Raw genomic sequence first — 117,429 nt, forward strand, 5'->3', positions numbered from 1 at the left:
AAGCTGCATGCATTAAGACGTTATGCTCCGCTTGTGCATGAGTGTGTGCATGGCAGTCAAAAAGACAGCCAAGTGACTCACCTCCTGCCAGAAAATGAAAGCATACAATTAACATCGCATCCCATCATCCTCAGCTGAGCGGGCAGCCCTGTAATTGGCTGGCTGACCAGCCTGCGTGGCTTCGGGTGGCAATTTATTCTGGGAGCCATGCAGTTTACCCTGGGCGGCTAACGGCCCCTGTGCCGTAACCTGGCTGAGGCAGCGGGGACATCATTAACACTTCACTGGGCCTGCAGGACACACACCCATCATCCACTATACACCACCCACAGTCACCAGCACGCGGGGCAAATTGGAGTAACAGGGAAGAAATAATAATCACAATGTCAACGGAGCCACTTGCGGTGAATGTGCTCACTGATCAGCTGCCAAATTAGGATATTTTGGGAATTTTTTAGTGAAAGAAAAGAAAAGAAGTTTCAGAAAAGCACAGCAATATTACAAGATTACCTTTAATTAGCGATTTTCAATGAAACAGCCTTTCCTTGGGTAGATCTGATTTGGCAATCCAGTACCATGTTTGTGTGGGTGTGATGGCATGCAGTTGTCTAACCCCAAAACAATGTGTGAGTGAGAGGGTGCTCTCTAAGTGGAGTAATGACCTTGCCATGTCACAAGGAAGACATGTGTTACACTCCCCCATATTGGTCCAAGGGCAGCACTGTTACAGAGTCAGTCTGGACTCTCGTTTATGTGTCCATTTAAAGGTCTGCATCTGCTGTCTGGCCCTCCACTTCTTCACCAACCGGCTGTCTTTAGGTGTGAGAGGAAAAGCTCCATCTCGGGGAGCACTTTAAGGACCTGAGGGCCAGATGAACTGTCCAGGATAAATCGAAATTCTCTTCAGTCTTAGCTAATGTAGACAAGAGAGTGAATATTTATTTTTATATCCCAATTATCTGGTGTGTTTTCAGACTGAGTTGGTGCAAGGAACCCACTGATCTCCAGCTATGTCTCCTCTCAGCCCGTTTCCTTGCATCTCCTTCTTGGCTGTGATATTCCCAATTCACTCATTTCCTATCTCAGGACTGTGTCTCGCTCTCTGATTACACACACACACACACCCACACACCCAAATGCACGCACACAGGCTCACAGCCAAATGGCTGTTCATTAAAGACAGGGACCTGAGGGGAAGCAATCGTCTGAGAGACGGAAATTGCGTGTCACATTAGATTAGCGGTGTAAAGCCTCTGGATTGGCTCCGGGGAATAAGGAATTATTTCAATTACATTATTTCAAAAAGTCTTTAAGCAATACCAATACCGATAAAAACAAATTAAGAGTGATTTGGGCTGATTTGTGGTGCTCTGAGCTGTGCTTTCTGACAATGTGCTGGAAATCAGATATGAATAATGCAGATATTACACTGTGTGTAATGTGTTGGACTTGAAAGCAGATTATCTGTGACAAATAATGCCATTGGTTTGCATTGTGTCTCATCAAAAGGGAATATTCCCAAGTGTCAGTCACACAGGATGGGGACAGTACAGGCTCACTGAGCCACAGAGGAGGAGATAACTCATTCACCTGATGTTCAAAGCAGTGACACCAACACACACTCACAGAAAGTGGTAACCTGAATGGGTGAATTGGTGCATAATGCACTGAATTCCAGCATTTTTATGGGAGAAAGTTTAATTTTAGAGTATGTGTGTCTTTTATAAGCTCATTGTGTGTGGTCCATGCAACTATTCAAGTTTGAAAGTGTTGGTATTTTGATTATTTTGGTTAAAGGGAATCATAAAATAGTACTGATCATAAAAAGTTGGGTTACTTTTCATTAAAAACAAAAAAACAAAACGATGTTTGATTCTATATTCCCACATACAACTGGACACTTTTAAACCACAAAGTTTTCTTCTCTCCGCTTCCCTTTAGAAAAAAAAAATAAAAATGCATTTTTCTTTTGACTCAGTTTCAGTGTCACTCACCTTAGCGAGGGCAAGAAATTGAATGTGTCCATCGCAGGCAGCGCGTCTCTGGGGGCGTGGGGGGTGCAAGGGAGAAGGGGAGAAGGGGGAAGAGGCTACAGAGAAAGAGGGCAGGGTAAGAGGGAAAGAGGGGGGATTGTCACACAGAGACCAACAGAAACAGCCCGACCCGCAGCCAGTCCACTCAGTGGCACCTTGATCCTACCCAGAAGCGCAGCGACGGTGCATCCCCAAACTACGCGCATCCCAGCCTCAACTCATCTCGTAAACACATCTGGAGGAGGACCGAAAAGCCGCCCGCAGCTGCGCGTTTTTTTTCTTCCCTTTTCTCTCTTTCCTGCGCGACCAGGAGAAAGTGCCGCGTCCTTGAAATTAACTATAAGTTGAAGGAGAGACGGAGTGAGAGAGTTGGCGGCGAAATAAATCTCGCTTTGAGTACTTCATCACGGTAAGTACCGGCTGATGCTTCCCGATAACACAAGTGATTAGAGCTTCATTTAGTTTAATTGGTTTAATTGGTTATTTGATTGCCATGTGTTCTGTCGGGTGTGAGGCTTTGTAGTTTTTTTTTTTTTTGTTTATGAACAGACGGAACTTGGTGCGCTCTCGCTGCTTCTGCAAAAACAGAACAGTTTTGCAACGTTTTGTAAAGACTTTGAATATTAGAGTAATCATTTGGACACAGGGTCAGGTTTTGACCCCGTTTGCGCTCTGAGGCGTGGATAAAAAGTAACGGCATTGTGACTTTGACAATTTTGAATATTTTTGTTGACTCAAATATATATTTATATATTTTCAACTGAGTCTCTTAATTTCAAACTTTCATTTTTTATTATTTTTTTTTTTTTCCTGGTAAATTTTAAGAGCACACATTTTTATTTTTATTTTTTTGTAAGTTGTTCGCAAAAGACGGGTGTTGCAAAATCAGTGAGCCCAAACTTTTATTTCCTATTTAGGCCTTACTCCGGAGTAGCCTTCAAATAGTTTTAGTCCTTAAATAAAAACACAAAAAGAAGCAGAGAAAAGACCAGTTAGATGAAGCAGCGCGACTCAAAATCCAATCTTATTCATACTAGCATATTAATTATCCTGTGTGTTTTCTTTGCAGAGTGATGTTTCACATTTTAGATAAAAAATGTTGCGAAACTTATATTTACTAATTCTTTCTGTGCCACCGGCTTTACTAGACACTAATCAGCATCATTTACACTGTATGGCTTCACTCAGACAATCGATTGATTAAAGCAAAAAAGAAAAGAGGAATCGTCCCTTTTCCCGGAACGCTTAAGGTTTCTATGATTTCCCCTAATCTAATCGTTTAGACCTCACTATTAAATTTCTCTTCTCAGGCTCCGGCTACGTGTGTGTTTTATTGGCAATTTATTCCGTCGTAATTATTTACAGGCACAGCAGGCCTCCTCCAACCCTTTTTTGCTGAAATTACTCCAAAACTGTAATTGTAAAAATGCCTCCAGAATTGCAACTTGGTGTTTTTCACAAAATGAAGAGATGAAGATTTTAGGGTTTGGGGTCATGAAACAATTTCCTTTAAAATAATTCCCTTTATCAGCTTAAGTCAAATGTGTTATTTTTCATAATGCACCTCAGATTAATTCTAACTTGCAGTAATGTCATATTTGTAACTTTTTGATAGAAAGAACTTCTGTTACGATTAGTATTATCTTTTCATCCTGTAGATCACGTTTAATGCTCTACCTGAACACTCTCCTCTCTCTCTGCCTGTCCCCTGCCTCTCTTCAGAACCAGCAGACAAGGAGGTGAATGGACCTCCACCGCCCCTTCAAGATGGACAGCCCCTCCTACCTGCCGGCTCCACTGGCCTCCCCCGCCCTGATGGTACTAGCCTCCACCGCCGAGGCCGGACGAGACGCCTCTGTCCCCTGCCAGGCGCCCAGGCCCTTTGGTGTCCCGGCCTCGGTGGAGAAAGACCTTCACCTCCCCTTCCCTTCAGCCTCCTACACCTTCACCTCCATGTATCAGCGCCAGGGCCCCATGTCAGGCACCTTCCCGTCCCGAGACTTCCCAGCCTCCCTGCTCCACCTGCACCCTCAGTTCACCCCGCCGAACCTGGACTGCTCCACCTTGAGCATGCTCAACCACAGCGGCGTGGGCGCCTTCCGACCCTTCTCATCTCCACAGGAGGAGAGGGAGTCAGGGGGCTACCAGTCGGCTTTCACCCCTGCCAAAAGGCTGAAAAGCTGCTTTCCGGAGGTGGAGGGGAAGGAGTTTGACTTTGGCTCCCTCGCAGGCGCCCTCAAAGCCGGGGAGGACTCAGGGAGGAAGCTGTTCTCCATGTCCGGCCTGCTGTCTGATGGAGAGGCATCATCGAGCCCGGAGGAGCGCAAAGAGCACAGTGAGTACACACTCGACTTTCAGACCCACTCTGTAAGTCTAACGCATGATGTGATGCTCATCTTGTATGTAAACATGCACAGCGCTCCCTGCTCACATCTGACGCTCACACTCAGTCATTCATCTCACATCTTTAAAGTATGCAGTGAATTGTGTTGAGTTTAACTGGCACATCGAATCACTTGCTCACCCTGATGGCCAATGACATTAATATATTGTCTACAGCTGCATCGGCTAAAGGTGACAAATTGAAAGGAGCTTTTGTGAGTAAAGACATCTGAAAAGATTTTCCCTTTTGCACTCTACTCTTTATCGTCTAGTTAGGCAAAGTGTTTACAGCGGCTGGCTGTGACTGACTTTGACACAAATAAATTGAATAGTGTCACTTATTCAGCTTAGTGATCATTAGCTGCATATGACCATTAGGCCTTTTGGAAGTCAGACTTTTCTTGGTGGCTGAGGAACACAAATACATCGCGCGTATGGAGGGCTGACATAGGAGGAGTGAGAGTTGGAACGAATGACACCCTGTCAGAGATAACGAGGTGGCAGAGATAGAGAGGAAAGGATGGAGGAGGATACAGAAAAAGAGAGAGATAGAGGGAGAGGGAGAGAGAGAGAGAGACGCGGCGATGCGCCTCAGCCTGAGCTTCCCAACGACAACCCTCAGCTCAATATGGCCGCCCACACCAGCCGTCTGATTTGTTGACAAATGAGTGGGAGAGGTGTCAGTCAGCGCGCTGCGAAGGGAGAGACGCTCCTCATTACTCCCGGGGATAATTGCCCAACGTCGCGGGGGCACAACACTCGCCTCAGAGGGAGAGAGGAGGGAGTGAGGGGACCGGAGTCAGGGAGGCAATGCTAGGCATGATGGGAAATCAAACCCCCTCAGTGGCGGTCGCCAAGGGGAGCGCCTGACAGATGAAAGGGACCAGGGAAAGACAGAGAGAGGAGAGAGAGCACCCAAAGGCTCAGCAGATCAGAGGGGGACACCATCGAAAATAATGACAATGAGAAGGGGGGGCGAGATAGAGAGAGGGGCGAAGGCAGGAAGGGGAGATGCTCATACACGCTCTCATACATATCACCTAAAGGAAACTTTCATCCCACACATAAAGGGCGGGAGCAGGACGAGTTGTCTTAAGAAAAGTTTGGATTGTGCGCCGTGTGTGTCTCTATGCATATGTGTGCGTCTTTGTTGAAAGTTGCTGATTTTGTCGCCTGTTGGTGGCTGAGTGACAAGGCCGGGGAGGCGGAGTGGCAGGAAGGAATCTCAATATGGAATTTTAATAAGGACAGGAAAAGAAGAGATGCCAGCCAGCATGCTGGTGTGAGAGGTGTGTCTGTCTGACAATGTTTGCTCTGTGCACTCGTGCATGCGTGCTCACCTCCCGATTTTGGGAATCTCATTTGGGGAATGTTGACAAGGACAAAAGACGAGGTGGAAGAGAACACGGGGAGCAACTCCTCCCCAAAAAATTGGAAAATGGATTCATGCACATTGGAAGCTGCTTTTCCAGCTTTATCCAATTAGATTGGAGCTCAGGCAAACTAAGAGCTTTAATGCAATTGAGCTCCCAGCACTTTTCTCTAAGTCTGACATACACTTGTTCCTCTTGACTGGGTAACAGACAGTCACTTCAGGACCAAAAGTCTTAAGTGTTAAGCTTGAAATCTTCTTTTGGTGTGAGAGCGTCTACTGCTCGCATACGGCTGCTACAATGGCAATGCAAATTTATACTGAACTTCCAGCTAGACCATAAAATCCTACTTTTAGTCTTTTAAACTTTTCTTTAATAGTGACATTACTGTCTGTGGCAGTTTGCATTTTTGCCGTTCCTGCGTGAGACAGCTAAGACATCCAGTTAGGAATTTTTCTGACATTGCTCTTAAGCAAGACAAAAGTCGCTCCTTGCGGACACTGCGGCTGCATGATGCTCCTGAATATTTAGATAGGAGCTGGATCAAATGCAGGGTTATTAAAGTTTAATTAAACTTTGTGTTGAATTAATAAAAACATTTTGTCTGACTGGCTTTTCCATTCAGGAGATCACACTCTGTTTCTTGTGTTGGCAATCTGTCGAAGGATCTGTAGGAATTTTTGGCACAGTCTCCAGTGTGGTGACCAAGCCTGCTTGTCAGTACACAACAAGCAGGAACATGGCACCTTTTCCCATCTGCCTTGTGTGTCGTTGTCTGCCAGTGGCCGTCTCCTTCTGTCCATTTAGTGACTTTCTTCTGTCGATTTTCCCTCCCAGACTCGCCTCTGTTTTATCAGGGAAGGTCTGAGACGCACGGTGTGCTCTGACAGCTGTTCAAACAGCCACGCTCGCTTTCAAAGGGCAGATGTCTTCACTGGAGCGAGTCATGCTTATTTTCCTCAGGGAGATGCTTTCCGCCACAGGCCCGCGCTGGAACTAAAATGCTCTTTTACCAGAAACATGAGGTGGGAAACCGGAGCAGCAGAGTGGCAAAACACACCACGGCCAGATGCTGAGATTGTGCGTGTGTGTGTGTGTGCATCTGCATATCACAGTGGTGGCAAAGCTAAGTGAGAGTTGTGATAACTGGACCCAGATGTTTGAGAGCCCCTGTGTTGTGATGCAGCACTTAAAATGTTCAACTCGGGGATGTGGTGGACAGAAAACTGAAAATCTGACACAGCCGTGCAGGAAAACAAAAAACACGACATCCGACAATTCTGTAACCAACATATAAGAAGACAATAAATACACAGTAACATCCATACATTACATTTAAGTGAATTCTGTTTGCTTTTCAGTCTTTTTTTGTTTTTTTTACATTGTAAATTCAGCCTTTTAACCCATCATGGCTATGCTGCGAGTGGTCTGTGAAAGAAAATAATGTGGTCAAAGCAAAGTGTTTGAACAGAACCTGTGTGCATATCTGTGTATCACCTGTCTGTCTGAGCCTGTGTGTCACCATTTAATGTGAAACATGATCTCCTCCACAAGTAGTGAACCGTGCTATTAAGACAGACGAAACTCCTCATCACAACAAAATCTTCGCGTCAGGCCTTTGAATCAGGCAGAGACCGCCAAGGACTTCTCCTCCTGTGATGAGAGGGCTCTAAGAGACTCACCAAATTTTCACCTGTGCGAAACGAAATCCCACAGGATGTTAATAGAGGGGAAACATTTAAGCATAACACACACTGAGGAGTCTCCACCAGATGCGCTCAGTGTGCAAGTGTCCTCCACGGTGGGTTATTCATGGGTTGTTAGCGCACTAGTGCAGCTCGAACGGAATCGATGTTACATAGATTCATCTTAGATTTGGCACATGGATTATCGCTGCGGTGCTCATTCCAGACACAGCTTACAAGGGTTTGTTATCCGTGTGTGTGTGAGTGGTTGTGAGACAGTATGTATCTTTTAGAGGTAAGTTAACTCGCGAAAGTTTTCAACAGTTTAAAGATCATTCTTTAATTATAAAGCTGCAGAATTAGCTTACAGAGGAGTTAGGGATGTGGAATGTTTTCACCCACATACAATGCGTGTTTGTACATATTTTCCATACATTTATTTCTGTGTATGTTCTATATTGATGTATCTCTCTTTCATACACACACACACACACACACACACACACACACCCACCCACACACACACACACACACACACGTCTGTGTACTCTAGCTGTGTGCGCTGATTTGATAACAGGGATGGTCCGTGCGCTGTGTTTTGTGTGCGGCTGTCGGTGACGGCTGCTCGTATTGAGTGAAGCTTCCTGTTGAAAGACACAGTGTTTACATCCCCCTAGCAGACCACAGGAGATCAATAGCGACCACTCGATGCTCATGCATACACATATAGTATCTGCTGCCTACTATTATTCCCAGTGTGTATAGTCCTCATCAGGAAGACTTGTATGCGCACTCCATGCATCAGCAGTCACACTCGCCCTCTGCTTGTACCTAGTTTTTTATTATGTTCCTTTAGCTGTGATTTTGTATTCGTGTGACAGGTCACGCACAAAGTTTATTGAGAAAACGGCAGTAATGTAGCAATAAGTCGATGCAAACACGGCCAATACAACTGGGGAATGTTGCCACGTAGGGGAAAAGAAGGTTGAAATTGTCTGAAGAGAATAAAATAACAGTCATTTTAACACAGACGTAAAGAGAGAAAAAATGTTATCAAATTTGGGACCAACCATCCTAAATTAAGAGTAATAAAGAAATAAATGTAAAAGTCAAAATACAAGATTAGAATTTCCACCTGACAGCACCACATACTGCTTTTAAAAGCTGCACCCTCCCAAATAAGGTGCCATCTGCAGTCATCTCTTGTTCTGACCACACTGGTAGTCTTCTTCTTGATTTTAACCACTCGGGGAGGAAGCATTACAATATTAATGGTGGCTGTGTTTGATGTGAGAGCCTGCCGTGGTTGACTGTTCCCCCTCCTGTTGTGATGGTAGTTTGTTCTCCTAATGTTCTCCCAAGTAAAAGAGGCTTTCATCCTGGCGGGAGGGGAATGTCTTCTCAGCTTTTTACCTCCTTCCCTCCATGTGTTTAGGGCTGGAAAGCGGGAATGTTGAAGTTTTTCCTTGTGTATTTACACCTACATTTTGACTGTGTGGTCTCAGTGTGTATTTGCAGATGCATCAGGAGTTTGTGTCTGTGTTCATTTCTCTTTTCTCTCTGCAGGCCGATGTATCTTCAAAAGTTGTAGAGTGTCAGGCTGTGGACCACACTGCTTGTCAGAGACAGACAGATTTTCTATAAGTCTGGCAGTAGGCTTTTAAAGTAGCAAGGGAGAAATGTGTGTAGGGGTCTTTTTGTGGTGACCATCAGCACCTGTTAGACGGTCAACAGAATGTTCTGCTGAAGCATGAGTCATAGCACATCTTGCAGTCGCTACATCTGCCTCCGTTCACTACTGTGATCGGCCAACAGGAATAGCGATGCTTCTGTGTGTAGAGAGTGGGTAAGAGTATAGTTAGAGAAACAGGCAGATAGAGAAAGAAAAAGAGAGAGAGTTATAATGACTGCAGGGCCCAGGGGTTGTTAAAACAACAGGCTTTTTTTTTTTTTAACATTGGCCATCCTTCCTACTTCCGCTCTCCCTGCTTTCCTCTCTTTCTACTTTTCTCTCCGTGCACCTGATCGACCTGCATCTTAGCTGCCTCTGATCTCACATCAAAGACCTGGTTCGTATGTGTGTGTGCACTGGAAAGGCTTGGGGTAAAGGCGGTATTTCTGCAGATTAAATCCCATGTTTGCAAGTTGCGCACACACACACACACACGCATACCATCCGTCCTGTCCCCGGAGCCCAACAAATCAGTCAGGCAGATAGAGAGGGTAGGAAGGCCAAATTCTGAGGTTAAACACATGCCGCTGAGGAGAAGCGCAGACAGGCGGCTCGACCACACCAATTCCATATGCTTGGATGCTAGCCAGTAACATACAGTGTGTATATATTTTTTAGTTTTTTAAACCATTTGTGTGTGTGTTCCATATGCGTGTCTTCTCAGTGACACGCACAGACCTCATTACAGCATGTCAATTGTGCTAGTTGCAAGTCTCCCGGCTGTGGAGAAGCTTGACAAAAGCCAAGATGTCAAAGGCATGCCAAGCGTGATAGTTTTACCTCCCAAATACAGGAATTTCTGACATCATTCTTTTTTATTTTTTTATTTTTTTATGTAGTTTTGTAATTTGAATAAAAGGAAGACATCTATAGGGATCTACAAAGTGTCAGGTTGCCCACAAAACAGACACTCAAAAGTTGTTCTATAATGAGCAGCAAATTAAACTTTTTGCTTGCTTGGGCAATTGACAGATGCCGAATAGGATGGTAAATTTTCTCTATAACATCTATAAAATGCAACGCTGAGCATTGCTGGCTTGTTAGCAGAAAATAGTGTAGATGCCACTGACACTTGTCTTTTCCTTCCATTGTGGGAGCTTTTGACGGCTCTGTATAGTGCATGACTTTCACACTCAGGGACAGGGACCCTCAAATAAATCAGCAAACAGAGAGTGACTCTATGTGCAGACTAGTTAGGGGCTGTACAACCGGGTGCATGTAACACACACATTAAACACATTAAAGCACAGGAAACAGAAAAGATTACTTACACATGCATCCTAAATACCCTCTGATCGACTAACTGTTTGGCAAACTCCCATCCCTGCCTGTGCACCTCTGCCTCAGAGGTCAAAGTTTGCCAGGATTGACCCCTCACCCCGCTGTGTAGGGGTGTAAACACACCCTCAATTCTCCTCAGAGAATAGCGTTGGGTCTGAGCCATAAATCACAGGCCTGATAATTGGTAGGAAAACAGCAGTCCAGCAGTATATAACCTTTTACGTGTCGTCTCAACTCTTTATTATGGTGCTAATGAGTGGCCTTGGATCAGGGTTAGAGCTGTGAGCAAAGGGAGTGGAGGGGGGTTCACCTCAGTAAAATACAGGCTACTGGTTACTTACACACACAAGGCAGACACGTATAAATACATAAGCACAGGAATCCATTGTGCACTTAATACGCATACACCAGAGGGCAGGCAGACGCTCAGCGACACACAGGAAGGCACTCACAGTGGAGGATATGCGAGTATGCAAACATTCCCTCACACACACATGCATATGCAAACACACACAGTGGCTGGCAGGCTCAGCAGTGTCCATTACAGGCTGCCATTAGTATGGAGATTGTGCTAATTGTCCCCATAGACCACACAGGCAGTGCTCGGTAGGCCCGCTGTGAGTCTGTGAGGCTGAGTGAGAGCAGGGACTCTTTACACATCCTATTGTCTCGGTCGTGACCCTATTAGTGCAATTACAAATCAATCACTGAATGATCATGGGATACATGCTGTGGATTGTTTCAATGCAAATGATGCCATTATAGCACATTGAGTGGTTATTCTACTGTAGGTGACGTTCACATAAGGATAGTCATACACCAGCTGTATTGTTTATAACACTGTCAAATACCCACTATTATAATCAAGTTCAGAACAAGCTGCAAATATCCCACGAGAGCAGTTTTAACTGAATGTCAAGAATCAGGTGTAATTCCATATTAACTAGAAGAAAATGGCTCAGTATTAAAAATTGCTTCCTATTGTCAAAGATCAAATCGTTACACGGTACAGGTTTGGTTCTGTCTGTCAAAACTAAGGCTTGACATACTCTATTTTTTAAATAATATACAACGCAATCACACACACTTTTTAATCTGAACTGATTCCAATGATCAATCTAAGAGTTAGAGCAAAATCTAAATGTGCATGTAGAAATATGCATGGATGGGTTTTATTGTAATGTTTTAACCAAAATCTGGCTTTTAAGAACAAGTTCCATATACCCTATACAGGCTTAAATATAGATAAATATAAATTTTAAAAGCTGCAGCTTTGCACTTTCCTCTGTACTGCAGATTGCTGTTCTCTTCTCTCTTTCTTCTGTCTGTACCCGGCTGGCCTTAGGCAGATGGGTCCCTCCATATGAGCTGGATTCTGCTCGAGGTTTCTTCCTGTTAAAAGGGAGTTTTTCCTTGCCACCGTCGCCTTCAGGCTTGCTCTGGGGGTTTCAGGCCGGGTTTTTGTAAAGCGTCTTGAGACGATTTGTATTGTTATTGACGCAATATAAATAAAATTGAATTGAATTAAATTAAATATACTTTAGTCAAATTCATAGGTCGAAGACAGGAAGTTTTAGTGTCATATCCATATCACACACTGACTTAGTGACTGAGTACCTTCGTCCAAATTATTATTCCTTTTAATTAGTTTTAACTTGAGTGGTCTCGTGGACTGTGCTCTGGGTGGGCTGGTTCAGAGTCCTGTGCACTGGAAAGGGTCCAGTCTCATTAGCAGTAGCTCAAAGCTCCTGATCAGTCAAGTAGAGGAGATTGAACTTTGAGCGGCGCCTGTGCGACCCCGCTGAGCGAGAACGCAGGGGAGAAGATCTATACCCACTGGCGTGGCCACCGGCCTCTTTGTTCTCCTGTGTTTGCTGACAGGGGGGATCGGAGCAGCGTATCGACGGGGGCTCACACTGCGCTGCGCTCACCACGGCTACACAGCGGTGTGTGTAAATGATCTACACAAGCACACACACACTCTCAGAAGTGTGTTTCTCGTCAGATTTCTACATCACACGCACACATTACATTGTGCATTATTCACACTTACAGTTTCACTTCACATTTGCGCACATATTTGCAATTCCACCTAATCACATACACCCACACACGCACACCACTGACACACTACACACAGGAATTTTGAGTCTGTCGTCGAGGGCTGTCCGTCTCGCGTTGTATTAAAGCCTTGTATATCTTTTTCTCTACAAGGGCTGTCTGGTGCTGGGATACCACACACCACACACAAAGATCTGGTGTCCTTTAGCCTCAAAAGAAAACTGTAAGAGCATTATTTACTGCTCACTTTTATTTGTAGTTTGTCTAAATCACGCAATGAATTCCAACGCTAAAGTAACATAACATGGACGTATATGCAGTCAAATCAAGATCAACAGCAATGAAACTAAACCATGTCAATGTCCTACGTTCTGTATTTTATATACAATGAATTCAGTATCGTCCAAGATCAGTGGTTAAAATCCTTCCCTTTGTGTCTGAAGATAAGCTGCTCAATCATCTGTATCTCTCTACCATTTGAAGATAAAACCATCGTCATCTGCTGTAATTGTTTGCTCATCCAGGCAGACACAATAACTACCTTTAGGAAGTGTGACTAACCCAAACACAGGTGTATCACACAGCTCCAGGTGCTTGTGGTCCTCTCATACCAGCAGCTGTCAACACAGTGTTTCTGACAGTATCTGATATTATCTGGAACAGAGGTGTGAGGGACATATCTTTTAGTGCTTATCTCTAATAATGCCCATGGATGAGACCAAGAGGAGGGATGTCATGGGGCAGTGTCAACATGTTCTTACCGGAGGCCTGCTCACAGTGCGATCAAGGCCTGATGCGGGGCCTTTTTGGGTCACAAACCCAACATATTGTTTGGGACAACACATCAATTCAGATTTTGTTTGAAGTGTACTGCTCCCTAATGGCTAAGGTTTCCGTTGCTCACCTGCGCTGCATAAAGTGCATGTGGGACAGGTGTATGAGGGGAAAGCAGAAGGGCATGATGTTTTTGGTAAAGTAGGATACTGTATGCACTTGAATGTGTGTGTGTGTCGAGCATTGTCAGTGTGGTGTTGTGTTTCACTATCCTGTAGATTTCTGTTTCCAGTTTGTTGTCTGTTGCTTGTTTTGTCGGCTTCTGAAACTGCATAGCTTACTCGGATGCATGAGATTTGACAGTATTGTCTGTAAACTTTGGACAAAATATACAATGTTGAGAGCAAACCTAAAGGAGGCCCAACCACTAGTCAGCTACAGTCATAATAACAGGACTTAATGACAGTTTAGCAACGTGCCTTTTCTTATACATGCTGTAAATGTTCAAATAACTGTACCATAACCTGTAACCACCATCTACAAACCTCATCAGTATTTTCAGAGCATACCTCATGCAGCAGTGATTGCAGCAGTTAGAAGGTAATCTGCTTCTTTTCCTTGCTGCAAGCAAAAATAAGTACTACTTCTGTGGCATCATGTTTCTTGAGGGGATTTTGGAGGAAAAGACACAGCTATAGTATTTGTGATTGTTTTTGTTTAGACCCCTGGCAAATCAAATTAGTTTCTCAAATCAAATCATATCAATCTGATCAAGATTTGTACATCCAGATATCACCAACCTATTCTACTGAGTTACTGTGACAGTGATATAGATCTCACTAGCTACGTAGCTACGTTGGTGACACATTTTTCCCTGTAGGTTTCTCCTTGCTTTGTACAGAGGAATTTGCATAATGTATCAGTTAGCAACAAGTATAAGTTAACAACTACTGGGAAATCTGAGAATCCGGATTAATCTTGACAAAACCAATTTTTATCCACCTCCAAGTGTGGTTTAAACAGTGCATTGCATGTGACTTTTTTGTGTCTATCTAAAATCAATTGGGACACATTTTTAATTTGTCAAAAAAGTGTTTTTGTCTGACAGTCTGAACAAGGCCTTAGACAGTGACTGTGTCAGTGTTATCCCTCACTTACTGGATTCTACAAGATGAGTTCTCTGAGGGTTTGATTTCAGAGGCATTTGGGGGAATTAAAATAAAAAGTAGAGGTAATCGTAAAAGCAGTGCATGATGCTGTAATAAAAAGGCTGCAGACTTAAAACAGCTGCGTCTCAAGTCACGTTTGTACTTACATCTATCATTTTGAGTGCGTCTAAACTGACAGATATTGCAACATAAAGAGTATTATGATTACTCGGATGATGTGTGAAACGATGGTCCCTTCGTTGTATTATTCAGTTGTTAAACAGAAACCATCGGTGTGTTTATTGGGTTAACATTTTATAATGATTCTGTACCACAGCTATTATCACCACTGTAGACCAACCAGTCAGCTGTTGCTATTGTTATTTCCTGTGAATGCACAACTTACATCGTTTCATTTGAACAACGCTCTGTTTAAATTCATGCTCGCATACTTTGTGCACACAATGTACTTCATAGACGTGTACTGACAGAAGCAGGCGATTAAAGCTAATGCGTTGTAAGAACTTAGGCAGGCTATATTGCTGTTGTTTAGTACCACTGGTGCTTCCTTGTATAATCAAACTCATCATTGAGTTCCAGTGTTTGTCCAGGACTGTTTGGAAAAGAAAAAGAATACTTGCGAGCAACAGAGCGGTCCCCTCATTTTCTCCTTATTAAGCACTAATTGAGAGAAAGAGCGAGAGGGGAAATGAAAATGAGAGAGATGTGACGACGAGACAATGGAATAATAAGAGAGAGAGAGAGAGAGAGAGAGAGGGAGAGGCAGACAGAGACAGAGAGAGAGTATTAATGTGTATTAATCAGTGGTCCGGGTAATAGTTATCTGTTTTTTTGTTTTTTATGAGCCAATCTAATATCCCTCTAATGAGGGATTGTGATCTGTCTATTAGCTACTTAATGTCTCTCTGTCACTCTCCCTCTTTCTCACACACACAAACGACCAAAATAATGTAGAAAACAGAAGCCTCACACATTTCCTTCACCTCAAATACACATGGTAATAAGGGGGAAGGTATTGCAGTAATGATTCAGCTGCATTAAATATTACAGGATTTTCGGAGATACTCGCTGTCAAAGAAATCAAACTAACGGGCAGGTTTTGTGTCAGTTTTCTCCTAAAACAAGCCGGGTGTCACTGCTGTCGCTGACTAAAACATACTCGCTTTTTAGGAGCTAACAGAAGCTCCTTTGTTCTTTTTAGCCCAATCACTTCTTTATACTATAAAGTTTATAAGACAGATGTGGTTGGTTGTCCAAGTTGGACTTTTTGAACCTATGCATGAGTGTATATGTAAAAACTTCCAAAATAACAGTCATAAAATTCTCACATCCTTTTCTCCCTCCTGACAAAAATAGCTTAAGGTATAGTAAACCATAGATGGAAATGTATTGCCTGAAGTGTATTATGAGAGGTTCAAGTCCTGACAGTGGGAAATAGAGTGACAGAGTTGGATATCTGTATATTTCCGTCTGTCTTGTGAGTGCAGGTTGATGGCATCAAAATGAGTGACGGGCCACCGGTGAACAGCTCTATCGCTGTCCGCTGTCAGTAGCATCTTGATCCAATGCGACTGCACTTACTTTGACAGACAGCAGCTAGCAAACGGATGTCAAAGTCTAGATTTGGCATTTTGTTGCCCGGAGTATGAGCTCAATTACTTTTTTTGTAAGTTGCGGATTTGAGGATCATAAACGCTGACATGCATTGCTGTACATCTGCTCATTATTTCAAGAGTCAGGTGACCTTTAGGGATTCCAAATTTTGGAACACATCCAAACTCACAAACAATCTGAAAGGACCACAGAAAGGCAAGACAAGATGTGGTTGTTCCAGCATCCCTAGATTTGCACAGTTTGAGTGATTTTTGTTCCTAAACACAACAGAACCTTGCCTATAGCATTTGATAAATTGATCGACTTATTTACTTGTCTATACTGGGGTCAAGAGTTGGATTTGGAACTCTCAGACACATGGAGACCTCTAGTTTTCAGAAAAGTTGCAAAAAGAAAAAAATTAATATTACCTGAATAACATCTTCCTCCTCCAGAAAATATCAGGCTACCAAATTCAGAAAACAACTCTGAAATATAATTCAAATACATTTGCAGACTTCTTTCTGTGAGGTGGCTTCTAAGTAGCCTCATTTTACTGCAAATACCCAAGGAGATTTGGTAACTCTTCCCCTGACTTCCACTCCCTCTCTCCAATCTTGAAGTCACTATCAAAGATCATTGAGCCATGCATCTCAATGAGGGCCAGATTGATTGGCTGCAACGGAGTGGAGGCAGGGTTCGATCCTTGCCCTCAGGTCCTGAGAAGGGAAATGTGGTCACAGGGACACAGTTGTGCAGCTACCCAGTCCACTCTCCATCATCAAGGTGATTGGACACATACATGCCGAGCCACGCCCGCACCTGATGGAACAATTGTGGTGACTAATGGAGAAGATGAGAGAGAGACCAAACGAAAGGGAGAGGGAGCGAAATTTGGAGTTTGTGTGCTGATTGACCTGTGGTCAGAGAGGCTATGTCCATTGATCTGTGGGGCTGAAGAAAAGGGCTTTGGCCTGAGGTGCTTCAGAATGAGTCTATTTGGGGTTTAGGATTCCTGTCCATTCCCACCAGGAGCTTTTTCATCATCTGACTCCCCAGGAATTACAGCTTCTTTCTCCCGTTGTCCACATAATGCACAGAGCACTACAAAGGCCAAAGGCCAATCAATGTTCTACAAGAGGTTGATACAGATCTTATTAGTCAATGAATGATCATTAGTGGTCTAACGAGGCATTGATTTGTGCAGGGGCCAAAGGTTGCGGTGGTTGTGGTGAGTGTCTTTAATACATTAAACACAATTGATTGCAGAGAAGGAGGGATATTTTGAAGGATGCTAGTATTAGATTGGACAGTGAGAGATTTGAGGTCAGGCCAGGAGAGTGTACGTCTATCGTCCGCTGAATGAAGTTAGGATTGACTAAGCATGAGCATGGAGTCTAGCTACACATTTGTCTTTTATGTATTACTGGTGTAGCAATTGCAATTAATAAAAAGCAGATATGTAGAAGTACTAAGTCAAAGGCAACTGGACTTGCTGTTTCAAAGCAGCAGCAGCCTTTGAAAGCTGAGGAAATGACTCTGCTCATAGCAGATGTGTTACTACAGGGCCTATTATGTTGCTCATTAAATACCCAACCTCTCAATAGGCCATTATTTCCCCAATAAAAAACAAACGGCGGCCTGCATACTTTCCCTTCTCCCCCCTCTGCTTCAGAGGTTAGCTCTACCTCACAGACGGCGAAAAATCCTGACTAATATCCTGCATGTGATGCTTTTAAATAGGAAGCAGGCTGCGGTATAGGGTGGGGTACAGGTGTGGCAGGAGCCAATGGCTTTTATAGCCCTCCATCTCCTCTGAAAGTGTGCCAAGGACCTGCCTACACAATCCACCACTGCAGTGTTAGCCGCCAAGCGTTAACTTTACTCCCCCACCAATCTCTACATGCGTACTGGTTATATAGAGTCTATGCTTGTTATAGCTTTATAGAGGGATTTCTGATGTGCTTAGAGAATTGTTTGATGATTGGGATAATGATGCCATTTGGAGTGAGTTGTCTCAGCACTTTATCGCCAACGAACACAGAAAAAACAGAGCAAGCCCACGCAAAAAAAAAAAAGTAAACTCCACATCCTCCCCTGGATGTTTGCATCCCCTGCCATTCAAAGCCGTCCAATCCTGCTCACGTCAATCAGCATTACACCACATCTACAGGTTTGTCACCGGGGGGACGTTCGTCATCACGTCTCCCCTGCAGAACAGCCTTTTCATGCCCCAGCATAATGTCAGTGGGTGACATCCAGGCCTGATGTGATGTGGCATTCACTAAAGGTCACGTTAGGCATCTCTGCTTCGTCCACATCAGCAGAACTGGCAGCCGTCATATGGGCGCTGGCATCGGCCATTACCCAGACCCTCAGGGGGACTTGATGCTTTGAGGATTTGTCAGCAGGATTCTGATCTCTCTGTTTCAGTGGCGAGTCTGGAGCCCGTGACAGTCACTGTTCACAATGACACAGAACAACAGCAACTGGTTTTCACTATAAATCATAGTTCAAGTGGAGAAGCAAGATGACAATATGTTTTTTGTTTCAAAAGCGGAACTTTGCCATCTCTTGATGCTGCTGATAACAGTGATGGGGTGGAGACATATCACAGTGTGTGAATGGGTTATTTGCCCAAGGGGTGAATTCTCTTCAAACTCAGGGGAAGATAAGTTAGAGATTGTATTTATTCATACTGGTGTGTGCTCATCCGTGTAATTCCCTCCTGACAACAAAAACTATAAGTAAAATGTATTTATTTCCTACATCATAGATTTTACTTTTGGGTATACGAAAACATGGCAAAAAATGTAAGTGTGGTCATTACAATCAATATCATTGGTCTCACATGAAAGACAAGGATGTGTCCTCCCATGTGGGCTCTGTGTGTAAAGGGAGAAAAGCAGCTGGACAAAGGCTAGACAGTCAGGAAAGTAGGTCCTGAACTGGCGAGACACAAAGACAGAAAAGGGAAACAATCAGAGACAGTGAATCCACGAGGAGACGGGCCAGTCACAGTCAGCACAGCCCAGTGAGAGAGGGCCAATCCATCCGAGCCAGTTGCCGTAGTGAGGGAACATTTAACAAGCCCCACAGGCAGGTTTTACAGCCCCTGTTGTGTCTTAGACCCCCCAGGCTGAAGAGGGGCTGAGGCTGACTGATACTGACAGGGTTTATGTGGGCAGGGAGTAGGAGGGGGATGGAGATGTGTAAAAAAGGTGCTCATGAGCCAACAACTGTCACTTACGAGAGCGCAGCACAAGCATCTAGCAACAAAAGTGTGTACACACACACACACTCATCTATACATCCAAACGTGCCCGCTCCCACACCATTAAATCTGATGTCTGTGTGGAACAGAGGTGAAGAGTGGGGAAGCGGCTGTAGTCGGAGGAGGGGGGCTTATCCAAAAAGTGGACCAATAAAACACCTGAAAATCAAATCCCATTGCTCTTATCGCGGCACCATTCAGAGACGTTATCTGTGCAGGTAATGTGGTTATAAATTCAATTTCAGCCCACAGATTTCATTGTTTACTGATGCCTGCATGTTCCGGGCGGCAGAGCGCAGAAAGCTCGGGAACGCTCAATGCGTGTCGGGAAAAGTCATTTAGGCTTCCGCGAGGGGATGCAAAAAAGGCGAGAGGGTTTGGGTAGGGTGGGGGTAAAACCAGGAGAGCTGTCACTCTCCCAAGGACACCTGACTCCGCTTTCTATTTTCCACCCCATGTTTTATTTAGAGGCCATTTTGTCCTATTTGGTTCCTCATTATGGGGGCTCATAGCTCAACTGATGTCAGGGGACGGCCCTTGCAGTTAGACAAGCCTGTCATGCGGCTGGTCATTTGGAGCAAAGCGCTGGTACAGTGTTTGGATATTAGTGTCCTAAAAGAGGTTCAGTCCACTATATTCCACATTGTGTGGTGGGAAAGTGACAAACTTACTAACTTGTTTGTAATGTTCTATATTAAAAGGTTAATTCATGCTTGCTAGAATTGTTTCCTTTGACTGTGCAAAGATAGGAAATTAGGTGCCTCTTGCCTACTAGCTCCCTGCATATGATCGATGGCTTTCAGGAGTAAATCACCTCATCTACTAGGTAAAATCTTGATATAGTGGAGCTCCTCAGGCTCCCATCTGGCTGCTTATGGCAGTAATCCATCAGTGGGGCCCAATGGGCCGAGTGGCCCTCCTGGGTAATGTTCCTATTGACAGCCTATGATGTCAACACACTGACAGCGGGGGGCCATAGCAGTGTGTTTGTGTGTATGTGTAACCTTACTACTGCTGTCTGTCCATCGTACTGATATGTCTACTGAACACACACACACACACACACACATGCAGAGCTACATAACTGCTGTGTTAATTAATAACAGAGATAGAAAATAACTATGTAGCTTAAATATAAGTTAAATGTGCTCAGTTTTTACTTCATGGAAGCTTATACATTAGAACAATAATAATAATGAATTCTTTCACTATGGATATTTTTGGTATATTTTTCCATAAATATTTTTCTACTTATTCAAGAAAGAGTGAGAATGTATTACTTTTACTTGTATTTTTAGCATTTTGAGTTTTTGTTCAAGTATTGACCAAAAGTTGTAGAATTTAAAGAATTTATGAAAATTTCTAGACATGTACTGTATAATGTCTTTGTATTTAGACATATTACTTGTGACAAATTGGTATTGATTCGTATTTTAAAACACAAAGAATCAATGATATATTTCTATTTAGTCCTCTACAATAAAGAAATACTGTCGTGGAAGAAGTAGTCGGACCATTTACTTTTACTCCTTTGACAGTAGCAATAGCACAAATTAAAAATACTTGGTTCTTCATTTCAAACCTATCTTAATTACAGTATGAAAGAATTACCAGTCAAATGGATTAAGTTATAAAAATAAAAGTATTCATTACACACATAAATCTTATCTTATATACTGTTTTTCCAGGCAAGTTGAAGGGTCTCTATGATGCTCAGGCTCCGGTGTGTCCGGTCTGTCAGGCCATTCTACGACCTGGAGAGCTGCAGGAGCACATGCAGCAGGAGTTATCCAAACTCACCCAGCTACAGATCAGGTATCACTGCATTCACTACACAGTTTCATGATTTTTTTTCCCCACAGATTTCCTAAAGGCGTCCTCTAACCATCCTCAGAAAGCTTCCACTTCCTCTGTTTCTCCATTTTTTTTATTTTCTTTCTCATCCTTCTGTACTGTTCAGCTTTCAGCTAATAATTAATGTTGGCAGATTTAGTATCTGGAGGGACCCCCACTCCCCCCCCCCCTCCCGAGTTTCCTCAGGTGGTATCTCCCATCTTCTCTGTCACCTGTGTGCTGTTTACAAGCTGCCTCATTGTTCTCTACATATTTCATATACAGCCTCCGGCCTCAAGGCGACAACTCATACAGCGGGCGGATAATGTCCTGCTAATGGCTGCTTTGAGCCCTATACACACACACAAACACACACATGTTGTAAAGCATACACAAGGATCAGGAGTATACACACACTCTCACACACACACATTACCTGCTGCTTAGGCCAGAAGAATGATTCCTCCAATAAAGACATTACACTCCAAATCTGCTTAACGACCGCTCCGTGGACAGTAATGGTTTCAAATTGAACTTGGCCCACGGGGACACCGCGTATGTGTGGGTGTGTGTGTGTGAGTGTACAGTATGTGTGTGACAGACATAAAGTGAGAAGGAGTAAAATGTGGTTATACACAGATTCAGATCCAAATTCAGACAAGATAAAAGCAGAGGTTATTTCCAGGATGATATATAAAAAGAAAGGGACATCGTGTAGATGATTGATGTGTGCAGCGTGGCTTTCTATATCCAAGCTGGTTTAACAAATGAGTTTCCACATTATTTTCCCTGTAGTGCCACTGCAGTGCATCATGACCACCTCATAAGGACACCGAAGGTAAACTGAGCTGTGATTTCTTCACAACACTTACCAACAAAGTCACCATCATCCTGCCCTTAAATTCTCTTTTGTTGCTCCCCTTTTTTCCTCGTCTAGTCCCTCTCCCTGTCTCTGCATATCAAGCGTGAAGGAGGTTCTCCTACCTCGCCCCCAAGACCGGCTGAGGAAGCCCACTCTGACAGATACCAGGTACAGCAAAGGAAAGTAACAGAACCAGTGTCATATTATGAGGATCTCTAGGTTAATGTGTGCCTTTTCATTGGGCTGAGATTTCTCCAAGGTATGTACACTAAAGAAACTTAAAAATCCACGAATGTATATAAATACTGTAGATATAATTTGTCTGATTCATACTAAAGATAAAATCCAGATCAACTCATTGACATTCACAGATAGCGGAACTTCATTAACGTTATTTCCAGAGCAGTCTCTACCGTATGTGAGCGCTTGTTCTGTTGAGCTGGACAATTAGTTTTTCCCTATTTTTCCCTGGTGTGGTGCCGCTGACTCACCAGTGTTGTGGCCTGAGGTTGATGAAACACTCAGCACCTCACAGGTTCATTGGTAGTCGAGTCAGTGTCATTCGTATAGTTAAAAACCCAAATTAGAGTCACACACCTTTACAAACTGTGAAATAGAATTTCTCCTCAGACACTTTCATTTTTAAGCAGCTGAATGGTTAGACATTTAAAAGATGTCGTATAGTGTGAGTTAATGCAGAGAAACAGAATGACAATGTAAAGAAAATAAGGTGCCGTAGTAAGTGTGAAGAGGAAAAGCAAAAAGAGGATTATTCTGTGTCAGTTGAGTTGTAACTTAATCTCAAGACATTTCCAAACATAAAAATATTTTTTAAGCTTGTTTTCATACCAAAAGCTTCTAGGCTTCTGCTAAATGTCTTTAGTAGAAATGGAAGCTACTGACTTTAAAGTGTATATGATTCTGTTTCTTACAGACGTTCCTCCGTGTGCGGGCCAACAGACACACGAGACTAAACGGTACGTTGATGCATGCAGAGTGGATAGACGCTGTTTCACTGAGCCGCTTTGTCGTCAAGACAGAGTTCAGCACTTTTAACTAGTTGCCTTTGTCCACACTCATCAGTCCAGTGATGTGTTTCGTCCAAGCCCCTCCCTCACCACCACTCATTCAGATATCACCCCCTTTTTTTCCCACACCATCTCCACCCGGCCTAGCGCCCACACGAGCAGAGGAGCTATTAACCTCTCAACTCTGACCTCTTGATATGTTAACAGTCGATGACCTCTGCTGGTGCAGGTGCTACGTCAAATCTGCCCCATTACGCCCCCACAGCGCAGGAGCCCACCTAGACTGCACACAAGCTGGTAAGAAACACTGAGAAGCACTTTTTTTTTTTATCTCTCCCCCTCGCTCATGTTTAGCTGCCAAGTGCTGGATTTGAACGGATGCAGACTTTAACACGGATTTAATTAAAAAAGAAAACTGTTAATAAATATTTTTAATAATTTAATCTCTGGTGCCACTCTTCTCTCCATTCTACCTCGTCCTTCCAGTAAAAGGGACCACTCTCTAGGCACATGTGTTTTTTGTTTTTTTATCAACTATTATTTGTAATTAGGTATTTATTAATGTCAATCTTACATAAAAACACAATCTTAGAATCTCGTTTAAAAGCCACTTTGGACTGCTCGAATGTTCAACATCCTGTTAGATGACATTTAACGTCCCCTGACATGATGCTGCTTTTACAAATTTGTAGCTGTAAGCATCACTAGGACGATAATGGCGGCATGCATAAGGATGGCGGCGTGCATAGTGGCAGCAGCCTGGAGCTCCGCAACAATTAGCATCAAAATTACATGCTGTTAGAGTTGGAGTTTGAAATGATGCCGCAAATGAAGTTCCATTGTGTTTTTATATTCAGCGAAAATAAAGCATCTATTCATCTATGATCTAAGATCCGTCTAATGCTGATCTAAACATGAATCAGTAAACTATTAATGAGCCATCAATAAGTAATCTGAGCCACTCATACACATGGAGACCTGCAGAGCATCCCGACTCTGGCTGACACTACATACTTCCTGCTACTGTCATTATTTCCACTGAGAGTCTCCGGCTCCAAGCTGGCTCTTCAGACTGCCACTGCTGTCGAGGTCTGTTAGCCTTTATTGGGCCTTATAACAGGACAGCATAATGAGCTTCTAAATACACGACAGGGAGGAAAAAAGAAGCGAGCAGGGAGGAAGAGGAGGAGGAGGGGTGCTCCTCTGTTGATTAATCAACCTCTCTCTCTCTTTTTCCCTCTGCTCTGTTTGATGAGCTCTTCCTCATCTTTGACCGTCTCTTTAACCCTCATTACGTTCGCTGGGATGGCGGCACTCGGGTCACGGCCGCCAGCTCTCTCTCTCTGCCTGTGTCCCACCTCAGGGGTCGCTGTCATCCGACGGGAATTAGAGGGCCCTAAAACTTAATGTCCCCTTTTGCATTCGGCAGTCAGTCAGGTCACAGTAGGAGAGGAGGTGCAGTTGGTGTTCTGCCATGTTAACTTTTATATTTTCAGAGAGGAAAGTGGAGGGGAGCGGTGACATGACAGGATGGGGATGGGAACAGCATTTTGAAATTGTTACTGAGAAACCCTGCAGTGTAGATAAAGCCAACATCTGTCATTCCTTGATCTAAGGTTCAGTGTGTAAATGTATTCAGCTTGTACAGTATATTTTATTATTATATTATTATTTTTATATATTTTTCCACCATCTTCCAAATACATTCACTCAAATTTTTAACTGGATGTTTTTTAAACACATATGGATAAAGGCATCTTTCAGAGGTGGAAAACAAATAATGTATTTTTTTCAAATATAGATACATTTTAAAATATAAAACAATACCAATAGTAACGAAATAAAGTTAATTAACCCACAAAATTATATTTTTCCCAAGGAAAAAAATCACTTCATTTTGATTAATCTATGCTAATACTTCTGTACTGGTACATATTCTACCCGTTTTTTTTTTGTTTTTTTTTTGTTTTTTTTTCATTTCATTTTTCATTTTTGTTTTTCAAGGCACTGAGATCCCAAAATTGTTGTGGTTTAGGATTGTCCTTTTTCAGAAGATTTATTTCACTTGCCACTGGAACTCTTACAATAGCCGGAGTGCTAAAAGCTGGAAGTTTCAGCCATTCAGTTATTACTTTTATTTATACATTTAAATGTGTAATTCACATGTATTTTTAAAATCCAAAATACCAAAAGTAAAGAAATTAACTGAAACTCTTCAAGAAAATATGATTACACTCCAGTATAAATAAAAAAGTAAAAGAAAAAAGTGATTAAAAAAAGTATTAGTACATATGTGATGCTTCAGTAAATCTCCACTTAACTTCATCCTGGATGTTACTGGAAATTTCCACACTGAAAATATTCAGGCTTTTTGTTGTCTCAACAGTAAAGGCCCCATTATTAAGACCTTTCTCTTACTTCACTGTACTGTGGCTTTCTGGAAGGATTATACAAAGATTGTTACAGTTGGTGGATTACCTTTTACTTCAATTAAAGAGCAAGGCCCACTCCATATTACTATTTTCTCTCACCTTCATGCAAAATGATCGAATTGACAATATCAGTGTTAAATATAGTATGCTTTATAACTTGTTTAATTGGAGTCCAATTGTAGGCCTTTTTGACTTGAGGAAGTCATGCAACCTGCCCAGGCAGTGTGGAAGAAGAAGAAATTCATCTTTGAGAGTTCATAATACAATGATAAAAATAAAATAAACAATAAACATCTTTTAAAACTCTTTCTAAAGTCATCGTGTCCTCCTTTAAAGTAACATCTTTTAGCATCTTTTCATCTGTCTGTCTTCTCTCTGTTTCCAGTCAGGATTGGGAAGATGAAGAGGAGGAAACCAGAGGAAGGACAGGTACACAGCCTGTTTTTTTTTTTTTTTCTGTTGTATAACAAACAGACGAAGGTATTTGTTCCCGTGACATTTTAAAGGTAATCGGAGATGATTATATCTAACATACAGCGGTGCTGACCTCAGGTTGAGAGAATGTCTGTGGTTCAGACCCGGAGATTGACTGGCTTTTGTTCATGTAGCATCAGGATCACTGTCAGCCTGCTGTGTATCCATGTGAAAACACTACCGGCGTTGGTTCACAGCTGTGAAAACACGGCAGCAGATATGTAGCTTGAGGCTATGGGAGGCATATGGCCATATTCTTCCAGACAGTCAAGATGTGTACTTTATGTTTGTGTGTGTGTGTTTCAGGAGGGTTCAGCGGACTTGGCACCACTGGAGGACGAGTGGAATGAGAGGAGGAGGATACAGATGGCATCTATAGGTTTTAAAGGTGAGCTTAAATGTGTGTGTGTGTGTCTGTGCCATCAAAGTACCCATGTGTGTGATCTTGTTCAGTGGAGGGTGTATAATGTGACTGAGTGGCAGTTGAAAAACCACTGAACTTTTCAGTCCAGATTACAGCAGAGTGGGATGCCTTGAAGGTTAGCTTAAAAGTGACGGTTTCCTTTACCCGAGAAGGAAGCTCTGACCTGCAAACTTGTTACACACTGACTGACAGATTCAAGCAGAGGGGTAGAAAGATGGACGACCTAACATTTTCAGAATCCAAACTTTCCTGTTTTTGTGACCTTAAATCTCCTCTCTGCCTTGTCGTAGCATCCAGTCGCTCTTAAAAAAATAATTTTTTACATCTGTCTCCTCAGGGGCAATGTTGGTGAGCACGACTTCTAAGGAGTGTCGAGACAGCGATGCAGACCTGGACGTGGATGGAGATGATACTCTGGAGTACGGCAGAGCGCAGTATCCTTTAACTTGGACACAGCACTTTACTCAGATTTCTATAAATTCCAAGGAATCAGATACGGTCAAATATTATCTTAATCCAAAAATGGATTTACTTCAAGAGTTTGACTAATGAATAAATTGCTTCATTTAAATTAAAATTTTGGGTATTCGACAAGGGTGCAATATTTCTCAGCTTTATTTGTTGTTGGCTTTGTTTTTCCTGACTTCAGTTCACAGATACACAGAGACTGATGTGATTCCCTGCTCGGCAGAAAGCTCCAAGGAGACGACAGTGAAGTATGTATCCCAGCCAGTGTCGTCCAGATAAATCCCTTTCCTTTCAGGACGTGAACATTTTTTCCTTACAGTTGTATTCGGCTTTTCACTGTGGGTTTTGTTTGTCAGCAGCAGCAACAGCAGCAGCAGCCTTGACTTTTCCAAATGGCCAAATGACGGTAAGTAAAAATTAAAGGAACTGCTTTTAGGAATCACAAAAATACACATTTTAGAGTGTATGAGGTGTCTTATGTAACTGTTTATCTATTCTCTTCTTTGTTGACTCAGGGAGTCCATCTACGAGTAGCGGAGAGAAACAGGACGGCAGCATAGCCGGTCTCCCCAAAACCTGCAAAAACACTGAACTAGAGACGTAAGTTTGCTGTAATGTGTTCTACTTCTTGTTAGTATGTTGCAAGTTTAAGCACAATTCAGATCAGTTCATCAATGGTATGAAGATTGGGAGGGTGTTGGGTGTTAAATTAAAACAAATGAAAGCATTTTCCTGGTGAAATAAAGAAATAATTATTTTCTTCCCTAGCGTTAAGCTACAAGCTCTCTGAGCATGTAATTGTCTGTTTTGCACACATTGTCTCACACTGTAAAAGTAAAACCACCTTTATTTGCATGTCTTTTAATGCGTGACTGTTAATTAAAACTTAACTAAAATAAAACAAATGTGTTAATAATAACTTTTTTAATCGGTTTATGCCTTTTCAAAATAATTGCGGAGAGATGATAGGAAACAACACATCAAAACTTTTTTTCTCAAGATTTACTATTTGGGAGCAGGGTGATGGAGGTAGTATGAGGCAGGATGTGTATCCCAGCATGCACCGGGTGACAGGACAGGGAGACACTGTGAATCAACCAATCAGAGCTGAGGAACTGTAAGAATCCTCTCTCTGTAAAGTGTATTTTGGCGGACCGGCTGCCTCCTGGTTCAGACCTCCTGTCTGTGCTCCCACCAGCATGATATACAGTACTATATCAACATGATGATATCATCAATCAAGGTCACAGCAGGCGACGCAAGCATGTACACACGTTTCATCACACCGAATGCATTGTATCCCGTCTGCCTCGCTGTGCAGTAGGTTTTACAGGACATGTAGCCTGTCCTGTAATTGTGCATGTGTCTGCTTGTATGTCTATTTCTGTGAGGACCCTGACACCTCACCCCCCCTGCCTATGATAAATGAGACAGCGAATGCAGGCAATGTGATTGCTGCTAAATTTCATGCTCAGTGTCCATGTTGGCCAGCGAATAATTTAATCTGTCTTCGATTTATAAATGACTCTCCAGTGTCTGCCTAACTCACGCGCCCTCCCTTTCCCCCTCCTGTTACCGCGTGTGTGTGTGTTCAGGCTCTCAGAGGATTCCATGCTGACGACACTGGATGCACTTAAAACTCGGATACGAGATTTGGAGAAACAGCTGTCTAAAGGAGACAGATTTAAATGTCTCATCTGCATGGTGAGTATAAAGACACATTAAATTAATGAAGCAGAGATACGCAATTTTTTATTTTTAAAAAAATGCAGTAATGCAGAAATGGCAATTGCTATTGCTGTAGTGTTTTGAGCAATAAATCAATCTTATTGGTGTTCAAATGGAATATACTGTAAATGAACATGATATTCACACGAGATTGGTGTGTTCTGCTTTTAAAGAAATTAAACTATTATACAAAATGCAATATATTTCCTGCAGACTCTTAGTGTGAGTAGTTGAGATAAAACTGTAATATCTTAATTTTGCTTAAAGTTATTTTGGATTGGTATTAAAAACAAATCTAGCTCTGACACTCACCACTGAACTGATTTTAAAAAGCAATTTCATTAAAACAGAAACACACAAACAACCTTATAATAATAGATCATTTTATAGTTTTCTGAATAGAAATGCCACACATTTCTCCACATTAACTGATCATAATATAAAAACATAAAATATTCACTGCCTTTGAGAACTTTACTTTTTTATATATAGTAAATAACTTACTGATTAACAGAAACATTTCTTAATCTAGTCATTAGTTGAAGTGCTGTTTGATACACCATTTTATCAGCTGTCACAAAGATCTTTACATTTGGACTGCAGCTAAAAGTGTTTTAAAGGACATTTGTGCTCACTTTGTCTTGACTTTGCATAGGAAATTTCCCAAACAATTGTTAGTTCAAACTAAAACTAGTGTCTAGTGTAATAAATCACTAGATGAACCAGTTGGACTTCCACATATTTTTAAGCTGCGTCCATTTACATCCAGCTGTCATACACCTGTCATAGTTTCACATGGACCTCTAGTGGCAGCTTTCTGTACTGCAGGTAAGAACTCACCTGTACCGTGTGTCTCTCGCTCTCTCTGTCTGCAGGATACATACACAACTCCGCTCACCTCCATCCAGTGCTGGCACGTTCACTGTGAGGAGTGTTGGCTTCGAACACTGGTAAAAAGTCTGATTTGTGCTGAACATGAACATAAAAGTCAACTAAAATGTTCAGAACATACCTGGTAAAATTCTAATTTTTTATTTATTTTTCCAGGGAGCGAAGAAGCTGTGTCCTCAGTGTAACACCATCACCTCACCTGGGGACCTGAGGCGGGTTTACCCGTGACTCCACACACACTGAAAGTGAAGAGATGACTTCTGTTGCAGCCAGTCAGGGGAGGACCTGTGTGCAGCTGGCCTGTCATACGCTTCCTCACCCTCCTCCTCCTTTTTCTCCTCCTCACACCTACCTGTGTTATCGGTCTGCTCCTAACATCCACTAACCCCTGACAATTGGAACAGCAAGTGCGACCTCTGACCTGTACAATATCCAAGTTCCTGCTGCGACATCAGACAGATTAGAAGGAACAACTAAAATCTAACCAAGAGCTCAGGCACTGAAAAACAAGCAGAACAACAACAAAAACAATTGTTTGGGACAATATCTATCGATTTTGTAATCCTTTTTTTGTCTGTTTAAAAAATAGTTCAATTAAACTGAAATGCAAAGCACATGTACATAGTTTTGTGTATGTTTGGAGTGGTGTGTGTATATGATGTTGACTAGCTCTATTTACTGTACAGAGTTTGTCTTTGCTTAGATCATCTATTATTTGTTTAGCTCCTGTAGGCTGGGAACTTTTACAGTAATCTCATTACATTCAGGCCCATTTTGTCTTTGTCATTGATGTATTTCTTTGTATAGGGTTATTAAATCTAATTTTATCGTTTAACTACAATAAAATGTGTGTCTAAAGGTGCTTGTTTCACAGAGTCTTTTAACCTATCCTGGATTGTGGGCCTGAAGAGACAGCCAGCAAACCCTCCTCTCTTGGTCAGTCCCGGTGACAGCCTTGTTATGATAACACTATACGGTGTATTCGCCCTTTAAGAAGTGGGTCGGTGCAGGATTAGCCAGGCAGAGCCCATCACAGCTCATCTGGAGTTGAAGGGCTGTAAATCCTGCTATTCTAAGTCTTTCCTGAGAGGCAACACAGGCCCTGGTGAGAATAAGAAAACAGCAAAAACAGATGAATATTACAGTTAAAATCAGAATATTGTGAGTCAGCAGCGAGTTTGGTGCTTTTGACTGGCCATGCTCATTATATAGATAGGGCTGTGCAGCTTCCTGTTGCAGTGAAACGTCCCAGGATACATGAAGTCTATAAGTTTGCATATTGACTTTTCACAACCAACAAAGACATTGGTACCATTTGCTCTCAAACCAAATATCCAAGAGACAATCTGGAGCTTCAACAGCCAGCCTTTGGAGTCTAAAGAGAAGCAAATACACAGAGAAGTCTGCACAAAATTCCCCGTACTAGATTTAACTGATGACAAGATCATTTGTTTATGAAAATGTCCTGCTCAACCTGCAAACGCCGGTTTAGAAAAAAAAGGAAACAAGCCACCATGCATCCATGTGAGTGGTCAGTGATCTGAAGGGAGGTGGTGCTAATTCAGACTGACAGTCAGCTGATTCAGTGTCACACGCACACACACACACACACACACACACACATACACACATTGTATACAGTCCATTAAGAAGCCTGGCAGAGGGTTCATCTGTTACTGCACGTCTCTGCAACACATACAGGATACAGGCGCTGTGAGTAAAGGTAAGACGCAGTTGTTTTCTTTACTCAACTATCTCAACAAACTAAAAATAGAAGAAAACATTAGTGATGCACCACACTCTGATAATGAAGCTGCACATACATCAGGAAGCAACTTTTATTGTACAATATCTGTTTGCTCTTCAATTACTTTAATGGCGTTCACCAGAAAAGACAGAAAGAACAGATTTCTATGATTACTTGTGTGAAAAAGTTTGGCAATCTTAAGACAAGAGGCCAGTAACTTAAATGGGATCTAAGTGGTAGCTAGTAAAAGATAAAGTAAAGCTAAAGTGGAGCTAATATATCATTTGCATCAAATCAAAGTATCAAAAGTAAAAGTATTAGCTGTCTTAAATGGACTCATACATTACGTGAGCGAATTATTATTATTATTATTATTATTATTAATACATTTGCTGTTGATCAATGGGAACAATATATACTGTATTTTCACATACTGAACTATCTCGTAACTCCAGCCAACAAATACATCTAGTGGAGTATATCAGAAATCAGAGGTGGAGAAGCAGAGTAATGGTAACTAGACCCCTAAATTATTTGTGTTTATGATCCTAAACAAATCGATTCATCAGTGTTCCTGTAACATTAACCTCTGTTTGGCGCAGCGGGTAAATGGGTCACCTGTCCTGCATCCTGTATGCTGCCTGGTCCAGATCCAATTAATCCTTCTGACTGACCCGTCATGACTTCATTAACAGGCATTCTTAACGTTAACCTCAGGGCCTCTGGCTGTCTAACGAGTCAACAATTAGGACGGGAACGTATTTTAATAGCTTAATTAAGCAATGAGGACCTAGAGAATTCTTGCTGTTAATGAATTATTAGCGGAGATTAAAAGTGTAATAAAACAAGGGCAGGGGCCTGCTTTTAACCCTCTCTGTGTGCTGGGATGTTTCCCTCCTTCTGAGTAGTGGTTGAAAGAAGCTTGGATCAAAGGCTTAGCATTACTGCACCTGCACAAGCTAATTGGATAGTTGGTGAGCTTCATCAGCACTGCTGTGGCAAATCAAAGGAACAAAGAGAAATGTAAGATATGCAATAGAAACCACCGTGTCTTATTCAACAAGTGTCTGGCACACCTCTAAACCCGGATTTCCTCTGACACAAACCATCTAATCGGTTTCTGGCAGCATCCTGAGTTCTCTCTGTCCCTGTCTTCTCCGGTCTGTGTCCGTGCGTCTGCCTCAGAACAATGTCAGGACCGAGGCCTGTGGTGCTGAGCGGTCCCTCCGGAGCGGGGAAGAGCACTCTGATGAAGAGGCTGATGAAGGAACACGAGGGCATCTTTGGATTCAGCGTGTCACGTACGTTTGTGTGCCGACTGATGATCAGCTTCCCCTACAGTATCCCGTCTGGGAAGGATGTAGGACACAGTGTCTAATTCTGAGAGCTGAGGCTCCTGCAGGATCTTAGCATTCATTTCTTTATTCCTGTCCGGTTTTTAATGATGAATTCTTTTCCTCACAGACACAACGAGAAACCCTCGACCAGGAGAGGAAGATGGCAAAGGTACAGTGGTTGTGGCAAAATACTGACACTGTTGGCACACTTTTTAGCTTCTACTCCAGTGGGCGGTCGGTGTTAGGTTGATGACAGCACCTCCACATTGTACTACAACTACCGTGCTCTGTGATTCATGGAGCAGCTCTGGATTTGGATTTGAACCTGCAGAACTGTGCTAAAAGTGCATTTTATAAAATAAGACATTTGACAAAGTACAACTTTCCCAGCCTCCGCTTCGTGCCCCGTCCACAACACTTCTTACTCCCAAGTGAACTGCACAAATGGTTTTTGTCACCCTGTATAGCTCCCTTTATACAACAAGGGATAAACATCTTTCTGTGCCTTTTTGTTTTCTCCATAGGGCTGAACAAGCTCCCCATGCTTCTGGGGGCTACTTTACTGCCCGTAGCAGACGTCTTATCCTCTGAAGACTTAGAATGTTGTCCAAATGAATCAGAGACCACACATAAAGGTGATCTCACTGTGATGTTTGATCACAGATTTTACGGTAGAGGGATGGGGGTTACTTTCATCATCCTGGCACGCTGTCACTGGATTCATAAAAAGGAGTCATGTGACAAACAAAAAAGAAAAAAAAAAAAATAGAAGAAAAAAATAACTAGCTCAGAGATTGGGATCAGACAGTCGACACTTTGGAGTAAAAAGCTTTTGAAAATAGCCCCCTGTGATGCCTGGGTTGTGATTCCTGTTGTGATTCCATCCAAAGACAAAGAAACAATCCTCTCATTTCCCATTGTGGCTAATAGACCATTGACGATTTGCATTCGACCATTAGCAACACAGAGTGACTCAACAAGTGCACATCCTTTGTATTTACAGGATTCATGTGACCTTTTCAAACAAACTTGTTTAACTTAATTCTTTAGTTGAGACCTATATGTTTTTTTACTGCCAATACTGGATGCTGAATATATTTTCATTCAATCAAAACACCTTTTTTTTAACAAAATAAATATGCTCACTATGTGGCATAATGATGATCTGAGTCTGCATAGAAACATTTCATCCACTGCAGGTGTGCTGAGTGCTGTTTAAAGTCTATCCTGCCCTTGTTTCAGGCTCATTATCTGTGTGTGTACAGTACGGTCACTTTCTCTCCAGTGTTTCCAACTCCTTCATGTTGTCGGGCTAATGATTGTATGCTGTCACAGTGGCCATTAGTGGTAGTGGTAGTAACGTGTGTGCTTCTGAAACTCTGTTGGTGTTTTAGATCCCCAGAGGTTTTGATGTTTGGAAGATTTAGGCCTATGGATCTGGTATGGACAGCATAATGTGTTCTGCAACTGCTGTACTAATGGCTTCTATTAAAAAGAATAACATGTCACACAGAAAACCATTTCTAATCTGCGCATGCGCTTTCCATACTGAATGTGTTCTTGCCTGTTCAATTCATAATTCAAACACATGCTTCTATGAAAAAATGAGTTGTGCACATCAGAGCTTTTGTGCATGGGCTTTCATTAACTTGGCTGTGATCACTGTGATGTTCAGTGTTTACTACTTTAAAGTTGGGGTCATCTTTCACTAAACTGTAGTGTCCTGTGCATTACCTCATTACCTTTTCAGTTTTTTTACAGTGCACAAACTTTCCTGGCAGCACGAGATTCATTATAAATGTTGCATTTTACAGACTACCACTTCACGACAAGAGAGGCCATGCAGGAGGGCATTGACAATGGAGAGTTCATTGAGAATGCTGAGTTTTCTGGCAACATGTATGGAACAAGGTAAACATAAATCATTTTCTTCAATCTTTCTTAAATCTATTTATTGGTCTACATAGTCACTCTGAGTCTGGTTCTGTTGGAGGTTTCTTCCTACTAAAAGGGCATTTTTCTTACTTGTGCTTGCTCAAGGGGGAACTGATGCATTTCTCTATATATTACTGTAAAATATTAAGATTGTGATATAACAAATTACCACAGTACCCTGAGTATGCAACTGGCAATACCATAAAAAGATTGATTTCAAAGAGCTAAACACTATTTCAGAGAATGAAAATACAATAAATCATTAAATGTCAGTAAACTTCATTCAATAGAGAGTAAGACAGGTGTCTTATATAAAACGTCTTTGGGCTTAGTAACAAGGATCAAGAGGATATGTAATAGTCTGGTGACAGATGGAGCTTTAACTCCCATTAGGTCAAAGAGAGCAACGCTCCGGCTCAGTACCTCGCGTGTCACCTTTAATCTCTTCCTCTTATTCTGAAGATAACACTCACTCGTCGAGCCCGAGCAGCTTGGATCAATGCAGAGATCCTCTTATTTTTTCTCACTACAAGCAAGAAGCAGAATAATACATGATTACACCGTCAATCATCTATGTTAATATGTATGCCCTTATTTTTTTTTTTTTTAGTAAGGCTGCCATAGAAGATGTGCAAGCCAAGAACCTTATCTGCATCCTTGATGTGGACATCCAGGGTGTGAGAAGGATTAAAGAGACTGATCTGAACCCCATCTACATCTCCATCCAGCCTCCATCCATGGAGATCCTGGTAAATGTTCAACTTACTGTATTCCATTAGAGTAACGCACTGCACTGTTTCTGTTTCTGTATTTTTCAGATTCATTCTTAATAATAAACTCTGTCCTTGTGGAGATTAGCCACTTTGAGAGTGATAAATATGTAAATATATGATAATATTTATTATTTCTTATGACTTTTGTTTGATCTATCATTTGACTGCTGTATTAAATAGCAGGAGGCCCAATTTGTATTTGTAACAGCTAAAAAATTTTTTGGAGCCGCCGCCAATGTCTTGTTTTGTTGGCGTTCTCAGGAGAAACGTCTGAGGGACAGGCAGACTGAATCAGAGGAAAGTTTACAGAAGCGTCTGGAGGCAGCACGCATTGATATGGAGCTCAGTAAGTTCCTCAGTAATGCTGCTGGAATGTGATGCTGAAGTAAAGTCAATCACTGCAGCTAATTCAGTTATGATTTCCAGGTAAAGAGCCCGGAGTGTTCGATATGGTTATCATCAACGATGACTTAGAGAAGGCCTATCAGGAGCTGAAAGATATCCTCAATGAAGTAAGTACAAATATAAACAGGTCTTGACTCTTATTTGTTTTACAGACAAACACTTTGGACTGTTTTGTATCTCATCTTTCTGTCTCAACAGGAAATTCAGAAAGTTCAGGAGGCCAAATCATAATTTCTGCTGCTGGATGGAAGACACTTGTGACCTGAATAACTCCAACTTCACTGATGAAGAACATCTCTCCTCTCGTCTTATTATAGTCAGAGGTTTGATGCACAGATGGACAGGATGTTGTTCTTGATTAATTAGGGTTGTTGTGTTAGATTTAGCTAAATCAGTGACTAATTTGTAAATGTTATGATTGTGAACCATAGATTTCTGTTGGTTGACTCAGCGAGCATGGAACAAGTAAACAACAGACCAACAACTGCCAAATTCAGTGATCATTTTGGTCTTAATGCATCCAGGTTTGGTACAGACCTGACTTGACATCCAGTGTGGAGTACACATTAGTACCACCAGCCAGTACCTGGTACACACAGCACAAAGTATATTCAACAGTCCCACTGTTCTTCGACTGTTTTGTTGGATTGATGAAGTAGAAATGAATTCACTCACAGTTTTGTGTATTATAAAACAAAAACTAATCTGACTTACATTCAGGACACTGCATATGATTCACATCAAATAAAAGTGCACAAAATGTTCGACTCTAAAACATTTGTGTGTTATATGTCATATGTATTTGTGTTTGTGCACAAATAACACCGAATAAAAGATGACAATGACTCAACACTTTGTGTCATTTAATAAATATTTAATTCACTAACTCATTCAGGTGGTGGAGTATTACCAAGAATATAATTAAACTAATATATTTTAATTTAGGCATCCAATAAAGCTTCATCTGTTTCCTATGTATATATTACGCAGTCTTGATGCAGTTTATGTAAATAAAATCTGCTTTCTGTAGGGGCAGAGAAAAAAACATGTTTAATGTAAAGCCAAGCATGCATTTGTCTGACATGAGCAGATGAGATGAACAGTTCAATCAAAACTTTACAAGTCATGCACCAGTGTGCACTTGTAGATGTATCCCTGATATGTTTCCAAATAAACTAAAGCCCAAAAATAGAGCACACATACATACAAATGATGATATATTATTACACTTTCACACTCATTAAGACGCATCCCAACAATTTTGTCAGAAAAGAGTCAAATAGAAACACACAAAATGAAATGTAAGGCTGCATGTTTTTTTGTTTGTTTTTTTTTGGTAAAAAGATCGTATTTCTGTTATTACTGCCTTACTGGAAGAAGGGAAACTGGAGCTTGGTGCGCACCTGATCTCGTTTCTCCTCTTTCTGCGTGAGATAAACTTTAAGTTTGTCAGTAGAGAAACACACTTTGGAGTGTCTGGCCTTGTGTGGGGTGCGATGGGCTCGCAGCCACGGGTTCTGGAGACACTCAGCTGCACTGGGTCTCCCCCTGCAGAGTTTGAATCCCATTAGAGTAATATTTAATAAGCATTTATTCTCCTATTTTACTAGATACACTTCTCACAGAAAGAATCATTGCACAAGAGGCTTGAAATATGGATGTTTGACATGTTTAGTTACACTTTTGGAAAAGACTCTCACCAGGATTTGTTATTCAGGCAGCTCTTCATGAAGTTTAAGGCTCCCTCTGATAGACCAGGGTAACACTGTCCAAACTGGATTTTCCCTTTCTTGATGTTTCTGTCTTGTTCCCAGCTAAGCTCTGCATGAAACGGGCTGTCGGCACTCAGCCTAGTAATGGAAGGAAGAAAAAAATGCTAAAGAAAAATCCAAATAGCGTGTAATAACTCACATAATTATGTAAATGTAAATGTAAATATTGTCTATGGTAAACTGTAAATGATCTTGTATTTTGCTCAAGCAATGACAGCAAACATGTAATACTAAAATAGTGGATTGATGCTTACATGATGAAAGACAAAACTCCAATAGCCCAAATGTCAGTCTCAGGTCCAACACCCTGCCCCTCCAGGATTTCCGGAGCTTTAGGAAGGACAATATAAACTGACAAAACAGACAGACACAGGACAATTTTTGTAAGGAGTTCCTACAAGCACTGTTATTTTCACTCACATGCTTAATTTTCTATATTAGAAAAATGTCTCAGATCCGAAATGGATGGGAAAAAATGATAAGAAAATGGACTTGGGTATGTTAGGCTATGGTAGCTAGGTTCAGCTGAGGTGGGTGAAGTTAGGCTGAGTTATTTCCATCCATCAGTCCGTCCTCTCTTTTAAGGATGTGTACCTTTACTGCGGCAGTCTGTTGGAAGGCCACGACAGTGAAAGGTTTAGTACATTAAACTAATCTACAAGGTGCGCACACATCAGAATCCTGCGTACTCCAGTTTTTTCTTCTGAAATGAAATAAGAAACGCACATTACCTTTGCTGTCTGAGAGGCCCTGGATGTGCTCGATGTTGAGAGGCTGTCCAGGTGTGAAAGACTGAGCCGAGCCAAAGTCAACGATCTTCAAGTGGTTACAATCGTCCACCAGCATGTTGTCAGACTTCAGGTCCAGGTGGATGATGCGGCGGCTGTGCAGATGGTCGACTGCACTCAGAATCTGTACTAGCAGCTCTGCAACATGACTCTCGGCATACAGATCTCTGAGGAGATACAAACACAGACATATTTGTAAAACTTAACAGCATATATATATATATATACATTTTTATATGCCATTCAACATGACATACAGTAGATAATGTGCCAGATGATTATGTCTTGATGAATTAGATTAATATTAGTTGAATATACATCTGCTCTTAGGCAACACCAGCAAAGCAAAACAAGATTTTCTCACTACACTAAAGGACTTGGGCTCACCAAAATTATTACAATTTACGCTCCTAATTTCATAATTGTCCATTTACCTCGCAGCTAGACTGTAGAGCAGCTCCTTGCCAGGACAGAGCTCTTCCACTAACACCAGGTAGCAGGGGGTGATGAAAGCGGCATGCAGCTGAACCAGGTGGGGGTGATGTAGCCTCTTCAGCAGCTGATACTCCCGCAGCACCAGCTGTCTCTGCTCTGCCTGGTAAGGGGTGATCTTGGCAGTAAACACTTGGCTGGTCTCAACATCCCTACACAAGTTTACTACGCTGAAACGACCCCTGAGAGACATGAACACAGAGAATGAGAGAAAGGTGGAGCCTGAGTGGGGCAGGAAAAACACAAGACGTGATACTGGATGATACTGGGCCTGGTCCTTGTTCCGTAAGACCCTGAATTAACAGGTGAAGAAATGGATGGATGACTGGCTACGTGCAAATGAGGTGGTTTTGAGCAGTCAGGAAACACGTAAATTGTTTTACCTAAAGGGAGTAGATGAAAATATTTATAAAGAACACAAAACATTGAGTTTAATTCAGAAACATGAGTATGTGTTCATCTAAAAATAACTGAATCCCAAAGGAATAAAAATATGTTATGCTCTTGTTTTGTAAAGAATCAACGAACTGCAGCTTGTCATAAAAATCCCACCTGTTGATCTCAGAAAGGAAACTGAAGCTCTTGTTCACTGTTTGTTGTTCTGATCCAGTGATCTTTGACCCCAGTGACTGAGTCTGAATGAGAGGGATGTGAATCTCTGCAAAACAAAATGAATGCAGGTGGAATTGTTGATACTTTGCATGTAGTAGCTGCTTGTATAATGATTCAGTTAAAAGGCTGATCTGGAATAAAAGCTGCAGTGTTGCAGTGTGAAGAAATAAATAAAGACATGGTCACACATGTGCAACTGCAAACATGCAGCCACGCTTTTCTTGCCTTCAGGATGAGTGGCCATAACAACAGGAGCTGAAGCTTCACTGAAAGGTCCTGCTCCGGTCTTTGTGATGCAGCCCACCCTGAACACGTAGGACGCTCCTCGGGGTAAGTCCTTCACTACATAGCAGCTCTCCGTCACCTCCTCTGACAGCACTGTCCACTCCCCACCTGTAAAGACACATGAGATACACTTCATGTATATTTTAATGCTCTTACAGAACAGCCAAACAATACTGATGTTATACTATAGAAAATAAAATTACTGATGTTTCTATATATTTGTTTGTAAATGCCAGATACAAGATATTTCAGTGTATGTCCTTGCCCTTCTCCCTCATTGTCATTCTTCATATCTTAATAACCGGTCTCCTACTGCTTCCTCAGCCATTGTTGGTTCATAAGTACAGCGTTCCTCTGTTCATAAACTATCATTCATTTGGACAGTATACAACACCAGTACCACAAACTAATGAAAATATGTGAGCTATTGCTTGGTGCGAGTTAATTTTTAAATCAAGTTAACCATACTAACTTCAAAAAATCGAATGAAAAAGTCTGTGCTGTCATGTCGTTTCCGTGAACCCACCCTCTGTGCAGTACTGCACACAGTAAGTGACAGCATCACTGGACTGAAGCGGCTTCCACACAAGCAGGACTCCACCTCCATCCAGCTGTAGAACCTCAGGCTTGCTGGGACGGACTGGCAGATCTGGATAGTGAGAATTCACAGAGGCACTATTGTAGCATAAACGCCATAAGAAACTATACATATTCTGCAAAAGCAATCAAAAGAAAGCAGCATTTTGTCCACCTTTCCTCTTCTTGAAAGCAGGGATTTTGAAAGATGGCAAGAGTTTTGAGGTTCTTTTTTTGGGACTTTCAAGGCCACTGCTAAGCTGCCTTTCAGGTGGGATTGGGGCTGATCCTTTCACTATTGGCCCTGTTATAAAGAAAAAGGAACACCAAATGCAACAAATCTGAGAATGAAAAACACGACAATTATAATATTCATTTATAATAACTCAATGCAGAGCATATACTGATTACTGCACAGTACTTAATATTAAAATATGAGACTGGTGAGGTATGAGGAAACTAAAAAAATAATGTTTTGATCCAACTACATATTTTATCATTTTATCACTATGGATTCTTAACATAGTTCCCTTAACTATTGTCCTTAAGACAAGGTTAAAAATGAATTGGAATAACTCACCTCCTTTACTCACATCCTCCTTACTGGAAGACCTGGAAAACAGTTTGGTCAGACTGGAGGCCGAAGCTCTCATTTTCTTCCTCAGTGACATGGTAGGTGTATCCGGCTTCATGATCTCTCCTAGTGTGGGTCCTAACTCTGTGTTCTCCAGCTGGGAGTAGGAATGGCCAGTCCACGACTGTCTGCGGAAAATATTCAGCAGTCCCAGCTTGGGCGACCTTCCTGTAGGTAGCCGGGCTTCGAGAGCTGGAGCGGATGCATGCCTCTGGAGGCCACAACCCTCTTTCTTGTCTCTGGCTCTAGGAGGCCTCTCTGGAGCCTGTAGAGAAGAGACACTGGGACTGGGGCTCGGCATTAATGGAGTCCCTAGCTGACCCCTGCTGTTTGTAGATAAGTTGGGATTTGAACGTGTGCGATTACGTGGGGGGGGCTGGGGAAATGAGCTTCTGGGTTGTACGTCTTGGAATTGACAAGGAGAAGTTGAAATCAGAGGCTCACCCTGATCATCATATCCTTCACCCTCTCTTGGTCTGTATCTTCCTGTGAGGTGACCACGACTCAGTTCCTCACAGGAACCAAGTCTGCTTGAAGATTCAGAGCTGCCATGCTCTAAAATTAATGACTCAGCCAGAGACCCTTGGGAACCGGTAAAGGCATCTCCTTCTCTCAGTCTGGAGCTCATTCTGTCTCCAGCAAGGAGTGTGGAGGGAACAGATGATCCACTAAATGTGTGAGCCCCTGGTACAGGAGCGACAGAGCCTCTTCTTCGTGTGGTTTGCTGAGAGCTCGGCATGGCCAGTATGTTTCTCTCTGCCACTTCATCATCTGTGAAATCTTCCTTCAGACTCTGAGAGCCTTCTTCTTCACCTGGCTTAGCTCGGGTGGGTGAGGTGGGAGAGCGACGTGAATATGTATCAAGAGACCTACTCCTTCTGTGAGGAGGTGCGTTGACGTGGGCAAGGCCCACTCCACTGTCAAACGAGCAGGACTTCTGCATGATGGGTTGGACGGATCCCCGTCGCTGCATACGGTTGCTCTCTGGTTCATCCTCCACGTATTCAATAAGAGGCTCATTGAGCCGTCCTGAGAAGCTCCTCCTGAGTGGCTTGCGGCCTCTCTCCTGTTTTTTGGCCTGGAATTTGTCTCGTAATGTCATGTGTCTGGCAGACAATGGTGACAGCTGATGAGAGGTGCTATAGAAAGTGCTTCGGATGAGGCTCCCCCGAGGGATTCGACCTCCATCACTCCCTGAACCCTCATCCCCATCAGAAAGGTAGAGGGATGGACTGCTGTCCTTGCTGATGCGACGTTCCCTCAGAGGTGTTTGTTGACACGACACTTCTGATGAAGTTACTGACTGCCTGCTCATACTCCGCTCTAATACACTCCTCCTTCCTACAATCTCTCCATCCTCTTCCTCCCCTAATGTCACTTCCTCTTCCTCCTCGCCAACTAGGTGGAGTTTGGCAAAAGGATCTGGTATCTGTGCTCTCTCCATTAAAGGATCATAGTCTTCCTCTGTTTCCTCCTCCTCCTCGGTCTGGCTGCAGTGTTGGAAGAAATCCCACGAGTCGGCCTCATCATACTCAGACGAGGAGCCACTGCTCACAGAGGTGCTGCTGTGTTCCTGGGGCTCACGAGGCACTGTCACTGCAGTCTCTCTGAGAGGAGCATCCAGCAGCTCAGGAATGGGCCTTAAGGTGAGCACTGAACCTATGCTTGTCAGAGAACGCTGAAGAGATTGATGGGGAAACATTTCAACATTACAAAAAAACTTACTTTCATTTGGGGAATGGGTAACGAATACAGCACAAAAGATAACTCACCTGCCACTTTCTTTTTGAGATGAAGACTTTCAAACTCTTGGTGTTGATTTCTTCAGTATCTTCCCCGGCATGTTCATCCTGACCACAGTCATAAGGATTTTAGTTTCAAGTCAACTTGTCTTCCACTGTTGTTTAAAACAACAATATTTGAATGAAAAAAAAATGATTGTCCTTTATTTCATCTTACCTGGAACCATTCATGGCTCAAGCACTCAAAGGCAGAGGGTCGCTTCCTAGGAATAGGACAATTTAAATTAAAAACAAAGTTACTTGGAGTGGTTTATCTGAAATCAGGTGAGTACTTGTACATCGGTTACAATAATAGATCACTGGAGGTCAACAGAAAAGTTTTGTTATTCTGTAAGAACTTTTAAGGGTGTGCTAGTGCAACCTAGAGAATATAGCTTTATGGCAGCTTTCAGACTTTGTACTTCATTGATTGTTATGACTGAGTGAATTAAAGATTTAAACATTAAGAGTCAGTTACTATGTAAGCCAGAATAAAACTGATTTCATACTCTGGATCTGGCTGGAGAACCATGTGGAGAAAGTTCTTGGCTTCATGACTTCTGTGCATAACATCAGGGGCATCCCAGTTCAGGGTCCCCTCCCCGACTCTCAATAAGGTTGCACGGTCAGTCTCACCCACAAAAGGGCATCGGCACATCAGACTGTCAAGTTTAAGGTAAAGCATAAAGAAAAACAAACAGGCAATTGAAACGTGTGTATAGATTTTTGATATATTGAAATTATTGTCAAAGGGCAGTGATACATACCACAGATAGGCTATAACACCCACAGCCCTGACAGACAGAATAAGAGATATGGATTAAATGTTATCTCTGTACTTTCCAACTGCACATGGAATTTTTTGCTTTTATTGGAAACTGGCAAAAATAGACTTAAGGCATTTGCACGTATTATCAGACACAAGTTTCATTTAGCCAGGTTAGCAGATTAACTCACCAAATATCAGTGGCCACAGTGACTGGTTCTTGGTGAACAATTTCTGGTGCAACAAACTCAGGAGTGCCAAACATGCTGTACTGGTGTCTGGAAGTGTCTATTTCCTGGCAGAAGCCAAAGTCGCAGATCTTGATCTCATCTCTTGGCGGATAGACCATTAGGATATTATCAGGCTAAAGAGAGTACAGAAGCAGTAATGCAGTTTAAAATCACATGAAAATTGATGCTCAAGTCAAAAATACAATATTGACAGGACTGGAAATCTCACTTTGATGTCCAGATGCAATATGTTCATGCTGTGAATATGACCAACTCCTTGAAGAATTTGTTGGATATAAGCCTGAACCTGAAATAAAGAACAGCACATTTGTTGAGAATCCTACATAATTTTTGCAAGACTACTAATTAAATAGATACAAATGTGAGCTACCTCTTTTTCTGAGACCAGTCCTCTGAGTAATAAATGATCCATCAGTCCATGAGAACAGCAGCTAGAAACAGTGTTAAAGACTCCACAGGTAAGTGTGTGTGTATGTGATCAAACAAACAGTGAGGATAAACTGGTCATTCTCCTGTAACGTATCAAAGACAGGATACATTTCTGTGATTAGCACCAGTGTGCGTCTGGTGCAAAAGAAGTCCAGCAGACAGGCCACTCTGGGGTGAGCCAGACGGGATAGCAAGTCCCTCTCCTGGAAGGCCCTGGTCCGAGTGCTGTTCCGCAGAGGCAGAAACTTAGCAGCAAATACTTCACCAGTCCGTCTGTGGAGTACACGCTTCACTACCCCAAATGTTCCTCTGAAACACAGAGAGATGATTTCAGTCATATGAAATTTCAGCAGAGGTGATGGGACTACATCCATATGAAGTGTAGTTTCACCTTCCAATTTCCTCATGAACATCATAGACAGAGAATAACTTCCTTCTCTTCCCCAGTTCCACCTCTCTCTCCTGAGACTCCAGTGGACCTGAAGACAAACCAGAGCTTGTAACTAAGGCAAGTACAGGAAACCACACGTACATCAATCACAATATAGTGATATGTATTAGATTCCTTACAAGAATGGAATTTTGAGACATACCTAATACTCAATATGGCTTTATACCTAAACCATATTGAGCTCTAGCCTTGATGCAGAGCAGCATTGCTGTTGGCTCACCTTCCTCCACTGTAAGCTGAGCCTGGCATGAAGCATGACCAGAGTCATTGTGAGCCAAGCAGGTGTATATACCGCTGTCCTCACCCTCGGGGCACACAATGGTCACTGAGCAGCGGGCTCCATGTTGCCCTATCTTCACGTTCTCACTGGCTCCAAGCTCCTCTCCGTCCTCCAATCACAGAGGTACACAGATGTTTTTACAAGGACAGCTGCCAGAGCCTTAAATATGTATACTTATGTCCAACAGTTTTCTTATAACCTCTTAAATTATGTGATGAAACTATTTCAATCACTTGTGAAACTGACTATGAAGAGTGGAAATATACTGAAAGATCCAATTTCAGATTAATTTATGAATTATCAAAGGAGACAGGAAGACCGAGAACTACTAGTTCTAACTTACTAATTTTCTAGAAAAGAGGGTAAAGAAATCAATAATAAATAATAAGGGTACCTTAAACCACTGTATCTTGGGAGTTGGTCTTCCTGTGATGATGGCGGTAAATGTAGATGGTTGACCAGGCTCTACACACAGGTCCTCAGTGGGTACCTGGATGGAGGGTGGAGCTATACCGGACATTAAGACGCTAAACTTCAAACTTAATTGTAACATGTTAATCATATTCTTATGTTTATGTTCAGTAGGTAAGAATACCATCTGTAATTTCCTGCATTGGCTCTGAGATGTAGATCTCTTCTTCTTCCTCTAGGTAATACATAGGCTGCTGCACTGCCGGAGCCGTTGACATGGATGCATGAACATCTACTTCAGTACTAGACTCAGCACTGGAGTCAAGGACGAGATGAAAGAAACATTGCTATATCACAGTACATACGATCCAGGGAAACAAAACTAAGAATCTAATACATGGATGCTAAGACTGATGCTTTCACTCTTTGATTATGCAGATTTAATTGCACAATTAATCCATTAAAAAGAGACCACACTAATTCTAACCACTTTCATAATTTACCAGATGCTGATTTATTTCAAATGAAGTATAAGTTATACAGACGAGGTACAACTTACTTTTCAGGATGTCCCGGAGGGAAAAGCATGTTGGCAATAGAAGTGGGGCTGAAATCAGTCTGTAACCATTTTTTCACAAATGCAGTGGACCAGCCATCTGAGTCAGCATCTATGAAAACCAAAAGACTAATCAGCCAAAATCGCAGGGTATGAGATTCAAAATAAGTTTGTATTTTAAAATATATTTAAGAAAAATGAAATGTTTCGGAAGTACATTACCTTACAGTCAGGCAGCAGTAATAGTATACTGTATTTCTTACCTTCCAGCTTCAGGGTTCTACCCCACTAACCCATCATATCAACAGGACATGGGCACAAACCCACTCCTACATGGACGTAAAAGGGGACACTTGCCCAGCACATGACCATCTTGTGTGCACAGGAGTGAAGAGTTAGCTGGGCATGCATTGGCAAGAGAAGAAAGGGGAATGTTGAGTGGTTATTTGTTATCATGACAATGATGACTTACATGGAACGATCCATGTGAGGATCCTCCGGCTTTAGGACGAGTAGAAGAAGATGGAAAACATGTAGACTATGAACAATGGACGGGCAAACATGGTGACAAATATCCAGAAACCATGACTGAGACAACTTATTAAGTAAAGCTTCCAGCTTAAACTTACATTTCATCAGCAACATCTAATAATTTCTAATTTTCACGTTACTCTCTCTCATATGTTTCTTTGCTGATCCTCTGTGATGGCACTAGCAGAGCTGGAAAACCATTACATAATATAGAACAGTAACAGGACTTTTTTTTATCGATATGTTTAATTATATATTCTTCTTGTTATATATTACTACTGTCAGTTTATGTTACCTCCATGGTTGTAGTGGTGTTTGCATTATAACAAATGGCCTAGTCTGTTACAATCCATGCTGTCTGTGAAAAGACGTGAAACAATGATGAAAAACACAAAAACATTCTATACAACAATTGTATCAATGTCTTCGTGGGAGAAGATGCTGGGAAGTATAGTATGGTGTCTATGTTGAATGGGAGACGCTAGATTCCACTCATTATGGCAATTCAGAAGTAGTCATAGTAATTGTTATGGTTACGTGTGAGGTTTTGTCACATGGCTGATATGTGACCGTAACAGCTTTTAATTACATGCAGAGTTTAAACTACTAAAGATCTACTGCTAGTTATTAGAACAGATTATGTGAGTGGTAAGTCAGCGCTGGTTAAGTGCTTTATCAGTAAGTTTGGATTGGTTGTGGATTAGATTTTTGTAGCATTTAGGAAAATGGTCATCTACTGAGGCTTGCATTCAGCAGAGATACAGTGTGTACTTAGACGGTACAAATCTGGGATCACAAGCTGACGTTAAGATGAGGCAATCAAGAATATTTAACTCAAAAGACTATATTAGAAATGATATGATGAGAAAATGTGCAGGAGTAATAAGTTAACCTCATGCATGCTACCATAACCATAAATTAACCACAGTTAATTGTTAGGAGACAGCATTTCTCTCTCAGTTTTTCTCTTCTTTTGTGCCATTCAGCTGCAGGCTGCAGTCCATGCCATAACTGCTGGGAATCTAGCAACAACTGGTATGGTAGGTGGAACTACTTATGATGTGAGCGTGTGTGAAATGGAGAAAAAGAGAATGGAAGTAAAATTTACAAGTGGTGCAAACTCGGTAGAATGAATGAATGGTAGTGAAGGGAGAACTGATCCAAATGTATGCACTCCATTATAACGTAAAGAGATGCCACATGATGTGATGCAAAAAGGGTGAAGGGTCTGAAGTGAAACTGGACAATGGCATGTGCTTTATCCCTTCACAAACAGAGCTGTAGTAGTGAAAGTGTGGACCATCCACATGAAAACCCCATCATGGGTTTCCCATCCTGTGTGGTGGATATTTACCTCAGCAGCTCTGACTGTCCTACCTTTAGGAGGTAAGTCCTGGGGTTGGTCTGTCTCGATGTCAGTGGGTGGTACATATGCTGGACATAGACCCGCCTTGCACTTGACACAGCCAAGTTCATTCCACAGCTGAAAACATATATATTTAACAATCAGTATCTAAAAGGAAAATCTCGGATATCAATGCCATTTTGTAGGCGGTAGGAGGAGTACGAGTAGGAGGAGACTTTATAAATATGGGTTTTATACCTCACACTCATACTGCCCAATATCTGCCTCTGTTGCCCCGATGACAGTCAGAGACAAGATTCCACTCCGAGCGTCATTCACTATGGTGTATTTCTGCTGGTCAGTCAGCTCTTTGCCATCTTTCAACCACCTGTCAAACCCAAAAATTCATGGCCTTAGCACACACAATGATCAAAAAAAAATCACATGGCAACTGCTGTGTTTATGTAAGCTTTGTGCTTCCATACCTGATTCGTGGTAAAGGGGTAGTGAGTGTCGTGCAAGAAAACTGGATATCTTCTCCTTCTATCAGACAAGCACTCTCCAGGCGACCCACGAACCTAGGTGGAGCTGGAGAGAAGAAGAAATGAAAAAGTTAGATTAGACACAGATCAATAGTGGCAGTTAAAGTAATACAAATGTGTAGTTTAGTGATAGTAATAGTGCCAGTAGTCATGGTGATAATAAAGAGGAAGTAGCAATATTGGCATGTAATTTAGTACTAGTCGCAATAGTAAATTTAATGGCAACTGAAACAGTTAGCAGTTGTAATGGCTTTGTTATTACGCTGTTTTGAGCTACACCCCAAACTCACCCTGCACCACCACCTTAGCCAGAGTGGCAGCACTGCCCAACGAGCTGGTAGCATAGCACACATACTGTCCAGAGTCCTCTGCAGTGAGACTGTCCAGGATGAGACTACAAGTGCCAGACCGGTCTGCTGTGATGATGTGACGTGGGTCATCCTCCAAAGGAAGACCATCTAAGAGGCAGACATCTGATTGTTTTAACACCAAACCACACAATCCATGCTTGCAAATGTATGTCGAAAGACACATGACGTGGTTGTGGAAAACAGGGTCAACTCATTGGTATGCATCAAGCAGAGAAAAGAGATTGCAGAAACAACAAAAATTGGGTTAAGAACTCTCCAACGCATTACTGAAAACTGGAAGGATAGTGGGGAACCATCGTCTTTGAGGAAGAAATGTGGTCGGAAAAAAATCCTGATTGATCATGATTGACGATTACTTAAACGTTTGGTGAAATCAAATCGATAAAAACAACAGTAGAACTCAGGGCTATGTTTTATAGTGAAAGTAACAATGTGAAGGGAACTCAAGGGATTGGGACTGAACAGCTGTGTAGCCTTAAGAAAACCACTAATCAGTGAGGCTAACCAGACAAAAAGGCTTCAGTTTGCTAGGGAGCATAAAGATTGGACTCTGGAGCAATGGAAGAAGTTCATGTGGTCTGATGAGTCTAGATTTGCCCATCATGCCTAGTGCCTACTGTGGGGGCAGTGCTATGATCTGGGGTTACTGCAGTTGCTCAGGTCTAGGTTCAGCAACATTATGTGCCCAAAGAATGAGGTCAGCTGACTACCTGAATATACTGAATGACCAGGTTATTCCATCAATGGATGTTTTCTTCCCTGATGACATGGGCATATTCCAAGATGACAATACCAGGATTCATGGGGCTCAAATTGTGAAAGAGTGGTTCAGGGAGCATTAGACATATTTTCACACATGGATTGGCCACCACAGAGGCCAGACCTTAAGAAGGCTTTGCACAGTGGTCAGACTCTCCCATCATCAATACAAGATCTTGGTGAAAAATGAATGCAACACTGGATGGAAATAAATCTTGTGACATTTTTGAAACAATGCCACAGCAAATGGATGCTGTAAACAAAGCTAAAGGCGGTCCAATAAAATATTGTACAACATTTTGATTCTGCTGCATATTTTAAGAGGCTATTACAAACCTTTGAGCCAGCTGATAACTGGCTTTGGACATCCCAAGACCTTACAGGTCAGTTTGATTGTCTGTCCTATCTTTGTTGTGCAGTCAGACAACACCGTCTTGATCACTGGAGGGCCTGTTGAGAGAGACAAACACAAATACAGAAATCAAATAGTGAAAATATTCAGAATGTCTATTCAGTGCAACTGTATTGACTCACAATAACGAAAGACATGAAATACGTTATTTTAATCCACATGAAAAAAAGTGAGTACAGAATTCATACTCATACTAAGATTTATCTTTAATACTACGCAGGGATTGTTTCTCTTTCTACCAATGTGGCAAAACTGGAATTGAGATGAAGTGAGACTTACTGTTAGTGAGGTCGCTGGAACGTTGCTGTAGCTCCTTTAGGTCTTTGAGCCATGAGAGTTTAACCAGAGTGGAGTGACCTTGCAGTGTGTACCTCCGCATGGAGCCCCTGTGTTCATGCCACAAACCCCAGGACCTTTCCTCTCCACCCACAGTCTCTTTGATTTCCACATCATTCAGCTGGATGGATTGGAAAAATTTAGAATGAAGAGAAGGACGAGATCCAGAATCGGAAAAAAGAAAACCAGTACAGACAGTAGCTTACCTTCATTTTGTTCTTGAAGGTGTAGGTGTCTTGGTTCATGGTGGTGTCTTTCTTCAGCTTACACAGTACGATACATTCCTTGAAGAGAAAGATTTGTCTCTGATGCCCTCTAGAGGTCGTTTTTATTTCTGGTGTTTCCTCCCACACTGTGAAAGTTCCCTTAAAAGAAAAAAGATATGGATCATACATACTGCATGCCATGTCTTACACAAAAATCTGTAACAACTCCACATGCTAGTTGTCTCTGCTTACCTGTCGCACAGGCTCACCCAGGGCAGTAAGAGGAGCTGGGTAGTTCTCAATGAGGGACACCTGGTGCAGGTTGTCGGACCTCCATGGTAGGCAGGACACCATAGAGAAGGCATCTTCCAACAGATAGCAACTCTGACCACTCTTAGCTTTGTTCTTGATTAACTCCTGCCAAAGAAAGAAATTATTTATATCCCAGACATTCAGGTGACACAGTTTCCATAAGAAACTACAATGTGTGTAAAACAGCATCAGCATCTTACTTGAAATTATTCTACAACAAATTGAGAAACACAACATAAAGAAACAAGTTTAAATGTTGCATTAAATACAAAAGATATATTTCAGGCGTTACCACAAATTTGAAAAAAAAAAAATAAATAATGAAGTTATTAAAGTTTTTGCTCACCTTTAGTAAAGCCTGGTAGGTTTGAATCCTCTCTACTGGTTGCTGGAGGAAAGTGAGGACATCCATCACAGGAGCATCAGATGAACCAGATTCTGCTAACTCCTGAAATGTCATGAGCAATAGAGGAAATAAAGACCAGTAGATCAGTGTAATAATGTTCCTATTCAACACCTTTCTTTTTGTGAATACCTTGAAGAATTGTTGGACAGCCTTGTCAGTGATGCAGGCCTCTGCTTGTACTTGTCCCACCATGTAGTGAAGATACTTCTCAAACTCTTCGGTGTGCTTGATTATACACATTGCCACATCATCATCTGTGGCACACTCTCTCAGACCAGGAAGGAAAGACCTGAAAAAACATAAAGAGATGTTCTCTTAAAAATGGTTTGACAATTATGTTTTCATTATCTGCATGCATACAACAAAGTTCACGTATAGTATATTTCTTGTGTTTGTGTGTATTACCATTCATGAAACAAGACAATGTCCTTGATGTTCCTGAAAATGATCTCTTTCTGGTTGAGGACGTTAATGGGCACATGGTGGCTAGAGTCCAGATAATTTAGCTGGTGGGAGATGAACATCTTCATCTCTTTTACAAACTCCTCTTCTCCATCAATCAGGCCTTGGATCAGCTGACTAAAGACACCAAGTAGACTGGGTGTGATGCAGCACATTTTAACTGTTTGTCATTTGAATATAAATTCTCCTTTCATCACAAAAGCCAAGTTATCAAGAAAGATTTTGAAAGGAATAAGTAAAAACAACCCAACCAAACAATCAAATAGTACAAATAACACCAAACTGTATTCATAATAACTTAACATCTAAACACAGGAATCCAATAACAGTAAATAGAAATTCAAATAATAGTAATGGTTCTTTAAATATAGTATTGCTGCCGCTTATTCAACCAATCGGTCGATAACTGCAGAAAGACAAACCTCAGAGCTCTCCTGTACTCTTCTCCTGTCGACCCAATTCCATCAAGATCTTCTTGAGGTGCTCTCAGTTGTGGAAAGGTCTCCTGTTGAAAATGACAGCCACATCATTTTATTAAAAAAACAACAACATTATTTCATCCTTGATATCTCAATTGACAGCATAACAGGGTAGCATAATCACTAAATGTTTCAGTATATAATCTGTTTACTCAGTATGGGAGTTACCATACATCATACCTTTCTCTTCTTCTCCAAATAGGCTGGACACAACCATCCCTGCCGAGCAGGATTTGTTTTGGTGGGTTTGGTCCTCACCAGCCATCTGTCTGGATGAACGGAGTCCAGGACCTCTACAAACTGGCCCTCCTTCAGAACAATACTGTCTTTATTTCCACTGCTTGGACTGCAGTCTGCACGAGCCACGTACATTTCAAATGTCTGTGAAAGGAAAAGTGTAATTATCACATTATATCATGCATCATATTATGATTTAATCAGACTAATCAAATCACATTTCTTTCCTTGATGTTTACAGAGCACATGGAAACACAGTATATAAGATAGAGCATGTAAGTAAAAAAATACCTCTCGTCTATCCTCTTCCCCTTCTGACTCGGATCCAGATACAGTACTTGCCAAAGGTGTATGGGCACGATGATGCTTTGGAGATGCTGTTCTCATTTTACCATCATGAGCACCTATAAACATAAATAAAAGATAGGCTTGGTACACTTGGAAACTTGAGGATCCCAAATAAAAATTTCCCGCAACACTGCCGACCTTTAACTGTCAATAGTTTCTTCGGAGGTTTCAGAGCAGCTGTCCCTTGTTTTTCATCCTTTGGCACTACTTGTTCTGCTGGTTTTGGAACTTCCCTGTGACAATATTCATAAATATGTTTAGTATCTTTACGTAAATGTATGGTAAGCAATGAAATGTGGCGAATAAATCAAATATTTACTCTACCTTGGTATAACTGGGCCAGTCTCAAGAGGTTCCATTATATCTGGAGCTGTTTCATAATCAGAGGGACTGGACACTGTTGAAAGTCGAGTTTAAATAATGAAAATCATATGTGCTGCATTGCATAAACATGGCTTAGCAATAACATCTGTTTTGTCTTTACACCAAAAGTTACTCACTGGAGCTGGCAGCAAGGAGTGAGGATCGTCTCTTCTCTTGTAGACTCATCTGTGTGTCCTGCTCAGTCAGGGTGTAGGCCTCCCACAGAGATACATTCACACTTTCTACATAATTTGCAGCATCTGTTGCTGAAGTGGGCACCTGTGCTTTACTCAGAGGCAAATTCTGTGTCTGTGTTTGGGTCTGGACTTCAGGCTTTGGCGGGGCCAGCTGCAAAGGAGTTATGGCTGCAAGGGGTGGGTGGACAGGCTTCTGGGTTATAGGTTGCGGAGTCTGCAGAACCGTTATGTTTCCATTGTACGAGGTCATACCAAACTTATTCACTACCTCGCAGGTGTAAATTCCACTGTCACTGTTAATCAGGTTTTTGATAACCAGCGTGCATTTTCCACACTCTGTAGTCTCAATACGACATCGCTGGTTATTATTAATTTCTTGGCCATTTTTCAGCCAGCGCACTGTGCTGGGTTTTCCCTCCACAATACACACTAGAGTGAGTGTACCATGGAGATCTGCACTCTGGTTCTTAAACACTTCCTTAAAGACTGGTCGCATGTCTTTGCGGGTTTTGTAGCCTTTGAAGGCAGCCTGAATCTTGACTGCAGCCTCTTGCAGTTGTGGCTCATCCTCAATGATAATGTCAGGGTCTGGTGGGGAATCCTTAGAAGGTTGTGTCTTCTGGAGTGGAAGTTCTTTAGTATGCTTATGTATGCCTTCAGTAAAAGAATCAACAGGCTGGACATGGCGGTGGTCAGCTGGTATCTCAGTCAAAGCCTCTGAGAAAGTTTCATCTTCAGAAATATAGAGGAGAGGAATGTTTTCCACCATCTTTGTCGTTTGCTGTTCTTCCATCCTTTTCATTGGTTCGACAGCCAGTTTCATATCTTGGTCCACTTCAAGTTCTTTTCTCATGGGTTTAACAGGCTGTTTTAAAGGCACTTTGGCTTCGTTCTTTTTCTCCACTATTTCACTGTCTGTTGTTACTGACTGGTTCCTCTCAAACCTGGGTTTCTCTTCAACTTCTTTTCCCGTCTTTATTATCTGTTTTACTGACTGTCCTTCACTTGTTTGGACTACACCTCTTGTCGACTGTTGTTCTTCTTGATCTGTCTCTATTTCCCTTGAAACTTGTTTTTCCATTCCCACTTTTGCTTTGCTTTTTGTCCTCACAGGTGGCTTTGGAGGAGCGACTTCAGCTTCTTTACCTACAGACTTTTCTCTTTGTTCCACTGGCTGTTTGTCCGACTGAATTACAGATGGCTTCAGTGGCTTTTTCAATTTCTCTGTTTCTGTGGACACTGGTTCATTCACATGGTCTCTCTGTTTATGGTCTTCTTCAGAATCATTGATTGTAGTCTTTAACACTTGGGGAATGATCTCCTCAGTTTCCTTTACCATATACTTGACCGGTTGCTTTGTCTCTGTTACTTTTCCTTTTGATCTAATTGGTGGTTTCAAAAGCTCCTCTTTTGTCTTGTCAACCATACCTTCACTTTCATTAGATTGTTCCCTTGTTTCTTTTCTGATCAGCTTTTCTAGTGGTGTCACAGGGTGTTTGTCATCCTCACTGTTTGTCTGAATTATACCCGGATGTTTCACCTTCTTCTCAACTTCACTTGTTCTCTCTTTAGTTTTTCTTAGTTGTGTTAAGTTCAGCTCAGTTTCAAAATCATTTTCTTTCTCTTGACTAAGTTCACGCACAGTGTCAGACAAAACCCTGTGTGACCCACTGACATCATGATCAACTTTAACTAGTTCCTTGATAGTTCCTCCTGGTTGTCTTGTCTCTAGGAAAGTTTCCATTTCCAAAGGTCTAACTGGCTCTTTGACCTTCTTGTCAACCTTCTCTGGTGGTTTCACAGGTGCATTAGTTTTCTTGTACACCTTGTCCTTCTCTTCAGCCCTCTCCAATTGCGTTACATTCTTTGCAACATCAAAGTCTTTGTCCAGGGAACTTGTAGGTCGGATATCTTTCTGAACTTCAATATTCTCCTTCAGCATGGACGGCTTTAGGTCAAAAACTGGCTCTGCATCTTTTTCTGAGTTTGTAATAGATGTTCTTCTATTAGTCCTCTTTTTGGGCTCAGGAGGAACAACTTTTACCTCTGGGAGGCCAGGCTCCTCATTCTCTGGAGCATGAGTTGATTTGGAAACTGAGCCTTTCATCCGTGGTTGTATTGTGGGAGGTTCTGCCCTTGGTTGAGATGGGTGCAGTGCTACACAGAAAAATGAAAAAATATGAACATGGGCAAAATAATCTTGAACCTGTGACCTTGACAACAATATGTCAAGATGCACAAACCTTTTATTCGCACAGTTGCAGTGGTCTCTGCGCTTCCTGCATGACAAGAGTAGCTGCCACTGTCCTCTGGTTGGAGCTCTTTGATGTGGAGCTGGAGGCAGCAGCCATCCTGCTTCATCTCATACTTCCGGCTGGCTCGTAGTGGCAGCTTGTTCTTCTTCCATTGTATTGGCACACCAGGCTTGGACAACTCACAGTACATTGAGGCTGTACCTCCTGCTTCAGCCTCTATACTTTGTAATTCTTTGTTGAAGAATGGAGTGAGCTCTATGTAGGTGGGAAAGAGCACAACAAGATATTGTGTCATATAAGGCACCAAATAAGATTTGCAAATACATTTTTATGATTCGATCTAGGTTACATGATCTGCATACTTCATTGACAGTAACATTTAACTATTTTAAAATTTGAAATGTCTACCTCTGTGTCACAAAGAGATTTGGACATGATAAAGACTAGACATAGTGAAATATTCCATACATACATCATCCCCAAAGCCAATGTGTACTCACCTTTCACTGTTACAGTTGCTGTTGTCTCTGCACTTCCTACTTGACATGTGTAGTTGCCACCATCCTCAAGTTTGAGTTCCTTAATAAGCAGCTGGAGGAAGCAGCCATCCTGCTTCATCTCATACTTCGTATTTGCTCTCACCGGCACCCTATTCCTTTTCCACTGCACTGGCACTCCAGGCTTAGACAGCTCACAGCACAGAGAGGCTGTGCATCCTTCTTCAACTTCAACATTTCGTAAATGTTCTTTGAAGAATGGTAGGAGCTCTAAGTAAATGGGTAATAATTGGATAAAGGTAATCATACAATGTTGAAGAGACAATTAGAAGATAACGTGGCCAAACCCTACAGTACACACCTTTCACTGTCACAGTTCCACTTGTCTCTGCACTCCCTGCTTGACATGAATAGCTACCACTGTCTTCATGTTGGAGGTCCTTAATGTTGAGCTGGAGGCAACAGCCGTCCTGCTTTACTTCATACTTCTTGTTGGCTCTTAGTGGCAGTTTGTTTTTCTTCCACTGCACTGGAACCCAAGGCTTGGACAGTTCACAGTACAGGGAGACTGTACCTCCCTCCTCAGTTTGCACATTTTGTAATTCTTTCTCAAAGAATGGTGGGAGCTCTGTGAAACATTGCCAGAAAGAGAAGGAAAAATGCCCTTTTCATGTCTTTGCTATGCTGACATATGTTACTGACAATTGCTTTTCTGTAACTGCCATGTATATTATTATAGTCTGCCATGCTGTGTGCCAGATTTACAAACCTTTCACTGATACAGTTGCAGTGGTTTCTGCGCTTCCTGCTTGACATGAGTAGCTTCCACTGTCCTCACATTTGAGATCCTTGATGTGGAGCTGAAGGAGGGAGCCGTCCTGCTTCATCTCATACTTCCTGCTGGCTCTTAGTGGCAGCTTGTTTTTCCTCCACTGTCCTGACACCCCTGGTTTAGACAGTTCACAATAAAGAGAGCCTGTACCTCCCTCCTCAACCTCCACACTTGTTAAGTCTTTCTTGAAGAATAAAGGGAGCTCTGGAAAAATGGGTAAAGAATAACAGATGTAACATAATATATTCATAATACAAGTTTGATGTTGGAACAACCTTTTAAGCTACCTATGTTCTAAAAATGTGTGTTTTCAATTTAGGGTAGCATAATCACTACCAGATAGAAAAGCCTAGCACAATAAAATGCAGGATTCTCCAGCTGCACACCTTTCACTCTCACATCTGCAGCGGTCTCAGCCGGTCCTGCATGACACGAGTAGCTGCCACTGTCGTCAGGTTTGAGATCTTTGATGTGTAGTTGGAGGAAGAAGCCATCCTCCTTCATCTCGTACTTCCTGTTCGCTCTCAGCGGCAGTTTGTTTTTCTTCCATTGAACTGATAGCCCAGGTTTAGATACTTCACAGTACAATGAGGCTGTACCTCCCTCCTCATCCTCTATATTTTGCAGTTCCTCTCTGAAAAATGGTGGAAGCTCTGGCAAACAAAAAAGATTCAGAGAGAAACAGAATGGTACCTTCTACTGTGACAAGTCAAAATAAGTGCAGAAAATATTTCTAATAGAAGAGTAATCTTAGGTCCACTGGTAGATGCTTTCAGAAAGTTCAGATAATCTCAAGTTCCTATTTGAAAATCTTGTTCCATGATTAAAAGGTTTACAGTGCCGATTTCCAAATTTACAGACCTTTCACTGATACAGTTGCAGTGGTTTCTGCGCTCCCTGCTTGACATGTATAGCTTCCACTGTCCTCAGATTTGAGATCCTTGATGTGGAGCTGAAGGAGAGAGCCGTCCTGCTTCATCTCATACTTCCTGCTTGCTCTTAGTGGCAGCTTGTTTTTCTTCCACTGTACTGACACCCCAGGTTTAGACAGTTCACAGTAAAGAGAAGTTGTACCTCCCTCCTCCACCTCCACACTTGCTAAGTCTTTCTTGAAGAATAAAGGGAGCTCTGGGGACATGAGAAAATAATAAGTGTAAGAAGAACTGTGTCTGTACATTCATAATACAAAGATTGCACAACAAACAGAATGAAGGTCTGATTCAAAAATGTAATGTTAAAATGATAACATTTTCCAGCTGTACACACCTTTCACCATTACAGTTGCAGTTGTCTCAGCGGCTCCTGCTTGACATGTGTAACGTCCACTGTCCTCAGGTTTGAGATCATGGATGTGGAGCTGGAGGAAGCAGTTATCCTGCTTCATCTCATATTTCCTGTTTGCTCTCAGAGGCAGCTTGTCCTTTTTCCATTGTACTGATAGCCCAAGTTTAGAAACTTCACAGTACAAGGAGGCTGTACCTCCCTCTTCAGCCTCCACACCTTTTAAGTCTTCCTTGAAAAATGGTAGGAGCTCTGAGGAAATGGGTAACAATAGGAAAAACATGTTTGGTAAAGTAGGGAAATGTTGAGACATAATCATAGGAGAACAAAATGAACTATTATGCATACAGTGTCAAGACTTTTCAGCAAAATATAAGATTGCAAAATACAGATGAACACACCCGTCACCGACACATTTGCTGTGGTCTCTGCAGTTCCTGCTTGACATGAGTAAGTGCCTCCATCCTCGGGTTTGAGGTCCTTAATATGAAGCTGGAGGTGGCAACCGTCTTGTATTATCTCATACTTTCTGCTGGCTCTCAGTGGAAGCTTGTTCTTCTTCCATTGTACTGACACTCCAGGTTTTGACACCTCACAGTACAGGGAGGCTGTACCTCCCTCCTTCGCCTCCATATGCTGCAGTTCCTCTCTGAAAAAGGGTGGAAGCTCTGGGAAAAAAAGGTTTAGAGAGAAACACAGTGGGACCTCTACCGTGACATTATCAAGACAAAATTAAATAATTCGTAATAGATGAGTAATGTTAGCTCCACAGGAAAATGCTTATTTTTAGCAAGATGAAATTTAAGACCTTGGATGTGGAGCTTTCAAAGAATTATTTGATATAGCTTGCAGACACTGTCAGATTTACAATTCAGACTTACAAATTTACAAACCTTTAACTGATACAGTTGCAGAGGTCTCTACATTTCCTACTTGACATGTGTAGCTTCCACTGTCTTCTGGTTTGAGGTCATTGATGCTTAGCTGGAGGAGGCAACCGTCTTGCTTCATCTCATACTTCCTGCTGCCTCTCAAAGTCAGTTTGTTCTTCTTCCACTGTACAGATACTCCAGGTTTGGACACCTCACAGCACAAGGAGCCTGTACCTCCCTCCTCAACCTTCACGTTCTGCAACTCCTTTTTGAAAAATGGTGTGAGCTCTAGGAAGGATAATGTGACAGATAAGCAGTGTTTGCTTTATGTAAATTCAATTCATATTATTTGGACTATCACGTAAAAACACAGAGAAAATTTATGACATAAAATTTGTTGTGCAAAAACTTTTCATACCCTTCACTGACACATTTGCAGTGGTGGCAGCACTTCCTGCTTGACACGTGTAGCTGCCGCTGTCCTCTGGTTTGAGCTCTTTGATGTGGAGCTGGTGGAGACAGCCATCTTGTTTCACGTCAAACTTCCAGCTGGCTCTCAGAGGTAGTTGGTTCTTCTTCCACTGCACTGACACCCCGGGTTTAGACAGCTCACAGTGTAGGGAGGCAGCACCTCCTTCCTCCACCTCCACACTCCTTAATTCTTTCTTGAAGAACGGAGGGAGCTCTGTGGAAAAGGTTGAGAGAGACATAATTATACATCTATTTAATGTGTGAGACATAATGGTCATTTGTTGTTAGTTACTGTACTCCCTCTTTGCTAGTGTGTTAGTGCATGCGGTTGAGAGGGAATGTTGAACAATGGTCTTATAAATACACAATCTTTATGTGACTGAGAGTATACAGATATAGAAAAGTTCATCAATTATACATCCAGTTTCACACACCTTTCACAGACACGGTGGCAGTGGTCTCGGCATTCCCAGCTTGACATGCATAGCTGCCGCTATCTTCAAGTTTGAGTTCCTTGATGTGGAGCTGAAGGAAGCAACCGTCCTGCCTCATCTCATACTTCCTGCTGGCTCTTAGTGGCAGCCTGTTCTTCTTCCATTGAATCGGCACTCCAAGTTTAGACAGCTCACAGTAAAGAGAAGCTGAACCTCCTTCTTCAGCTTCTACTCTCTGCAACTCCTCCTGGAAGAATGGAGGGAGCTCTGGAAAAAAGGAAAGGACACAATTGGAGATATTTAGTATTATAGTACAATCATAAATAACTATTTAACAATTCTCTTTAAAATTAAGTAAAAAGGGAAGCAACCCTTAATTACCTGTTACAGTAAGTTTGGCAGTGCTCTGTGCGTCTCCTGTATCACAGGAGTATATACCAGTATCCAGGGGCTCCACATCGTGGATATGTAGTATGTTGACTTTTCCCTCCTTACGCATCTCATATTTATCACCATGTTGAAGGGGAATATGGTTGCGTCTCCAGGTAACCTGGGTGGTGAAGTCAGAGGTGGTGCAACTCAAAGTGGCTGTCTCTCCTTCCAGGACCACAGTGTCTTTGGGCTTCTCCTCAAATAAGACTAGAAATTGACATCAAATTTGAATTTAGACTGACACAGAACAAAATATCTTAAGTGAATTGTTAAAAAATGTACACCCTATGTCCCTTATTTCTCTGCACACCTTTGGGCTTAGGAACAACTAGCAGACATGCAGAGGTTTTCTCCTCCCCAACTACAAATGCCACGGTGCCCGTCTCCTCAGGTGTGGTCATGGTGAGGACTAGTCGGTGCTGGCGGCCATGGTATGTCATTTGGTTCATCTCGTTCTTCTGCAAAGGGCTGGAACCAAGCCACCACACACCCTCACTCACGTCTGCATGGCTCAGCTCACACACAAACACAGCGTCCTCTCCTGCCGTCACTGTTACATCTTGAAGCTCTGTAACAACCCGAACGCGCTCTGTGGAGGAAGAAGGAGCTAGATATAGCTGGCTTTTTAGAGAATGAAATTATTTATTCACAATAATTTAACTAAGAGTAGCCAGTTTCTTCCAATTTAAGTAATATATTCCAGTATATCAGTGAATAATGAATGAAAGTCCACTGCAGTATACACATACCCTTCACAATCAGCTTGCCAGTAGTCTTCTTGCCTCTGGTGATACAGCAGTACTCTCCAGCATCTTCCAGCTGCAATTTCTTTATTTCCAGAGTGTGTGTAGGGCCTTTCTTCTTTACAATGTAACGTCCACCTTCTTCCACCACGTTGTTGTCCTTCCTCCAAGTGACTGGGACATTCGCACTGGAAACTTCACAAGACAGCAGCACCGATTTCCCCTCCATCACGGCTTGGTTCTCTAGTTCCTTCTCAAAGAATACTGACGCTGCCGCTGGTTACAGAAAACAATGTGTTACTAAACATGAATTTACATTGCATTAAGTGAAGGCAACTTCGGCAAACTCTTGTGGAAGGCTGTGATTATCATGTGAATACAAGATTTACATGCAGTGTGAAAGGTTGATTTTGTCACTGTCCCCAACCATTAAAAAGGTCACCAAAGGGAAATGACAGTCCCCATCTGCAGGGTTATAAATTCAGAGCCAACAGAATAACAGACTGACAACAGCTATGCCAGATTTGCAAGTACTACCACAGAACATGCAGGTGCAGGTAATAGAAAACTAAAATTATATAAACGTGGACTGCTGTAAAATACATTTCAAATACCTCTGACGTTCACTTCAGCTGTTGTCTTCTGTTCCCCGAAGATGCAGCTATACTCTCCAACATCCTCTGGCTGGATGTTTCTGATGGTCATCTCAGCTATCGTCCCCTTCAGTGACATCTGGTATCTTCCTCCGTGATAGAGCTGGTCCTCTGCCTTCCACCACTGCACGGGCACCCCGGCCTTAGACAGTTCACAGCGAAGGGACACGTTTCCTCCTTCAGGGACCTCTTGGTTCTTCAGACCCATTTTAAAAGTGAGGGGAATAGCTGTGGATGTAGTGTGACAAATCTTCTTCAATCAAGTGAACACACATGGCGCAATGGAAATAATGGAAATAAAGCAAATACAATATTACGAATGAGAATATTTCAGTAGGTTAGGCAAAGCTTAATCTTTTAAGTTTAGAAATTTATTGCCATTCCTTACTTCATGCAAAGTCTAAGAATGTGAATGCACATCTACATGCTCACATTTACACTCTGCTCTTACGTGTAATTGTCACATTGGCTGTGGTCTTGGCATCACCGTAGATACAGCTGTAGAGTCCGCTATCCTCCAGCTGAGTGTTTTTGATGGTCAGCTCCATGATGCTGTTTCGATTTTTGATCTGGTACTTGAAATTATTCTTCAGCAGCTCGTTTCCTTTTCTCCACTCAGCGGTAAGGCCAGGCTTAGACAGCTCGCAGCTCAGTGTCAAACTGTTCTCCTCCTCCACCTGCTGGTTCTTTAACTTTGTCTTGAATGTGACAGGTGGAGCTGCAAGGTGAAGGAACAAGAAGAGGTTACTTTCTTTGGCTGATTTCTGTTATTTTACCTTATTTCTGTGATTTCTTTCATGTTCAGTTCCATCAAACGAGTGCCAGGTTTTTAGCTTACATATTTTTGAATCATGTTTTCAGTCTAGAATCTATAAATTACCTTTAACTGTGAGCTCAGCAGTTGATTGGCTATCTTTAGTCTTGCATGTGTATTTTCCAGCATCATTCTCCTCCACGTTGTTGATGATCAGTTTAGTAAAACGTCCCTCCTGTTTAATCTCATATTTGTATCCAGGCTTCAGTATGACTCTGCCTTTCCTCCAGTCGACTGGAGCTCCAGGCTTGGAGAGCTCACAGCAGAAAACTCCACTGTCCCCTTCTTTCACCTCCAAATTCTCAACCTCTTGCTTAAATGTTACAGGACGTGCTGAGAAAAAACAACAACATATTTAAGCAAAAGCTGAAACAGGAAACAGCTTGTTGTCACTCATCTTTCCACACTTCAGCATTTTTAGATTTCTTAATCATCTGCCATGTCTACTTCGTCTATGTCAGTGAAGCATACCTCTTACTTTGACGTCAGCCGAAGTCTCAACATTACCAACTAAACAGTTATACTCCCCAGCATCTGTGAGAGTTAAATTTCCAATGATCAGCTCAGCCACCCGTCCCTCTTGCTTCATTTGATATTTTTCTCCCTCCTTCAAGAGTTGAGCGTCTCTCCTCCACTCCACTGGAACTCCTGATTTAGAAAGCTCACAGCGTAATGTCACATAACCCTCCTCCACAGCTTCCTGGTTCTTCAGCTTTTGCTTGAATGTCACTGGGATGGCTGAGGAGGGATGGGCGGAGGCAATGAAAATGCGAAATAAGATGTGCAAATTACCAAAGCATAATTATTATTTCTCTTTATATAATGTGCAATGTGTCTCACCAGTGATGGCGACGGTTGCTGTAGTTTTTACGTCATCACAAACGCAGCTGTATGTTCCACTGTCCTCGGGGAGGCTTTTTCTGATGAGGAGCTCTTGCACGGAGCCGTTCTGCTTCATCTGGTATTTCTCTCCATTGGTCAATAGGTCTTCTCCCTTCTTCCACTGCACAGGGACTCCGGGTTTGGAGAGCTCACAGGAGAGCGTCACGCCATTTCCTTCCTGCACGTGAATATTCTTCAGTTCTTGAAGGAATTTGATGGGGCGTTCTGGAAAGGGGCGCAAGGGAAATGGTCAACTTGAAATTGAAAACATTGTTGTATGTTGTTTGTTTGTTTCTCCTTACTGGTAAAGCGCATAATGTTAGTCCAAGTATCAGACTCAGACTCTTTTAAACTTAGTTCTACGCAGAGATACTCATTTTTGGCATGTTTATACTTTACTTTTTGAAATAATGTGCATTCAGGAAGTTATTAAACACTCTCAAAATCACTAAAATAACAACTTAGAATGTATAATAGTAAAACCAGTACTTACCATTCACCACAATCTTAGCAGTTGTCCTCTGTTCTCCACATACACAAGTATAATCTGCAGCATCTTCCACATTGAGGTCTGCTATCTTCATCTGCACCTGCAGGTCCTTCTTCCTCATCTGGTATTTGTCTCCATTCTCCAGGAGCTCTCCATCTCTCCTCCACTCCACAGAGGGGGCAGGTTTATTGAGCTCACAGTGCAGAACCACACTGTTGCCCTCTCTTACCTCCTGGTCAACCAGCGGTATCTTGAAACTAGGCGGTAAAGCTGTCAACACCCAAGACCCAAAAGGAAAGTTACATGGAACTGACCACCTAGAAAAATATCACCTAAAAACTTAAAATAACTCATGCGAGAGGTGTTTTGTAAAATCCATGGACAAAATGAGCAGCGATGGAGAACAAGTGGGCGTTTGCTAACAATAAGTGTCATGCTCATAATTATTTAGGGTATAAATATGTATACAAAAATACAGTAAATGGATATATTTATTGGGTATAAATATGATTTAAATTAAATCTTCTAGTCAATTATAATAGATTATATAATAATCCATTATAATCCAGATAATGAAGTTAATCTTCAACAAACTCAGTATTATTCTGGCACCAACTAACTAACATGTAATATGGATAAAAACTACTCTGCTACCGATTCTACTTCTACAGCTGAGGAAAAATGAGGCGAGGGAAGCTTCTACCTAAACACCCAAATGAGTATTTTTTTTACCCAGCTTTTGAGAAATAATGTACAGTACACATACATTACTGTGACATTAAGTCATGAGCAGGGTTAAAAAAAAAAAAGGATGGGTGACAAGTTCCTAACAAACCACATAATGAAGCTAGTGCTAACAGCACAATGTGTCTATTGACTATTGTTTTGGCTGACCTCTTTGCCGTCTGCGCTTTGGAGATTCTGTTGAGTGCATAATACATAAATATTCAAAAAAATGGAAAAAAATGTGCTTTATAAAATTATAGTGATATCAGGACTGTTTTGTCTCACCTTGGACAATGAGCTCAGCAGTTGATTGGCAGTTTTTAGTCTTGCAAGTGTATTTGCCACCATCGCTCTCCTCCACATTGTTGATGATCAGTTTAGTGAGACATCCCTCCTGTTTCATTTCATATTTCTCTCCGGGCTTCAGGATGACTCTGCCTTTCTTCCAGTCCACTGGAGCTCCAGGTTTGGACAGCTCACAGCAGAAAACTCCACTGTCTCCTTCCTTCACCACCATGCGCTGGATCTCCCGTTTAAATGTAACGGGAAGTGCTGTTGTAGGTAGATTATTAAGACAGTTTGGTGGTTGCTATGCTATTCAAGGTTCACTCTCACTAAAATGGGATTGTCTCCTTGCAAACATAAAAAGCTAACAATTTTATCTGTTCCACATTTTCTTGAGGCTATGAAAACTTACAATTTTATATAATTTAACTGAATTTTGGATTTTAAATTATTTCTAGATATGAATTTGAAATCTAATGGGATCTCCATTGAAGACATGTGTTGCAGAGTCACAACTGCATCATGCATACTAACAGCTTTTTAATTACAAAGTATTTTTCATGCATTATGTAATACAAAGAAATGAGTGACAAAAACCCATAGACTGATGTATCTTCAGAGGCAAACTTACGTTTCACTTTGAGTTCAGCAGTGGTTTTCTCATCTCCTGTGACGCAGCTGTACTTCCCTGCATCTTCTGGTTGGATGTTGAAAATGGTCATCACCGATGTCTTTCCTTCGAGTCTCATTTGGTACTTTCCCCGACAAACCTCCTCAGAGAGCACCTTACCCTCTTTTTGCCACTGAACTGGGACTCCTTTCTTTGACAGCTCGCATTGTAACGTGGCACTGTTTCCTTCTTCGGCTTCCTGGCTCTTCAGGCTCACTTTAAATGTAGCAGGAACCGCTGTGTCAAAGAAATACACATGCTATTTGTACATGTTAAACAGTGTGAAGTCACTTATATGAGGCTAAATATATGTACTGTGTCAATAAACAAGTAATGAGACACAGCTGATTCATTTTACTGCACACATGAAACACAAACATACCAACAACTTTTACAGTGGCCTTTGTCCTCTGCTCTCTACACACACAGGTGTAGACACCGCTGTCCTCTGGTACAGCATCTTTGATGGTCAACTCCAAGATCGAGTCCCTCTGTTTTATCATGTACTTCTCTCCATTCTCTAGCTGCTCTCCTCCAAGCCTCCACTCCACTGGGACACCTGGTTTAGAGATCTCACAGCACAGTGTGATGTTGTGTCCTTCCTCAACTTGAAGGTTCTTCAGCTTTTGCTTGAAGGTGATGGGAAGAGCTAAAGGACCAAAATTATGTAAGGTTATGACAAAGCACCATTAGCCAGTTCTTGTGCATTATTGTGCTACTTGGCTTTTGAATAAATGCACCCAATGATAAATACTCATGTTCATATTGTATCCAAAGGGGATCTAATTAATCCAAACCAAACTTTCATTGGTTTTAAAATTGGATTTGGTATGTCCCGACCAAGTTATGTTACTGTGTCAATCTGATTGTATGTGTTTTTGACTCCATGACGGATAAAAAATAATATTAGAAACAAATAAAATACTATGAATAAATGAGTTTACCATTAACTGTTAGAGTAGCAGTGGTCTCTATGTTTCCACAGATGCATGTGTAGATGTCGCTGTCCTCAGGTGCCACATCAAAGATCTTCAGTTCAATAAGCATATCTCTCTGTCGCATGTGATACTTCTCTCCATTCCTGATGAGTTCATTCCCCCTTTTCCTCCACTCCACAGTGTGACCAGGTTTAGACAGCTCACAGCGTAACGTTGCAGTGTTGCCCTCCTCGACCAGTATGTTCCTCAGCTTCTGCTTGAAGGTGACTGGGAGAGCTGAGGAGTCATAAGATCACAGATTAGATATATAATTATGGAAAACCATTGAGGTTTCATTTCTTATTGTTCTATAAATTCTTACCATTGATTACAAGGGTGGCAGATGTCATCTGATCAGCACACACACAGCTGTATACCCCACTGTCCTCAGGCACAAGCTTCCATATCTGAAGCTCCAAGGTGGTCTCCCTTTTCCTAATCTGGTACTTGAACCCATTCCTCAGCAGCTCATGTTCTTTTCTCCACTCTGCTGGTATCCCAGGTTTGGAAATTTCACATCGCAGGATGACACTGCTACCCTCTTCTGCTTGCATGTTCTTCAACTGCTGTATGAAGGTAATGGGAATAGCTGGAAAACAAGATGTGGCCTTTCATTTCCATGTTGTAAATTACATGCTTTTGGCAAGTGACCACAAGCTTATGTCAATGCATGTTGAACAAGCTTTACCCTGTACTTTGAGGCTTGCTCTCGTGTGGTGGTCTCTGCACTGGCATGTATATTCTCCTGAGTCCTCAAGTGTCAAAGCTTTAATGGTTAGACAGTTGATAGTCTTCCTCTGTTTTATCACATACTTGTCTCCAGGCCTAATACTTTCAAAACCTTTTCTCCAGTGGAACTGTACCCCAGGCAGAGAGTATTCACACGTCATAGTCACATCTTCTCCTTCTTTGGCCTCCATATTTTTCAGAAGCTGAGTGAACTCTGCTGGGATGGCTAAGAAAATATGACAGATAGGTGAATCCATCACTCATTATGATCCTACTTGTCTTTACTTTTCGTAGTGCATACTCAACAATCACTATATGGTAATGGGAATAACATCCTATTCATACCTTTGACAGTGACAACAGCCCTAGTTGTAACAGATCCAGCACTGCACTCATACACCCCAGCATCACTGTTGCAAACCTCTCGAATGGTCAGGCGGGCTTCACAGCCAGAACGACTGGCAAAGTATCTGGAGGAGTGCCACATCAGACAGCCATCTTTGTACCACAGTATGTGGCATGGCTTTGAAGTCACACAGGACAAAATCAAACCACCTCCTTCAATAGCCTCACAGTCTTCCATTGCCTTGATAATGGTGGGCCGCCTCTCTGGTAACACATACTACATCTGTTAGTTCAATGGCAAATGTGACAGGATATTACACATGAAACCTCACAAGAAGATCAAAGTCTCACCTCTAACCAACAGTGAGGCATAGGATCTTTTGTCTCCTGCTGCAAATGAAATAGTGCCAGTGTCTTTTCGGGCAAGCTGTCTAAACGTGAGGGAGTGGTAGCCTCCTGGAATCATTTGGATCTCATTGAGCTCATTTGTATAAAGCAGAGTCTCGTCCAGATACCACTTGACTCCGATGTAGTCACTGGGACAAATTCGACACCTGAGCGTGACAGTATCGCCCTCGAGACACTCCACATCTTCTAATTCATCCAGGATCAACACCTTCTGACCTAAAATGACAAACATCTCATAAACATCATATACAGGAGGTAGACGTAGCATCATCATATTGGCGAAGGTTTTTGGTATAGAATTATGAACCTTTACTGGTTTACAGCACATTGTCTATTCAGCTGTTGAATGTTTACTTAATGTATATCAGTTTGTGCACAGTTTGAACACAGATAATCTACAATGATGCAATTCTCCACAGTCGCTGCACAGTCTCACCCTGCACTGTCAGCTGAGCCCGGCTCTGCATGGTACCAACGTCACACGTGTAAATATCCGTGTCCGATTTCTCCAGACAGGTGATGGTCAGGGACAGCACCACACCCTTCTGCCTGATGACATATTTCCTGCCAGACCTCAGCTCCACCATGCCCTTCAGCCAGAACACGCGCTTGGCCGGTCGCCTGGTCTCACACTCCAGGGTCACCTTACCCTTTTCCTCTGCTCGAGTGTCTCTCAGTTCCCTCGCAAATGTGTGCTGAAGTTCTGAAATGAATAGTGTAGTTCAGAAAATTACAGAGTAAGTCTCTCATTTAAACAGGTCAGTTAAAAACCATTACTTACCATTACTATATCATCATTACTGATTACTATATCGTCATTACTGATTACTAACCCGGTCTGAATTGGTGAACCACATGGGTTTATTCTCAGTCCTAATTTATTCATCTTGCACAATATTATGTCTACACACTACAATTCATGCTGATAGTACAGCACTACTTTTAAGAATTTCCCTAAATATGGCCAAGTCCACAGTTCACAACTGAAGCTTGTTTACCAATGTGCAACAACTGAAAAGTATAGAAATTAAGTGGTAAAAAAAAGTTAAAGAATATGCATTATTACTAAATTATGTTAAGTGTTAAGTAATAATATAAAGCATTAAGCAAATAATAACACCTGATAAAATCTACCTCTGATCTCCAGCTTGGCACGAGAGGCAACACCATCGGCCTGACAGCAGTACTCTCCAGAGTCTCTGATGGTGGCATTCTTGATCACCAGTCGTGCCAGGTTCTTCACCACGCTCATCTCATACTTGGGACTCTGTCTGATCAGATGCCCATTTTTCAGCCAACGTATGGTGGCTTCTGGTTTGGTGATTTCACAGCTCAGCTCTGCATCCTCACCAGGCACTGCCTTCACATTCAACAGGTCCCTGAAGATGTGCACTGGTTTCTCTAAAAGACGGCAGATGCATATTGATTCTCATTCACTTGCCGTTACAACCAACAGCTTAAAACAACAGATACTTTAAGACATTTTATGTATGACTGAAATTTATTAAATGGCCCATGCATATCTGAGAGAAACAACAATTTACCTTTAACAAAGAGCATTGTCCTACAGCTTAAGTCTTTAACTGTGAAGACCACATCTCCAGCGTCAGTAAGAATAGCATCTCTAATGGTCAACTTATACGTGCGTCCATTGTTGATAACCTGAATACGGCCATTGGTAGCTACCATCTGGCCATTGATTGTCCAGGAAGGCTCACTATCAAGCTCATGAGAGAGATGGCACTCAAAAGTGCAGCTTTCGCCCTCCAGGACTGAAGTTGTCTTCATACGCTGAACAATGGTAATGTGCAAGTCTGTAAATAAAGAATAATAAAACAGCTATATTACAATAAGAGTACTTTTGCAAAGCTTTATGCATTTCATGTTAGGATGTTCCCACCGTGCATCACATCTCAAAGCATCAGGATTAATGAGTAAGAAAAAATATTTCATACCACTGAGAGTAATTAAATACAATTCAGAATTAATACAGACTTATATTAAATCATTTTGATTCCCAAGGTTGTTTGGGGAATGTTCACAATTTAGAAATACTGGAATCAAAGCTACCTGCTATACTTGTGTTGAAATTTATGTCAGATTAATTTGACTTGAAACTTGATTTTAAAACAAAGTACTATTCTTTCTGAAACTCACCATGTACTGTAACTTTAGCCTTGGTCTGACTGGTGCCCAGGTCACAGGTGTACTGTCCAGCATCATCCTTACTCAATGAATGGATAATCAGTGCCATGGACTTCCCAAACTGGAGCAGCTCATGCTTATCATCAGCTGTCAGGTCCACGCCATCCTTCCTCCAGATAGGGGTCATATTCTCTTTGGAAATTTCACACTGTAGGCAAACCTCCCCTTGCTCCTCTCCGACGACATCCTCCAGAGACCTCAGGAATACTGCTGGGCGCTCTGGAGCCACACAACAGCATTTCATTAATGATATTCATACTAATCAAATTTAAACATCACAAAAACTGCTAATCATGCACTTCAGTTAATCACATAGCTGACCTTTGACTTTTAAGGTGGTTGTCTCAGTAAGAAGGCCTGCTTTGAAGGTGAGTCTACTTTCCTGTGGCCGCAGTTTCTTCATTGTGAGGCTGTGCATGGTGCCCATGTGCTGGATCTTATTGATGGCGTTGGAATAGATGCGGGTATTGTTGAGGAGCCATTCCACATCAGCAACCACATAGTTGAGTTCACACGTGTATCTGGCAATGCCATCCTCCTCGATTTCCACCGGCTCAAGGTTTTTGACCAATTTCAGTGTTCGCACTGCAATCCAAAGACATAATAAACTATAAAAACAAAAGCTTAAAGATGCAGTATAGTAATTTTAGTTTGTATCAAATCATGTTTAACCTACCTTCTACTTTAACATGGGCTGTACTCTGTGAACCTCCAGCCATGCAGCGGTACTGCCCTGCATCCATCCCTGTCAAGCCATGAATGATCAGTTCGGCTCGCTTCCCTTGTCTCTTCATGCTGTACTTGTTTGAGGTCTTCATAGCTGTACGACCTTTAAACCACCGCACCACCCTGGGAGAGGGGGCAAACTCACAGCTCAGAGTCACAGAGCTGTTCTCCTTCGCCTCCACATCATCCAAGTGGTGGACAACCTGAAGAGGTCTTTCTGGAGGTGAGAGATATACAACCATCATCACTAGGTTTTTCTTAACGTAAAAGACAAATACACTCAAAATTAAGACCCTGCTGTAAGGAATGCTCTTTTTACATAATACATTGTTTGGACATAAAATAATCTGTGTTATGTAAAATAATCCCTCCAGTATCTATCAGTTTAAATTTCATCCAACTGAAACTAAGTGCAATGACAAGTCATGGTTGTAGTAGGCTAGCAGCCAGGTGATATATCATAGGGTAAAACTGTGCTGCCCGTGGTTACCTCACCTTTTACATCATCACTGTGTATTCTACACTCATATTTCATTGCGAATCATCATTTTATCGTCTTAAGATTAAAATGACAACTTCAAATCAGTTTGCCCATGTTTTTGCATTGTATGCTGGGGTCTATGAAACTCACCTTTCACAGTAAGCTGAGCAGTAGAACGACTCTTTCCAGCAAAAAAGACCACAGGGCCTGACATGGAGCTTTCTGTGGAGGTGAGACACAGACTGTGGAGGGTGCCCTCCCTGTCAATGTTCACTGCTGTGCATGGCTCCAGAACCTCACCGTTCAAGGTCCATTTCGGGGGCCTCCCTGATTTCAGGCTGGTCTCCACTTGGAATAGTGCAGGCTCTGGCTCCATCACCTCCACTGATTTCATCCCCCGCACTATGCTGATAGCCTGCTCTGCATGCACAGCCACAATACATATTAAGACTAATGCACAACTCCTGACTCATAACGTTAGAGAAAAACTTCTGATTGCATCATTCACACCTTAGAAACCCAAATGTTAAGTGATACTTGACATTAAATAAAGACACTTAAAAGGTGCCTTAACTAAAGGTCGACTGAAGTATGGGCTCATGAATGTGTGACATTTTGAAAAGCACAAACCCAACATTTTGACTGTTACGACTACTCTGACCGTAAGCATCTCACCCTCCACCAGAAGCTGACAAGATGTTTCGTCATCCCCTGCATCACATGTGTAGGTGTCTTCATCTGATGAACAGACGTCATCAATGGTCAACTGTCTGTAGACATCTTGGCTGATTAGTTGGTACTTCTTACTGGGCAGGAGCTCCTTCCTGTTCTTGTACCACCTGACCTGAGCATTAGGACGTGATACCTGGCACTCCAGCAGACCTCTGTGGCGATACATGGCTATCTTGACCCTCAGAGGACGAACTATTTGAACTGGGAGCTCTAAAGCAGGGAAGACCAGACTTTACTATTTAAGTTATAAAACTGTGTCAAATGTTAATTTATTACAGCCTTACAAGAGATACAACTTAATAATTTATGATTTATTGCCTTCGTATGTTATATTGCTTCATGTCTGATATGAAGTGAGAGTCTGGTAGCTCACCTTTTACTGTGAGCGTTGCATAGGATGAGACACGCTCTGCAGTGAATCTGATCCCTCCTGCATGTTCTGGTCTGACTGACTTGAAGAACAGTGTGTGAGTTTGACCTGAAGTCAAATTTAGAACACACATTGGTATTAAACAATTACAATACAAGACATGCACCAATAAATAAAAAGTGATGCTTAAAATACTCAATCTTATACCCTGGTGTCTGATCTTGATGCTGTCCCCTGGTCGGATCCGGCAGTCATCTCTGTACCACCGACCATCCACATCCACCTGGTTGACCTCACAAAGAAAGTTCACCGGCTGACGCTCGATCGTATCAACATCCTCCAGCTCTTTCACAATGCAGATGTGCCTAGCTGCCAGAAAATACCCAAAATATGACTCTACACTTCATGAGAGAGGTCTGTAATTCATTCCTCATTGTTCCCCTCATTGTTCCAAGTACAGATTATACCAAATGTTCTTGATAATTATTTTTCTGGGTTCAGTGGCTCTAAAGTGATACTATTACAGATGCATCTCAAACAGGAACATTTTGATGGTTTATGCCTTATAAAGGAAATCTCAGTCTCACATATTACTGCTGATTGTTATTGTTCAAACCTATGCATCCTTAAAAACAAATTTTCCTCCACTGAGTGTGTCGGGCTATTAACTCGTGATGAAGTGTCTTAGACAAGAATGTATGCATATACCTTGACTTGGCATACTGATGCTATGCTTGGTCAATTGTAACCCTGAAAGTAGCTCAGTCTAATGTGTTACCTTACCTCTGACGCTGAGCCGGCCTGAGCTCTGAATGCCGTTGGTTTCAAAGGAGAACAAACCAGCATCGCCCAAAGACACTCTATTCAGTTTGAGGGAGTGTTTCTTCCCGTGCGTGCTGATGCGACAGTTAGGCTTGGACTTAAGTTGCAAACCATCCCTGGTCCACACGCCCTCTATGTAAGCCAGATTCAGAGTCACCTCAAAGGAGCAGCTCTCACATTCAGACACCTCCACATCCTCCAAGCCTTTCAGCACCTGCAGACGGTTTTCTGGTAAACCAGAAACCCACACCCAGCGTTAGACATCTAGATGTTACTCAGTACAAGTACAACACTGAAAGGTACTGTTGTTTGTGAGAATAAAACTTACTTGCAGCTGCTACTATTCCTCCAGACATATTGTCTCCCATGTCCTCTGCTCTTATCTCAGGGTAATTGGGAACTATTTGCTTTCCTCCGGCTGCAACTACACTAAAACATTACAAAAGTTGATAGTAATTTGTCTTGCCATAACACGTTCGCCAAATAATTCAGCCCATTCGCGCAATTCACATGTACAATTTTGCAGATGTTATTTTGTAAATGACCTGTTGCAGTATATGCCGTGAAATACTTTTGTAAAGAGTTGCATTTCACATGCAAAACATATGTAAACTTCCACTTCCAAAATGGCAACAACACCGGTCTATCAAAATGGGTACACATGGTATCACTCTCTCATCCCTGTGATGGCATGCCAGTCCCCCTCAGTAATGAAGAGCATTAGAAATCTCTGTCACCTCACTTGGCTGAGCTCAGCACCACCAATATAGACTCTGCTGTGGTGCCACCTCCATCAGGCTGCGTGCGTTGATCACAGAAGAAGGGGAAGCTTTGAAAGATAAAGAGGAGGCCCAGTGAAAACTACCATTTACGGAAGTGATTGATATGAAATTGGAGAACTTGAAACAACTTCCAAGAGCAGGTTCAATCGGCTTTATGGGTAAATGGCATTTCAAGATGCGTCACACAACAATAACAATGACTTTGCAAACAATGAGGTTAGATGTAGAGACCTAAACTAAATCAAAATAGCTGACGGTAAAGAAGTCATGAGTTTAGGCATAGAAAAAAAAAACATATCTCGTATGATTTAAAATGTTCAATTGACACCATATTCAGCTGGGATTTTCTGTTGGGTTCTAATAAAGTATCCAAACAAAAATTATAAATAATTACCAGACAATGAAACAAGAACATATCAGTGATGCACCTACCCTCAGTTGAAACAGGTCTCTTCCAGAAAGAATATATCCTCACATACCATTGTGTTGTACCAGTTATAAAAAACAGAGCACTTTCACCTGAAAAAATAAAACATCCACAAGGCAATGGTCCGTCCGACTGTTGTCTTGTTTTTCACAAAGCCTTTACAATTAACAACGAACGTTTAGGCAGAGGAGAGTATGTCCAGATTTGCTTGCTGCATCTCAATCCCCAAAGAGGACAGCCGATAGTGCTTTCTCTTTTTTCCATTCTGTGATGGAGCATAGTGCTGAACAGCTGACATATTTCTCCCCACATGCTAACCTCTAAAATAGCCTTCTGTCAGTATGAGGGCAAAGATAACTTTGGGTTTAATGGTGTGAGGCAACTCATGTTCAGCATCAATGGAACCACCAAAAACAATCAAAATGTATACAAGAGGCTTAGTGTGTTGGATGGTTTTCCAGTGATTGACAAGTTCAGAGGAATTTCACTGAGGACATCTCAGTCAATGTAAAGTACATGTATTTGAATTCTGTTACCCTTACATAAGAACATAGGTTCTCAGACATTTCTAATAAAGCAGAGCACTGTATGCGCTATGAGACTGATGTAGTTTACTCACATGCTTTTAACATTATTGACCCACATCTGTCACTGTCCTACAGCTCAGGTTAGAGAGATCAAAGTCCCTGAATCTTCACAGGGAGTTTCCACTACCACAGTTGAAATGCCTTGAAAGATTAAGGGATATGAAGCTCCCATTTCACTGGGTCATCACTACTGAGTCCAGACATGAAAGCCCCTACGCATGTTGCCTTGCACAGATTAGCATAAACTGTCTTTCAACAATCTGCATTCCCTTGTGAACCATTACTTATACTAGAGGAAGCAATGAGTTGGCCTGCACATCCACAAAATGTACACAATTGCTCAAAAGGAGTCAAAAAAAAAAAAAAGAGAAGAAAATGTTACATTGTAACATTCATCATTCTACGCAGTATTAAATGGTTAATACCAACACACATTTCCGTAGCTTAAGCTCCAGTTTAAGGCTAAAAATAACATTCCATTAATGTTACCGTTTACACAATTTATACATGGGTTTCCATTTTCGGGGTTCCCCAATGCAGAAAGACCAAAGCTAGCACCATCCAGCATTGTGTACACCTCAATTTGACAGACAGCTCCATGTGCCAGAGAGCACTCTTAAGTCCAGTGAAACTCTATCGACAGGATAATCTCTGTGCAGGGAACAAAAACAACTTGTTGTCACAGAGAGGAGACCGGTGGCCTAAAGAAACCAGAACCCATTTTAGAGATCTCCAGTGACCCATGCATTATAAAACTTACAACAGATTTCGAGGAAGATATAGATTTTGGAGAAGGAAAATAGTCAGTTTAGATACAAGAAAATGTTTTGGATTATATAGCGTTTTTGGAAACTGTGAAGATGAAATGTCCTGTGACAATGAAGACGGCCAACAGGATATCTTGAAATGTGGACCGTGTGTGTAGCATCCTACTGACAGTGCACTCTAAAAATACCGTAATGTTTAAGGGACCAAGGCAGTGTGAGGATCTGTTGAGTGAATTTAGAACTCGACAAAACAGCTGAACACTCCACCTAAGCCTCTAGATCCATGTTTGGAAACACTCCCCCTCCCTTGTTTCACATTTCCTCTGATCCAGACTCTACACACCTGACATGGAGCATACAAAAGGAAATGTTCAGCACCAATATGCACCTAAAAAGCCATTTTGTTCAGGTGCCGTGTGTGGCACCATAATTCGAGTGTGCCATGTTTGCCAGAAACTTCCCCCACATATGTTCATAACCATTTTTCATAGCCAGGCAGCCATAGCCATACGGTAAAACCACAACCAGGGAGGCCTTCTGTCTGATAACTATAGCCAGGTGTCGGTCCAGCAGAGGCAGACCACTGAATTTATTTCATCTGATGATGGCTTCTGTTATTGAGATAAATGTTTGCAGGAAATACTGTGAGTTTACAGCATCATATACAGCATAACTATGAAATAGAACACAACACTGAAATGAAGCACAATGTGCGACAAGAGTATACACAGAATTTCTGCTCTTACTTACGTATAAAATTCCTTCCTCAGAACTCTTAAAGACAGTAGAATTGTGGTATCCTGTCTACAACTAAGATATAGTGAATATCTTAACATATTATCATATTATGATAGATAACCTGTGTGGTTATCACGGGTGCGAGAATCCACATCTTCAAATGCAGAAGGTGAAAATTGATGGAAGCAAAACCCACCACAAACTGACTTCTTCTTATTCCATTTTTATTCAAACAGGACATCGTTAGCCTCAACAGAAACAAATTCACATATAAGCTTCAGAAAAATCAAGGTAAAAGGCATGAATATAAACTTATTTTTTCCCTTTCTTCTTTGCATCTTTGCCTTTAACTGCTGCCTCTTCTTCTTCCTTTCCCGTGGCAGCTTTAATTCTTTTCTTTCCCAGGGGGGTCTTTGCATACCAGTTCTGGTGACACAAAAGCAAAATGTATCAGACATCTGCTATTAAGCTACAATGACAATAAAAGAATGAAAAATTAAAGAGTAAGTTGACAAGCCACCAACATCTTTGCTGACCTCCAGGACTTTAACTGTGCTATCCTGTTGGGTGCAGTTACAAGCACAGCAAAATATACTTGTAACTACAACCATCAGAGATTCCTGACGTGGTCAAAAGTGAAACATGTTTAAAACTCTGAACCACAGAGGACAGCAAAGTTCTCATCATTAAATATAGAATATCCACTTTACTTTCAAAGCCTCCTCTTCTTCCTGGAACACTGGGTCAATCTTGGCTAATGGGGCAACAAATTCAGCAGCAGTCAGCGGTCTGTTTGCCTGCTGCAGGATGCGGCGCTTGGTAGCAACAGCCTGGATCACCTGGACCATGTGACCGGGAGTGTAGCCATCGGAAATCTTTGCAAGAGAGCTGAGGTCCAAGGCCTTGGTTATCTCACCTCCCTGCTTTTTTATCAGGTGCTTCCACAAGACTGAACACAAACAGGGTCAAATGTCGCTTTTTATACCAACGTAATAAAAATAGCATTTACAAAATTTAAAAAAAGAGTCTTGTTTTTACTGTATCTTGAGCCGTAGTCAGGTCTTGGGATGAGGAGGATTTTGCTGAACATTTTACACAAGGACTTAATATCTGCACTTAGTGGGTCTTTAGTTGTTCCTATTACCAGAACACGATCTTCTCCTTTGATCAGTTTGAGGGACTTGGGCAAATCCTTCTTTAACCGCTTAGGGTCCAGCTGTTAAACACACACAAAATAGTCTAATTTACTATGTGAATAAATAAACAATAAAACATTTGGATAACATCATGAGTAGTACCTCTTTTTCTTCCTTGGGAACTTTCTTGTAGAACATTTTCTCTGCATCTTCAATCCATATCACTGATGGTTGCAGAAGTCTAGCAACCTGGTTAAAAATGATGATGACTTTCTGACTGACCCAGAGATCACATACAGTATATACAGTATATACAGATACTGTACAATACAATATATGCAAAACATATCCAACAGCATATCCAGCATGAGCACATAGTCTATCGTGCATTCAACAAGTAGCTACTAAGATGATACTCATTAATTGCAATTTTGAGTTTATTTGACTAACTTAGTCTTGCTGTAACCTCTATAATGAGGTAAAGCTCCATGAAAGCAAAATCATGCAACAATTTTATATTAAAATAAGAGTTTCACAATTGTTTGGAGTACACGCTGATTTGTAAATAGATAAAATGGTTCCTCTTTCATTACCACTCTGCACACAAATGGGCTTGCATGAAGCAACTTGGACTGATTGGGTACACCCCCATGAGAAGTGTAAAACGCTTTGCAGCACTACATCACACACTTGGTATAAGAAGACACTTCAATATTCTCAGTAGATATCTTACAGTGGGAAAAAAGAAGATGTTTATCGAAGATTAAAAGAATGAACAAGCAAGACACTGGACAAGAGTAAATCTCACACTGGCTTTTAGTCATTCACATGAACTTTGAGAAACAAAAGGCTGCCAAACAGATGCTGAGTTGGCCTTCTTGCTGGTGGAACAGCAATATAAGCCAACCTCTTGTGTCTTATGTTGATGTACATGCTTGATCATTGGCTGGGTTGTCGAAACACTGGGTTTTGATCATACGACAGGTCAGTCCATTTCGACAGAGGTTTAGCTGCTAGCTAGACATGAGTGATTAGAAAAAGTGAATTTCACTACAAAACTGTTGGGCCGGCCAATTGCAAAAAATACGAATTTTTGCATAATAGAACTTAGGAGAATCTTTGACCACTGTGAGCTTATGCTTATGTTTTGAAGGTGAAGATTGCAAAAGAAAATCTGATACGCTTTCAAAAGCAATAATACCAAAGCTGAACTGACAAAGGCAGTGTCTTACCTTAAACACCATGTGAAGCATCATCGCAAGGCCACTCTTGCCTGGATATTTTCCTGCTGTGTTCAGAGGAGACAAATCAAACAGGCAGGCGCCCGTCTCCTGGCAAACCGCATGGACCAACATCTTCTTACCTACACCGGCCGGCCCGGCCAGCAGGATGGCCTTTATCAGAGGAGCCTTTTCATGTACCACTTGAGAGCCTGAAAACAACAACATATCATAATACAACAATTATTATCAGTTATATTATTTTAAACATGAAAAGAATGACTACATACCTAGTGGTAAAACTGCATATAGAGATAGAACTTGTCGCACGTCTGACAAAGATGGCATGGGCTCAATGTCATTTTGCCTCAGTGTAGTTCCAAGGTAGCTGTAGTCACCTAGAAACAGGGGTTATTAATCAGCAGAGTGAATTATTGAAAAACTCCAATTGAGGAACTTAAAATGTCAATGGGTGTCACCTTGATAAAACTAATGCAGTGGATCTGAGAACATCACTCTAAATCAATTTTATAATCTTTACGAAGACAGAATGTGTTGCAGGTATCATTAGCTCTAGCAAAGTGGACCTAACCTGGCAGCAATTTGTATAGCCTGACCATAAGGATAGTTGTGTCCTTCTGATTAGTGTCTTAGAAATATCACACCAGAAGAGGGCAGCACATCACCATTAAATAATTACTACATGAATTTCTTTTTAAAAAAAGATGTTGCTCATGGTGATCTCACATCATTTGCAATCAGATGGAAACAATTAGGTTCACACTCAGACAAAGACAATTACGATAAATGACACAAATCTAGACAAACAAGATACAGTCTTACCGAGGTAATCCTGCAGCCTCACATTACTTGCTTGTTTCAGCAAGCCCTGCTCCACCAGCTCCTGACACAGAGACTCAAGAGTCCTAGCAGATGTGAATAAATTATATAATCATTTTCTCCAGGATTTCATTGACCAATTCATAGGTTTCATACGACATGAAAATCATACAGACTCAGTGTGACCTCACCTATCAGCTGTCAGATCTTTTTCCTTTTTTTTCTTCTTCCCACTCTTAGATCCTTTTTTCTTCTTTGGATAAAAATGAACATAATACATTCAGAATCCTCAAGGGAATGAATGTAAATTATAACCACTCTTTCACTTTTATACCTTGGCATTTGCTTTTGTCTTTCCACCCTTGTCCTTATCCACAAATAGCTTCCATTCAGCCAGCTCTTGTCTCATCTGCTCATCTACCTGGTAAAAACAGAAAAGGCTAGTTGGTGGTCTAGATACATTAGATACATTACTGGTCAAATCCAAGACTCCAACTTGCATATCAACTTTTATGTTCTGCAGCCAGCAACACCTGTTTTCGAATTTCAGCTTCAACGTCTTTTCTCTTTTCTTCCTTGATCAGCTCCACCTCATGCCGCTGGTGGAAGTTCTCTGACTCGTTGCGGGTTTTCCAAAAATCTGAGAATGTAAAACACTGAGTACATGTTTTATGCACGTGAATGAGCAACTATTGGTTTTAACTGAGCTGAGGGGACTGGCGGCAAAAATAAAGGAAAGCCTTGATGGTTGCATACCTATTGCGGTTTTGGAAGTTCCAATTTAAACAAGTAACTGAACTAACTGTGAGCTATTAGTGCTAATATTTTAGCATACCAAGATTTCATCAATAGAGGTTTTACAATCAAACTGCGAGGCACCTGATACCATAGCCTTTTTATTTTATTAACCATACCTACAAATGCTTTGTTACCCACTTCCAAGTCTGACAGGAAGGCAGAAGGCAGCATCTTCAATCCTGCCTCCTCTTCCTGTGATTCAGAACAGAGGAAAAATGGTTAATTTAAAGTGCACAACATCTCAAGAGGACTGGTTTGATTTTGTTCGACATTGTTTGCTATTTTAAACAGTCTGATATCACTATAGTACATAGTACTTATAATAAATTGATAGCTGTATCTCCTTACCTCCTCATCATTCTTCCCCTTGTCTTTCTTCTGTTTTTCCTTAGTTTCATCTTTTCCTTTTGGTTTGTTATTTGACTCCTCCTCTTCTTTTTCAGCAATTTCTTCCATTAACTAAAAAAAATACACCAAACATTATTGTCGGTAAGCTATCCTAAAAACATGCTATGTGATGTTGATTGGGGATGTAAGAGTTTACCTGCTTAGGGTCCTTTTCAACAAAAATGAAGGCTGAGCCTCCGTCCTCTTCATCTGGGTAGTCTGGAAACACTCCTGTAGAATGACTATTAAAAAAAACAGATGATGAAAAGGTGAAACTACATCTGTTTGATTATTTTCATTAAATGTGTAAAAGAAAAAGTCATACAAACAAACTCTGTTCCACCTTACCGGCATTCAAGGAACCACTGTCGAATTTGTTCTTTCAAGGTCTTACTCATGTCATGACCCTCCATTTCTCGTAGTTGGTTTGTGACGACCACTATAGACTTTTGATACGCTTCCTCGTGCTCCTCCTGTTTTACCCGTGTACAAGCTTCACTGGTCTGGGCATTGATTTCTGCAGGGCGCGGTACCTGATACTTAGGATCCATAGTCTAACGTGAAGGTGACCCAAAGAAAATGTACAGGTCAAAAATGTTTGTTTGTTACAGTTTCTCTGAGACACAGGACAATCATGGACATGAACATCAAGAGTTTAAGGGAAATTACCATCAGATCAAACTGGTATACTACTTCATTTTACACAGCAAAATACTGTAGTTGCTCTGTTTCACTGAATTTATGTCTGGTCTAACTTCATGCAAGACAAAGAATGATACAACATTTAAAAATAAATGCGTTATCTAAAATTCAATCCAATTTCAAATCCAGTCAAATTGTTACATCATTCCACTCACCATTCCCAAAAGAATCATCTCTTCGTCACGAGCAGTCTTTGTCCTCTTCCTCTCTATGTAGCCCCTCCACACCTGCAAACCACATTCAACCAAATCTTTGAGCGTCAGGAATGACTCAAGCCAAAGAAAGAGAAATGTGATATTATGTTGGTAACAAAGGACCTTCTGGATGCAGATCGCAGCCAACTCAGTATCAGCTGTTTCAAGGTCCTTGGTTCTTTGCATCCTGTTCATTTTTCTGCTTTCTTCATTCAACTTTGCCCGAAGGCGTCCTTGCCGAGCCCTTTCTGCCACTTGAATTACCTTAATGGCCTCTTCTTGACTCATGTCCTTGGCCATTAGAGGCTGTAAGAGCCATAAAAAGGTAGGTAAAAGATCGGAAATATATTCTGCTCTTCACTCATTTATTAAATGCAGCTAGTAATCATAAACTATATAACTATCATAAGCTACTAAAACATAAACTAGTTTTTTCGTGTTTAATTCAAATCCTATTTATGTTTCACCTCTATGCTGGGGTTACGTGGTTTTATATGTAACAAAATTAAATGAACAAAATTCACATGTGTGCATTGATGTGATGTGGACATGTGTGAACTCACTTCAGGGCTTTCATTAATCTCCACTAGTTTAAGGATATCTGTCAGCAAAGACTTTCGTTCCTGGACTTCTTTGCCGCGTTCAGTGAGGAAGTAGCGAGGAATAGGGATCTCAAGGTTGGCCTGAAGGGACAACAAAGAAAACAGTTGTTGAGTCAAGTCATTTTCGGTTCTATTGGAAGTATCCCTGATTAAAGCTAATATCTGGCAATGTAAATTAATTCAGATGTCAGGAATCCAATTCACTTAAACTTTCATGTCAAAAATCAAATTTACAGGTGTAAGCTTCAAGTCGTGAAGAACATCATCCATGTAGTGGTACTCTGAAAACTCTTTTTCCACCATCTCATTCTTCAGCTCTAACACCCTCCCCATCACAGCATCAAGAATCGTTCCAATAACTCGTCTCTTCTGAGGGTGGACCACCAGGTCATAAACCTCTTCCAGCTGTCTAAAGACTTGGATGTAGCGCACATAAAGCATGGCCAGACGCTGGAAGAACACCACCCTGTCCTTTTCTGGGCGGGGGGGCTCCGCAGGTAGTTCTTCAGTCAGCAGACAGCTCAGCTTTGACTGGACATCTGCCCACAGCTGGTTGTATGCCCTGAAACAGAAGTATGTTATGCTAAAGTGTATACACACAATAATACAATCTTTTAATTTGTAAAAGATCATAACTTACAAATGTTAAGAGTGAGCCAGGAATTTATAGGTCAACAAGGTATCAGACTAGTCAGTGGACAGTACTGTCATTTAGCCAACAGGAGTCTTATTTGCTAAACAGTCACTGAAACCAATAGACGCACCAAGAACAGTGCATTAGTATTGTCCATAAGACACTGACGTTATTGTTGCCGTATTAGTCATCATGTCATGTCCAAAATTTGGAAAAACACACTTTTTCATACTGTACTTCATTAAAGGCCTTGTTATGTCCTCCAATAACACTCTGGGTTGAAATTTAGAATTTCCAAGGATTTCAATGAGTGCCTTATAATGGGTTAATATATGTAGTCTCTGCACGTGTAAATTGGACGCTGGTTCAATTTAACGTTTCCCAAATACACACTCAAGTTTCATAGCTGTAATGCTTTTAAATGTACGAAGTTACCATTAATTATTACGTTTTACGCACAGCATGTCTTTACAACTAGAATCGTTTGAAACGATAGCTAGCTAAGTTATACGAAAGCAACTGGCAACACGGCTACAACAAGCTGCGACTTTTCTTTGGAAAAGTTACCTTTGGGACATTCCTTTGCCTCCAGAGAGATTAAAGGTGTTTTCTTATTAAGTGACCAGTGTAAAAGTAAACTAGGACTAGCTAAGATGTATCAAACATGAGGTTGGCTATCCCAGGCTTGAGGTGACTCTGCCGTCTCCATGGTAACAGTCTAACAGGAAGTCAGTGCCTCCTTGAGTTTCGCTCCGGGTTGGTGTGAATTTAAAGCATGGGTGGACTCAAACAGCAGAGAAGACAGATGGTAGGAGTTATGGTAAGGTCATGTTCAGGTAAAGGTATGAGAAAACACACGCTTTCGAAGGGGTAATAGACTTTCACAACAGAAGTGTTCTGTTAAGCTTCATTTGGCGTCTTCTACACATGCATTTTCAGAAATAATAATAATAATAATGAGAAGAAGAAGAAGAAGAAGAAGAAGAAGGAAATATGTTTCCCCAAAGACTACTGCTTTTTAAATCATGAAAATGTGCACTTGATTATTGCATGGGGCCAAACCTTTACGCAACAGTTGCAATACCACCAGGTGACGTCTCTCCTTAGGGAGACATGTAAAGTTTGAATGAAAGATGCATTTTTTTTTTCTTCAGTTATACTGTATCATGTTATGGGATACAGGCAAAGTACAGTCTGGGAGGATATTGAACTGTGGCCAACAAATCCCCACTATCAATAACAGATGAAAATATGAATCAATTTCCAAGCTTCACGCTTTAATATAGCTAGTACAACAATTTACATTACGCTGAGACCAACCAGAACTTTCCAACAGTAATTTTCTCAAATGCATATCATAGCTACCAGTTAAAGTGTGTACATAATACTCAAAAGCTCTCTCGCGCATATAGATTTCTATTCAGCATGTGGGGGGAACAGCCGCATGGCTGCTCCAGGAGGCGCATTCTCGGCAGCGCTTAGGCGGTCACAAGACTTGGACATCGGTGAACAAAAACATCGACACGCTGACAGGTCAGCTAGAAGCTTACAGGCCCACAGATTCCTTTCTTCTCTGCACCCAACATCCAACAAGTTGTTCCTTTTGGAAAACTAGTTCTTGCGCGCTGCCTCACCACCGTCTTTGCCGTGTATTTTTTTTTTTTTCAGTGGAAATACAAGTGCGACTCTTTTATAGCTCTTAAATCATTTCTCTGTGTGTACGAGTATCGTTTTCTTTTGGAATTGGACGTTCCTGTAAAACTAAAAGCAGCAATGTTTCGGTGCGTAAAGGAGTGGCGCATGCCTAAGTGAGTGAGTGCCACTGGAAGAAATTACACCAAAGATGTCAACATTGCTTTACCACCCACTCGAAATCGATTGTATTACCTTCAAGAAGGTGGCTCCTCGTATAAATAGGAACGCATTCTTTCAAGAAAGACGTTGGTGAGCACAATCTGCCTGTTCTCTCTCTCTCTCGCTTATCGGGACCTCAGACAACGCCTGGAAGAATTTGCTTAAGACAACTGTGTCCACTCTCCAGGACATAAGCATCTTTAACTCCAAAACCAGTAAGTCTGAAGTTAGATTAACTACAGTGATTTTACCTTTATATGGGACTAAAAGAAAAGTGATGTGTAAACTGGACAGTAACAGATCATTTCTTTTCATTTTTTCCACTTTTAGAGGTTATGTATGTTACCTCTAACATGGCATTTATGAATGCTTTGGAAATGAGCAAGATGTCAGTGGCAGTACTGATAAATCTGCTGTTATCTTTTTGGTCATGAGGATCACAAAAATGGAGCATACATTGGACTTCACAGAAACATGTAATCTCTAACAAAGCTTATTTATTTGTATTTTCAGATAGTGAAGTCATGCAGGTGGAGAGGAAATGGCACATACTGCTGACTATCTTCTTTCTGCTCATCACCTCTGGTCAGTGTATGGACAGCAAGGAGGTCAAACAGAAAGAAAGAAGGACCCTGTTGGAACTAATCTTACAGGTTATCAGAGACAGCCAGCAACGGGACAAACCCGTCTCCAGGCGCTGTAGCAGTGGACTCTTCACTTCAGCCCAAGACATGAAGTTCTCTTCCCGTGAGAAGCCTTTCTATGTCCCTAGGCTGGATAACAGTAGACTCATAGGTAAGCTGATAAGATTTATTTTTAGGTCATGATGATGAAGGCATAATCCCAATTTTACTGCAGGAGACAGCTGTCATTGGTCTGGTCAGTGCTGCGCATTTTAGCAGCTTTAGTTGAATGAACGCTGGTGCATTCATAAAACAAATTCAAAAACTGTGGATAAATGAAATTAATTTTGCTTGTCTTTTAATTTTGGTAAGGACATAGTACCCAGACCTATCTGTCTTAAAATGTCCAACTCAGTTCAAAGTGTTTATATATTGCACATGACCAATGTGATCCATCTGTGATGGGCAAAGAGGTTATAACACATTGATCGTACTAGGTTTTCTTATTGCTGAGGGATATTTGTTCACCACAAGTCTTGACCATCTTGCTATCTTATTCAAACTGTGATGGGTTGCTTGCTGGATGGAGACGTGGAGAGGTACTATGAAATCATGTAGGAGGAGCGTCATCATGCCAAACTTGTGAATGATTCATTCAGTATGATTCATTGTGGAATCTTAAACCGCCACACACGCACACAAACACGCTGCGATGCCCCAGAAAGCACTTCTAATCACATGCATCTCCGCAAGACAGGGGTGTTGTGTCACATTCATTCACCTTATACAGGTAGCACTGCATAACTGAAACACTTGTTGTGACTATATTTGTAGAATGAATAGCCCATACGAGGAGAATATGAATATTGGACCATTTATATGTAAGAATATACAGAGTATCTTCCAGATTTGAGATTCTAAACCTGAACCGCCTGTTATTTAATAGCATTGTTACTAAAACTGATCCTTTCCCCTGGAAGACATTGAACTTGTATCCAAGGTATCTGACAAGTGAGAAAGTGTGATAGAGCTCTACTTTTATTGGCTTGAATGAAGCATTATGTCCAGACTGGAATTAAGCCTGTATACATATCCCTTTAGTGACCTGAGCTCCAAGACAGAGGATTTGTCCAAGTCCGAACATAATAAAGAGAAGCTATCTCAAAAATCCTTTTATGTGCAGTAACATTTATTTTATTGCTGCACCAGAGAAAGTTAAGGAGATCAGAAAAGGATAGATCCGCATTGGTATGTACAGTGGGAGTTTATTAAGTCCCGAGCGAACATAATGTGTTGTTTATCTGCGATTTCAGATTCTGTCTCCTATCACCATCAATTATATCATGTTGCAGAGATGTTGCACAGGCATCGTGCAGCTCAAAGCCTCGGCCCCAGCTTATGCAATTGGAAAAGTACCTTTCTCAGGCCAGTGACTGGTTGGAATTTGTCTTTTGAGGATATAAAACGCAGCATATTAGCCACTGAAGCATATGACACTAACAAAGATTCATGGTCACGCAAGGATAGATGTTTTAAATACAAAGAGGAGAAAATAGAAACATCTGTAAATCCATAATTGTGTTGATTCTGAAGTTGTCATTTTGTGTCCTTAAAAGCCGTGGCTGTTTCATCACAATGACAGTTATGGAAAGACAGACACAACATGAGGGAACACGTTTACGTTATAGCTTTTTCAGTTTGTCTTTTCAGACTTTTGTATTATAACTGGGTTGATGTGCATGAATGAATGCAGGCTGACTTCATATAATGTGAAATATAATTTTCACACTGCATATTCGGGTTTTAAATATCCTCCTAAATGCCCACAACCCATTTCATAATTATGAAATAAACATACTTGTTGGATAGTTTTGTTTCTGTATGCCTGGACATCAAGATCTAGATCCTTAAATTGGCTGAATGACTCATGTTTATCCCGTTGTTACAGCATTAGATAGTGTTGGGTCTGGGGACCACTGTACTGTTAGCCCAGTAACTACTTACATGGCCTTACTCTGATGAGCATTAAACCCCCATACAATAATCTCTTTAGCCTATTAGTATTGCCAGTATGTTATAAGACCCCTGCATGTAATGCCTGTGTGGACACTGAACAGAGAGTGGGTACTTGATACCTTTAGCCCCAGCTACATGTCATAAAATGTCTGATTCAGCGTGAATCAGTCATCACTGAGAAAAATGTTAAGGTGAAGCACACAAGAACTGCATTTACTATGCTACTGATGCACAGAATTTGCAAGGAATAATAAGTGTGTAGCCTCACGATAAAGTGGTGAATAGAGAGGAATCCTGCTTCACAATTAGAGAAGCAGAGAGGCCTGGAGATAAAGTGCTTAGTGTCCACATTATTACTGTGTAACTTAAACGTTGACTCTTGATTTTCTTTTACAGAAATTTTTCCTAGAGATGCAAACCTGAAAGGAAAATTCATTCAGCATTTCGGAGGTAAGAAGCCTCTATCAAAGACTACATCACGAGTTCCACTTTTCAATCTCGGTTGCATTTCTCTGCGGTCCTCTTCAGACATTGCAAAAGACATTGTTTTTTTTTTCTGCCAAACAACATTTAGAGCATAGTCGGCATGTCTCCCATGCAAATTTTCGGGTGGAAATTTGTAGTTTTGACAGTCTGAGAAAATTGCTTTGTTCTTTCAAATCATCATACACTTTGAAATCATAGACAGCTTTGTACATACTGTGGGTCAGGTTAGGGTTGCCTGGCTTAACTGTAGGGCAATGGTGCGGAGAAACAGCACATGGTCTAAAGACAGAATTAAGTTGAAGCCAGTGCCAGGTTGAGCAGATTATTTGTCTCAGAACCTATGAGTAGACTTCATTATTGGTGTTAAAATCTGGAATCTTAAATGCTGGGGCAGAAACTCCTGGAGGTGATTACAACTGAATGCACAGTTCCCCTGCACACTAAGCCCAGCTGAACCCTGACTTAACCATGTCTGCACTGTACACTGTTCACTCTCACTTTGTGATTTGCTTCTTTCATTGGATTGACTGACAAGATCACTGTGAACTTAGGTGTGCAGTAGTTATACAGACGAGCAAGCTAAAGCAGAAATAATGATGCGCTGCGAATCTTTTTTTCATTTTGCCTGATGACACCTTTTCTATTAAGCAGGACAAGTCAAGTTCTCGTCGGAGTGCAAAACACACTTTCATAGACTTTATCACAACACAAGGGATTGCTCAAGACCAGCATGTATGTATGCCTATTTTATCTTACGTTGTTGTTTTTCTAATGTGCTCAGTGTCTGATGTATTGTCCTTTACCGTCAAGTATGAAGTTTTAAATTTCCCTGAAATTGTTTTCATTTTGTTTTTGGCTCTGGGGGATATGGTTCAACACAAACAAAGCCGCTTTGCCAAAGTTTTTGGTCGAGTCATTTTGTTCTTTCTGTTTTTGGTTTTATTTAGCTATTTTGTGCTTGTCTTTGTGGTTGGACGTCACCTACTTTCTTCAAGATTTAGTAACATTTGAATCAGCTTCTAATGACAGCTGGTGGGTCGTTCACAACTGTTCATAGACCTTTAATATGGCACCCACTTTAACATGTCACAGTAGGGAAATCACAGGTGTATCTATCATGATCACATTCCACTTATTGGAACTATGGGAGGTTCTGTTGTTGTGCATGTTGGTTCACTGAAATGGCCATAGACTCCTTATAAAAGATGGATGCTGTCACCATGTGGACATGTGGAAGTTAACGCAGAAGCGGTTTGAAGTGCAGGACCACTGATGGTTGTTAGGTGCTGGCTCAAAAAACTCTCTCAAAATTGTCAACTTCTTTCATGGAACATTAAGTCAACATATTTAGTCATTTATTTATTTCGTCTAAGTAAATTAGGCAAATCTACCTGTGGCCCTTTCAAAAATAATTCCATAATTACGCAAATATTGGACCTCACAGACAGGTATCTTTGGGGTTGAGCCTGGCTTGACTGACCTGTCCAGCCCTCAGTGGTCCACAAACCAATGGGTGACTTCACTGGCTATACATGTTTTATATACAGTCTGGAGTCCTGGATTACTGGATCACTTAATGAAACTGAGCAATATGCATGTGCTTCCCCCACCGTGACAAATCAAACTGTCTAGTTTAAAGAATGTCAATCAAATCTGATCCAGATACCCTCTCTTCTTGATGAAGGAGACTAGTTTTTGTTTTTGAATGTGAAACTCTTGACAAATATTAACTGGGGATTTATTTCCCTTTTTGGATGACAGACAACAATAATGTTTTCTTAAATTATGATTTGCAGAAGAATTTCTTTCTACTAAAATGTCCAGCTTATTTGAAAGCTACTTGGCTTTGGACCTCTGACAAGTTGATGATGCAGGGCAGTGTTTTGATCCACACTGCCACGTTTTTAGATCCACGTTTGCAACAAGTTGCATATGTCTGTCATCTACAAGCATTTCAACTAAAGAGCAATGCTCTTAAATTGTATTCAAAGTGATGTAGATATAATCCAGTATTTTATAATAAAAAACTATGCTTAGAGAACTGTCCAAAACATTAAGATGATTGACCGTATGTGGAGAATTATGTTTATTTTCTTTTTAACTCCATTTTGCCACTCATTCATCCCTCCAACCCTTCGAGTGCCTTGAACCCTAGATTGGAAACCAGTGATATAAAAGCACACAGAGCTGTAACCAGTTAGAATTACAAAGGATTGTCCCTTTCCTCTGTGACAATTACAATTTGGGATTTGGATGACATCAAGCAAACATCATAGAATATCAATGATAATGTTCAGTGTTCATCGATATATGTTTATTTAAACATTCTTTCTCTGTGGATAGAATGAATAAGATATCATCGAAGACATCCCTATGATTGCATATTTGATGGATGAAGCAAGCATCAAGATGGATCAAATAAGCACAATTCTCCTGCTGGGATTTAGAGTGGATAGTTTAGTTGAAGTCAGACAGGGCGATGTGGTGGAAAACTAGAGACATACATTCATCTGCTGGATTGGGATGACGCAGAGGATTGTAGATTGCAATTATGGTTAATTTCCCAAGCTAATTTTAGTGATACATGAAAGTATGAGTGATTTTGTGCTTAAATGCTCAGTCAGGAATTAATGTTAGTTTCACCTTTGACGTCATTACTGCATCTTTGTTCTTTTCTTTGTATAAAATTTTCTCTCACGTTTATTGGCACTGAGTACTACTTAGTACAACCTAACACTTTAGTGTATGAAGGTTCAGCAGGTGCACACATAAAAAAATATTTTGAGAATAAAAATTATTGTGCACTTGGCCTTTATTACAGTCTATATTTGAAACGTTCATTTTCTGCCATTTGGGTCCAGTTTTTAAAAATCCTGCTTTCAAGTGAGAAATGGTTCTTCAGCATTTATCTATAAGCATTATATGATATGACCACAGTAACAACCTTTTTCACTGTCTTTTTTTTTTTTTCAGATTACAAAAGATGTGCAAGATTGCTAACACGATTAGCAATGAGTCCTCTCTGCATGCAATCATAGATTTTGCGTGTGAGTAAAAGTGCTTTCCTCTTCTTGGGTTGGTTTACTTTTGCTGCCCTAACCGCACACTTTTTTATTTACTCTTTGTCAACACGTTTTAAATTGATATATTACATTCACATGGAAACGTCTTGTACATTTTGTGCCTTAGTCTGATGAGCAGGAATGTCTTTGTTAGTCTTGGTTTAAGTTAATATAATGTAAATCTGATGTGCAACTGAAGAAAACTGAAACTCACATAATCAGAAACGCATCTCTACTACATCTGCCCGACATTGTTATGCTTTAGGAATATGGGATTTCTTGCTGTTAGACACTCTGAAACCCGTCCCTGTCAGGAAGAGTGTTTAATCTTAATTCAAGCTTCATTTAAAATTAGTTCTGGTTGGCTGAAGCCGCACATCTCTGAGAGGGAGTCAAAAAGAAACAGATTTCCCACATCTTTTTGAAATCATTATCCAAAACTATATAGGAGCACATACACTAGAGGGCTGTAATACGTGACCGAATGTTTCCTACCTCCTGCTGCAAGAACATTGGAAGAGCACGCCATTGTAATCGTGTTGTACTGGCACTATTGTATTGTGTTTAAATGTCCCAAATTACACCTCTGTTCCCAACAGGCTGTTATGGTGTCTGTAGCTTTAAATACAAATGAGCGGCTTCTGCACAGAGGTTGCACCTTTCCTGACTACTGTCAGCCCTTGTATACTCCAGAATCAAGACTGTGAATCAGTATGGCTGGTAACCAAAACACAGGAGTTATACTCACTTGAAACTGCCACGCAAAGCCCGTTGGGTGAAAACTGAATCGCACTTTTTGGGAAGAAAAAAGGAAGGAAAAAAAAACGAAGAGATCGTCTTCTCTCATGTTTTGTGTATTTCTAGACACACAGCTACAAACTGTGTTCAAAAGCCATGGAAAAGTAAATCCACAATACATTACGTGTCTTTAAAAGATTCCTAGGGTGATTGCAATCGATTTTTCAGTACGACTGAACGATATTAGGAATGTATTTTAATGAGAAGCTATGATATGCCATTTTTTGGCCAACTGAATTTAAAACATAATTCTTTCATCTTGAAAAAGTTACCGAAAGGAACACTACTACACTACTACTGTGCTTGCTAAACCTCAAAATGGCCACTCTCAGAACAAAGTAAGGACTCAGACCACTGTCAGTGGAGTAATTTGGGACGTAGTCATAGTCATCCCATTGTTAAAGTGATCTGTGATGACAGCAGTTCTGAAGCCTTCTCTGTTCAAAATCCAAGATGGGCAAAAGCATGTGTTGATAATGAACGCAATTAGGTCTAGCTGCTGAGAGATTGCTGTGATGGGTTCATCTACACAAGTGGTCATTTCACTTCATTTTTCTGGTATAGGGGGTGATTATAAAAGTGACGAGCCTGACACACTTTCTAGTATTCAGTTTCTCAATTGAATCAGATAATAATCCTGTCCGCACTGTTCCGAGAAATCTGACAAACGTATATCACAGTCGACTCCTTTCTGAAGGCATTTTAAGTGATTCATTATTTAGTCATCCTGATCAGTTCTGAATGAGCTTAGACATAACATTGAGGAATAACAGTAATGGCATGGCAGTGATGACTTTTTATAAGCTGACAACACGACTTCCTCAGAAATTGAGAAAGATGTTAAGATGTGACCAATACTGGACAATGGGGGTCTGTTCTAAAATAGTGTGCAGAAACTGAAAATGTTTATTTCTGTTTCATTCCAGGTCCCACAATAATGGAAGAGAGATCAATGTGTTGCCAAGGAAGTGCCTTCAAACCCACAGCAGTCATAAGAACATTGTTGTTTATAGTGTTTCTACTTTTGTCCTTCTTGTTGTCATTACCGAATATGCCGATGGACATTGTTGGTTGTTTCTGAATGGATTTCATTTTTATTTTAATGTCATTGTGTGTACCATATATTTGTAAGGAAATATTAATTTAATATTAAATGCACCTATTTATTGAAGGGGTATGTATATAATAATGTCACATTACAAAAATGATGATTTTGGTTATGAATGTTATATCTGATGGAGAAGAAGCTTTTTTTTCTCCTTACACATGAATTCCACTACCACTAATATGCTAATATTATGCTATGTGAGTGTCTTCATTACATTTTATTTGGCACTTGAGTGATTGCTGACAATGAGAACATATGGAATAACAACAGTGGTGATAATGCACTGCAGTACTGAACAATAAAGAATATTGAAGCACAGCACGTTTTGCTATTTATTGAAGATGAGGGGAAGGTAGAGGCAGATGTTGTGATGACAAGACTGGAGTTCATGGGAGAGGACTGCTCATTGATGACAAAATGCTGGTTTTGTGTGGTGGCTAGCAGAGTGTTAGCCTGCTGTGATTGGTCAGCTCCTATGTTCAAGTCAAGGAAGGGACGGCAAATTTCATTTCATTTCACTGAATGCATAATTAGTATACGTCCCCTCGTGCAGGATGAGTCATCAACATACCATCTAACATTAATAATGCCTAAAAAAACACGTTCTGTGAGCGGTGGACCAGAACTTGGCCTGTATGTGATGTATTTTGCACGACATACATAAAAACACCTCAAATCTCAAATCCGATTTTATAGGGACTTTAATGAAAACCTAACAATATGCTTAGTCTTAATTTTTAAAAGACAAATGCAGCCCTCTGCTCAGTGCCGTTGAAATTTGTAGAAAGCGGTACACAAGACTGGGTTTCATTACTAGTGTGCTGCTCAGGGAATACTCCTTTCCTCTCTTCTCTGTTTCTGGCTCTCATATTTCTTTTTTAAGTTTTTAAGTTTTCATCATCCTTCTGATGCTCACTCCGCCGCCCCAGCTCCTCGGAGCAGGTGTTACCATTGCTGAATTCCCCCCATAACTGGAGTTCATTGCACAATTTCTGGCAGAGGTTTGTGTTTGTCTCTGGCAATCACACACTCAATCATGGTTGTCAGATCTCTTGGACTCAAGACTCAAATGTTGAGCAATAGAAGGTCAACAGAACCACATATACTGTGGATAAAAGCAGCAAACTAATCACAGGTACAAGGCATTTTAAATATTTGTTGTTTTTGATAGAGGGAATAGCAATTATATAGCTGTATATGTTAAGTTCAAGTGCCTGCATACATCTTTTGTCCATATGTTTATTGTGTTCAGTTCGGGGAGCAAAACTATTTCAAGCAAGTTGTTTAAGATAATGTAAATCAAATGAATGAAGTTTGCAACAATCTTTAGACCACTTATTTACACACAAGTTAACTGGCTGAAATCCAAACCCAGCAATTATTATGTCTTAACTTAACTTGTCTTCGTGCCAGACAAGAAAATTGTTTATTTTCTCTCTGAGGATCCTATTTTCCTTCAAGACTTGGTAAGTGAAAAATAGCAAATGCTGTGTAAAAGAATATTAGGAGATTCGGACAAGCAATACTGTTCCTCAGCAGCTCGCAAATATCGGGATCAGAGTTTATCCCTAATAAAACTTAGCTTGATCATTGTGTATTCTTGGAGGGAATTCGTAGCATAGACATAATGCTATAAAGTCCTGACAAAATAAAAGCTCCAATGTTCCACTTGCCTTGTTGTCTCATCTTATACTGAGAACAGTGACAGTTATTGTCTGCTGGTGTTTTTATTTGGCTAGTGAAATAAATATTAAGCTCCCCACACACACACACACACACACACACACATTCATACACACAGGATTTCTGATAGGCAAGGTTTTGAAGAAAACATACACTAAGCCAAAGATTACAACAGCTCAGTTCTCACGACAGCATGTCTCTGAAGACTTAGCAGGAACGTCTTGTAACCCTGGATCTATTCAAAAAAGTTTGGCTTACTGTAAGATCCTTTTAAAAATCAGTTCAAAGGGTTGTGAACTCAAATTCCATTGAGAAAAACGTGTTGTGTTGCGTTGATGATGTACAGATTCCATCCTATGTGATTGTGATCTCAATCCAGGCAGTGTTTCCAACTTGATATGAGAAGGCCTTGTTCTGCAGGGCTATAAAATGGGCAATGTCCACCCCTCCACAAATCACAGCTTCCACAGGAAGGAGTCCAGCTCAGAAATTTATGTGCCTCTAAATTCCTGTATATTATCTCAAACCTTTTAAACCAAATAGCACATCAGAAAAAAAAACACAGATGAAGTACTTTCTCTGCAGCATGCGACTAATGATTGCCTGCATTAATTATGGAAAAGCTGATGTTTTCTCCTCAACCTATAAAAGGATTAGACAGCTAAAAATACAGTGTGCACCTCATGGGGATGCACCGGGGATCCCTTCCCCTCTGGATGAGCAGAGCAGGGACACCGGATCCTAATCTGAGGAGGATATCACTTATCTGGAGACAAACAGCACAGATTAGGAGAGGAGACAGAAGATGCACTGGGGACAGCATGTGGGAGGGCTCTAACACAATTACGCACAAGCACCAAATCCCTCTTCTGGTACCTCTGAGAAATTCTGGTGTAATAAATAGTAAATAGAGACCAAAGCCATGCCATTTCCTTCCTGTCAAACTGCACCCCGCTCCACCAAAGCTCAGGAGCGGAGAGGAGTAACACGGTAATGTTCAGCCGCACAGACTTTCGGCCTTTTAATGAAATCCCAGTTCTGGGCTGATAGCAGCTCAGCAAGTGAATGGGTCGTTCTTGTTCCTGTTTTTAATTGGCTTCGAAATCACACATTTGTAATTTGGTTAGCCCCTTGGCACTTAACATATTTCAAGCTAAAACCTAAACATGGTTCCATATGACGTATATCAAACCCCCTCACCCCATCCTCAGAAGAATACTGTGTCAAAAGTAAACACTTTAATCCAATTTCTTAGACCCTAGGGCTTAATTAAAGAAACCACCTTATTTATAGTGGCCTTGATGGCTGTAAAATTGTTGTAGAGGCTTCCTTGATTCACTCCATTTCTCATGTTTAATTCATCGCTCTTCCTATGTCTTTTCTAGAATCCACAAACCCTACATGAGTCATCAATAATATACTGTATTCAGATATTACAGCCTCCATTAGGGATTTGACAGCTGAAGGATGAAGGGAGCTTTTCCCCGGAGTTTTCATTGCGCCAAAATGGGAATATCGCAAACATAAATGACTTTGACAGGTTAAATAAAGAAAGCTGCTTTGATTGTTCCACTGTGTGCCGGTGCCAAGATAGTTTGCATATGTGTTGACCCCTGCGCCGCACTTCCCACATGTAACATGCACTCCGGTCCACGCTGCACGATACAATTGGATGGGAAGGGAGCTGTAGCAGCTCTGTCTGCGCGCCAGCTGTGGTGTCTTTGATCCCATGTGCTGGAGGTGTTGGCACCGTCTCCCTGCCACCCCCTCTGCATGCCCCACACTGTGTGTGCTCTGACGCCTGCCACGGTTAAGACTGAACGAGCCGATTAACTGCAAGGCATCCTTCAGCCGAATCTGTTCTTTTTCAACCTCGACATGCGACTCAGTTAGGAGTTAATTCACAATTAGCTCCGAGTTTGTTCCCTTTATTTGAAAAGTGTGTAAGAATTATATAAATGTTCATTTGGCAATTGAGTTAAAAATAAAAACCTCAGCAGCACATTGCAGTAAATAAAGTGTTCTGTGTAGTCATTTATAATAACATGTGATTTATACATTGGACTGTTGAATGTTATTGAATAATTTGAATAATTCAAAATTAAAATAAATACTTTAAGCAGGATGCTTGAGTTACATGATTTACACAGGCAATTGCACTGTATCAACAGCATATACACTGATCAGCCACAACATTAAAACCACTGACAGGAGAAGTAAATAACATTGACCATCTTGTGACAATACAATGTTCTGCTGGGAAACTTTCGGACCTGGCATTCATGTGGACGTTACACACAAAAACGCTTTAGGAACAACTCAAAAAACATGAAGAACAGCACAAGGTGTTGACCTGGCCTCCAAATTCACTAGATCCCAAATTGATCAAGTATCTGTGGGATGATCCACAGAGGACCCTCCCCTCAACCCATAGGACCCAAAGGCCCCCACTAACAACATTCTGTTGCCAGACACCACAGGACACCCTCAGAAGACCCATGTCCATTCTCTGATGAGTCACAACTGTTTTTGAAGCACAAGGGAGACCTACACAATATTAGGAAGGTGGTCATAATGATATGAGTGATCTGTGTATATTGTTTACAAATTGGATTTTCCTTTCTACTCCAGATAATCTACTTTGTGAAAGCAGAAACACAACGGCTGCAGAATGATTTCAACATTTCAAGTTAAAAGCCTTTTCTCAACAATTCACAATAGTATTCACCAAAAATAAACAGTACTGAAAATTTTGGATCACGTTGTATATTTGGGTGGCGGGTAAGTGAGTTTCATGGAAACTGCCTCTGTTTAGTGCATGTGTATGAAACCAGAATGCAGAGACTGTTTGGGTGTTGAATGATTTTATTATCGGACCAGATGAGAGGCATGTCAAACGTGAAAGTTAGTCAAGGCAGTTTATGCAGTTTAGTAAAATAGTCACAATCACAAGCACACAGAACATCTGTACCTTTGCTCATGTCCCTCTTTGACAAACTTTTATTTTTTATTTTTTTCATTCAATTATTTATTTTTCTGGATTAGATGTACCATATTGTTGATGCTCAATAAAAGAAAATGAAAAAAAAAAAATATCAGAAGTAAAATGGACTACAATCTTTATGTAATGTTTATGTTAAAAGCACATGTAGAGATTAAAAGGCCTCTGTGGTGAATACTGCGTCTTGCACCAACTTATATGTTACCATCAACATATAAAGTAGAAATTTACATTCCATATCCTAGTGTGGGACAATGCTTTACACATTTTGAATTCTCTCAGCTGCATCTAACTTGGAAAAGAAAGATAATAATATATGTGAGAACTTGATGTGATGGAAATTTCATAAAGCCTACGTAACAAAGGCCTAAACAGGATAGGATTAAAATCACCATGTGATCATTCAGAGAATGGGCTCTGTGTCATTCCAGTTGACAGTTGCATCTTTCCACCTGAAGAAAAAAAAAAAGACACATAGGACTGACCCAGATACATATGATACTTGGTCCCCAAGATAGTCCTTAACTAATTCCACAATAGGTACATTTACAGTGTTTCAGCAGCAGAGGGAATAGAACAGTAGAAAACAGAATCAGTACAAAAAAGAATAAAATACAAAAGTGTAAAATAAGTACAAATAGTATTAAGTAAGAGGTGCTCTCTAGAAGAAGTTACAACATTAGTCTTCAGTGTATGTGAGGGATTTGATAACCAACCATAAAACATTTATTGCTGTGTGGGTTTCATTATGTCTGAAAAAGCTCCTTACCTTGTTCGGATACAAAGCTCCAGTGGAGGAATGAGATCAGCATCAGCATCCTGACAGCACGCGGCCAGTTTACCAACAGCTAGAAAGACAATTAACATTTATAGTTTAGACAAACAAAATACACAGACAGTACAGGCTGCAAATGATATGTGCCACAGAAAAAGTAAAGCAGTTATTATTTGTAGTCATCGTCTCTTATATAGATACAGATTATATCAAGAGTCACATAAAACAGCTCAAGTTGGAAATGTTGAAATCACAAATGACTGAGAACTGGCAGCCCAAACAAGTGATGCTACATACAGACAGTGAGGCGGATCTCCTCCTGCTGATTGGCCAGTCCATCATAGTAGTAAAGGTCAAACTCCAGATCTTTGTCCTCACTGGTCAACAGCTCCATCTGCAGGCCGAACAGCACGCTGAAGTGGCTTTCACTGCACACCACCCAGATGGGGTAATGGGGAGTCTTCAGGTAGGCTCCTACCTTAGTTAGAAGAAAACAGAACAAATCGAAGAACAGCGGACTATTAGTATGTTAGTTAGAGTTGCTTCAGCTGTTTCAGCAGTCAGCGCGGGTGTTATATGAACAATACATGAACCTTTAAAGCAGCTATGAGCACTTCAGCCACCTTTCATTTTGTTATTTCTCCCCAGGCTTTTATACTGAACTGTAAGTTCTCCATATGAAAGTCCTTCTGTGGTGATTCCTTACTAATGATACAGGTACACCACAACACATGGACTACTAGCACAGTAGGAGAGGAGTGAAATCCAAACTAGTTTCTGTCACTAAGGTTTATTTAAGATTCAAGGTACTAGCATCCCTGTACTTGAGGTTTATCCAGTCATTGCCAAACACATCATTTGTCTTTTATTTATTGCACGTTTAACAACAGATTCTTAATTGAACCTGGGATTTATTCAAATACAATTAAACTTTGAGGCCTCAGTAATTCTAAACATTTGAGCCAAGTCTGCCAATAATCACCATTTCTTAGTGAGCCTTTAAAACTTATCATTATTTTACAAGGTAAATTAAACTAGTCCGTAATTTGTCACAGTGCTGCTGCCTTCACGTTTTCTTAAGCATATCCTTTTGTAATGTGTGGAAAGTAAACATTCCCAGGCAGTGTATGTGTTGTTGACTACAGTATTATATAAATCCCACAATAGTCTCAAGAGCATTCTTTGCTGTGCTCTGTGCCATACGCAGCACAGATGTTTGAAATTACAGTGAAGAATGTACCCTGAGATGTCGTGCTTCCACTTGAATCTAACTAGTATGCTGGTCTGTCGGTGGTAGGATGACCAGAGAGCCAGTCAGCCAGACAGCGATGTAACTCACCTTACAGATGTTATAATGTTCAAACAAGGAGAGCAGGCCAACATCACAGTGGTCTTTAATCCCCTTGAGTAGAGTCATGTTGCTATGGCCAGAGTCCAACTCCATGTCATTGTCAAAGACGTTAGAGACTGCTCTGCCGCAAAGCAACAGGTTTACCAGCTCCTGGTCAACACAAGAACACATTGTTAGTACTGGATTATATTCTGTGCCTTCAGCATTAAAGATGAATTTGTTTCGTGTGTTACATTCTATTGTTGTACCATCAACAAATATGTATATTTCCTACGGTGGCAATTATGCAAGCACCTGTTCAAAACTACCTGAACTAAAACCTGAATCTACCTGGAAATAGTGGCCAAAGAAACGAAGAGATGCAGATGATGTCTTACACAGAATCAACTGGTAAATTGTAACTGGAAATTGTTTGGAAAGGGCAAGAATTTTCAAAGAAAACCCTTCTGTCTGTTGCCATCTATTGTGTGGTTAGTTCAAACTATCAGACCAATCCTCAATCTAAAGAGCTTTGACAGTTAGCTAGCAGTAAGTGTAGCTATGCAGCTTTTCTAGCATGTCTGTAAGCGATCTGTAGGTCATTCAAAGGAAGAGTTAGGCATCATCATGTCTAAAACATGTACACAGCTGTCAGTAGTTCCTCACAGAATGCTCATGCTATGGATAAGCCACAAGCACATACTGTAACTTGAAGCCTGGAAAGAGACTGTTGGCAATCACATGATGTCCCAATTCTCTTGAGAATCCAGCTGGCTTGGAAAGTAAAGAACTCTGTAACCTAAATCAAACTTCATCAAGACCCGTTCCTCTACGTTCTTCACTTTAATTAAATGTGTGATTCTGCATAACAAACAAGAAGAATAGCAAGTCCTTAGGTGTGTGTCAAACCTGAGTGCAGTAGCCATGGGCTCCAATAAGTGTGGTGGTGGGCACATCCATATCTTCTCTTACTCTAGAGAAAGACAAAGGCCAAACAGCTAAAGTCACTTTATACTTAATACTTCATGTTTAGGAATTGTGCTAAAGAGGATTAATATACTTTTCAATTGATCTAGAGAGAACAGCAGATATGGTCAGCAGCATGCATCCTAACATCCCGGTTTCAAACTGTGGGGAAAAAACAGAGATTAGAACAATAAAAGACAGCAAACCTTTCTAAATTTAGGTAAGAATGAAACAGAGAAAACAAATGCAGAGTCTTACTTGATCAATATGCTGCTCCAGAAGCTGCTGCAGATCCTTCATGTTATCCACAGTGAAACACGTCATCTAGAACAAAGGATCAGAAAACAACTAATCAAACTAATGCATCAAGCTGAATTCCTTTTGACTGACTTGAGAGTAACTTTAATCAATTCATTTCACCATATGTGTATATGTGTCAATACCTTTTCAAGCACTCCCTCAGATTTGTAGTGTCCAGTTGGGTTGAAATGACTTCTCTCTGCATTTCTGCTTTAAAAGAAGGGAGACAGATAAAAACTGTTTTAATCAGTGCCCATCTGACATGGCACATTTACCAGGCATTTCTGATAAACAGGTTTGACAGCTGCAGCTACTTATCAGGATGGTGGTGATATGAGCCCAGGACGAAACTGCATTACTCTGACCTTTGTCATCTAATCAAGGTATTCTATTGAGTATGACTTAAATAAACATCAACAAAGAGGTTCTGTGTAAAAAGTCTGGATGTGGTGGATCTAGGTGTGATCTTACATTGCAACTGTGGCTTGTTTTCCCCCGCCAGTCCTCCACAAGATTTCAGCCATGGCTAAAACGAGAGACTTTCTTCTGGTAGTGTTGGAAGGTCTTAGCCTGCTGCTGAGGCTGCTGTAAGGCAGTTAATACCAAAATGTAGATCAGTGCTTGACAGTTGCTACAGAGGACTCCTTGATGTGGAGTAATGGGTGGAAAAGACATTCAAGTGATTGGAAAATGGCATGCAGACGTATGTACTATAGCTCTTAAGGAGAGGACAACTCACTGAAGGCCGGTATTACTGCTTTCAGTGTTTTCAAACAGCAGTTTCTTTAGAACAAAGGCTTGGACAGATGCCAGAACTCCACAAGGACCACCCTATAAAAGAAATAAATTAATAAAAAAAAAAAAAAAGATATACAATTCTGAATGCCAAAATGTAAATGTTCTAGTTTAGGTCAGGATGGGTTAAATGGACCTTTCTCTGCACAATTCCATATCTGAGGTCATGTGTTTCTGAGAATGTGAAACCCTGATTCCTCCACTCAACACTGAAACAATTTAGGCTGGAACCGAGAAGAACAGCTTTCAATTCCTGGAGGAAAACAAAAACAGAAAACAAACTGAAAATCAAAGGAAACCACAGTAAACTGTAGCCAGCAGTTCTAAAGAGACGCTGCCGTAAATCACATACCATGGCAGTGTGTTGGTCCATTGGGCGGCTTGCGTATACATGATCTGCAAGACTTCTCCGGAGGGACACTCTGGAGATTTGCGGCAGATCATCATCATCATCATCAATGTCGTCTGGAAATTTATTAAGTGTCATCAGCTTTGACAAATCAAGGGCAACAAATGTTGGATGATGGATGAAGCTCCTTGTAGACAGTACTTACCTAACACCATCTCAGACGCATCCAATTCAACCACATGTGGCTGGCTCTTAACTCTGAGGAAAAAAGACACAATGTACATAAACTTATTAACAACATTTTTAACACTATAAAACTATGAAGTTGTCAATGATTATGTGGATTTAACAACCTAAAGCTATTTACTCTCTTGTCTTCAGTATGTTATGTCCCACTTTGTCAAAGCTGTTCTCACTCTGTATTCTGTCTGGTGCACTCAGACACTTTTGTTTTGATCCGGTGCAGTCAGCTGAGCTGATTTGAGTTGAGCTACTTTTAAAGCTTTGTTTATGTAGGCCAGGCACTAAAGGTTCCTCTCCAGAACGATTGCTTTCCTGTTCTTTACTGAGCAGTGGCTGGGACACTTCAACCCTTCGACTCTGTCTTTTTGTGTTGGATTCCTAAAAGGCAAAAACATCAGTACATGGTATGAATATGATGAATACAGTATGATAAAGTGCAGTGCAGAACTTTGGTCTTCCCCTTCTGGCAGAAAGAGTAGTTACATAAACCCTGTTGATGTGTTGACATGATGTATGTCTACAGTCAACAGCCCCTTCTCTGTGTTCAGGAAAAGTCAAGTCATAGAATACCATACCATACCATACTGACCACAGACTGCATAAAGATGTTTATAAGATATTTATATACAGTCTATGGTTTCAATTTACAAGGTTGTGAAAACCACAAGAGGGCACCATTCATATGGACTCTTGTCATGAACACAGTAGACACACCACTATTTGAAAAACGCATAAAACTCATTACTACAACATAGCGTGGAAATGCCGCCACAGCCAAGAGAGCTTAAACTCCAGAGAAATTTACCTGGCACTGATAGGATTATCATTTCTTTATTCGATTACTATTACCTGGGGTATCGGTCCAGCCATCATGCCTCGTCTAATGCGATTAGTTCTGACCCTTTGGGTTGTCTCTGTGATGGAAGTGTTTTTTTCTGGTTCTCTTTGTATGCTCTCATTGCCCTGAAGGGCTGCCATCAGATGCTGGCCTTTTTCTTCATTGTCATTAGCCCAGCAACTTGTTTGATTATTACTGGATGATGTGGCTTTGTCAGGCAACTGTGATGTGTATACAGGCTGAGACGAGCAACTTCCATTTGTATCAGATCTGTAAGAGAGAATCTCATATTAGGAGGAAAACAATTTAGAAAACAGTTCAAATGGCACATTATATAGCAAAATTATCACTTATGAAATACCTCAATTTGATCTGATTGGTAATAGCAAAAGCTGGTGTGATATCCTCTGTTTTAGTGTAGTCCATCGCTGTTGGTTGTCCTGCAGAAAAATTAGCCAAGGACCTGGCAGTTTGGCCGCTCTGCAGAGGACTGTTTTCATTGCTGGTGGTCTTTTTATTCTTAAGCTGCTCAATGTGATGTTTTACAATAATCTCCAGTAATGTTTTCAGGGGGGCATTCAGAGCCTGTAATGACAGAGAAGTCAGGTATTTTTTTTCTTGTTGTCTTGGGCATTTACACAGCACCCATCATCTAGCTGTTACCTTATTTTTCCTGTAGAGATCCTCAATGTTGAGCACCTGCTTCAGCAGTGATCTGTTGTTGATACTGGCCTCTGTGCGTGGATGCTCCTCATCCATACAGGCAATAGTCCTCTTCAGCCCCTGTGCATCAGTACCAACAGGACCACTGTTTTTACACTGCAAATGATGTAACTAGGGAATTTTACTCATATTGCAACTGCGAAAGCATTTACCTAGAGCCCGTGGCAGCTACGTGTCTAGCTTCTTATCTATATACAAATTATGAAAGCTGTACGCTGCATTTACAGAGCTGAACGGACGCTAGCGCTCGGCAGCTAGCTAGCAGTGTTAGCGGTTTGTGTTCCTCGTCTGTTCCACACCTAGCGTTAGCCGACTCACCTTTCGACTCAGATATTCCCGTACAAGGGACGAAGAAACCTCTTCAACTGATGCCACCATGGTGGGAACGTGTCCGGTTGCAAAGACAACACTGATGAACTCAACAAGAAGCCCCCATGGTCTTGGCGAGACGACCGCGGGATCAACACTGAGGCAGTTAGTCGGTCAAGCTAAGTTTGGGGTCCTTGAGTTTCGGTTAAGGTAAGGGAAAACACTATATCCACTGGGAAACTGATTTATCTATGGTTCCCACAATCGTAACTCGACTGCTAAGATACACAATGCAGTTCGATACGATTGAGGCACTGTGGAATCTTCTAAATGTGCAGGAGATCTGTATGATGTTCGCCAGTGTGCGTTTGCCATGGAGACGGCGGTCGCTCGGCTCGGCTCGGCTCGTCCGCTGTGGATAGATCAAGTGGACTAGTTACACAAACATGGCGGCCCTTATACCGAAGGAAGTTCGTGCGCGTTAGTTCTTTCAGCTATCAGCGCTTCCCAACCCGGAAATATAGATCACCCGCTGGCGTCTCAAAATAAAGTGTTCTTGTTATTGATGACAGCCATGATAGAAAAGTAGGGGAAAAACTTTTTTTCTCCTCATCTTCATTTTTCAACAGGAAATTTATTTTTTAAAAATCTTTTATAGCTTTTACCCCTGTTTTCAAATGGTCTGTTCTTAGGTTGAACATGCATGTAAACATCAGCAGAACCAAAGGAGTCATAAAAGTCCTCTAATATCTGTGCGTGGTGGCTTTCAAGTTCTCATCAAATGTAGAGAAACCAGTACTGGTTTCTCTACATTTGATGCCATACTGACATACAACTTTCATTATTATTCCTTAGTGCTAATTTGACTTTAATGGGAAAGTGCAACCTGAGCATGATTAACAAAAGTAACAAAACTCTACCAATCATCTGGCTTATTCATTCATTCATCTTCTGTAACCGCTTATTCCTGTTAAGGGTCGCGGGGTCTGCTGGAGCCTATCCCAGCTGTCATCGGGCGAGAGGTGGGGTACACCCTGGACAGGTCGCCAGTCTATCGCAGGGCCAATCTGGCTTAAACAACCTGAAATCATTTGTGAAGATCACATAAGAGGGACGGATATATTATCTTGATGACAATTTTGCGTATGATTTTGCAGAGGTTTCTGCTGTGCTCGGACCGAGAATATCACATAATATACAGTTCTAACTTGGCCACTATGATAAAAGCCAATAATACCACACCACAGAGGTATGACATTTCTGTCTGCAGGGTTACAGCTGAGTTAGCTGAGGCTAGTGGTCATACTCTCTTTGAACCTCAAAGGAACAGTTCACCCAAAAGGAAAGCAAGTGAAATGCACAGTTACGTAATGATCAACTTTTTTTTAATGTAACACTAAAAAACATCACAATAATGCTGCTGTTTTTGGAAATTTTATTAAAACCTTTCCTATTTATATGACAAATATTCTAGCCTACATTTTTTGTTTCATTATCAAACCATAAAACTGTTGACAACTAAATGATGAAAACCGTATCAAGAGTATTACATTCACTCTAAAAAGAAAAAAAAAAAAAGGTTGTTGCGTGAAAAATCAACATTACATTTTTAGATGCTGCAAATAAAAATCAGGATGTACACGAGTTCTTATTGTTATTGATCCTGCAGTAAGAGACTGCCATTATACTGCCATTGTCATCATCAACAGACCCTTCAGTGATGTCTGTGTAACCCCTAAATGTAACAGCAGGCAAGTATCATGGTGCCATTTACCTATATGGGTAAGAAAACTAAATGCTGATTATTGCTGGTGGGTGATGTTTAGCAGTAGTAAAACACCTAAGCAATATGTCATGGGTTGTATTGATATTGCTGCATGTTGTTCTTTTAATTAATACACAAAGACATTTCAATACCTCAAGTATAGCCATGTACGCACCAAAGTGTGGTATTTACAGTACAGCACTACAATACTGCACACAGAAAATGTTGGTATCACAAATATTATTAGGGCCTTGCAGCAAAGACTGTTTTGAAGTGTTGTGCAACCCTTGGCTTGGGAACAATAATCTGTTTTTGGCACAGGTATCATCCAACATGCTAACATGGAGTGCAGCTTTACAACTGATCAATACGTAAACATCTTGGTGTTTTTTGTGTGTGTGTGTGTGTGTGTGTTGTGTATCTGTCCCTTAGGAATGCCAAGCATACTGCTATATTCTCCCCTCTACCGTCTGACCATACCATGACAAGACAAAGTTTTACAATAGGAGTGAGAGACAACAGGGAAGATCTCCAGAACATGGAGGATGATCAGTAGTCGTAAGCTGCAAAAAAAAAAAGAAAAGAGAAGAAAAGCAGTTATCCACATCTGCCAACCTTCCTGAATTCACGAGGAAGAGGAGCATGCGATCCACTTCGTAAAGTGAGGCTGAAATCCGGATGAGAGGTATCATGCAAGCATGCAGTCACACCAAGGTGGTCTTACTTTCTATTGTGAGGATGCAGGTACTTGCTGCTGTGCCTCTGCTGTTCACAGCCTTGCACATATACTCTCCCTCATCCTCTGGGAAGGTCTCTGGCAGGTAGAGGCAGTACGTCTCTCCTCTTTCTATATACTGATAGTCCTCACAGTCCTGGAGCATCTCTCCCTCAAACCACCAGGTCACCTCTGGCTTTGGCTCCCCTGTGATCTTAACGGTGAACCGAACCGGCTCAGAATCCACCACAGACTGATTTTTAAGGGGCTTTTTGAACCACGGAGCCCCCGACCTGGCATGTTCCTCCTCATCTTCATAAGCTGCAGAGCCGTTGATGATGCTGCCTTCGTCCTCCTCATCGTCCTCCTTCTTCTGCAAACGTATGACAAAATAATCAAAAATGATTACCAGGGACAAAGCGCCCTTAAACCAAACTCTCACTGTCAAGTGTTAGAAACAATTGTGGATATATAGTCATGAACAGGGAGGATTCACTTTTTGGAGGGCCGCATCAATCTCTTGCTGCTCAAACTGCATTCTCTGCAGCTTCTGCTCCTCTATCCTCCTCCTTTCCTCCTCTTCTCTGGCTTTGGCCATTTGTTCAAACCGGGCTCGCATGTCCACCTTATGTTTGAATGGTGACTCCTCAGCCCTAACTTGAGTTGTTTCTCCTTCCTCTTCCTCCTGTAAAACACAACAAATTGTATATGTACATAATATGTGTATATCACATTTATCACATTTCTGTATTGATATAAAAAATGGCCCCTTGCATCTGGGTCTTCTTACATCCTGGAATCTCTCAGCTTCTCTCTCTTTAATTTCTTCATCAATGGCCTTCCTCCGTGCTCTCTCCATCTCAATCTTTTTCTGAATCTCCTCTTCAGTCAACTGCTTGATCTTCTCAAACTTGGACTTGAGGTTTTTGGCCTGAATGGAGCCGGTTCTCTTCAGCTTAGTCAGCTCCTCGTACTCTCTGCTTACAACATCAGAGCTTTCATTTATTTCATCCTGTGAAATATAAACCAATTTAACAGGCATGACTGTGAGTAATTTATACATTATGGAAATAAAATGTTAAGCAGTAACCTTTTCATGTTTGTGACAGTGGAACGCATTCATTTAAATACAAAAAAAGCATTTTTTTTCCTTGGAATATTTTTTCTGAGAAAGTCTATGTTTTCAAAACCATACAGTATGTTTTAAATTTTAAGCTGTTCCAGACTGACCTCGCCCATCTCTTGTCTGAGTTGTTCAAATTCCTGCTTTTCTTGCTCCAGTTTCTTTTTGCGCTCCTCTGCCTTGCGTCGCCTCTCAGCTTCCTCTTTCTCTTTCAGCAGCTCCTCAAAGTTGATCTCCAGTTTTCTGGGGTGCAGCGCTTCTTGAGACTCGCTCTTCACCATCCCCTCATCTTCATCTAGTACCTATAAATGTAAATACCCCCAAAAGCAGACATTACAGTTAGGGACTGAAATAACTGACTGCATCAAGTATTATGAATTCCAAAATTTATTACAATCTAAATTTTATAAAAATACTTACCTAACATGAAATTACACTGTAAAACCAATCAATCAATCCTCATAGCATATATATCTTTTAAAGGCAGTATGCATCCAAAAACAACAGCAGCCGAAAAATGGTATTGTCGTCTGTAGATCTTGTTCCCACTTTTTCCTTATAAATTTATATATGAATAACTGTGGCTTCTTATTTTTCTATGGATTTGAAATTAAAAATATCTTACTGTTCCATCTCCATATGCAGACTTTTCCTGATCCAGTCCAGGGCTCTTAAAGAAATGATTTGGACAAGGCAGTGCAAATGTACCATGGGAGCCAATCAGAATCATACACAGTACAAAAATTACAAATCCAAATTTTATGTGAATCCAATCATAGATATCATTTGAACTGAGTCAGAATTAAACGGGTGTTAGAGTGATGTCGACCAAAACAGTTTTTCATTAAGAAGTGATGTTTATTTATAATGTGGTTATACTGTACACATAGCTATAATAATAAAAGATTATTTATGTATGTCCTGTTTGTGTGTCTGCGTGTTTGGGCTGTTTAACATCGTAGCACAGGTTCATCTTTGTTCTTCTAATAAGGAGAGCATCAGCAAATAAAGCCTGTACATCGCTAATGTAATTCTGGCATATTTGTGGTCAGCCAAACGCGTGCATGCTGTGTTATCTTTGGCCATTGAGCCATGTAAACTTACCATGCTCTTGCGTGCCTCAGCAAAGAGCCTCTTTTCCTCTTCCAGTCTCCTTTTGGCCTCCTCTTCTGCCTTCTTCTGTTCCTCCTCTCTTCTCTGGCGCTCCAGATCCTCAAAACTGGCACATATCTTCCCGGGTTTACTGCCCTCCAGGTTCAGCAAGGCCATTAGTACCTCATCATCCTCATCCACAAGCTGAGTAAAAATAAGGTAAGATTTACCTTAAAATAATAGTTTGATACATCCAGAAACATGATGGCAGGACAGTATATGATGCTAGAGCGAGCAGGTAGTTAGCATAGCTTAGCAAAGATATTTATTCTCTTGTCTCCAGTCTGCTCTGTAGTCTTTAACAGACCAATATGAGAACATTTTGGACTATTTACACATATGCAAACCTCCAAATCAGATGACTGACGTAGATATTCTAATAACAGAAAGCTCTCATGGTTCACTTTATATATGATGTATTTAATATTGGGCAGCGTACTGACCATGCTTTTCCTGGCTTCTGCAAAAGCTCTTCTCTCCTCCTCCATTCGTTTCTTGGCCTCTTCCTCTGCTTTCTTGCGCTCTTCTTCTACCCTTTGCCTCTCCAGCTCTTCAAAGCTCAATCTCAGTTTTCCTGGACGGAACTCCTCCTTGTCTTCCTCAGCTGGCTGAGTGCCTTCCTCGTCTTCTTCCTGATAAGTGGTAAAAGTGTTGTAAGCACCAATTAAGCCAGCTCAGCAATAGCTGAATTGCAGAAAAGGTGGAATGAATATTTCATAAAATAATTTCAAAAAATTTACATTTCTTTACTGTGTTATGTTTTTAAGTCTAGTTTACCATTCCCTGCCTGGCTTCCTCAAAAGCCTTCTTCTCCTCCAGCAAGCGGCGTTTGGCTTCCTCCTCAGCCTGCTTCTTCTTATGCTCCTGCCTTTCCTTCTCCAGCTCCTCAAATGTCATCTTGAGCTTTCCAGGAGTCACCTGTGCCTTCTCTGAAGGCTTCTCCTCTTCATCCTGATTCAGATGAATGTCAGAATGCAAAAGACACTTTTAAACTGTGTTCCAGAGCCATGAAAGTGGCCATAAAAAGCACCAAAGATGAAATGTTAGTAGTGTCATGATATTTATTTCTCCTACCTGCTGAACAACCGAGCGTCGCTTGGCTTCCCTGAAGGAGCGTCTGTTTTCATCATATCGTCTCTTTTTCTCATCCTCTGACTTCTTCTTCAGTTCCTCCTCTCTGTTCTTCTCGATGTCTTCAAAGTTCACCGTGATTCTGCCCGGAGGTCGTGATGTCTTCGCTGGAACCACACGTACCAGGATTGTGTCATCTCCTTCCTAAAAAATGTTTAAAAAGATTATCCAAGGTATAACAAAGACCAATATGAGTACATAAATTATTAATCCTCTTGTCAAGTTAATCTGAGGAGTTAAGGTGTTTTAGACAGTTTGACACACTAACTATTCAGTAACTGCTGGAAAAAATAAATTGAGGTCACTCAGATAGCAAACCCACACACAGGACTACGAATGTGTGTGGGGGTTGGGGGGCAACTCTATTGGCCTAATGTCACCAACTGCAGTAGGTCAGTGTAATGGGTGTCAGTCTAAGATAGCAGAGTCTAATTCAGTCACAGTAGGGAAGTCTGGGGCTAATTTAGTCACTTGGAGGTGTGGGAAACAGTTGCCAGTCATGTGCTGTCTACACCTGGCAGCTCTGTTCCAGTTGTTTCTAGATCACCAAGTCAGAGCTTTTATTTTATTACATTTAAACATGATCATTTTAATAGTGAGATCTATAACCTCATTCAGTTAAACAGGCGAAAACATACAAAGAAAACAATAAAAAGGCAAAGTAAAAAAGAAATGTGTGACCCACCGTATGTAACAGTTATAAGCAAATTACATACAAATGAAAGCACTTAGGTCAATGAGAGGAAAAAATTTAGGAAATGGTCTTGCTAACAATGTTCATTGAACATTCATGATTCTCATCATTACCGCAGCACTATCCAGGAATTTATGACAGTAACATATTAGGAGTCATTTGGTTCTTTATTACTAAACCGTTTCAATTAAATATTCTGTTAGATAGACTAAAGACTTGTAACTTTGCCTCCTTCTCCCTTTCTATGAAATGTTCAAGTTAAATTCCAAATACTGAATCCTGCTGGTATTTGAAACTGACGATAATAAATGAAGAGCTGCAAAGACACATTGAATGTTGAAACCTGAATAAAATCAGTACTCTAACAGCATTGTTAACATCATTAAAGGTCTTACTTGTACTTGAGCAGCATTAGGGCAAAGAAGCAGCAGGTAATCTGCCACAAGAATACTTACATAACCATTTCCAAGAATAAGTCTAAAACTCACATTGTTCTGTCTGTACTGTCTGTATCTGTCTGTATCAATTTGAAGAAATGTATTTATGTTACAGACTAGCACGAGTCTTACACACTGGAATCAAAGCGACCTATTTGCCATCAGTCACAGGCTGGTCATGTCAACAATGCTACAAGCCAACTGTTTAGCTCTCAAACGCCACTTAAAATAAGTCATCCGAGTGGCAGCTGAGGATTCCCTGAATCAGTACAGATTAAGGTGCACCATTCCCACTATAAAGGCAGCACTGGAGACATGCTGTCAAAACTTCCTGGTAAGTTGAGTCTTTTTCCAAGGAATTCACCCAAGGTTCACTGACCTCAGCAGCTTTCTGAGCCAATTCTTTCTTGATTTTGGCTTTCTCCATCTTGTCCTGGGCCTCCCTCTTCTTCCTCTCTCCCTCCATCCTCTTCCTTTCTTCCTCTTGTCTTTGTTTCTCCATCACTGCAAACTTCCCCTTTACGCTACCTGAGGATTTCACAGAGCAAGATTCAAGCCATTAGCCTCCACTCCCTCCCATATTCCTCTGTCAGTATCCATCTTTTTTTTCTGCATTTTGCATGTCTTACCTGTGATTTTGGGGACGTAGGATTTTTCTACCTTTGCTGGCTTCACCTCTTCTTCCTCATCACTGGAAGCGAGTAGTTCTTTTATCTGTGACCGATCAGATAGAGTGTGGTGAGGTTATGGTTGAGCTGGGATCATCTCCTTTGCCACTCAGGAGCCATGCTGGTCCCAGCAAGTACAAGGGCTTAATCCCTACTAATAGCAGGGTCATGTGGTGTGCAGGTTGGCCTCTGATTGGCCTGTGCTGTTGTTGCACAGAGAGGAGATGAGCGTAGGTGTCCAAGCCTGGCCCGGCTATGGCACGACTGTACGCAGGCAGGTTGTTCTGTCTGATAATCCACTCACATAACACCCTATCACTCCATTTATTTCCCCACAGTCGATCTCAAAGAAAAGCAGTCTTAATCCTTGAATTCTTGATCTCTGACATTCCCTTTCACTATGTGTCACTGTTGTACACATGTATATTACCTGTTTGTTTGTTTTTTTCTAGTGTTACAAAAATCAAAGACACAATTTACTATAGAGCAAAATAATGTAGATGTCTTTGGGATCAATTTATGTAAAGCTGACGCTAACAATTATTTTCAGCCTTGACTAATCTGATAATCTTACAATTAGTCAGTTAATAGACTAATGCATAAAACGTTAAATAATTGTTCAAATATCTCATGAAATGTCTTGCAAGTAACATTGATGTGTTTAAATGTTTCGCTTGATTATGCCTGCAAGTTCTGGTTCTCATGTAGACTTATTTCTCTAGATTTGGTAAATCTAGGATTTACACTTGTTTAAATTATGGATCTTTTGTAGTTTTTTTGGTCCAACTCTTGGTGCACATTAAGTGGTTAAATGTACCATATTTAAAAAATAAAAATAAAAAAAAAGGCCACCAGAGTATTAGGTTAATTGTATGTAACACAGTGTTATTGATGTTGCAGTGTAGTATGTAAAAGACTGAATTCTCACTCAGAGTGGCATCTGTGTCACCCCCTCATGCCTCATCATGCCATGCAGATCACAGGCGGAGGTTAGTGGGGTTATATGTCTTTGACCTGCATCTTCCTGCGATTCCACTCTCTCTCCTTGATGAATTGCTCCTTCCTCTTCTGCTGCTCCTCATTGTTCCTCTGCCTGCTTCGCTCCTCTCTGGCCCTCTGCATGGCCTCAAACTTGCCTGACACATCCCCCTTCTCTTTATTCAGGTTTGGCACGTAGGTTCTGGCCACAGGCTTTCTGGATCTGAGCAGTTTCTGGAGTTTAACATTTAAAAGAAGTTATTTCATGTTGATTCATGTGATGGGAAATATCAGCACTGAGAAGACTCACATCATGTACAAGTGTTTCTTATCTTATCCTTTGGCCTCACCTCTTTTTTAAGTGCCAAATCAGAAATATTCTGTTCCTCATTTGCATCAGGTTGTGGATCTTCCTTTTTCTGTGTGACACCATTAACAGTGTCTGTTCTATCCTTTATCTCCGTTGCTGAGACATTTTCTTTGTCCTCCACACCGTTCACCTGTGTCTTGTCAGTCTCTTCACTTGTTTCATCATTCTTGTGGTATGGTTTTTTATCTTCTGTCTGTGATGTCTTCTCACTTGTCTCCTCAGGTTCATTGACTGTCACATTGTCTTCCTTGTGAGTGTTATCATCTTCTTTGTTTTCTGCGCCACTCATGTTGTCTTCATTCTCATTTGTGACATCCTCTGCGTCGTAGGCAAATATATCCGCAACCTGCGCCACCTCGGTCATGTTTGTTCCACAATGACGCGTTCAGGCTCTGTTCAGATTTTTCCTGCAAAGCAAATGGTTTAACTGTTGAATTTTACAGTAAGTAAGCTTCAGAAATTTGTAATTATAATCTAGTTGAACACTCTTGCTGATGGTTAATGAACAACTCCATTGACAGATACCACAAAAATAACTATTCAAAATTAGAAATTTGTATAACAAGTTGATCGGTACACAGAAGACTGACGTATGCTTCTTTTGGTTAATACTTGTATTTATTGTTATATAGTGCACCCTTGTAACAATCAAGATGACACACAAGACTGATTTCTTTTATCAGAATTTAATGAATAAATTCTAAATATTTAAAGGACTTAGATTTAGTGGCATCTAGCAATGAAATTACAGATTACAACCTTTCACTGCTCTCTCTCTCCATTGCGTGGAGGAGTAACTATAATGGTTGTCACTTAAATATAAAAACATCAATGGCCATCTTTAGATCCAGTGTATGTATGTTAAATCTGGGCTACTGGCTAAACCCAACAATTTGTGGAAACATGATTATGAATACTATATATTCCATTTCTAATAGATCCAACACACTGAACCTTTAAGGGTCTTTTAGTAATCTGTGCTTTTATTATTTAAATAAATGCTAGTTATTTATTGTCTGCATTATATTGTCTTTCTCCTACTGGAATTTGTCTGAAGAACTTCTTGCATGCAGACTTAGAGGCAGATTTGGAGCAACGAGAGCTGTGGTGCTCTTCAGTATGTTGAGAAAGATTGCAGTGGAAGCCTGCTGACCCCTATTTATAGCCCACTTGTAGGTCCAGGACATGTGATCATGGCTATTTTGGATGAATGATAGGCAGTTGGACAGAGCTCAAGCTGGCACCCACATGTCGCCCCACAGACCCTTGACAAAATGGCCAGACAAAGAGCAAGACAACTGACAACTGGATGAATGAGAGCTGTTTGGACTCTTCGTCATCCCACACTAAAACTGTTGCTGTTTATCACTGTTGTCAGATACGTTTTCTATTCAGGTATGGTGACTGTACTGCGACACAATGCTGCTAATCAGGAGCGCTAACTACAGTAGGCAAATTGAGGTGTGACCACTGTAGGCCTCACTGGCGTGGTTAACTTGAAATCCACCTCTCTATGCAATTTTACATCCCACTCAGGAGAACTGTATAGATGAAGTAGATTTACCAATTAAGTACACGCATGCATTCATGGTCGCATCTACAGAAACATGCAGGGTTGTCAAATGAGTTTCCTAAATCAGAATTATGATAAAATACTTCAGTACATCTGACACAAAAAACACTCTTAATCCTAGCAAAAAAAGAGTTTAACATCAGGAGATGGACAGCATAGATTGACAATTACAGGATCCCCATTTTTCTTTTTTCCAAATGAAGCTTGTGTCCATGTTTGTGTTGTGCATTGTTGGACCTAAAGAAAAATTTCTGAATAGATGATTAAATGATAAATCCAAGGAACTTTCTATTTAATGCAAACTTGAATATGTACAAATAGTTGATATCATCTTATATTGTATCTAAAGTAAAACGTGTTCATTGTAAATCCTCTAATCCAAAAATTAACTGGAACAAGGTCTTTACGGTATTCCGATATATTAATATTACATTAAAAAATGATAATTGAGTACCAGGGACATTTTGGCAGGTGATGTCCTATTTCTGTACACAGCTGGCTCAAGAAATAACAAAGGAGCTCAGAAATACATTTGACACACGGAAATAAATGAAAGTGTTAACTTATTCTTAGAGTCCATTTTGATATAATCTGTAGTTTAATATGTTTCTGTCGCAAGTGGATTAGTAACCATAGAGTGTAACTAAAGCAACTAAAGCTCAAAGCAAAAATGAAACTTTTTCTAAAATGTGATGCCACAATGAAAATGTATAATATGAAGCTGTATAATATGGTTAAAGCAGATAGTGTAGTTATATGATGATGAAGACCTCTTCTTCATAGTTTATATACTCTGGTAATTAAAAATGTTTACCTTTTCAGCGTGATGTCGTACTCCGGCAATTAGATTTTTTTTTTTCTGTTTTTTAATCCTTTGGGTGGTTAAATACCAAAAAAGAAAAAGTGTACAAACGGGACGACCCGAGAACTCGGTACACCAACTGGACTGCTGGTTGCTGGTTGTGTGTCGGTCACAAGTTTCCATAAAAGTACCGTTACTTTCTACCGGACACTGCATTCCGCGCGCGCCTACCGCAGGTTCAGCTGTTGCCTCGTGCGCGCGCACACACGCACCCTCTTGCACACAGACTCATCCGGGTCATCTGCAAACACAGCTGCATAAATAATGTTAAAATGTCTCCTTACATTATTAACAAAACTCACAAACAGCTAGGTAGGACTAAGGGGGCATATTGTGGCATCTATATTGGTGTTTGTTGTTGTTGTTGTCCTTTATTTTGTACAAAAGTTTTTCCACGTCAAATTATTTGGTTAATATGTATGCTAAATAAAACTACAACATCAGCATGACAGCCATAATACAAAGTCTGAAATCAAGTTGACAGTTAACAGTCTTGCTGATCAGAGGTAGTGTAGAATAAAATGTCATTCTGAATGCATGGTTTCTCTGTTTATATGATATACTACTCATACATATTGGTATGTTTTAAGTGTGCTTTTATCATATACGTACACTCACTGGCCAAATCATGGCAAACAAATGCCATCTAATATATCAGTCCTGCAGTAAATTTTAGCTCCATGACTGATTCAAGTGGAGGATCATTTTAGAAGATGTAGTTTGTGGTGCTATTAAACAGTTTTAAATTGAACACAAAAGTGTTTATGTTATTTAGCCTACCCCACTGACTACAATGGAGTAGTCAAAAGTAATAGAAATATGTGTCAGTACAACACAATACAATGAGAAGTGCTGCCATGGAAACAGTTGAATCAACAGCTGTTTCACTTCATTTAAACAAATACTATAACCTTCATGAAGCTAAGATTTTGGGAAAGACTAATAATAGAAGATAATAGAATGCATTACTGTCTAATAGTGTATCTAATGAACCGGCAAGTGAGTTTTTTTTCTAGGTTGATAATGGCGTTAGCACGATCCATTATCTTACTTTTTTTCTGTACCAGGGATGAACCACCCAAATATTTCAGAATTACTTGGCAAGAGAGAAACTGAACTCTCTTTGAAACAGGTCTGTATAAGAGGACTGCAATCCAAATGCAGACAGAGATTATTGTTATCTGCTTGTTGGCCTGTTAGGGCCAGGATTCTTGACTTATCAGTTAGGTTGGATATTGTTGTCACTCTGCCATGCAGAGACGTTTGGAACTCATATCATCACGTCAAGTGGGAGACAAAACCAGTTTTTCAATACAGTCACATAGAGACAGAGACCAGAAAGTCCTAAATGTCAGACATCTGAAGTGATACTGTATAAGTAGAGCTGGTGCATGTCTCAATTTAAACTAAGATGAGAAACTGCTTCCTTCACTGTAGATGGATGTAAATAGAAACTCGGCTTCAGACACATTTAGTCTGCTGTAATGGCTCCTCGCACAGTTGCTGACTCACTGGGCATACAGGCATCTGGCAGAAAATCCAGAAAGTAAAATCTCCATCCAAACATTCCAGGAAACTTAATTTAACCTGTAATTGTGCCGCAATGGGGAAATTGCAGTTCCTGCTGTTTGACTCATCCATTTGTTCGCACAGTAGTGTGTACAGTTGGAGC

General features: G+C 41.1%; 7 protein-coding genes across 9 annotated transcripts; 3 read left to right on the forward strand and 4 right to left on the reverse strand.

Moving 5' to 3' along the window:
• Positions 1 to 3,776: 3,776 nt before the first annotated feature.
• Positions 3,777 to 30,891, forward strand: rnf220b (ring finger protein 220b; the record flags this gene model as incomplete). The annotated part of the gene is made up of 15 exons (XM_084548713.1): positions 3,777 to 4,368; positions 21,046 to 21,172; positions 21,986 to 22,028; positions 22,128 to 22,220; positions 22,987 to 23,029; positions 23,288 to 23,377; positions 25,898 to 25,941; positions 26,293 to 26,374; positions 26,748 to 26,844; positions 27,067 to 27,144; positions 27,241 to 27,284; positions 27,394 to 27,478; positions 28,474 to 28,582; positions 29,482 to 29,556; positions 29,654 to 30,891. 15 exons carry the CDS (start codon positions 3,777 to 3,779, stop codon positions 29,723 to 29,725), a joined length of 1,674 nt encoding a protein of 557 aa, XP_084404839.1. The 3' UTR covers positions 29,726 to 30,891.
• A 1,542-nt stretch (positions 30,892 to 32,433) lies between these two features.
• On the forward strand, positions 32,434 to 36,299 carry guk1b (guanylate kinase 1b; the record flags this gene model as incomplete). Its single annotated transcript, XM_084548714.1, has 8 exons — positions 32,434 to 32,545; positions 32,709 to 32,750; positions 33,106 to 33,216; positions 34,396 to 34,492; positions 35,127 to 35,265; positions 35,551 to 35,635; positions 35,716 to 35,801; positions 35,893 to 36,299. 8 exons carry the CDS (start codon positions 32,434 to 32,436, stop codon positions 35,923 to 35,925), a joined length of 705 nt encoding a protein of 234 aa, XP_084404840.1. The 3' UTR covers positions 35,926 to 36,299.
• Positions 36,300 to 36,593: 294 nt separating this feature from the next.
• On the reverse strand, positions 36,594 to 73,584 carry obscna (obscurin, cytoskeletal calmodulin and titin-interacting RhoGEF a; the record flags this gene model as incomplete). The annotated part of the gene is made up of 81 exons (XM_084547804.1): positions 36,594 to 37,242; positions 37,395 to 37,544; positions 37,721 to 37,817; positions 38,061 to 38,075; positions 38,198 to 38,421; positions 38,689 to 38,928; positions 39,299 to 39,404; positions 39,584 to 39,751; positions 40,170 to 40,292; positions 40,395 to 40,523; positions 40,800 to 42,531; positions 42,626 to 42,703; positions 42,813 to 42,858; positions 43,144 to 43,296; positions 43,402 to 43,428; positions 43,592 to 43,764; positions 43,860 to 43,937; positions 44,022 to 44,082; positions 44,189 to 44,389; positions 44,472 to 44,559; positions 44,752 to 44,920; positions 45,206 to 45,318; positions 45,407 to 45,537; positions 45,782 to 45,890; positions 47,687 to 47,792; positions 47,913 to 48,042; positions 48,140 to 48,242; positions 48,487 to 48,654; positions 49,663 to 49,776; positions 50,018 to 50,195; positions 50,281 to 50,439; positions 50,533 to 50,697; positions 50,939 to 51,040; positions 51,128 to 51,287; positions 51,404 to 51,577; positions 51,883 to 51,965; positions 52,120 to 52,320; positions 52,468 to 52,654; positions 52,849 to 52,921; positions 53,025 to 55,241; positions 55,328 to 55,508; positions 55,748 to 56,106; positions 56,198 to 56,464; positions 56,606 to 56,872; positions 57,055 to 57,321; positions 57,530 to 57,796; positions 57,935 to 58,201; positions 58,351 to 58,617; positions 58,843 to 59,109; positions 59,240 to 59,506; positions 59,727 to 59,993; positions 60,108 to 60,365; positions 60,469 to 60,765; positions 60,908 to 61,177; positions 61,516 to 61,782; positions 62,006 to 62,272; positions 62,435 to 62,701; positions 62,840 to 63,106; positions 63,209 to 63,475; positions 63,744 to 64,010; positions 64,635 to 64,661; positions 64,752 to 65,018; positions 65,383 to 65,658; positions 65,804 to 66,070; positions 66,366 to 66,635; positions 66,721 to 66,987; positions 67,087 to 67,353; positions 67,473 to 67,736; positions 67,824 to 68,096; positions 68,317 to 68,583; positions 69,015 to 69,281; positions 69,425 to 69,694; positions 70,038 to 70,304; positions 70,407 to 70,670; positions 70,762 to 71,028; positions 71,443 to 71,712; positions 71,968 to 72,234; positions 72,398 to 72,502; positions 72,602 to 72,763; positions 73,178 to 73,444; positions 73,545 to 73,584. The coding sequence occupies 81 exons, from the start codon at positions 73,582 to 73,584 to the stop codon at positions 37,062 to 37,064; spliced, it is 19,173 nt and encodes a 6,390-aa protein (XP_084403930.1). The 3' UTR covers positions 36,594 to 37,061.
• A 3,134-nt stretch (positions 73,585 to 76,718) lies between these two features.
• LOC311490358 (dynein regulatory complex protein 11) lies at positions 76,719 to 83,608 on the reverse strand (the record flags this gene model as incomplete). Its single annotated transcript, XM_084547805.1, has 20 exons — positions 76,719 to 76,943; positions 77,228 to 77,466; positions 77,556 to 77,733; positions 77,816 to 77,902; positions 78,886 to 78,941; positions 79,017 to 79,085; positions 79,164 to 79,271; positions 79,717 to 79,799; positions 79,905 to 79,966; positions 80,048 to 80,134; positions 80,247 to 80,353; positions 80,628 to 80,703; positions 80,860 to 80,970; positions 81,056 to 81,140; positions 81,247 to 81,452; positions 81,756 to 81,827; positions 81,918 to 82,100; positions 82,358 to 82,477; positions 82,631 to 82,979; positions 83,598 to 83,608. 20 exons carry the CDS (start codon positions 83,606 to 83,608, stop codon positions 76,830 to 76,832), a joined length of 2,403 nt encoding a protein of 800 aa, XP_084403931.1. The 3' UTR covers positions 76,719 to 76,829.
• A 1,800-nt stretch (positions 83,609 to 85,408) lies between these two features.
• Positions 85,409 to 91,047, forward strand: alkal1 (ALK and LTK ligand 1; the record flags this gene model as incomplete). The annotated part of the gene is made up of 4 exons (XM_084548715.1): positions 85,409 to 85,679; positions 87,920 to 87,973; positions 88,661 to 88,741; positions 90,983 to 91,047. The coding sequence occupies 4 exons, from the start codon at positions 85,409 to 85,411 to the stop codon at positions 91,045 to 91,047; spliced, it is 471 nt and encodes a 156-aa protein (XP_084404841.1).
• A 6,180-nt stretch (positions 91,048 to 97,227) lies between these two features.
• mindy4 (MINDY lysine 48 deubiquitinase 4) lies at positions 97,228 to 105,104 on the reverse strand. Of its 3 annotated transcripts, none has more exons than XM_084547882.1 (18): positions 104,299 to 105,104; positions 103,921 to 104,040; positions 103,619 to 103,842; positions 103,269 to 103,527; positions 102,544 to 102,797; positions 102,382 to 102,434; positions 102,180 to 102,292; positions 101,964 to 102,080; positions 101,772 to 101,863; positions 101,504 to 101,614; positions 101,176 to 101,239; positions 100,991 to 101,056; positions 100,827 to 100,894; positions 100,676 to 100,739; positions 99,776 to 99,937; positions 98,734 to 98,914; positions 98,431 to 98,509; positions 97,228 to 98,113 (listed from the first exon to the last, which is right to left on the reverse strand). In XM_084547882.1, the coding sequence occupies exons 1-18, from the start codon at positions 104,356 to 104,358 to the stop codon at positions 98,065 to 98,067; spliced, it is 2,136 nt and encodes a 711-aa protein (XP_084404008.1). In that variant the 5' UTR covers positions 104,359 to 105,104; the 3' UTR covers positions 97,228 to 98,064. The 3 variants fall into 3 exon arrangements, with proteins under 3 accessions (XP_084404008.1, XP_084404007.1, XP_084404009.1); XM_084547881.1 differs by having other exon boundaries at positions 101,504 to 101,617; XM_084547883.1 differs by lacking the exons at positions 97,228 to 98,113; positions 98,431 to 98,509 and having other exon boundaries at positions 98,781 to 98,910; positions 101,504 to 101,617.
• A 794-nt stretch (positions 105,105 to 105,898) lies between these two features.
• nexn (nexilin (F actin binding protein)) lies at positions 105,899 to 113,724 on the reverse strand. Its single transcript, XM_084547949.1, has 13 exons — positions 113,303 to 113,724; positions 112,989 to 113,186; positions 111,936 to 112,020; positions 111,686 to 111,834; positions 110,119 to 110,319; positions 109,822 to 109,995; positions 109,488 to 109,676; positions 108,997 to 109,188; positions 108,518 to 108,562; positions 108,000 to 108,194; positions 107,560 to 107,781; positions 107,266 to 107,454; positions 105,899 to 107,142 (listed from the first exon to the last, which is right to left on the reverse strand). The coding sequence occupies exons 1-13, from the start codon at positions 113,684 to 113,686 to the stop codon at positions 106,759 to 106,761; spliced, it is 2,607 nt and encodes an 868-aa protein (XP_084404075.1). The 5' UTR covers positions 113,687 to 113,724; the 3' UTR covers positions 105,899 to 106,758.
• Positions 113,725 to 117,429: the final 3,705 nt, after the last annotated feature.

This window comes from Chelon labrosus (genome assembly GCF_963514085.1).
Source record: "Chelon labrosus genome assembly, chromosome: 7".
Taxonomy (NCBI): domain Eukaryota; kingdom Metazoa; phylum Chordata; class Actinopteri; order Mugiliformes; family Mugilidae; genus Chelon; species Chelon labrosus.

Coding starts and splice junctions, on each gene's coding strand:
- nexn (XM_084547949.1), bottom strand. CDS start 113,686: ATGACCGAGGTGGCGCAGGTTGCGGATATATTTGCCTACGACGCAGAG. Junction 108,195..108,517: donor CTGCATATGGAGATGGAACA/GTAAGATATTTT, acceptor TTACATTTATAG/GTACTAGATGAAGATGAGGG. Junction 107,455..107,559: donor AAGCTGAGAGATTCCAGGAT/GTAAGAAGACCC, acceptor TGTGTTTTACAG/GAGGAAGAGGAAGGAGAAAC.
- mindy4 (XM_084547881.1), bottom strand. CDS start 104,358: ATGGTGGCATCAGTTGAAGAGGTTTCTTCGTCCCTTGTACGGGAATAT. Junction 104,041..104,298: donor GGGAATATCTGAGTCGAAAG/GTGAGTCGGCTA, acceptor ACTGATGCACAG/GGGCTGAAGAGGACTATTGC. Junction 98,510..98,733: donor GGAGATCCGCCTCACTGTCT/GTATGTAGCATC, acceptor TTGTCTTTCTAG/CTGTTGGTAAACTGGCCGCG.